At 40.5% G+C, this 143,471-nt stretch overlaps 8 protein-coding genes across 10 annotated transcripts; 6 read left to right on the forward strand and 2 right to left on the reverse strand.

The window, feature by feature from the left end:
* Positions 1 to 13,234: 13,234 nt before the first annotated feature.
* Positions 13,235 to 25,141, forward strand: LOC139292907 (mesothelin-like protein). Its single transcript, XM_070915312.1, has 24 exons — positions 13,235 to 13,243; positions 13,364 to 13,489; positions 13,587 to 13,777; positions 13,900 to 13,988; positions 14,650 to 14,777; positions 14,913 to 15,040; positions 15,142 to 15,259; positions 16,296 to 16,514; positions 16,603 to 16,773; positions 17,278 to 17,427; positions 17,519 to 17,583; positions 17,738 to 17,867; positions 18,177 to 18,262; positions 18,349 to 18,478; positions 19,287 to 19,477; positions 19,731 to 19,821; positions 19,931 to 20,060; positions 20,143 to 20,333; positions 21,267 to 21,428; positions 21,511 to 21,647; positions 22,943 to 23,082; positions 23,198 to 23,292; positions 23,905 to 24,172; positions 24,602 to 25,141. The coding sequence occupies exons 1-24, from the start codon at positions 13,235 to 13,237 to the stop codon at positions 24,691 to 24,693; spliced, it is 3,237 nt and encodes a 1,078-aa protein (XP_070771413.1). The 3' UTR covers positions 24,694 to 25,141.
* Positions 25,142 to 30,851: 5,710 nt separating this feature from the next.
* Positions 30,852 to 42,330, reverse strand: txndc11 (thioredoxin domain containing 11). Its single transcript, XM_070920111.1, has 13 exons — positions 42,182 to 42,330; positions 39,291 to 39,387; positions 38,957 to 39,076; positions 38,403 to 38,500; positions 37,197 to 37,326; positions 36,870 to 36,963; positions 36,446 to 36,558; positions 36,096 to 36,299; positions 34,621 to 35,296; positions 33,351 to 33,538; positions 32,494 to 32,606; positions 32,232 to 32,312; positions 30,852 to 31,740 (listed from the first exon to the last, which is right to left on the reverse strand). The coding sequence occupies exons 1-13, from the start codon at positions 42,304 to 42,306 to the stop codon at positions 31,212 to 31,214; spliced, it is 2,568 nt and encodes an 855-aa protein (XP_070776212.1). The 5' UTR covers positions 42,307 to 42,330; the 3' UTR covers positions 30,852 to 31,211.
* Positions 42,331 to 44,048: 1,718 nt separating this feature from the next.
* LOC139297680 (bifunctional apoptosis regulator-like) lies at positions 44,049 to 52,504 on the reverse strand. Of its 2 annotated transcripts, none has more exons than XM_070920462.1 (9): positions 52,399 to 52,504; positions 50,848 to 51,148; positions 50,031 to 50,129; positions 49,464 to 49,557; positions 48,017 to 48,189; positions 47,622 to 47,766; positions 47,005 to 47,184; positions 46,701 to 46,897; positions 44,049 to 45,395 (listed from the first exon to the last, which is right to left on the reverse strand). In XM_070920462.1, exons 2-9 carry the CDS (start codon positions 51,138 to 51,140, stop codon positions 45,203 to 45,205), a joined length of 1,374 nt encoding a protein of 457 aa, XP_070776563.1. In that variant the 5' UTR covers positions 51,141 to 51,148; positions 52,399 to 52,504; the 3' UTR covers positions 44,049 to 45,202. The 2 variants fall into 2 exon arrangements, with proteins under 2 accessions (XP_070776563.1, XP_070776554.1); XM_070920453.1 differs by having other exon boundaries at positions 52,324 to 52,470.
* Positions 52,505 to 54,050: 1,546 nt separating this feature from the next.
* Positions 54,051 to 59,794, forward strand: LOC139292917 (uncharacterized; the record flags this gene model as incomplete). The annotated part of the gene is made up of 6 exons (XM_070915323.1): positions 54,051 to 54,059; positions 56,616 to 56,790; positions 56,891 to 57,354; positions 58,436 to 58,622; positions 58,923 to 58,975; positions 59,762 to 59,794. Coding segments are annotated over exons 1-6 (921 nt in total), but the record flags the coding sequence as incomplete, so codon positions are not given.
* Positions 59,795 to 59,799: 5 nt separating this feature from the next.
* Positions 59,800 to 76,060, forward strand: LOC139292925 (zinc finger protein 208-like). The gene is made up of 17 exons (XM_070915337.1): positions 59,800 to 59,927; positions 60,025 to 60,117; positions 60,316 to 60,390; positions 60,506 to 60,586; positions 61,040 to 61,111; positions 61,734 to 61,976; positions 62,574 to 63,345; positions 68,077 to 68,369; positions 68,456 to 68,848; positions 68,984 to 69,388; positions 69,776 to 70,276; positions 71,195 to 71,896; positions 72,594 to 72,655; positions 72,743 to 72,895; positions 73,393 to 73,612; positions 74,396 to 74,662; positions 75,303 to 76,060. The coding sequence occupies exons 1-17, from the start codon at positions 59,831 to 59,833 to the stop codon at positions 75,923 to 75,925; spliced, it is 5,052 nt and encodes a 1,683-aa protein (XP_070771438.1). The 5' UTR covers positions 59,800 to 59,830; the 3' UTR covers positions 75,926 to 76,060.
* Positions 76,061 to 77,455: 1,395 nt separating this feature from the next.
* Positions 77,456 to 84,716, forward strand: LOC139297921 (zinc finger protein 271-like). The gene is made up of 6 exons (XM_070920734.1): positions 77,456 to 77,558; positions 79,379 to 79,512; positions 80,659 to 81,611; positions 81,755 to 81,938; positions 82,033 to 82,161; positions 83,155 to 84,716. Exons 2-6 carry the CDS (start codon positions 79,395 to 79,397, stop codon positions 83,838 to 83,840), a joined length of 2,070 nt encoding a protein of 689 aa, XP_070776835.1. The 5' UTR covers positions 77,456 to 77,558; positions 79,379 to 79,394; the 3' UTR covers positions 83,841 to 84,716.
* A 1,716-nt stretch (positions 84,717 to 86,432) lies between these two features.
* Positions 86,433 to 98,016, forward strand: gaa2 (alpha glucosidase 2). Its single transcript, XM_070920683.1, has 20 exons — positions 86,433 to 86,529; positions 87,210 to 87,785; positions 88,516 to 88,661; positions 88,829 to 88,994; positions 89,370 to 89,466; positions 90,098 to 90,217; positions 90,678 to 90,796; positions 90,893 to 91,024; positions 91,112 to 91,222; positions 91,354 to 91,467; positions 91,576 to 91,660; positions 91,769 to 91,886; positions 92,059 to 92,192; positions 93,040 to 93,191; positions 93,370 to 93,518; positions 93,612 to 93,753; positions 93,879 to 93,977; positions 94,186 to 94,350; positions 95,301 to 95,447; positions 96,416 to 98,016. The coding sequence occupies exons 1-20, from the start codon at positions 86,437 to 86,439 to the stop codon at positions 96,476 to 96,478; spliced, it is 2,928 nt and encodes a 975-aa protein (XP_070776784.1). The 5' UTR covers positions 86,433 to 86,436; the 3' UTR covers positions 96,479 to 98,016.
* A 3,500-nt stretch (positions 98,017 to 101,516) lies between these two features.
* On the forward strand, positions 101,517 to 116,426 carry micall2b (mical-like 2b). Of its 2 annotated transcripts, XM_070920694.1 has the most exons (16): positions 101,517 to 101,714; positions 103,516 to 103,564; positions 105,089 to 105,230; positions 105,331 to 105,518; positions 105,837 to 105,964; positions 107,129 to 107,866; positions 107,945 to 108,150; positions 109,041 to 109,104; positions 109,684 to 109,826; positions 110,070 to 110,134; positions 110,502 to 110,625; positions 110,722 to 110,824; positions 111,878 to 111,951; positions 112,042 to 112,156; positions 112,997 to 113,043; positions 114,955 to 116,426. In XM_070920694.1, exons 1-16 carry the CDS (start codon positions 101,572 to 101,574, stop codon positions 115,029 to 115,031), a joined length of 2,406 nt encoding a protein of 801 aa, XP_070776795.1. In that variant the 5' UTR covers positions 101,517 to 101,571; the 3' UTR covers positions 115,032 to 116,426. The 2 variants fall into 2 exon arrangements, with proteins under 2 accessions (XP_070776795.1, XP_070776803.1); XM_070920702.1 differs by lacking the exons at positions 110,722 to 110,824; positions 112,997 to 113,043; positions 114,955 to 116,426 and having other exon boundaries at positions 112,042 to 112,157.
* Positions 116,427 to 143,471: the final 27,045 nt, after the last annotated feature.

Here is a 143,471-nt window from a genome sequence, read left to right on the forward strand (position 1 = left end):
CAAGTAAAAGTCCAGCATTGATGCATTGAAAATGTTACTACTATCAGCAAAATGTACTTAAGGTATCAAAAGTAAAAGTATTATCCATTATGTTAAAAATGGCTCCTTTGAGTGAGTCACTAATATTATTAGATTATCACTGATATGTTAGCAACATTTTAATGTTTTAGTTGGTCAAGGTGGAGCCACTTTTAATTATTTTACATGGTGTTTTGTGCAGTTTAATGTGTAATGTGCATTTTAAAAGCTGATCATGTGTTTTGTAAGTAAAAGCTAAATTTATAGAGTAGCTAGTAACTTTAGCTGTCAAATAAATGTAGTGGAGTAAAATTAAAAAGTAACATGAAATGGAAATACTCAAGTAAAGTACCTCAAATATTTACCCTGAATGAAAAATAAAATCAAAATTGTTAATACATGCAGTAAATTTCATAAATATACATGATTTTTTGCGCATATGTTTCAGAGCCTCAGTGTATCTCCTCAGCCAATCACAGTGCAGAATGGCTGAAAAACAACTTTGGTTTCTTCTCAAGATTTGCCTCCATCCATGACTTCTACAAGCTCAACCCAAGCTTCTCTGGAGTGAGTCCGAAAAACCAGAAATAGGCTGAAATGCTTCGTCAAAAACGGACTTAACTGAAGCCTTTACGTTACTGTAAATGATTTATTCTCTTCCCTTTCCTCTGTCCAGCTGGAGGTTCTTCACCTCTTGTCTCCAAAACAAACGGCAGAGATGCTGCTGTCGCCTCTTCCCACTCCACCCGAGAAAGACGTCGTTATCAACCGAGTGTTTGACTTCCTAATGGAGTCCCCTGAAGACAGGAGATTTCTGGAGGTCCTGCACTCCCTGGTCCAGCTCGCCAGAGAGGTAACAGCTTTGTAATGACGCAGTAACTTTAATGCTTTTAACTGTCCTGGATGATTAATAGTAAAACATTCAATCTCTCAGGTCGATCCACCCTGCGGTGTCTACAAACACATGTGAGTACTTTCAGATGGTTTTATAACTTACTACTGTGTTAGTGATGAATTCCAGCCAGATTTTAAGTCGTTATTTTCTTTGCATCAGTGCAGCTTTTTCATAGCAGACGTTTTGACGTGTCACACGCAGGTGTAACTAATAACATCTCTGATTGGTGCATTGTTGGAACTGAATCATCATTAATGTTATTAGTTCCATATGTGCTATTCCTGCTATGACAAGTCAAAATATCTGCTATGAAAAAGCCTTTGAATCTGAATCATTTGGGAGCAATAGAGTGCTCTGATGTTAGCCTTGTTATGTCATCAAGACAGACAAAACAGCAGGTAAATAGGGGAGGCTGATATGGATAAAAACACAGAATTTTCTGGAAAATGAATTGAGAAACTTCATGTCCCGTGTACAATGCACAGACAGGAGTGTGTGTTTCACCTGACAAATCAAAGTATTTGATCACATCGACACAATAATCATACAGAAATCCAATATTGACCTTCCAGTGGGGCATGATAGCAAGTGTGGGAACCACTTCATTATTCATATTCATTATTCTCGTGAGACATTTTCAGACATTTTAGACACTCTCTTATGACCCAGGTCGATTATTATAATGAAAGAAATCCGGCACTTGTAGCCAATTAGGGTTAGCGTTAGTTCATTTTGATGCAGATCTGGAATCAGATGTAGATTTAAAAAAGGGGGTTAAATGTTTTTGATTTTCTTTCCATTTGTGTGTCAGTTTTGAGAGATTGTACGGAGCCATACCATATCTGCCACCAGACGTGGAACCTGTCACCTGGGCTGGCATAGATGACCTGATGAACATTGCACCAGATGGTCAGTCTTTTTCTCACACACACACACACACCCACCCACACACACACCCACCCACCCACACACACACACACACACACACACACACACACACACACACACACACACACACACACACACACACACACACAGTCACCATTACCTCCCTTATAACTTCTTTAGATTGTATTTCATATGTATTACAAGAGTTATCATGTGCACACAGCAGTTGACTGAATATTTTTTATGTTTTCATTTGGACAGAGTGTGTGCCAGCGAACATCACGGTGAGATTTCTTTAAATTTGCTCAACTTATATTTCCAGTAAATCTATTTTACCTGCATTTTGTAGCTCATATTTCATTTTTTCTGATAAATAAAATGTATTAAATCTGTTATTCACAGTGCCCAGTGACCCAGTACAATGGTAAGAGCTCTTTGACACGTCAGTGTAAAGTCTCATTTAATCACTCATTACATTACTGTAAAGCTAAAATCATTTGACATTTCTTTTTCTCTGCTGTTTGACAGGTACTAACATCTGCAGAAGAGTTGACAGGTATCCCATTTGTTGTCATTTGTATCCAAAATTACAAATAACGGTTTCACTAGTCTTTGTACTGACGTGTATTTGTTTTTGATTCACAGCTCTGACCTGCACTCTTACTTGAACACATCTATGGAAGTTTCCTGCAATTTTACCTTAGAGACTTATGCATGCGCAGAGGTGATTGTCTCATTAAAAGAGTCTGGGATTTATTTCCGAGAATAGCTTCTATTCAACATGCTGCCTGTTGTAAATGACTAAATGATCACTTACTGTCTCACACATACAGCTGGACACCTTCACAGCCAATCAGCTGGTGTCTCTTCTGAAGTGTAATCTGCCTGGAAACAGCAGCCACTCCAAAGGGCTGTGGAAGATGCTGCTGACTAAGCTATCTTTTGTCTTGGACCCAGCTCTGGACATGTTGGCTAACATGGTCAGTATTCTTTTTCACCCTCAACTTCAGGATTATTAAAGTGATAATTGAAATGTAACCGCCCTAACAGGGAGGACAGCTCCAATTAATAGAATCTATAATGTTTCAATCAATTGATCTCCCCTACAGTCCATGACCGTGGTTGGTCCATCAGCGTCGGAGGTTTTGGATGTGATTGGAGAGATCAGGGTGTCGATGCTGACTGATGAGCAGCTGAAGAACAGCAGTGTGATCAGGAAGTGGTTCTCCGGCCGTCTGAGCAAGTTCCTGCCGTCTGCATCAGGAAGGTTCCTGCACTGTCTGATCCGCAGGAACCTCAGCTGTCATTCATACCAGCAAATGTAAGTGATTGTCCACAGACTGCCTAACCTGGCATTACAGATCCTCTTTCATAACACCAGGCATGCTACTGTGTTTCACACGTCATGTTTATATCCAGGTCAGGATTCCATTGAACCCAAAAACTTGCTAGAAAACAGTGAGTCTTCTGTGTTGACTTCATGCTGAACTACTGGGCGTAACTAAATAGTCCAATCGACAAAGGCATCGCACATTTTACCTGCCTTTCTGCCTGGCCTATCAAATCAAACAGCCTTTGATGGCCCATTGGTTTACACGGACTTCATTCATTCATCAAGTGGACAGAAACATGGCTAAATGAATGCTAATGTTGCTCTGTATCTGCTGGATGTGCAAATAGGCAACTATTTGCTAACATGTTAGCCATATCAGCTTCAAAATTGATAATATGTCAATGTTGTGTGTACAACTTGTTCTTCTGCCCCCAAGTGGCAAAAATATTGCAGGATTAAGGAAGTAATTATATAATTTTATGGGGCTTTTAAAGTTCATATGCTAACAGGCTAAAGTTAGCATTAAAATATCAGAAGTCCAGTTTAAGATGACGAAAGTGGGTCAAATTGAGTCTGATCATGTAAATCTGGCATGTACATGGACACCATACAGCCTGTTTGATTTAGGTAACAACATGGGCTCTTATTTTTGCCCCACTGGAGGAAAGGCTGTAAGAATAGCAGAGTTGTGTCTCCATCCAACAATTTAGTTTTTTAAGTGTGTAATGAGAGTTACATCATGAAATTATAAATTATGAAATAATAAGAATACTTTTCATTCTGTCCTTGATTTTATTGTCAGACTGCAGGTATTTATCCACCATTTTGATGACATGACCTCAAAACAACAACACGTGGTCTTCAAGGATTTCGTCCTCCGTTTCCTGTCGCACTCAGGTACTCGCTGCACTCTCTGAATGACTATTTTCAAATCTATTTCATATTTTTAAACTTGGTGTGTCAGCATTTACAGACATCTCTTTGTCACCATGACTTGGTCCAGGTCCAGGCTGTGGGTCTGCCTCCAACGACAGTGCAGAGTGGCTGATGAAGAATCTGGGCCCGTTTTCAGTGTTTTTGTCCCTCAAGGAGCTGCTTCATCTTAACCCTCACTTCAACCCTGTAAGATTTCATGTCTGCCAACATCAAGGATTTAGAAAACTGGCCAATGCCGTTATTACCTTGTTGTTTTCAGCAGCAGTAAACTTTATTTTGTTCCCTCCCTCCATTCAGCTGGAGGCCCTACGACTCCTGACTCCGGAGCAGAGTGCAGAGCTGCTGGTGTTGACTCTTCCTACTCTTCCAGACAAAGACGTCATCATAAATATGATCTTTGATTACCTGACTGAGTCTCCTGATGAGGGGAAGCTTAACGAGTTCCTGTCCTACCTCGTCCTGTTCCTTCAGCGGGTAAAAAGAGTAACATGATTCCTCTTTGTTCAAATTGGAAACTTTTTTATTGAAAGTAATAATCTTTGTTTTCTGTATTTGAAGGGAACCCTTTCATGTTCATCATACAAAACACTGTGAGTTCATATATATTTATGTTAATAGATAATTATATGGAACGTAAGATTGTGGTGTTAATCCCACATGTTGCTGTTGTAGGTTTACCAGACTGGACTTGGCCATGGCTACAGTCTCTCTTGATGTAGCGTCACACATCACGTACAGCAAGACGGCCTTATCCAAGCACATCCCACCAGGTGATTACATTTGTTATAATGTGAAGTTCTCATTGAAATGAGCATTTTAATATGTAATGTCTGAACTACATCATAAACTCATATGTAAACTTTTATTACAGGTTGCATCATATACGGTGGAGAGGTAATTAAATGTGATTTTCACATTTTTGTTTCTGAATATTGTTGGTCTCATATTGGTTTGATGATAAAAGACTCATAACTTTTTAAATCTTTTTCTCCCTCAAGTGCAATGTTACCATGACAAACGGTAAGTTGTCTCACTGCTTAAAGAAGTTAATTTATGAAATGATTAAATATTTTAATGGTAATAATCACAACAAATTCATTTACTCCTTTTTCTCTCACAGAAACGGACATTTGTGTTGGAGTGAACAGGTGGGATTTATAAATCTCTCTCTGGTATTTTACTTTGAGCTTGTTTAAACATTTTGTGTTAATATACTATCAATCAGTGTTTGACTTTTTATTTTTTATTTTGAAACTACAGCACAATGCTGCAGCTCCACCTCGACAGCGGACGGATGAATGGACGTTTCTGTGACTTTGCTGTCGAGGAATTTGCTTGTGCTTCGGTAAAACACCAAAACATCTCGGATTGACAGCTGTCGTAAAACTACTGCTGTGTGAAATTGTGTCAATGTGATCTTCAGTATGTTTTCTGATCTTCCTTCATTACTCACCTGTTGTCCTTCTGTTTTTTCCGCACACAGCTGTCAGCGTTGAAAGCGGAGGATCTGGCGGAGATGTTGACGTGTGGTCGCTCCTTCAACTCCAGCGGCTCGAGACCCGTCTGGAAGCTTCTCCTCTCCAAAGCCTCATATGTGCTGGATGAAGCTCTGGATCTTCTAACCAACAAGGTATGAATCTACAATACTCCTCACTTCACCCTTTCCTGATCAGAACCACATACTGGATGTTTTTTTTTCCATGTAGACTCTGGACCCCAGAAACCCTGCAGTATCAATGGTTTTGGACTCTGTACGAGAAATCCGACTGGACACGTTCAACGCGGCCAGCCTCAACGATCCCGCCCTCATCCAGCTGTGGTTCAAACGCCGGCTTCGCCCGTTCCTGCCCGCTGTTTCCCCTGACTTCCTTTCATGTCTCACCACGAAGGGATTGAACTGCAGCACCTACCAGCACATGTAAGCTCACACATTCACTGTGACCTTCAACCAAACAGACGTCAGTACAGATGTGATGCCGTCTCTTGTGTCGTCATCAACAACATGAGCCCTCTTTTCATTTCTGAACTCAGGGTGCAGATTTTGAGCCATGTCCAGCCACACATGACACTCCCCACGCAGATGTCTGTCTACACACTCTTCATCAAGGAATTCCTCACCAGGAATAACACCGCAGGTAGTTTCTCACATTTCCATGAAGATGGTCTCAGTTTCAGCTTTATTAGTCACATGTAGGTTAAAACAGGGTCACCAATACAATGAAGTGTGTTGGACGAGGAAACAGGTCAGTTCAGCAGTAAGAGCACTAGTCGCAATAACAGCACTAGCCATATACTCAGGTACTCGCTGCGCTAAATCTATTTCATACTTTTAAACTTGGTGTGTCAGCATTTACAGACATCTCTTTGTCACCATGGCTTGGTCCAGGTCCAGGCTGTGGGTCTGCCTCCAACGACAGTGCAGAGTGGCTGATGAAGAATCTGGGCCCGTTTTCAGTGTTTTTGTCCCTCAAGGAGCTGCTTCATCTCAACCCTCACTTCAACCCTGTAAGATTTCATGTCTGCCAACATCAAGGATTTAGAAAACTGGCCAATGCTGTTATTACCTTGTTGTTTTCAGCAGCAGTAAACTTTATTTTGTTCCCTCCCTCCATTCAGCTGGAGGCCCTACGACTCCTGACTCCGGAGCAGAGTGCAGAGCTGCTGGTGTTGACTCTTCCTACTCTTCCAGACAAAGACCTCATCATAAATATGATCTTTGATTACCTGACTGAGTCTCCTGATGAGGGGAAGCTTCCTGAGTTCCTGTCCTACCTCGTCCTGTTCCTTCAGCGGGTAAAAAGAGTAACATGATTCCTCTTTGTTCAAATTGGAAACTTTTTTATTGAAAGTAATAATCTTTGTTTTCTGTATTTGAAGGGAACCCTTTCCTGTTCATCATACAAAACACTGTGAGTTCATATATATTTATGTCAATAAATAATTATATGGAACGTAAGATTGTGGTGTTAATCCCACATGTTGCTGTTGTAGGTTTACCAGACTGGACTTGGCCATGGCTACAGTCTCTCTTGATGTAGCGTCACACATCACGTACAGCAAGACGGCCTTATCCAAGCACATCCCACCAGGTGATTACATTTGTTGTAATGTGAAGTTCTCATTGAAATGAGCATTTTAATATGTAATGTCTGAACTACACCGTAAACTCATATGTAAACTTTTATTACAGGTTGCATCATATACGGTGGAGAGGTAATTAAATGTGATTTTCACATTTTTGTTTCTGAATATTGTTGGTCTCATATTGGTTTGATGATAAAAGACTCATAACTTTTTAAATCTTTTTCTCCCTCAAGTGCAATGTTATCATGACAAACGGTAAGTTTTCTCACTGCTTAAAGAAGTTAATTTATGAAATGATTAAATATTTTAATGGTAATAATCACAACAAATTCATTTACTCCTTTTTCTCTCACAGAAACGGACATTTGTGTTGGAGTGAACAGGTGGGATTTATAAATCTCTCTCTGGTGTTTTACTTTGAGCTTGTTTAAACATTTTGTGTTAATATACTATCAATCAGTGTTTGACTTTATATTTTTTATTTTGAAACTACAGCACAATGCTGCAGCTCCACCTCGACAGCGGACGGATGAATGGACGTTTCTACGACTTTGCTGTCGAGGAATTTGCTTGTGCTTCGGTAAAACACCAAAACATCTCGGATCATGTTGTAAAACTACTGCTGTGTGAAATTGTGTCAATGTGATCTTCAGTATGTTTTCTGGTCTTCCTTCATTACTCACCTGTTGTCCTTCTGTTTTTTCCGCACACAGCTGTCAGCGTTGAAAGCGGAGGATCTGGCGGAGATGTTGACGTGTAGTCGCTCCTTCAACTCCAGCGGCTCGAGACCCGTCTGGAAGCTTCTCCTCTCCAAAGCCTCATATGTGCTGGATGAAGCTCTGGATCTTCTAACCAACAAGGTATGAATCTACAATACTCCTCACTTCACCCTTTCCTGATCAGAACCACATACTGGATGTTTTTTTTCCATGTAGACTCTGGACCCCAGAAACCCTGCAGTATCAATGGTTTTGGACTCTGTACGAGAAATCCGATTGGACACGTTCAACGCGGCCAGCCTCAACGATCCCGCCCTCATCCAGCTGTGGTTCAAACGCCGGCTTCGCCCGTTCCTGCCCGCTGTTTCCCCTGACTTCCTTTCATGTCTCACCACGAAGGGATTGAACTGCAGCACCTACCAGCACATGTAAGCTCACACCTTCACTGTGACCTTCAACCAAACAGACGTCAGTACAGATGTGATGCCGTCTCTTGTGTCGTCATCAACAACATGAGCCCTCTTTTCATTTCTGAACTCAGGGTGCAGATTTTGAGCCATGTCCAGCCACACATGACACTCCCCACGCAGATGTCTGTCTACACACTCTTCATCAAGGAATTCCTCACCAGGAATAACACCGCAGGTAGTTTCTCACATTTCCATGAAGATGGTCTCAGTTTCAGCTTTATTAGTCGCATGTAGGTTAAAACAGGGTCACCAATACCATGAAGTGTGTTGGACGAGGAAACAGGTCAGTTCAGCAGTAAGAGCACTAGTCGCAATAACAGCACTAGCCATATACTCAGGTACTCGCTGCGCTAAATCTATTTCATACTTTTAAACTTGGTGTGTCAGCATTTACAGACATCTCTTTGTCTTCATGACTTGGTCCAGGTCCAGGCTGTGGGTCTGCCTCCAACGACAGTGCAGAGTGGCTGATGAAGAATCTGGGCCCGTTTTCAGTGTTTTTGTCCCTCAAGGAGCTGCTTCATCTCAACCCCCACTTCAACCCTGTAAGATTTCATGTCTGCCAACATCAAGGATTTAGAAAACTGGCCAATGCCGTTATTACCTTGTTGTTTTCAGCAGCAGTAAACTTTATTTTGTTCCCTCCCTCCATTCAGCTGGAGGCCCTACGACTCCTGACTCCGGAGCAGAGTGCAGAGCTGCTGGTGTTGACTCTTCCTACTCTTCCAGACAAAGACGTCATCATAAATATGATCTTTGATTACCTGACTGAGTCTCCTGATGAGGGGAAGCTTCCCGAGTTCCTGTCCTACCTCGCCCTGTTCCTTCAGCGGGTAAAAAGAGAAACATGATTCCTCTTTGTTCAAGATGTAAACTTTTTTATTGAAAGTAATAATCTTTGTTTTCTGTATTTGAAGGGAACCTTTTCCTGTTCATCATACAAAACACTGTGAGTTCATATATATTTATGTCAATAAATAATTATATGGAACGTAAGATTGTGGTGTTAATCCCACATGTTGCTGTTGTAGGTTTACCAGACTGGACTTGGCCATGGCTACAGTCTCTCTTGATGTAGCGTCACACATCACGTACAGCAAGACGGCCTTATCCAAGCACATCCCACCAGGTGATTACATTTGTTATAATGTAAAGTTCTCATTGAAATGAGCATTTTGATATGTAATGTCTGAACTACACCGTAAACTCATATGTAAACTTTTATTGCAGGTTGCATCATATACGGTGGAGAGGTAATTAAATGTGATTTTCACATTTTTGTTTCTGAATATTGTTGGTCTCATATTGGTTTGATGATAAAAGACTCATAACTTTTTCAATCTTTTTCTCCCTCAAGTGCAATGTTATCATGACAAATGGTAAGTTGTCTCACTGCTTAAAGAAGTTAATTTATGAAATGATTAAATATTTTAATGACAATAATCACAACAAATTCATTTACTCCTTTTTCTCTCACAGAAACGGACATTTGTGTTGGAGTGAACAGGTGGGATTTATAAATCTCTCTCTGGTATTTTACTTTGAGCTTGTTTAAACATTTTGTGTTAATATACTATCAATCAGTGTTTGACTTTTTATTTTTTATTTTGAAACTACAGCACAATGCTGCAGCTCCACCTCGACAGCGGACGGATGAATGGACGTTTCTGTGACTTTGCTGTCGAGGAATTTGCTTGTGCTTCGGTAAAACACCAAAACATCTCGGATCATGTTGTAAAACTACTGCTGTGTGAAATTGTGTCAATGTGATCTTCAGTATGTTTTCTGGTCTTCCTTCATTACTCACCTGTTGTCCTTCTGTTTTTTCCGCACACAGCTGTCAGCGTTGAAAGCGGAGGATCTGGCGGAGATGTTGACGTGTAGTCGCTCCTTCAACTCCAGCGGCTCGAGACCCGTCTGGAAGCTTCTCCTCTCCAAAGCCTCATATGTGCTGGATGAAGCTCTGGATCTTCTAACCAACAAGGTATGAATCTACAATACTCCTCACTTCACCCTTTCCTGATCAGAACCACATACTGGATGTTTTTTTTTCCATGTAGACTCTGGACCCCAGAAACCCTGCAGTATCAATGGTTTTGGACTCTGTACGAGAAATCCGATTGGACACCTTCAACGCGGCCAGCCTCAACGATCCCGCCCTCATCCAGCTGTGGTTCAAACGCCGGCTTCGCCCGTTCCTGCCCGCTGTTTCCCCTGACTTCCTTTCATGTCTCACCACGAAGGGATTGAACTGCAGCACCTACCAGCACATGTAAGCTCACACACTCACTGTGACCTTCAACCAAACAGACGTCAGTACAGATGTGATGCCGTCTCTTGTGTCGTCATTAACAACATGAGCCCTCTTTTTATTTCTGAACTCAGGGTGCAGATTTTGAGCCATGTCCAGCCACACATGACACTCCCCACGCAGATGTCTGTCTACACACTCTTCATCAAGGAATTCCTCACCAGGAATAACACCGCAGGTAGTTTCTCACATTTCCATGAAGATGGTCTCAGTTTCAGCTTTATTAGTCACATGTAGGTTAAAACAGGGTCACCAATACCATGAAGTGTGTTGGACGAGGAAACAGGTCAGTTCAGCAGTAAGAGCACAGTCATATAAAGATAACATATATGAATAGATAAACTATAATGAAATATAACACTGTATAAATATATGAAAAAGAGGATTTGTGTGCAAAAGTGTTTACAGCACATTTGGATGTATGTATGTACATGTATCAGTCCTGGAAGCACAACAAATTGAGTGTCTCAGTAGACTTCACACAAAAGCTAACAAAGGTTTCATAAATGTTTTGTGCTGCAGTATAAAAGTTTTCATTGAGAGACAACTTTGCCCTTGAAGGAGCATAATTATAGCTTTTCGTATGAAGAAGGTTAAAGGTCCTGATGAAGACTTGACGGGGAGCAAAACATTGTGTATTTGAACAAATTCTTTGTTTGGGGTCAATGTGCAGGCGTTATTCTTTTCAGCATTACAGCTAGTGGGGCAAAAAGAATGTCATGTTTAGCCTGAGAGTGGCACCAGACCAAAGGTTACTTAAAATAAATCAGCTACATCTGTTTGTCGCATGCCGCCATCTTGGCAGATCTAAAAGCACAGCCGAAGCTGATGGGAATTAAGTCATTAGTTTTTCAAGTATACATTATTGACTCAAATGTTGGAAAAGTGGAAGGTTTGATCTGTAGGTGGCACCAGAGGAAAAGTCAGGGCATCATCAAAGTCAGTAGGATTTATCATCTGGGCACCATGAATGTCTGTACTAAATTTCATGGCAATCCACTAAATAGTTGTTAAGACATTTCACTCTGGACGTGCTGCAAAGCAACTCCACTAATGTGACTAAAAAATAATCCATAGCATCATTGCGGTGGTGATTTTTTCTTGAGATACCAGCAGAACTATAATTCTCCAGTAGATCACATTAGAAATAAACTCCAGTGAGCAGGGTTTCTCACACATGATGCATACATAAAGTATACAGTGAAGTTGAATGTGTTCTGTGTGTTTCGTGGTTCAGACGCCAGCTGCAGCTTGCACATTATCAACAGTGGAGAATGGCTGCAGAAGAACTTGGGAGGTTTCTCTGGCCTCGTGTCCTTCCACGACCTGCGGATGCTCTATTCCAACTTTTCTGCGGTACTTCCTGTTGCATCATGTCTCCTGTCATCATGTTTGTTGATTTGCTTGTCTCTGTTTTAATCATCTGTGTTGTTGTGACACACATTTGTCTGTGTGCACATGCAGATGGGAGCATTACCACAGCTGACGGTCAGACAGCTAGCAGATGTGTCCGCCACACCTGGCCAGCTCACCTCTCCTGCCCAGGTTACCATGGTGATGAAACACGTCCCCAACCAAGTGCTTCACGCCTTCTTTGATGACTTCTCACCTGCTATCATGGTGAGTGTGCGTCAAACACCTACTTTCAGATAATATCTTGTCCTTAGCTGGTACCAGTCAGCATAAATAATGTTTATCTACTCATCTAAGGTAGAAGATGTCATAATTCATACATTTCCTGTGAATGTTTTAACATGAATTGAAGCCCCAGACCTTCAGCAAAATTAATTCTACACTTAATTGTAATGTAACTTACACTTCTCACAGAAATGTAGAAGAAGGCGCAGTTAAACTGGCGCCACCTAACTGAATCCTCTTTGTTGATGCTTTTCCTTTTTCTACAGGGTCATGAAAACATGTTCCCCTCTCCAGTGAGGTCAGCCATGTTGCAAGTTGTGTTTGATCGTGCAAACCTGACGGATAACTCTGTGGGTGATTCATACGTGTTGCTGTGGCTCCACAACCGACTGCGCCCCCTGCTGGTCAACCTGTCACCGCTCCATGTCGCACCGTTCTTCAGAATACTGTCTGGAAGAAACTGCAGTATCAAGCAGCAGGGGTAAGTGTAGCCACCTCATCTCTAAAGTTGCCTCTATGGGATTACTGTAGCCATACAGCAAAAACAAAAATGATTGATTGCTTCATTTATTTCATTTTTTAAATTTCAGAGTCGAAGAGCTGAATTCAACAATCTCATCTCTCAGTGAAGTTACACAGGAAGAAATCCACAACCACATCATTCAGGCTCTCAAAGGTAAAGAACGCAGACTGAAAGGAAACCAGTAACAGTTTTGGATGATAACACGTTACAAAATAATTAATGTAATAAGTCAGAATAGTCAGAATCAAAGTTTGTCTGACAGCCGACCTCCTTCACTCTCCCTCGTTCTAGGGCCGATACCTCTCCAGTGCTACGGTGACAACTACAACCACAGTTTCTACACTTTCTTGAAGCTCTCATTCACTGGATTCCAGTTCCCCAACCTGACCACCTTCCTGTCCCTCATGCCTCACGACAGGATGCATCAGGTGTGTGTCCAAAAATAATAGAGAGGATTGAAAGAAAGTTAGGGAGTGCTTGTGTTGAGGGATGTGAGGAGTAGATGAGGAGGAAGAGGAGGACTTATTTAATGTCTTCTTCTCCTCTAGCTGGTGAACTCCATGCCTCCATCAGCTCTTGGGGATTTCCTTCGTCGTCCTGACGTTGTCGACAGCGATGCAGAGCTCTGTGTGATCTATAGCAACTACGTCCAGACACCGATGTTCCTGGAGACTGTATGTACCACACACACACACACACACACACACACACAAACAAAGAAATGCGCACACGTTGTTGATATAACAACATTATTGTGTATATTCACTACAGGAGTTTCTCCCGGTGGTGGTGCGGCGGCCCACGCTGCCTTGTGTCTGGCCCATGGCTCTCAGCAGCTCCCAGAGGTCAGAGGTCAACGCCTGGTTTGACCGACGCCTCCACAACTACATGGTCTTCCTCACAAAGAGTCTGATCAGCCCCAATACCACACACAACGCCTCCTGCCTGGCCTTCCAAAAGCTGTATGTGTGGTTTTCACAACTCTACATGCTCATTTTGTGAAACATGTATAGCTTTTTTTTAATATCATGTCACTTTTTTAATGTTTTCAAATCATATGTTTTGTTTTCATTTTGTTTTTCAGCGTTTCAGTTCTTGGGGAATACAACTACACTAACGCAGACTTTATGAGACAAGATATGTTCATCACCATCAGGGCCTACCTCACCTCAGGTCAGTCCTCACTGACACACACCTAACAGTCTGTAGGTCTTTAACCTTGTGGCCGACTTAGCGACTTTCTCGCTAGACTTGGTACAGTAGCACATTCAGTCGACCAATCAGCAGCCAGACAGAAACGTGAATGGGCTACAAATGTGCGTACCTAACGACAAATCTCCAGTGATGGACCGTAACTAAGTACAAGTACTGTACTCACACAATTTCGAGGTAAAAGTTTTAACACAGGACTTTTAGTTGTAACAGAGTATTTCTACACTGTGATACTCCCACTTTGACCAATCACTGATCCCCGTTGTTTGTCCTAGTCTCCTTTGTATTTTGTTCTAAATACAAGAGTGAGTTCACTCCAGTGTCTGGATCCTCTCTATTAATGACGCTTCAGTTCTACAGTCGATTCAATTCGGATAACATCCAACTTGGTGGCGTACTGTGTTGCATGTAGGGCAGGTAATAGTAGAGGTCTGTTGCTTTACAGTACTAAGACCAGTGTCTCCAAATTAACGTTGTAATTCAGAGTCATCAGGAGAACAAAATGGTCCACGCTGAAAAGAGTCTCAGTCAGTCTCACAATATTTCAAAATGTTTTCTTTATTTGGTCTTTATTTATCTCTCTGGCTTCCTCCATGTAAGTATTTGTAATTTGTTGTTATAGCGACGGCGCCAAGGTGTTACAATCCCAGCGACCCAGAACTAAACTCCACAGCCTGGTTTGCTGAGTACATCGGCCCTTTCATGCCTTTCCTCACTCTGGAGGATCTTGAGACGTTTGGCTCTACACAGGTACTGAACCTAGATTGGGAAATCTTAAACTACAGCTCAGGATTTGTTCACTGAGATTGAAATTAAGAAAGAAATAGTTGGAGAGAGATTGATTAAAGATTGTACAGACCACCTTTTTCCTCTCTCCTCTCGCAGGTTATCCAGGTGTTCACAGTGAACCCTCTGAACATCGCCCTCCTCAATCACTCCACCTTATCTCTCAACTTCACCAACTACTACACTGAGCTTGTTTATCAACAGGACAGCAACTTCAACCCCTTACTGTGAGTCTTCCAGTCGCAATCTCTTCACACATCATCACAAATACATATGTGATGGATACTAAACTATCTGCGTGTAAACCGATTCTTCTCTCTCTCTACAGACTTCCTCTGTTCTGTCGGTGTGTCGTTCCTGGTGCAGCATTCAGCCAGCTGACTGCAGAAGAAAGTATGATAGTTCTGTACAACCTGACCACTCTCTGTACAGGCCTGGACCCACAGGTAATAAACACACAAACAGACGGGTGACAATGAGAAACATAACGAATGCGCAGGCAGGGCATGAGGTATCACTGAATGGTTTGATGAGTATTAAAATTACGTGAATATCGCTATATCTCAACGCAACTGAACACCTCTCGGTGGTTTTGGACCCTCGTGATTGACAGATCTCCACCAAAACACCAAAATTAGTTTTGGATGAATGTTGTTCATCCCTCTAATATTGTTCTGGAGGCTCGAGGTGGGCCAACACCTTCCTAAGACACTTTATGTTTGATTTTTTTTATTTTATTTGTCACCTAAATAAGGTCTATAAGGGTTACAATAACTAGTTCCAAAATACCGGGATCCACCAAGTTCTTATGCTAACGAATCTCTTGTCGAATCTTTTCTCTCGTCACTTTTCTTTTCAGCAATAAGCAATGAACTAAACTTCCTAAAATAAGCTCAAATGACAACGTTTGGCTGTTGTTGTTTCTGTAGTTCAGCAAACAGAGAACTAATAATCACAATAAGATGATCGACTTCATAGTTCTGAATCAAGACCTTCAGTATTTGGATTGGATCAAGTAGCGTTTCAAAAATAAGGTTTATTAGTGTGCTACATCTACTCTCTTGTTTCAGTCAGTCATTTGATGTCATATCTTATGTGCTCAGTTCATTAATTCAGTAAAATCCTTGACCCACCATAAAAGTATAAAGTTGTTTCCTATAAAAAAGAACTTTAATGCCAGGCACTACACCAAACATGCTGTCAGTGGTCACTGGTGGGAACCTGGTGAGGATGAATTTCAGCACGTTACACCCTTCAGTGAAAGTCCTCATTGTTAAAAAGTAATGTTTTGGTTCCTCTGGGTACATAATTGGGCTTCAGAAGGCATGAATGTTAGGGGTACAAGATGGAGTAAAGATGCTACGTTGTACCTTTTATAGGGAACTGCCCCAAGAACAAGGCTCTGTACAAAATACAATCACTGCTCTACTTTACACAAAAATATACCTGCGACTGACAATGTTTTTCATTTTTCCTCTGTAGGTTTCTGCAGCTTTGGCGGGTAACCTTGGTGACAACATTGACGCCACGGCCATTTCTGCCCTCGGCAACGAAAGCACCGGCATGTCCACTGGTCAGATCTTGATGATAAAGCCTCAGGACCTACTTGCTGCCCTCAGCGTTCTCAGCAGCGTGAATGGCTGGAATGAAGGTCAGGCCAAGGCCATTATCGTGTCTCTGATGTCAACTGGGATGATGCAGGTAACTGCTGTCTGTCAGTCTGTCTGTCAGGGTTGAGGTTGTGTCTGTGAGCACACCAGTCACAATAAACCTGTCTCCGTCCCACCAGATCAACAGCGCGTCGTCGTTGTTCATGCTGGGCTCTCTTGTTGTGGGTGTTCCTGCGGCAACGTTCAGCAGCATCAGCAGCTCCCAGCTGCTTACTGCATCCAAAGATCCTTCATTTCTGGTACACTTGATGTCCGCTCCACAGATCGTCCAGCAGGTCTTTGTTACTCAGGTACGACTGCTTCATTTCTATAACAGGATTTTATTTATATGGTCCAAAATCTAAATTTGCTCAGAGGATATTTCAATTCGTACATCATATAACATCCTCTATCCATAGACTCTGAACCGTCAGATCCACAAGTGTTTAGTTTTTTGCTATTTCCACACAAACACAAGGCAATCAGGTAGGGTGAAGGGAAATTAACTACATGCCATAGTCAGGAACAGGCTAACAAGTGAGACAGGTGAGCAGGTCAGGAACAGGAAACAGTTCAAAATACAGGAACGGGTACAGGTGGCTGATGCAAAGGCTATGAGTAACATAACAACAATGACAGTCTGGGAATGTGGCTGACGGGAACAGAGAGGCAGAATGGGAAACACAGCACTGAGGCAGACGTTGTGACAACGATCAACGATCAGTGATGCTGTGTGTGGTCAGAGGTGAGACAGACTCTCAACCAGAGAGGACAGTGAAACACACATTTAACTTACTTCCCACATCCCCACCCAGATCGTATCCATGAACAGCAACAGTGAGACGATCATAGAGAACGTTCCAGACGAACTGGCCGCGGAGATCCCTCGTGCTCTGCTGCTCAGCTTCTCAAACACCAGCAGCGTTATCACCACGCTCAACAAGAAGAAATGGAAACAGCAGCAGGTAGGGGGATGCAACACTGAGACACCCGCGCTTGTACTGAACGCACCTGCTGGACAGTCTGTGATGACACACTGTGTGTTTATTTTTTTAGGTCGAGTTGTTCTTTAGTGTCATAGCTGTGGAAAGTGCGACCGCAGTGCTGGGAAGTCCAAACAAGTGAGTTTTGAAGAAGTTTTCAATAAAGCAAGAGTTTACACAAAATACCCAATCAGGAGATTGCAGTTGGGTTTCAAAATGTGCATAAGACAGAGTGTGTGTGTGTGTGTGTGTGTGTGTGTGTGTGTGTATGTGTGTGTGTGTGTGTGTGTAGTTTGTCATCCTCAGTCCTGCAAGGGTTCACATGCACCGGAGTGAGGACCATTCAAAAGGTGCAGATCAAGAAGCTGATCAAAGCCTGTCGGAGGAAAGGCAGGAACAAGGTCACGCTGGTGGAGACTCAGGTGAGAGAGGGTGTGTGAGTGTGTGTGAAGCAGGTCATCACTACATTTCTTGATAAAGTCATTGAAATGCAGCTGAAACAAGCTTATACTTTATGTGTGCCTAGATATTTAAAAATGTTCACTTTTTTAACCAAATGTATGTATAAAAGTTTCACCTGAAAATCACCAACAACATGTTGTTAATGTCACACATCTTTTTGAATAGTGTGAGAAGTCTGTTATGATCTTCATGGAATCTCAACCCCTTTTTTAATTTTATACAATAAAGGAGATAAAAACAGAACTGATGACAGGTTTTGCTCTCAACAGTTGACCTGCATGTACAACTACATCAAAGGAGACTCAGATGCCACCAGCTTCAACTTCTATCCTCCTGATATGCTGCTGTACTATGAGTGAGTTTAGAATGATTTGTGTTGGACTAAAGTTAAAAACTTTCAGAACAGATAGCGTTAGTTGCTGTCTCCCTGTGTCTCCACAGTTACTCCCTGGTGCCACAGGCCACGTGCAGGTCCTATTTTGAACAGCTGGCAGATGCAGACTTCTCCGTCTTCTCCTCCGCCCTCAGCTACAAACTGACCGCTCTGTTTGCTAACGCCAGGAGCTGCCTGGTGAGTCCCCGAACAACGAACAATACATACATCTCAAATGGCCATCTATACTAAAGAAGCCCATTAAACTAAATTTAAACTGGCTTTCTCAGGAATTGCCTAGTGTTGAATTAAGTGAACGAATTTCCTGAAGGAAGATTAAAGTCACTCCAGGACTAAATAAATTAAATCTCCAAGGATTTCCTGCTGATTATTGTGGTCTGTCAGTGGATTATTTGGATATTTTCAATGAAGACTGAAGAGCAATCCACCAAACGCCAACAAGAACACAGCCAATCCACTTAATGATGTTGATAAAATCGATGTCCAAGACAATTTCTCCATGTAAAAAGGGATTATTTCCCTGACTTTTACCATCTGTTTCAATATCTGTTTTGTGTGTTGTTGTGTGTTTCTGTATGTGTTTCCTCTTTCTTCTTGTGCTCCAATCTGATCTTTTATTTGGCATAGGAAGCTAAAATTAATCTCAAATGAGTCCAGGACAGGACTGATCGAAATTCAAGATTTGCTCCAGAAAGCTACTTTTTAAAACAAGATTTCTAGATTATATTCTATTATTATTCTATTAATGTGCTAGATTAAGACTGAACTCCTGATTTAAACTGTACCCTGACCATTAGCGCATAAACTATTAAAAGTACATATCAAATAAATGTTGAATTAGTGTACAGCGCAGTGTAAAAGCACAACTTTGAGAGTCAAATGTAAATCTAACTCAATTCAGACGCTTAGTACTTACTTAGTACTACGTTCCTATAATATTCCAATCTGTAATTAACTTCTGTTCTTAATCCTATTATTTTCTAAGGGTATAACAAACACAAGTTTGACTGAGGATAATATAGCAGTAATGGGAAACATGTGCTGCACTCTGGATTCGTCCTACATCGAGAACTCGGACCCGTCCATCTTGGAAAAACTCAAGAACTGCCCAGAACTCACCGGCGCTCAAGCGGCTGCTGTTGAAGCTCTGCTGCAGAGCGGGAAAACACAGTACGGGTACGTCAGCAGCAGCAATACATCTATTATCAGATGGTAAAAAATCACAAAACCTCTTTATTATATGTCCTCGTAGTATCAGCAGATTTATTTCTTACCAGCAACATTTGGTGTCCTCTGAAATATCTTCTGTTTCTTTCCAAAAAAGATAAAAACAGAAAACAATTCTAAAAACAAACAGTTAAAACATAGGTGTTTGTTTCACTTTCAGTTTGATACGCTGTTTTTACATTGTGTGTTTCTCGATAACCAGAGCTCCATCAACATGGAATGATCAGACTCTGAAGGACCTCGAGATGTTACCGCTGTATTTGACCTCAACCTTCTATGATAACTTTAACAAAGTGAGTAACGCATGAATACTTGCATCTAGCATTTAGCTCTTGATTGATGTTTATTGATGTTTGGGGGGTTTTTTTTGAACGTCTGTGTCTGTTTTGTTCCTGTGAGCAGAAAACGAAGCGGAAGTTTTTGAAGAACTTCCTGAAAGTTATCAGGAGCGACGGGGTGGACAGACAGAAGAGGAGGAGGCTGAAGAAAGAAATAAGAAAGTCCAATAAAAAGAAGTCAAAGAGATCGATTGGTGAGTCTCCCTCCTTTATCTGCTCTGCTCATTTTTTCCACATGAATTTTCTATTATACACATTTTCTTTCTTGCATTTTAGAAAATGAGTGCACTGTAGGAAATATCACCCAGGTGACCATCAGCGATGAAACGTTCCCCTTCGACTATGACGATATAACCCAGTTCAACTGCTGCCTCAGTGCCACCACTGTTAAAGACAACTTGGATTCCATCACTGCGAAGGTGGACCAGGAGGAATACCTCCAGATTGTTCTCAGCAAGCTGAGAGAGGTAGGTGACGGGGGCCACTGGAGATGTGGTTTGTAAATGCCTTTTCTTATTGGCTGTGGTGCTGCTTAAGTCCATTTATTAATAGAGAAAAGAGCAAATGTCGACCAAAGTGCTTTACCGAGAGATAAAAACGCAAATATAATAATGAAAATCAATGAAGCCAACAGAGTGTGACCAGTCCAGTGAGTTTGGTGCTGGGGTTATTTGTGTAACCACCACCAACAACCAAAAAAAAGAACACAACAAATTGAATTTAATCTGGACATTCAAATTAAAGACTTTTGATCATCAACGTTAGCCACGATGAAGCTGGTAGTCTGAGTCTGAGGGACAGCTGCAGGGGAGAAGAGGGAGGACATGAGATGAAGAGCTCTTCTTTTTGAGCGAAATGTTTAAATGACATTATCATTGTCCACCATATTTATTTTTGTCCGTCCCCTTAAAAGTTAAACAGGATGCTACCTATTGCTGTTTGCATTGAAAGTATTTGATGAAGATGTATTGTAGTTTAAAAAGCTTAAACTTTAAATGGAGTCTGGTCTGGGCAGTAAGAAATTATGATTCTAAACTGTTTCTAAGATGTCCATATATAAATGGATTATATAATATATGATAACACATGCTGAAACTTAAAATACATAATAGTGCATCAGGGCATTGATTTTGAATGTTAAGCATGAAAATCAGTTTGAGAAAATATCTGCCGTGCAAACACTGTTTACACTGTTAACTCTGTAGTTTAACTTTATTTTAACTACTTTGAGTGACTCTGACACATAAATCAGCAACTAATCTGTGTTCTCTCTACAATTTTCTCTTCCCTTTTTGTTTCTAACTACAGTTAAAACTCCACAGTGAACTTTAAACAAATGAACTGACTCTGATTCTCTGCTGGGTGATAATGTCTTCCTATTGATTCTCACATATTTACAGGCTTATGCTGCCGACTCTACCATCCCAGAGAGTCAGGTTCAGCTCTTAGGCCCAGCGTCCCGTGTGGCCACTATGGAAGACATCAACATGTGGAGTATCACTCAGGTCGACACACTCTCAGCTTTGATGGACTCGTCTAACGGGCAGTGGGACCAGAGTCTGGTGAGCTAACGAGTAAAGTGTGTTGTGTATGTGCGCGTGTATGCTTGTGTGTTCTCATGACCGGACGTTTCTTCTCGTCCAGGCTAAGGCCGTCATCTCTAAGTATCTGAGTAAGGACGGGAACAAACTGGGCAGTGCTGAGCTCAACGCCATCGGAGGAGCCAACCTGTGCTCTGTGGACGCCGACGTTTTGAAGAACATTTCCCAACAAAGCCTCAAGTAAGACCTTGGAGTCGGACTGTGAACTCATGGTTTCATGGCCGTTCATATATGGAAGGAGCAAGGGCCGTAGGTTTGGTTTCAAAGTGGAGGTCAAGGCCCTCAAACTATATAAATTATAATTCCTGCAATTATGTCAGTCTAGAAAATAAAACTTGATGATTATTATTGTGCTTTCATAATGATAGTATAACAAAACATGAGAATTCCTAGGAAAATTGAAGTATGCTGTTATACCCCACACTTAGGCGGCCTTATGGGGCGAACAAACCCCCCACCACTGACCCACTCAACCACAGAGGAACACCTTTGAAACAACCAGAGTCATGGGACTTATTAACATAAAGACATACAAACAACCAAGATACTAAAAATCAAGACTACCAAAAGGCACAAAGTCAAAACACAAACTCCCAGGCTGAGAGGCAGCAAGACCAGCCGTCCCCATGCCAGAAGCCACTCCCTTCTGATGCTGGCATAGGATCTTTTAACCGCTTCCTTCCCAGGCCAGGTGCACCTCATTGAGGGATCAGATGTAGCACACCTGAGCAGAGATAAAGAGGGCAGAGGAGGAAAAAGGACAGGACAGTATAGGGAACACAATCAGCTGTAAGAATACACTATCCCTGCTCAAAATAACCTTTGGTTTCATCTGTAGATAAGACTTAAAAAGAGCACTTATCTCATCTTTATGCTCAATTCTAGTGTCTTAAGGAGAATATGTACTGAAAATCAAAATGTAGATTCATCTAAAAACATGCAGAGGAGGGGCAGCAGAGTGTCTGCAGGTCGTGCTGTGAGGGTAGGGCAGCCTGTACGGAGCCTGTCAGGGCCATAACTCACTAATCCCTCATTTCAACTTCATTTAAACTCACAGTACTAAATGAAGACAAATCAGTCCCTCTTTTTATGAACTCCTCTCTCATCTGGATTCTGGCAGCTGGATAGTCGACCTAAAAAAAATCTCCCAAATTATTTTACAAAATAATTATTTTATAATTTTGGTTATTTTTCAAAAACAGATGCAAAACTAATACAGTTATGACACATTTCTTTAATATAATATAAAATATAAAAAATATAATATCACCCTCAATCAGAACTCCCTTAAACTTTTATTAGCAACCTCTCAACCCAACATTCCTCGAGCAGGCAAAATGTAATAGGGATGATCTCACTCATATGAATGTGATTAAGGGTTTAAGGGGACTCTGGTTCCAGTGTGTGGGTACTTGTCTGTTGTACTCTTGTTGATATTTCCTGTCTCTCACTCTGTGTATTTGTGTCCCCTGCAGAGACGCCGACGCCCTGACTGTGTCCAACTGCACCACGGAGAAGAAGAAAGAACTGTTCAACATCGCCAAACAAGCATTTGCCACAAACACCCGCTCAACTGTCTCTGCTTCCTCCTACCAGCTCGCACGTTCTTACATCGGTAGGCAAACAGACCCACACACACACACACACACACACATCCTGCATGCAGAAAATAAACTTGAATACAAACAGGTGACAGTGAACTCACTCTTCATTTCTTTCCTGGCCTGCAGGGGGTGCAGATTTAAACTATATCCGAAGTTTGACAACCTCCAATATCAACATGGACATGCCCACCTTCACCAGTCTGGATGAGAACGTTGTACTGGTCAGTTGTGTGTGTGTGTGTGTGTGTGTGTGTGTGTTTGGCAGTCTTTGTAATTGTGTTTTTTTATATTTTAGCAGTGTTGTTGGGAGGCAGAAGTCTTTGTAAGGTACATTGTTTATGAGAGGTGTTAAGAGAACGTACTCTGTTTCAGATTAAAAAATAAGTTAAAGGATAGGATGAGAATTTTTCAAGTCTGTCTTAAAACAATAGTCAGATGTACATATGTCCAGTTTTTGCTGTAATCATTCCTCCTGTTCATACTGGTCATTCAGTGATTCCCTCCCTACATGCTGCCAATGTAAGTGATGATGGACAAAATCCACTCTGTCAAAAGTATAATCCAAAATGTATCTGAAGTTAACACGAGGCTTCAGTCGTCAGACAAATCAAGTGGTTTTCTTCCAAAGTCTTTTTAGTTCTAAATTCTCTCTTTGGAAGCATGTTAATTACCAGTATGAACAGGAGGTAAGATTACAGTTTTAATGTACATGTGGGTACCTGACTATTGTTTTAAGGCAAAACAATAAAAAATAAACAATTGTGAACGTATCTTTTAAATAAGTGTGTGTTCATTTGCACATGAATATAACACTTCCTCTCTCCTCTCCCTAGAACCTGACTGTTAATGAAGTTCAAGGTCTTCTTGGCACCAACCTGCCAGATTTGAAGACCTACGAAAACCAAACGCTGGTACAGAACTGGATCAGCAGGCAGTCCCAGTCACAGCTTGACACGCTGGGAGTGGGGCTTGTGGGAGGCAAGGCTGATTCGACCACTTCCACCAGCTCTCCAACCAACACTGTCACTGGCAGCTCGTCATCATCCTCACCATCTGGGTCTGGATCCAGCGGCTCCACGGCAGGATCTTCTACCACCGCCGGTGAGTACTGAAAAAGCGGATGATGTGAAACACAACAAAAACAGCACAAATAACTACAATGGACAAAGAACTAGTAAAGACAATTAAAGGAGACGTAAAAACATCAGATAATAAAGCTTTAAAATCACCACGGGGAATGAACAAATCTAGCTTGAGATCAGTTTGCAGCTCATTACATTTAATAGGTGCATAATACCTCAAACTAGTTTTGCCAAGATTAGTTTATTACTTATGAAATATATTAGTAGTTATTGGAGTTACTGGGGTCAATTAGCAGGCATTGATTGAGACAGGACGCATACAAAAGTTTTCTAAATAAAATGGGAAACTGCTTTTACATTCAATATATTGGAAATTGGATGTATCAGTCTAAATATAGGAAGAACATACAGTGTTACTGATCTCTAAAGTGAGTTTGTCTTGTTTTAGGTAACGATGGCGACCGCATCCGAGCAGACGCCGGCTTCTCCTTCCTTGTTCTCTTCGCGCTCCTCATCGCTTCTCAGCACATCCTTGTATGAAGAAACACATGGCTGATTATTGTAATTGATAAATATATATCCACTAATAGAAAGAAATACAGTAGCTGCATGCTACACTGAATTGCTTACTATGAAGAAACTATTTCATGTGCAATAACAATACAGTAGATGTGAATAATGTATTCTTGATTAACTGATCCTTCAGTAGCGAGTATGAATGCTCTGAAACTTTTTCATACATAACTGTTAGGCTCATATATTTACTTTATGTTTTTTTCTGGTGGCTCAGTTGGTTTAATTGTTAAAATGAAGGCTTAACAGAAATATTAAGGTGACAGTTTCTGCTGTATTTGTGTTGCTGTAATCCCGTGTCCATTTTGAGATAGCACTTTCTTTAGGCAGGCTTACCTTAAACATGGTCGGCATGCCTGGAGATGTATGAGATCAATAATAAATGCACTTTGTATTTCGTTGCACAAGCATCAAAGCTCATCTCTTTATTAATATTCAAGGGTTTGAAGGGAATACGTTGTCACAGAGGGTCACAGCATTTCATCCATTCAGCATCCCCTAACCCAATAAAACCAACACCAACAACAAATTTAGTGACAAAATCATCATGAATACATAAGTAAGTCTGAGCTTTAAGTGAGTGAACACCATCTGTTTCTCCAGTCTGACTTCGTAAAACTCATAAAGCAGTGAATAACAACCAAATAAGAGACATGAGCAGACATATAACAGTGTCAGAGGCAACTTTTATTGCAGCCATTTTTTGAATTCAACAGTGGTTCATTCAGGAGGAAACTCCTGTCGGTAGTCTGGTGTACTGACGGATGTGTTGGAAGTGAATTAACATTCGATTAATCTGCCCATTATTTTCTTGATTCATCATTTTGTCTGTAAAATTTGTAATATAAAATAGTGAAAAATGTGCCAGAGCCTGAGGAGACGTCTTCAAACGTCATGTTTTGTCTGACCAACAGTCCAAAAATCTATTCAGTTTACTATCTTGTAAAGAAACACATACAATTATCACATTTAAAAAGCGTGAAACCAGCAAATGTTTTCAAATATTTTGTTTAAAAGGATTACTAAAACGATAATTTGATTGTCAAAACAGTTGCCAGTTAATCGACTGATCATCTAATCGTTGCAGCTCTAATATCAGTTACAAGCGTTTATACACGCCAAGTACAGTCTTGCAGGTTGGACAGGTGTGCTTTGCATCTTTCAGCCGGTCCACACAAAAGGGGATGAGGCAGCAACCTAAAACAAAGCTGGAGAGGACAGCAGCTAATGTCAGGATCATCTGTTCATACAATATTTATCTAATCTAATTAAAAAAAATAAAGGCTAGGTAAGGTTATTAGTCAATTAGTCACTGTGCCCTGTTATTTTTCAAGAAATTGTTACAGCTTTTAAATAATTGTTCTTACATCATGTGGTTTTAGAGCCTGTGCCGCTAGCATGACCTGTAGACTTTTCACCTTCATGAATGTTATAACGGAGCGTATGCCGCTTCCCTCCTCCTTACCCACAGAAGAAGAGTCCCCCACAGAAGAGGTAGGTGAGCAAACCAGGGGAGTGGTCCACCTTGGAGAGTACTGTCTGATGGCACTTAGGACAGGCAACCTGAACTGGACTGTCTCCCAACGGGCCGACTGTCACTACACAAAATGAGGATTGAGAGGACCACAGAAGTGAGGAGATAGTGGTGAATAAAATGACAGTTTCAATAAAAATGCAGGGAATTAGATATCTGTTATTATGAGGAACAACCCGTTGGTCTAAAACTGTTGTAACTGGCCTCCTGCCAATCACAAACACACAGGAAAGACTCACCAACAGGCACTTGTGCGTTTGCCATTGTTCCTGCAAACAAGACACAAATCCATGACACACAAATCAAAGATTTAAATGTGTATCTTGATTTGTAATTCAATTATGATGATAACAAATGCATCTTCTTATTCAGCTGTCATCACTGAATGCCTCTATTTTAACATAATCATTTAAAACATATAAGAAATTAAAAAAACAAAGCCTCTATATATGAGGGATAAATTATACTTGTTCCATTTGGATTGGATTTTAGACCAGGTGGTTTTTGTTTGTGTTCCCCATATTTTATTCAAAACTCAACACTCACACATCTGTACGTCTTTTTTATCTTGTGTCTATCATTAAACGTCCATTTGTCACCAGTGTCGAGACTTACAGATTTGCAGTATATTAGGATTCAGTATCATTGCTTGGTTGTGCAAACAAGTTCACAACGTAACAAGGACAACCATCTAACAGATACTCACTAAAATCCTATAAATACCAACAATCAGTTTAACAAATGAACCGTAACTGTTTCAAATAAGGTAAATAAGTACTCACAGTATGTGTAGAGGAATGCTTGGCTGCAGAGAGGACAGTTTTCCCAGTGTGGGCTACACCTTCCCCGTCGACCTTGTTTACTTACCCAGAAGTCATAAGATTGTCTGTGCGAACTTCACTGACCCAACCCTTTATTAACAAACCCAATGAGCAAGGAAAACATTTTTTTATCTTAACAACAACCTTCCACAACTGTAGATTTCCTGTTTCCCACATCTGTGCATGAGAGCAACTCTCAGCTGGATGGTCTTACCTTTAACGTGGTTTTATCATAGTTATAATTTGGGTGCACATTTTAACTCTTTTGACTGTTCTTAACTACCTCTTTGTGCTTCATGGCATATAGGTGATAATGCTATATTGTCTTACTGTGTAAGTTGGTGTTCAATGCACACATGTAGATTTACAGGACTAAAGAGTAAAGTCAGTATGTAGTTCTAAATGTTTTTAAGAAGTGCAGCAAAGATGTAAAACTATGTGGTATATTGGAAAACATATAAAACATCTCTGTGGCTGAGAGACTTGCAGTGCATGAAACTAAAGAGAAATAACTTTCCATTCAGGCTGAAATTAACAGCACATGCTCCTGCTGATCCGAATTAGATCTGGCATTTAACTCTTCGCTGAACATAGAGGTACGGTTCATGGTGACACAGCAGCAATCCATTATCAGCCTACATGTCCTTTAAGGATAAGGTGTGCATTTTTCTGTATTTTTCTCTTATTGTCAACAACAGCACCAAACCCACTGGTTCCTACAGAGGACGCAAATCTTTTAAAAGAGGTCACAAATATGAAGTTTAATTTTTTAAAAAGGATGTATAATTTCCTAAAACAGTTGGGCTATGTAGTTTTTAGCAAATACTCTCAAACTAGAGTAAATTGTGCATTTGTTGGGAACTATTTTCAGCTACGTTAATGAAGGAACGTGTCACTCAGTAGGCCCCACAAGTGTGGCTCATTGATGTGATTTAAATCCAATTTTTCTCCTTTTGTTATGGCCATCAAATTAACTGTCAGTTACCCCTCTCATCAACCTTCTGCAGAAGCAGCAGCATCAGAATCAGAAATCAGAAACTGTTTATTGCCAAGTAACATACATTACAAGGAATTTGCTGTGGTCTGAAGGTGCTATTGTTTTGATAACAAATAAGTAGAATATAAAAGCTAAAATAACAATAAGAATAGAAATAAAAATAAAAATAAGATAAGATAAATAACAACAGTGCAGTGACCAGAATAAAGTAAAGTGTCCAGGTAAAGTGTCCAGTAGGGGGTGGGTGCGTTAATGTAACGCAGTGGGGACAGGGGTGATGTACGTTAATATAACGTATAGCTTGTGTTTGTGTTCTGGGGGGGGGGTGGGGGGGGGGGTCAGTGAGAGTTTGTCAGGTTGACTGCAGAGGGGAAGAAACTGTTTTTGTGGCGGGAGGTTTTGGTCCTGATGGACCGCAGCCTCCTGCCAGAGGGGAGGGGGTCGAACAGATGGTGTCCGGGGTGGGAGGGGTCGGCAGCGATCTTCCCTGCTCTCCTCAGGGTCCTGGAGGAGTACAGGTCCTGAAGAGATGGGAGGTTGCAGCCGATCACCCTCTCTGCAGAGCGGATGATACGCTGCAGTCTGCGTCTGTCCTTGGTGGAGGCAGCAGCGTACCAGACGGTGATGGAGGAGGTGAGGATGGACTCTATGATGGCGGTGTAGAAGTGAACCAGCACTTTTTGTGGCAGGTTAAACTTCCTCAGCTGCCTCAGGAAGTACATCCTCTGTTGGGCTTTCTTGATGAGGGAGCTGATGTTCAGCTCCCACCGGAGGTCCTGGCTGATGATGGAGCCCAGGAAACGGAAGGACTCGACAGTGTCCACTGGAGAGTCACACAGGGTGATGGGGGTGGGTGTCATCATCATCAGCTGATGAATCCACTGTACGCCACCTGCCCGGCAATAAATAATTAAGACCCAGATATTTTTCAGGAGTTATTGTAGATATCAAAGCTAAGTTAAGCTAAGGTAAGCGTTACAAAGAGTGAAAATTGGACCAGAAATACAAATACAAACACTTTGTGACATCAGGACAAAGGTGCTTATAAACAGTGGTGGAATGTGCATTGACTCAAGCACTGTACTTAAGTAAAATTTTGAGTGTTTCCATTTTATGCTACTTTATACTTCTACTTCACTACACATTTCAGCCAATATTGTACTTTTTATTCCACTACGTTTATTTGACATTAGTTACTAGTTACTTAAGATGAACTAATCCTTTATTAATCCCTCGTGGGGAAATTTGCATCGTTACAGCAGCATATAGGATAGTGCAATAGCAAGAGACATAAGTAGAAAAATCAAGATATAGATAAAAACAATAAAGACTTGCTACTAAAACTAAAAAACAACTATAATTTACAAATTTACAAAACAAGAGAAAGATAAGGGAATTATACTGCATTGCACATAGAGAGATGTAGATATTGCACCATTTGTTATACATTCATCTCTCTATGTGCAATACAGTATAATTCCCTTACTTAGCAGATTCAGATTATTAACACAAAATATAATCAACTAATAAATGAAGATGTATTATTAGAGGTTACGATACCCCGCAGTATATAAAGTAGTTCCTTGAAATGGAACTACAGCAAGTTGAGTAATTTTACTTTTGGTATTTTAAGTATGTTTTGATGCCAATACTTAACACTACAGTACTTTTACTATATGTGTAGGGAGACGCATGGTATTGTGTAAGAGTCCACCAACCAGGAAGAAGAGGAGCAATTGTCAAAAAGAAAACCAGCAGGAATTTGACAACATCGGTGATGTGATCAGAGCTCTAATTTGTATTGATTGCACTGATTTTGTATTTTTCACTATGATTAACACAAAACACACGGCTGCTTAATCCACAATCCCAGACACCAAGCACAATAAAAAACACAGCGGGACAATAAGATGAAAGATTTTTAATCAGTAAAAACAGGTGCAATATTTCACATGTAAACAAATTGCAGCATTGCATCCTTAATACCTGAATAGTTACATAGAAATAATATTTTAGTGACTCAATGATTCCTGTAAAAATAGATCAGTTTAACAAAAGAATTATATCCCCTTCAAATAAAGAAAATTCTTGCTAATTATTTCAAGTGCTCTTAGGCTCACCGACAGATTGTGAGCCGGTGCCACTTCTTCAGTATTAAATAAATCTCAGGTTCATTAGTAGCCCTCTCTCCCTGCAGCCAATTTCTACAAATGAGTCACTTACATTTCCAAATAGTGGCATTTATTAACCTTAGAGCGAGCCAGGCCTTTAACTCTAATATTTCTTGTCCTCCAGTTAATTCAAACTCAAAACTTCCTTGTTTACCGTTTGTCCTGATAAATTCAGTATAATTTCCACAGCACTAATTCCATCAGGGCAGCAAGAGTCATGTCATGTGTTTCGATCGATGAATGAAACTCAACACTTCCTGCCGCGTCCTTCACTATAGGTGGACTCTTAATGTGAAAAACATTAGGGTTTTGTGTTGAGTTTCATTGAGGGTATGAAAACATTATTTCTGTTAAAAAAAGAGAAACTAGGAGCAGCAGAGATGTGAGTATAACAGGACGTTGTTGTGCTGATGGAATTAGTGCTGTGGACATTATACATATGTGTCCACACGCCTGGTAGTTATTTGAGACTTTGATCTGAGAACTGACAGTCGTTGAGAGAGGCTAGAGAATTTGGCTGCAGGGTCGGTGTGGTACGTTTAACTCAGGTTACGTCTTCACCCTTTAACGGGCATTACATTTTTGCAAGCGCAGCATCAGAACTGAGTAGTTTGACTTGGACAGTTGGCACTTAATTCCCATACTAGTGCGTTCCTAAGAGCGGATAAGCCCACTATCACCGCAGCACTTCAGAGTATTCTGTCTCTGACTAACACCGCTGCTTCCCTTGCTACTTGTCCACCTTTCTTTTAGGTGTTTCCTTATTTCTGTCCTGACCTAGCAGCAGTCTTACTTTTCCTTCTGACAGATCACTACTGTCATTTCATCCTGATTTTTTATGACACGACCTCCTCATTTCAGCTTCGTTTAGCTCAGAAATCCCTCCTGTTTCACCACATCTCAGGTCTAATCAAAGCTTTGTTCTCATCCGTTTCAGTCCTGCCTTCATTTCTCAGCGTCACTCAGGAGGCCATATGGCTTCTTTTCTGTTCTGCCTCTTTTCTCTCCACCTCTGCTTGCTCTTTAGCCTCCGTCCTGTCCTTCAGCGCCCTCAGCAGGACCCTGAGCAGTGTGTTCTCATTCAGCAGGTTTTCAGAAGCGTCTGCCAGCTCCTGCAGCCGCCTCACCGCCTCCCCGAGCTGCCGGCTTTTCTCCCGGTGCTGTTCCTCTAAGCTTTGCCTTTCTCGCTGCAGCTCCACGTTCTGGGCCTCTAAGATGAGAGTGTCAAATTTTAGTCGTCGGTTGTCACGCCACAGCTGCGCCAGCTGTTGGGAGAGACGTTCACGGGCGTGATGCAGCGCTTGAACCTCACGCTGGAGTGCCATAAACTCTGCACGGAGGAGGGCACTGGGTCCTGGACCCTCTGCCGTGCTAGAAGCTGTCACTGGTTTGTCTGCATGTTGCACGGAGCCAGAGTGCTGCAGGATGAAGTGAAGGAGGTTGGGTAACGTGATGGGCAGGTCGTCAGGAAACTTCACACTAAGTTGTTTTCTTGAAGAGAAGCAGAAAACAAAAGAAAATGAATTGACAATACCGGTGAAATACAGCATTGAGGTTGTTACTGTAGCCACTGTTAACTTGTGGTTATGTTCTGTTAAAAAGTGCATTAGAGCTGCAATAAACGATTGATTTCTTATCAGTTAACCTGCAAATTATTTTCTTTATCAAATGATTTATTGTTTGGTCTATAAAATGTAAGAAAACAGTGGAAAATGTCCATCACAATTTGTTTTGTCTGACCAACAGTCTAAAACCTGAAGACATGGAGTTTACTTAAGACACCGAAAATCAGCAAATCCTCAAGAGTGAAAAGATGTAGGGAATGTTTTCTTTCAAAATGAATCGATTATCAAAATAGTTAGCTATTTCTTATTTCTCTGTTGATTGACTCCAGCTCTAAAGAGTACTTCGGTAATTGCCAGCCAAATGTCCAGGTATTACCAGAAAATGCAAATGTGTGTGTTTGTGTGTGTCTCTCTTACCTGTATTTGGGAAAGAGAAGAATAGAGGGAACGTGATCCACCATGAACTCCCATGGAAGGTCATTACGTGCAACATTCACCCTACACAGACACAATATGGTTATATTATTTTCATTTTTTCTTTAAAAAACAAAAAAAAGGTTGGACCAAAGCCCATTGAAGCAAAACTACAATCCAACAAAAAACTGTCCTCATTAAAACACACAATGCTGCCACAATACCTGCATCAACAGCCAAACATAAAAACACACGCATACTGTACCTGGCCACAGTGATGGTGCTGTTTCCCTGTAACAACCTGGCCAGCTGGATGATGATGTGGTTGAGAACAGAGCAAAATCCACACCACTGAGTGTAATAGAACAGCAGCACATCCTACAGGAGAACACACACAAATGAATATTTTTTATCGACAGCTCAGTACAGTTCATCTTCAGACCTGTGAGCAAACTGAGGTCCTTACTCCCCTCTTGTTCCTCCTCTTAAAGTTACACTCACAGCTGTGGAGGCCTCTGTAATTTTAAGGTGGAGGGTATAAGGAGAAAAACTGTGGGATGTTTTCAGCTCTCTCCACTATAAGCAGGAAACATCAGGCAGCATTGCTTTGCAGTGTAAACTGTAAAGTGTTTCCCATGCCAATAAAGCCCCTTTGAATTGAATTGGATACTTTCCTTCCATACGTCCATCCATCCATTTTTTGCCGCTTATACGGGGCAGGGTCACAGAGGCAGCAGGCTAAGTAAGGTAGTCCCTCTCCCCAGCAACATCTTCCAGCTCCTCCTGGGGGATCCCGAGGCGTTCCCAAGCCAGATGAATTATATAATCTCTCCAGCGTGTTCTGGGTCTACCCCGGGGTCTCCTAATCAAACAGTCTATTAAAGTTTAGCTCCACTACATATTCTGTATTATTTGTATAATTTTATCATGAGTAAATCTTTAATTATAAATGTTTCTTCCATTATCCGGCACATGTAAGTTGTTTAGGGGTACTGAAGTATGATAAGCCAGTACTGGGGCTGACTTGCTTTCAGAGGGTTGTGGCCTGAATCCGTCACACAAATGCACACATGGATGTAGAGTGGATAGGGTGAGGGTGAAAGGAATTGAGTCTTTTCTCACCTTTTGGAGGTCCATGACGGAGGGCAGGAAGGAGGAAGTGGTCAGTTCTGTGATGAGGGGGCGTGGGGGCGAGTTCTGGTGTTTGTCTGGATGCCTGGTTTCCCCCCCTTCTCCTTTCCTGTCTTCTTCTCCCACCAAGTGTCTCTGTAAGAGGCTGTATGGAGTACTGAAGTTCCTGATGAAGGCCTCTTTAACAAGATAGACGCACACGATAAAAAGAGAAAATTACCATTAGGATCATATCATACAATTTTCATAAACAATTATAAAGATTGTTGTGGTGCCATTAAAATGGGTCTTCTGGCTCTCATCTAGGTACTTCTGGCACAAATTCACTGTTGTGTGGGTTCTATTTAGAAACTACCTTCAGGTTGACTTTCATTTCTATTTGGACAAGCATCCAAATATTAATTGTCCTTGTATCCTGACATTAATTGTGATGTTGTGGTGAGTGAAGCATTTTGCCAAATTTCACTCAAGAGGGATTCAAGAGGAGTATTGAGGTCAGTGTGCTTCAAACTAAATGCTTGTTGCATCATCAAACAGCATTTGAGACCCCCTCTCCACGAACAGGAGGGACTACGGCCGACATTATTTGTGACTTTCTGAAATTGACAATCTGACGGGGACGCCCACCTCACACAGTGACCGGCGTGGAGGTGAGAAAGTAGGCAAGATTTGAACTTTTCTCTTAAGCTCTCTTTCATGCGTTACACAAGTATTTCCCTAACTTTTTGTTAGTACAGCTGGGTGTGACACCATGAATGCCTTCAAGGAGCGACAGTACAAAAGTGTGAGCTGTTAACCCCATTTGAATGATTATTAGATCAGATCAGATCAGATCAGAAATACTTTATTGATCCCCGGGGGGAAATTGTACAGTACCGGTGCTCCCATTCAAGAGTAAAAAGTAGCATAATTTAGAGCTAAAAGTATGTACAAAATATAAAAATAAGAAATAGAAAACAAAAAATATACACATTTACAGTATTTAAGTGAACAATGAAGTAAAAAATATATACAATAACAATGTATATGTATGTGTATATATATATGTATGTATGTATGTATGTATTATTGCATCTCAACCGTGTCAAGCCAAGTCAAGCCAATATTATTTATATAGCCCAATATCATAAATCCCAAATTTGCCTTAGGGGGCTCACTATGCCTCTCTATGATGGCAGACTTTCCACCAAACCTTCGAGTGTTTGGCATTGCAAACCAAATAAAACCATGTGATATGAATGAAATACCGTGCTGGTCTTACCTAGAGACTCTGTCAGTGTGGTTGCTGGGCTGCGGTGGAGAACATAATGAACCTCATCCTTCAGGTTCACAATAGCTGCAAAAGACCCGTCACCGCTCCCATCACCTTGTGCACCAGCCTCCTGGTGATGAGAAGCACTTCTGTTGCCTGTTGCTCCGAGCCTCACCGCCAGAGGCCAGTTCAGAGCCACATCCAGCACATAAAACCTGAGTGTCCTGTTGGTTTGACACCGGAGCCCTGTGATGCCGTCTCCTCCCAGCGGAGGGACAGACAATGGAGGGATGGAAAAAGAAGGAGGTGCTGGCTCCTCTTTGGCTTGTGATTCATTGAGTTGAGGTTCTACTTTTCTGCAGCAGGCACTGTATTGACTAAATGGGCTGTAGCTGTTCAGAACGTTGCTACAGCCTGCTGAGGTTGCAGGTAGTTGGTGTAGGCAACAGTGTCTGAGATAAGACTGCAACACGTCTCCTCCCTGAGTCGTGGAGGGGAACGAGCAGAGTACAGACGAGCTGGTCAGGCTCGATCGTGACAAGCTGAGGCACACCTCACAAACACTCGTACTGGACTCTAGGAGAAGAACTGACTGGCAGCACGGTGAGTGGGAGGTGAAACTTTTGTCCAGGCTGGGGTGGTTACTGTCGTCACAGGAATGATAGCGCACAGCAATGTCTGCAACCTGAGAGACAAAGGAAACAAAGCAATAGTAATAATGAAAATGTAATCAATAACATTTTGAAATTATTTCTGTAATTAACAGGTAGCCAGTGAAGGAAGGCTAAAATAAGGGTGATGTAGTCATGCTTCCATGAATTTGAAAAGATCCTTGCTCTGGTTTAAACATGAATAAATTGAGTTATAGTTGCGTAAACGGGATGAAATAAAAGCATGGATACCTTTCTCGAAGTCAGCAGAGGATAGAATATATAATTTTTGATATGTTTTGTGCCTTCTTGACTTGAGCATCAGAACCGAGGTTACAGTTGAATAGGACTCCCATATTTTTAACAGACTGCCATGGTTAATATCAATGAGCTGAATGGAGTTGAGCAGACTGAATAATATGATGTCTGATTTATTGTCGTTTAGCTGCAGGAATATTGTGGGACATGCAGATCTCTAAATTCGTCAATGCAGTTAATAAGTGTGACAAGACTGCTATGTGTTATTGGTACATACAGCTGGACGTCATCGGCATAAAAATGAATATTACATTTCTGCATTATGTCCCAAGGAAGAAGCATTTAAACAGAAGACAGTAGTGGACCTAACACTGAACCCTGTGGAACGCCTCAAGTGAGATAGAGTGTTCTATGGTTGAGGTAGAATTGGGCAGAGCAGTATCAGAGAAGCTACCCAACTCGAGACACTTAAGCAAGATGCTTTGGTCCAGTGTAACAAATGCAGCACTAAGGTCAAGTAATGGGGGAGCAAATTTTCATTCACCCTCTATGAGATTGTTTCACATCCCTGCTCACCTGCTGTAGTATGGGATTGGGTTTAGACCCGAGTGGATTGTGCGGCAGGAACAGCAGCAGTGCAGGACCTTTAGTCAGCTCATGCTCCAGGAGGCGGGACTTTGTTCCCGGAGGCTGCAGCCAATGGAGGACGGTCTCGTGGTGTTCAAACACCCACCTGCAGATGGCCTGTGACGTGAAGTTGCGTTCCCTTCGAGGGAAAATCTAACAGAAGAAAACAAACAGCACGTTGCTGGTGCAATCCCTTACTACACATCCAAAATTATCATTAAAATGTATTTAGCGTTTAATTATATTTTCTAAACCAGCGTTTTATGTACGGCCTATCAAGGCCTGGTGACATTGCTTACCAAAGAGGAGTTTAATCTTCTGTAAAGGTAAACTGTTTCATCTTCTTTTAGTGAGATGGCCTCTGCCACCTGTTTGTTGGTCACAACCCCGAAACGTACAACACCACGGAAATCTGCACCAGAAAAACAGAGAGAGACTCAGGGCTGAAGACTGAAACGTTTCTGTCATTTCTATCCTCACTTTCAGTACATTTGATAATGTGATCAGCAAGCAAACGCATACACAAGACTGCATATTCTAAACAGACATTAACCACGTGCTTTACCCATCACTGTACATTTCTTATTTTTAGCCCACTCACTGCTATCTTCATTGTTACAATGACATGGTTTCCCAAAGCTTGGCCATTTCTGATCTAATCTTGACATGATTAAAAACAGAATCGGAAAGAACTGGCTTCAGTGCTTTACGATCACTTCTTACCCCTTTTTAGGGCGTGCAGGGCAGAGGACAGATATGTGATGTATCCTGGCGGCTGAGGAGAGGCATTAAACTGGAAGAAACCCACCACTCGAGGCTTGAAATACACAAGAGATAGCCAATTAGAATATATCATGTGGAAATATACCCTATTCAAAGACGACACCTATGTAATACATTTCAACAACGGTAAAGCTTTCAGGTCACTCCTTCAGCTAATATTACCAACTTGCATAACTGTTTATAATCAACCAGCACACACAGCAAGGAATAAACTTTGCGGTTGATTTTCTGCCAATGTCCATCAGATGGCCTGAGGGCAAAAAATACCTCGTGACAGGAGAGGAACTCCTTAAGTTTGGCTCTTGATGGGAGGTACGTGAGCGGTGTGATGACTCTGAGGATGAAACTTTCCACATATTGAGCCACAAATGGACCCTTATACTCTATAGGCCCAAACCTGCATAACAGAAACACACAAACAACATAATGAATCATCATTTAACAGCTTATATTTTGCCTCAAGAAAAAATGCTAAACATTTACTGGTTTCAGCTTGTTAAATGTTAATATTTGCTTTTACATCATTGAGAATTTAATATTTTTGGGTTTTGGACTGTTGGTCGGACACAACCAGCAATCTGAAGATGTTACAATTGAAATTGTGATCCCTTTTTTTGATGGAAGTGAAGTCAGCTGCGTGATGACTCTTTTTGTCAAGTTTCACACAAAATGATTAATCAATGAATCGAGAACATAATCGCAAGATGAATCTATAATAAATATAATGGTTGGTTGCAGTAGAAACAGTCCTACGGTTCAGTTCCAGTTTTACTATAGGTCACTGGATGTTCCTAATTATGGCTGCCCATGTAAGGGTTAACAGTTTAACATTTCTATTCCTTCACTGCTGGAAAATAAACTTGAAAACAACAAATAAACTCATTACAGTCCATGAATAACAAAGTAAGCTGTTCTCTCTCAGACATTGTATACATCAGACTAATGTCTGAAAAGCTGCATTTTAGCAAGCTGTTATAAAGTGAATGCACCTGCCCTGCGATACATATTTTAACCAAAACACAGATGAGAGGAGTCTAAGACTGAGATCTTATTTTTGTTTTGCCAATATGATGAATGTAAGATAAGAGTTAACAATAAATTATGGCAATATATAAGGCATTTTAAGCCTTCATTAAGAAGTGAGGGGAGAGAGAGAAATGGAGAAACAACATACAACAAAGGTCCCTAACCGGACATGAACCAGGGACATTGTGATTCATTCACCAGTATCTTGGCAAATTTTAAAGGAAGTGAATGACTTACGTTTCAACAATTCGCATTAGTCATTATTCAAATGACTAGTCAAAGATTTTCAGTAGCCAGACCTAAAAAAGTTTGTTAAACCACAGCAATCCTTTCAATTGAGACAAGAACCTAAAAGTCACAGTGGTGCTGTTCTGTCACATTTTTCATCCATCTGCCCTTCTAGTTAAATACAAATAACTTTGAAAGGATGCCCGTTCTCCTTCTTACCTTCTGTAAAACAGATGGATGATCGGGTACTGATAGAAGCGGTTTTGCTTCCTGCATTTCCCCTGACTCCACCAGCAGTTAACAGCCACAAACTGCACCTGTGTGTGTGTGTGTGTGTGTGTTAGAGAGAGAGAAAGAAAGAAAGAAAGAAAATCATTCTCAGTTGTATGTGAGATCAGGCTTTATTCTGTCACATTTACATTACAAATGAGCCCCAAAGCCCCCAGTGCATGACGAATTACATCCCAACAGTCAGACAGATTCTAGTTCAAAACTTTTTTACTGTGAATGTAAGAGTTGTTTTGATTTTATAATTCCAATAGATTTCTATAAACTCCACATTAACCGAGCAGCTCTTTGCTGATGTTTGACAGTTTAAATTATTACTCTAAACGCTACAAAAGCTACTTCTATATGTCTAATGTGTCTCAGCATGTTACTATAGCAACAAGCCCTAGCTTTCCGCCACCTAGTCAGTGGTCATCTCATAAGGTTGCTATTTGGTATTCAAACAATCTTGCAGAGTCCTTGTTGTGTTCGCGGGTGTTCTGTACCTGTTTAGCCAGCTTCTTAGCAACCTGCTGCACCTCCTGCCGGGCAGCCATCGAGTGAGCACACCACGGGGCATAGAAGAAGATGAGAGAGACCTCCGCCACACTCCTGAGACGCTCCACCTGGAGAGGAAAAGTTACGGTTATTGACATGTTATACACTATGCACTGTAATGCTGTTTGTGTTTTAAGTATGATGTTGAATTAATTACTACCAGGGACTAACACTTGTAGTTTACCATGCAGATTTTAAAATATCCAATGAGTAAAATTCCAGTAACACCTGACTCATGACAACATGTTTTGCATCAGGTGTCTTTGTGTCGTTGAATCTCACCTGGTCTAGCTGACCCAAGTAGAGGTCCACTACTGGGGCCTCGGCAGAGAAGAACCGCACCGGAGGCCGAGCTGCTGCCACCACATTCTTAGCACGGCTGCAGAAAGAAAAGATTTCAGTGGAAATCAGAAATCACACTGACACCAAAAGCTTCCTGCATCAAGCTAAGCACATTCCACCCTGGAGGTTTTCACGGGTGGAGCAAAACGGCCACAGTCCAGAGGCGAGCTGCGCCCGAGATCATTTGTCTGCAATTTGCTTGAATCGAGGTGTAATCTCATTGGAAGATGAGTCTGTGTTGTTTATTACTCAAACAATTTGTCAATTAATTGATTAGTCAATCAACAGAAAATTGAGCACCAACAATTTTGATAACTTAGTTTGAATAATTTGTTTGGCAGAAGTCCCAGAAATTCTCTGGTTTCTGTTTCCTATTGTAGTAAACTGAATCCATTTAGGTTTTGGAAGAACATAAAAAAAAGACCCCAACTGGTTCCCAAAGCCCAAGGTGATATTTTCAAAATTCTTGTTACGTCCAACAAACAGTCCAAAACCAAAAGATATTAATTTGTTGTACAATCATGATTGACAAGGCAAAACAGCCTGTGCTGGTAATACGTTTGTACTATCAAGTGATATTGTGAATGAAGTACTTGTAATGGAGTATTCTTACAATAATATCATTACTTTTACTCAATTCAAAGATTTCAAAACGTCTTCCACCACCGCTGGATACAAAGCAGGATGTGTCTGAGATCATTTGTCTGCAATTTGCTTCAAGTTTCAGTCTCCACAGCTCGGTTCACTGGAGGAGGAGTGTGTGTTGTTAACTACAGAGACACGGTTGTGACACGGTTGTCTTCGGGGTCATTTGCAAACACAGACGCCAAAACCTTCTTAAGATCCTGACACTGAAGGACTGATCCACAGCGACGCTCACTGTCTGTTTAACCGGTTTAAAGAATTAATCCTCTTGTCCTACAGTACACGTCTGTTTCAGCTCAGCTGCACAACATAATGAAGACATAACGAAGACCCCGATTGGTTACAAGTAGCTAGAGTATTACAGGGAATAGCTAATTCACGATCTACTAATGTTACAGCACTTACAGTGCATCCGGAAAGTATTCACAGCGCTTCACTTTTCCCACATTTTGTTATGTTGCAGCCTTATACCAAAATGGATTAAATTCATTTTTTTCCTCAAAATTCTACACACAACACCCCATAATGACAACGTGAAAAAAGTTTTTTTGAGCTTTTTGCAAATTTATTAAAAATAAAAAACCTGAGAAATCACATGTACATAAGTATTCACAGCCTTTGCTCAATACTTTGTTGATGCACCTTTGGCAGCAATTACAGCCTCAAGTCTTTTTGAATATGATGCCACAAGCTTGGCACACCTATCTTTGGGCAGTTTCACCCATTCCTCTTTGCAGCACCTCTCAAGCTCCATCAGGTTGGATGGGAAGCGTCGGTGCACAGCCATTTTCAGATCTCTCCAGAGATGTTCAATCGGATTCAAGTCTGGGCTCTGGCTGGGCCACTCAAGGACATTCACAGAGTTGTCCTGAAGCCACTCCTTTGATATCTTGGCTGTGTGCTTAGGGTCATTGTCCTGCTGAAAGATAAACCGTCGCCCCAGTCTGAGGTCAAGAGCGCTCTGGAGCAGGTTTTCATCCAGGATGTCTCTGTACTTTGCTGCATTCATCTTTCCCTCTATCCTGACTAGTCTCCCAGTTCCTGCCGCTGAAAAACATCCCCACAGCATGATGCTGCCACCACCATGCTTCACTGTAGGGATGGTATTGGCCTGGTGATGAGCGGTGCCTGGTTTCCTCCAAACGTGACGCCTGGCATTCACACCAAAGAGTTCAATCTTTGTCTCATCAGACCAGAGAATTTTGTTTCTCATGGTCTGAGAGTCCTTCAGGTGCCTTTTGGCAAACTCCAGGCGGGCTGCTATGTGCCTTTTACTAAGGAGTGGCTTCCGTCTGGCCACTCTACCATACAGGCCTGATTGGTGGATTGCTGCAGAGATGGTTTTCCTTCTGGAAGGTTCTCCTCTCTCCACAGAGGAACTCTGGAGCTCTGACAGAGTGACCATCTGGTTCTTGGTCACCTCCCTGACTAAGGCCCTTCTCCCCCGATTACTCAGTTTAGATGGCCGGCCAGCTCTAGGAAGAGTCCTGGTGGTTCCGAACTTCTTCCACTTACGGATGATGGAGGCCACTGTGCTCATTGGGACCTTCAAAGCAGCAGAAATTTTTCTGTAACCTTCCCCAGATTTGTGCCTCGAGACAATCCTGTCTCGGAGGTCTACAGACAATTCCTTTGACTTCATGCTTGGTTTGTGCTCTGACATGCACTGTCAACTGTGGGACCTTATATAGACAGGTGTGTGCCTTTCCAAATCATGTCCAATCAACTGAATTTACCACAGGTGGACTCCAATTAAGCTGCAGAAACATCTCAAGGATGATCAGTGGAAACAGGATGCACCTGAGCTCAATTTTGAGCTTCATGGCAAAGGCTGTGAATACTTATGTACATGTGATTTCTTAGTTTTTTATTTTTAATAAATTTGCAAAAATTTCAAAAAAACTTTTTTCACATTGTCATTATGGGGTGTTGTGTGTAGAATTTTGAGGAAAAAAATTAATTTAATCCATTTTGGAATAAGGGTGTAACATAACAAAATGTGGGAAAAGTGAAGCGCCGTGAATACTTTCCGGATGCACTGTATCTCACTCACTCTCTGCAAAGTAATACATTTCAGACACGGTGTTCAGGAGGTCTTCTGTTAGCCTGATCACAAAAACATGCTCACGCTAATATATACTATTATGCGAACAGAAGATGTTCTTGTTTACGCTGCTGACTGTTACCTGCATGTGAACTTGACGGCGAGTATGAGCAGGACGCCGAGCACGATAGCCCCGCACAGTAGACCCGGTCTCCGGGCCATCAGAAACAGCACCTGCCGGAGAGACTGCCGCACCCGGCGCAGCATTACAGGCTGTCGTCGGCTCTCCGTCCCATTTATACGCCCCGGTGGCTGCTCAACGCGTCCATTTGCCTAACGGGGGCGGGGAGGAGTACTGGTTCGACAGGGGACAGAGCTAACCTGGATTGGACATGGGTGCTGTTGGTGTGTAGGGTATTCAAACACGGTCAGACCAACCTTTCTTCCCCACGTAGACTTTTCACTTCCGCAACAATGACGTAGGGGAGAAACCGTAAAGTGCTGTCAACGTTTTTAAAAAGCGCGGTACGTCACGGTAACCTAGATAAAAATAGAATTGAGAGTTATATAGGCTTACATTAAAGGGGTCTAAATAATCATCATGTTTTAATTTGTCTGCATTAATTGTGGTTGTAGTATTTTTTGCGTGTTGAGTCTTACGTGCTCTTTTGAGACAGTCCCTACGTTGTTATGGCGACAACCGTTGCTGTGATGACGGCTGTTGAACGCTAGAGGGCGGTCGTTCTAAAATGTTCTATATCTACTTGAGCACGAATGTACAATATATTATTATCCTTGTACAATACATCAGCACATATTAGATTTAACGTTATGGCCCCATCTTTAGTCTCTATTTTTTATTCTATTTTATACTTAATTTAGTCTATTTTAGTTATTGTATATAATGTGGCATTTTAACTGTATTTGTTTCTTACCTACCTCATTTGTTGTTGTTTTTTTGGTGATTTTGTGAAGTGGCTACTGTAATTGAAACACTGTAGTTTCCCTTGGGGAAATCCATCTATCAATTCTTATTGATCTGTCCATGGATAAGAATTGTAGACAATTGTGGAAAAGATAAAGGTGAAGTAATAAAAACAATAAATAAATTAATATAATAAATTAAATAAATGAAAGGCAATCTAAACATATAAACAAGAGAACAATAATAAAGAACAAAATTAAAATAATGGCAATAAAACATTTTAATCAAAAGCAAGACCATAATAATAATACTTTTTTTTGTTTTAGTTAGATTTTAGCTTTGAGTTTTGTCATCTGTATAAGAACTATAAATCTACGCAGTAAAATTATTGTACCAAGACACACAATTTACAATATGCAGTATATAAAATATAGTTTGGACTGTATGTAAAAAAAACAATACATTATGCATCATGTAAAAAGATGTTAATGACATATGGCTTACAGTATACACAACACTGAACCTGTGGAACCCAGTAGCCCAAAGGACCTATGAAAGATTTATTAACCTTCTGTAGATCTGATCCAGGAGCATTTTTAAAGGACAAGCAGAACAGTCATGAAGTGAGTTAAATATAGTAGGAGACAAATGTTGTCAAATGTTGCATTGCTATTTTAGATATGGACTCAGTATCATAATGATTATAATCTACATGATATAGAATTTAATTTCCATAATTTTTAATTGAATGTAAATTATTTCATTTTATACACACACACACACACATATACATATATAAATACATATACATATACATATATACACACATACACATGTATATACGTAGATATGTGTGTGTGTGTGTGTGTGTGTATAAAATGAAATTTGTTCAATAAGAGACATTTCTTTTTCTGAGGTTTCATCAGTTCATCACACCCCTGACTCTGGTTTTAACTGTCCTTATAAACATAATTATCCTCATCACATTTAAAATGTCCAGCAATTACTACATCATAAGAAAAACAAATCCCCACAACAGGAGGATAACATTATTTAAAAATCTTTATTTTTTTTGTCATTAGAGAACATTGAAGAACAAAATCACAGTGTAGAACTTTTAAGTGCAAATGAACTATGTCAAAAATAAAAAAAGTCTTTGATTAGCTCTACCCACCCATCACATGGAAACGTATACTGCAAACAAAATGTTTTTGAACAATAAAACAAATGTAGAACGCAATATTTGTAAGCAGTAAAGCAAATAAAATCTGCTACGAACACTTTCTCCTTAAAATCATGAAAATTAGAAAAGCTCTTTATCGACATCTCGATATTTTTTTAAGAACAAACGTTTTCTTTCAAATCTAAGTGCCACATGTATTGTGAAATGTTTTTGTTTTATCCGTGAATCAACTGTAGAGCCTGACGTTCCCATCAGGCTGCAGAGCCACAAACATTTGACACATTTCGCAATCATGTTAAAAACCTCGTAGAGTGAATTTTCAGACAGCTCTGCAGCACCAACTTCACAGTCAAAGCCAGAACTGGACTGAAGACCCAAAGAATGCATCAAAATGTATACATAATCAGGAGTTATATACACTAATAACACTGCTTCATTCAAACTGAGACTTTTAAAGCAGCTGTTGTTCATTTAACTGGTTGTAGAGAACATGCCATACAGACATCTAATAAAAGAAGTCAAACAAAAATGTATTTACTGACTGACTTGGCTACTTGTCCTTGATTAGCCAAGTCAGTATATGCATAAATAAGCTCACCTTTCAACAGACTACAGCCATCTCAGTGCTACAAAGCTGTCAGAAAACTCCTTATGAGGCCAGTCTTCACTGCCAGTGTTGGAACATGACTTATCATTTGCATAACTGCCCTCTGGACCATGTAGGCAATGTGGTTGGTGAATGCACTGTGCAGGCAGAGAGGGATCACTGCAGTCATCTCTCCTCATCAATAACATCACAGATATTTCACTGTTTCTCATCTCGTTGGTTTTCGTTTCTCTTACAATAGCTTAATGCCTCTCTTGTTTCACATGGCAACCATCCAGCAGAGAGACAAGACGGAAAGCGAGAAAACCTCCTTTTCAACAGCAAATAAGCCAGTCTCATGTGAGTTTACTTCTAAAAATAAACACTTCTCTTCGACGGCAACGGATTTCTGGCTATCTTACTTGCTGAACTTTACGGTATTAATTGGGCACTGACTGCATGCAGTTTGTTACGGTGCCTGTGTTTCTGGGTGCATTAGCTGCTGCACCACCAGGTCTATATTAATGATGGGACTGAAGTAGAGAGCCCAGTAGAAGAGGCAGTTGCACACAAACTGAGGGACAAAAGGCCACAGGAGGGCGAAGGCAAACCCCTGAGATAACATCTTCCACAAGTGGTTCCACATCTTGCGCGGCAGAGTCCTAAGGAAAGTGGAAGATACAAGTTAGTGTATGTAGCACTGATGAACTGACCAACCCCTAACTTAACATGTTGCTTAACTTAACAATTACATTACCCAGCAATGTTCAATAGTGTAGGAATTTTCAAACACATGCAAACTTTCTAGTAGTGAACCATTTCTGACACCAAGTAGCAAGGAAACGCGACCAAACGCTATATCACTGTATCTTATTTTCTCTTGAAGAAGACAAAGCTTGGAAATTATTGATGTGTTCTTCATGAGAGGACGCTGGCGGTGTTTGTTTGCCGCTTCTCTGTTTTCTCTCTGTGTCTTTAAGTAAAGTGTCCTTGAGTTTCATGAAAGGTGCTTAAAATGTATTAGTATTATTATTATTGTTCTCCACCAGACTCTTTCTGAGTCAGGAGAAAAATCAAGAAGTAGGCTGGTTTAATGGGAGCGGCGAGAGAGCAGGTCAAGAAGCTGCGGGCATGTGAGAGCTGGTCAGGGGGAGGAAACTGGTCTGGTGCCGGTCTCGTTCACTCTCTGCTCCATTCGATTGATCTCCTACTGCACTACGACTCCTACCCTTAAATTAATTTAATGATACCGACTCCTTTTCGATGGTGTATATCTGAGATGTTCCAGTTTGTAAACAGTGGAAACTCAAAGTAGAACAAAGGCTTGTGGTGCTTTCAGACAGTGAGCGGTTGCTGCCTCACAACATTGATGTTCTGTTCCCAACTACCTCAAACCTACCAGCCAGTACAGGCTGCTGCTATCCACCTACTGTAATCCCATCACGCAGCTACATAGAGCAGGTTGTAGCTTAAAATAGAGGAAATGGTTTGCACTGTGACCCGATTAATACAGCAAGTTTTGCTAACTAGTATCATAACCATTGTTTACTGTCCCAGACCAGATAATCACACTTTGAAGCAGATGTTGCTCCAATACCGTCTCTCGTCATTGATCTGTCTGCTCTCTGCTGGGGAAGAGGTGTATCATTCAGGGACCTCAGTCACTGGTAAAATCAGCTCCCGTATATTTCCCTGGCTGTAATTTCTGTGGTTGCCATGGTCACACAGCCAGCCATGTAGGTTAATGATGCCGCCGCCGACCTCTGTGGCACAGTTGCCGTCATGTTTATATTGAAAACAATGGAGGTGGCAGCGACAACCGCTTGCACAAGTTCTTGAATGTTTAGGTTATGGGAAGCTCCAGGTTATGGGTCGTTACCGTAGTGGAAAAGGCCTTTATGTGACTGTGTGTATTACAAAGAAGAAAGACCAAAAAGAAAGCACCCAGCCTTCCCCTTTGTGTATACCTGATCCTGGCTCTTGTCCAGAGTGTCCACAGGGCGCAGCCTTCCAGCACAGACAGCAGCATGGCGTTCACAATAATGAAGCGAGATGTCCAGTAGTGGACGGCCAGCCAGTCCCAAGCAAATTCTGCTATCAGCTGGTACGGAAGCAGGAGGTACTTTACAAGAAACTCTCCCCACTGTCGCCAACTGGGCTCCAACTAACAAACACAGGAACATCAAAGAAAACAAAAGATGACGGTTGACCAAATATTCTAGTTTTTTTTAACCTCTTATAACAGATTTAATGATACTGTATTAGTGTCACCTGCGTGTTGAGGAAGCTGCTCTCCATTGATTGGTCCATATTTGCGATGGCTGGACAGCAGGTGTGAAGGAAGGGCAGGAAGGTTTCCGAGTAGTCGAATAAATACAAATAGAAGAGTGTGAGACGAGGGGAGCGCTTCAGTGCATACAGTAAGAACAGAGACTTCCCTGCATTAGCAGCCTGCCAGAAAATGAGAGAAATACAAGTAAGAGGACGGTCATTTGGTTGTACACATAAGAAATATGACACTCATTGGAGACTCAGTTCTTAAAATCTAAATTATGGGTTTTTTTCTTACATGAATGGATTGTGGTCACATCCTTAAATACACATTAAGACTGTCTAGTGTCTGCTATTGTTGTGGAGGTGGAAGCAAAACAAGATGTTTTACACAAACTTGCTCAGAGGTACTATAAATTCCAATACATCAACTTCATATTTACTCATCTAAAGATGCAAAGAAGTACTGAAAATACTACCAGCATGGGAAGTTAAGTACCTACAGTAGGACAAATATTTGCAAACCAAAAATGCTAAATTCAGTACACTGAAAAGGCCAATGATCAGTGGTTTCTTTGCGGTATAATCAAAGTTCTGAAGCAGACCCGCCTCTTTACCTTGTATTCCCAGAGGTTCTGCGGAGGTTTGACGCCCAGGGTTTTAACTCTGTCCAGTTCAGCCAGAACAGCTCGTCGATGAGCCTGATTTTCGATGCTGTAAGGAGGTTTTAACAACTCTTCGTCCCCCAGCATCAAGAGTAGCCTAAAGGAAAGAAATCAAAACCACATGGCATGAACATAATTCACAACACGAGCTTCTGTGCTCTGTAACGTTCTGTGCAAGTCTAAACCTAAATAGGGAACAATGTACTACAATTGAAAGATGACAGTATGTTTAGTAAATATGGCTCAACTCAGTTCTATTTTGTGGGCTATGTGTACGCATTTCAAAATCAAGACAAGGAATACAAACAAAAATTGCACTGAAATAAAATCCAATGTAAGTCATCTACCTCCCATTGACGTTCTCCTGCTGGAAGGGTTCTCTGTAAAGCTGGGCCCAGGGCCCCAAGTGTTCCAGCCAGGACACGACTTCCTCCGGGGTCCAGCGAGACACGGGCTTACTGATCAACGGGTCATGCTGCTCCACCACACCACTGCTCCAGTGATACACCAGCACTATCACCTGGAAACACACAGATATTAACAAACAAGGTACAGTGAACACTTGTTTACAATGCTTATACAACACCAGGGTGCATTGTATATATTTGGATAAAAAGCAAAGATTTAGTTCACAAAGCTGTCGTTGAGAAGGGGATTATCAGGTTTGCATGGTAGCTGGAATCCCTTATAGGCCAGACTGGTGCCAACTAGTTACACAGTGGCAGTCCACAGCTCTGGTTTAGCCTGAAGTACATCCAGTTACTGAATGAATCAACCATCAAGAGCATCAGCTCATCTCAGTTTGCAGGGAATGTTATTTTCCAGACCAAAAAACAAAAACACAAATTCAAAAGCATCCAAAACAAATTATCTGCACACAGGCCCAGGCCTCCTTTGCTAAAATGACCTGATTCAATAATAATATTCATTAATGAACTGGGGTCAAAAACAGGACCAAGCTGTAATCTCTTACATGCTCCCAGCAGCACACACTCATTTACTGCCACGTGGCAGGACACACAGTGACGTTGCTCCCAAGTGCCACATGGACAAAATAAACATTGTCTGTCTACATGAGATGAACAACTGACCTTTTCATCCACTAATGTGCTAACCTTTAAATATTACACACGCTGTTAAAATCCCTTTGGTTAAAATATACAACAACCTAAAAATACAGTCTTTGAATGTAGACGTCAAATTATTTAAATGCTATAATCAGAATAAACAGTGTAAGTACAATAACTTTTGCACAAGGCACATTTTGCAATATCATGGAGTAAAAAAGTGGGCACAAGGAAGAAAAACTCTTGCGTGACATTATATATATTACAAAATAACATTAGTGACGCACCATTGCAAAGTAAGAATGTACCAATTGGATACTGAGAATGAGCATCAGTATGACCTCAAACCCCAGACTGCATACTTTATCTTATAAAGTATGAATCTTATTTACCAATCAAATAATGCAAACTGGATAAACTATATAACTATAACATATTATGACTGTTAGGTTTTTATACCAAACTTCGTCAAGAACCAGGTCTTTACAACATAATTTTAATTTTCTAATTTAAGAAAATTGTGTTACAGTGAGGTCACGTTAGTCCTACTTTAACTTGTTATCCCTTAGATTATTGTGGGCCTCATCAATAAATCAAACCATCAACCTCAAAAAGGTTCAAAAACTGATGTTGTCATGGTAACACACTGTGAACGGCACCTAATAGGCAGGTAAGATAGGTAGCTTCATAGCCTCATAAGCACTTTTTACTGCCTTTGTATACTTACAGCCATGCACGTGAAGGCAGTTAGGACTCCGGAAAAGAAGAAACCCGCTCCTTTGTGCTGGTTTGTCCTGGATCTGCCCAAGTTGTCACCATACCTGAAAACATGATGTTGATATTTAATGGAAGCCAGCTCCTTTGCTTCAGAGGAAAGGTATCAAATACAAGTGAGCAGATCAGGCACAGGGCAAGTTCAGGGGGATAACATCATCAATGTCAAAAGGTGAATTCCACTGATATTATACATCAAATTCAGTCTTGGGGAGCACGACTACATACGTGAAAAGTTTGTGGCTTCAGAGGGAGCTGTGCGAAATCTGATAAATTGCCTCAAGTGATGTCACTAAAACTATAAATTAGAAATTGAACAAAAATCGAGGACCTCTGTAGACCGCTCCTCATCTCTGCTTGAGGCTAGCAGCTTGAGGCTACATTAGCCGCTACTAGCATAACACACCCAAATCTCCAACCGAACTGTCACCGGTTGAGTTGCAGCATGGGTAATATAGCTCACACACTGTCCCAAAGCCTTACAACAAAACTGCTTTTATCATAGATTATGCTGTACTACCTCTGGAAGGCCAGCAAGCTCCGGGAGATTTTGGGGTTGGCCTGGATCTCTGCTCTCCTCCGCTGAACAACCTCACTGAACAGCTTGTCACTTGCATCCCTAGAGAGAAGAGCATTACGGTAACAAGTGCAAATGGGAAATGTAAGTTAAACGGACGACAAGAGATCAAACAAAGAAGGTGGTGAAGGCAAGGTTCCCTTTGGGGGGGGGGGGGAATTGGTCCTTCCACAGCTATGATGTGGAAAATGTGCAGTAATTTCACATTTTGCCTCCACCATCCTATTCCTCTCGTAAACAGTCAGCACAAGTCTTTTTTGCAAGTAACAGTGTACAACGATAATTCCAACTCCTTACCCGTCATACTGTTGTATACCTTTTGGCCTTATTCACATCTGTTTCTTGTAAATCATAAGTCAACTTCCTGATTTCTTTGGTGATACAGTTCCTGAGTCTGATGGCAGCAGTTTGCTTCCCCTTATTTCTTACAGTAAAAAAAGGAAATCTATATGAAGACACACAATGCTAGACAAACAAATGTTTCCGGCTTCACTGACTTAAGTAGCTGGGGGTGGTAATTTCTAACACAAACGCCATAATTTGTGTTTCATTTAGGCAGAGTTCTGTTAAAGCATTTGAAAACTTATTTTGTTACATTAAAAAGAGTTTTGTAGAGAAACAGGTTTATATTCCCCAAAGTAAGGAACTGTTTTGGTACTGACACTACATATAGAGGCTGTCAGTGGGTCTCTTTTCTCAACTGTACATGAGAGAAATTGGAATACTGTTCCCTGATATGGTCTGGCTGTGAAAAGCATACCTCAGTAGTATGTTGATTTTAGGAAAGCCTTCCCACTTCTCCCGGCACTCTGGGCACTCATTCTTGTGAGAGGACTCCCACCACAGAGCCAGACAGTGGCGGCAAAAGTTATGGCCACAGGTTAGGGTGGTGGGGTTCACTAAGATGTCATAGCAACAGTGACACGAGAATTCGTGTTCTGAGATGTTGGCCGTGGAGGGCTTCGACTGAGGAAATTCAGATAAGTGAGGAGGGTCTTCCATTGATCCTCCCAGACCTTCATCTGATGAATGCCACTCTATCTGGTGCAACATATCCAAGTCTGAATAAGAGGAGAAACAAGATTACAAAAAATGAACTAAATGAGGAAAATTATAAACGTCTAAATATAAAATATAAAACTTTTATCATCTAAATATTAAAATATGGGTACAGTCTCTAAAAGCTTCTCAGAGACAACTGGCAATTTAAAAGGACCATATCAGTGCTTTAATTCACATATATTTAACATCACAACTAAACATTTAGTAAACAATGCTGTTGCTGTTATGTTGACATTTTTTTCATTCATTTCTTAACAATATGATAATATTAGCAAACTCTTGAGTTGTATACATCCATCACAGAGAACATCAAGTCTGCATTATGTTTTATCGCATAAAACAAAAAAAAAGTAACGCAGTTTAGGGATGCAACAATTATTTTCAATATTGATTAAACTATCAATTATGTTTTCAATTAACCTGACAAAGTGCTTAGTCTATAAAATGTCACATACATTGAGAATGGGTGTCCAGCAGAAACATTTTTAGAAAGAAATAGCAGACTTTTTGTTTTCATACATGTCTGGAGGGGATCTTTAGGTACAAATCATTTGTGGTTAAGGAACTAGCTAAAACCAAAACACAGGTATGGTCCATTGACATGGAGTTACGTTAACTGGCATAGGATGCCATTGTATGAGTAAACAGATTTGTACATGTGAGAAATAGGCATAAGAATAATTTAAGCACCTAATGACATTCATTTTAAATTCAGTTAACGTGTTTTGTTTACAAGGAGACGGTGTCTTGATAGCATTGGGTCAAATAAATAGCTAGCGCACACATACTAGTAGAAACAACAAACGGTGAACTGGTCAGCACCAAACCACGATACAGAAAGAAAGCGATAATGTTCATTTAAACACTGCCATCTTATATAACTAACGTTAGTTAGCTGCTTTGATAGCAGGCAACGTTAACTTATCACATCCTGATCTGGACGTTAGCTGTACTCTGTACCTGGCTAGCTAGTCGTTAGCTACTACTAGCTAGGTCAGCAACAACAACAACATGTAGCTACTGCTCTGTAAAGCAGAAAGAACGGTTTACTGATATTACAGATACTAAAATGTGACAACTGTCGTTAGCTTTAAGATTGATGTGCTAGTTAGCCATCAAATGATAGCTAACAGTAAGTGCTAGTCAACGTCATTCAATAAACTCACAGTTTTACCTCGCCTCACGAATGGCCTTTGACAGGTGACCAGCTGGAGGATGGCATAGTTAACTATATACTTAAATAACTTACGTTTGCTTTTCGTAAGCTAACCCTAAATTAAACTGTCCATGGAGCAGATAAATATTTCTGCCTGAGCAGCTGTAGCCATGGCTCCGCGCTGCTGTGGAAAGCCCCACGCACACGTCAGCGTGTCATGCGGGTACCTGATGGCACTCGTCATTGGTCACTAACTCACCTATCCCAAATTATGTGAAGTATCTCAAGTAGAAGAGGACAGAGGAATATGTCATCCTCCTCGGTGATGTTGCAAAGCCTGACGCACAGCTGATTTCAGCCATGTGGCTTTTAAAAGCTGCTTCAGTACAAAGTTCAGATCAGATCATGTCACTGTCACTGGCCTGAAGTAACAGTAACCTATTAACCTATACGTTGGCTCTGCATGTACAGGAGAAACCATGCTGTTTTTATAGTTTTAATGTCCTAGTGTTTCTTCTAATAGTCCTGAATCACTTCCAGAGCACACATCCTGTAGGATAAGAATGTATAGCAACATACTTACATGCATACATACCATAGACTGTATATAAAGTCCATAAAACTTTAAATACAGTCTATGATGCAAACATACATATACTAACTTAAGCCAACAAGCAGTGGTGTGCACAAACTGTGGAAGCTGCAGGGGCAGTAACCAAGCACATTTACGCATGTACTGTACTTAAGTCCAATTTCGAGGTACTTTCTACTTCTACTTCACTACATCGCAGAGGCAAATATTGTAGCTTTTACTCCTCTACATTTGTCTGACAGCTTTAGTCACTAGTTTTCAGATTACAATTCTTCATACCCTACCTGTCCAGTGAAAACCATGTATCTCCAAATTTGGTGATATTTAATTTTAATTTTTCTGATGAACTAAAGGATTAAGTGTTCCTTTATGGATTGAGAAACCATTCTCCAATTTCTGAAGCTAAATAAACTATAAAAATGTACTATTTTTAAACTGGAAGTGCGCATGCAGCCTGTTACAGTCGCTCCTGTTTGTTTTCTTGTTTTTTCTTACTTTTCTCCTTTATTCCTTATTTAACTCAGTACTTTTTAAAGTACTGACTTTTTGAAGCTGTGCCCTATGCATTGCTGTTGTATATTTATTTTTTTACTTTTATTTTTCACTTAAATATTGTAAATGTGTATATTTTTATTTTCTATTTCTTATTTTTATATTTTGTACATACTTTTATTTCCAAATTTATGCTGCCTTTTAATCTTGAATGGGCGCACCAGTACTGTACAATTTCCCCCCGGAGATCAATACAGTATTTCTGATTCTGAAAATGAAAGCTGAAAACAGCGCTGTTTTTCTGAGCTCATGAAACGTTGAACACGTTGTAATCTAAGACCCCTATTGTGCCCAAATAGGTGGCTTCATCTTCGACAGGTATGTAGTTAAATGACGTCTCAGAATTTATTTTACTTATTCTGTACTGTCCAGTAGGTGGCGGTGTGCACCTTCCAGCTGGTGACCTGCCATCAGGGACGCTAACCGCTGCAAAAAAATACAAGAAGAAGAAGTGGTGGCGCAACTCAGTTTAGCTAGCAGAGACTGGAGGGTTAGTTCATGACAGCTGCCCTCATCCATAATAACGCAACAACTTAGCCTCATTTACTCTTCACCCTGGTTTTCTTATGACATCCTTCAAACCCGGCGACCACACCGCACGATGTTTGAGGTAACGTAGATAATTTAGCTGCTATTCGGGCTTTTATTGTACAGCTGGTTGTCGTTTTCTGGGGTTTTGGATGTAACGTTAGCTTAACTGTTATAGTTAACAGTTACCTAGCTAGGTAGATACAGTTCGTTAACCTGCTATGCAGCTAAATAAGAAGTAACTTGTTAGGTGTGAGGTCGACTGGGGTGACATTGGTTTAGATATGAATCCCCTTTCGCTCCTACATTTAACAATAGCTCTAATTAGCTAGCTTGTTAGCCAGTGTCGTTTCTTTTTTTATTAAACTAACTAGTGTTGCATTCAGTGACATACAGAACTTCTCCAGGAGAATGTTTTATTTGCTGCTCCTGACTCTCGGGGAAGTACTAGGGCCTCTTTTATGCCAGAGTATTAGTGAAGAAAATATCAGACACATTGCACATCCTGCCAAGGATAATGCCAGCCAGTGTAACAAAACAGATAAGTTTATTTACCAGCGGCGTGCAGAAACATTATGCATGCATTTAAGGTTGGTGTATGACAAAATCTCAGTCGCTTGTGCCATCCATTAAAGGGATGCACAAAAATGGTCGGTTTTAAAAATACGTTTTTTGGCATTACGTATGACCACATTACATTTGCGAAATGTAAGCATCGCAAATGTTGACTTTTTAATAGATAGATAGATCGATCGAGGGCACTTAAGAGGTAGGTAAGAAAACGACAATTTAAGCCTTAAATATTTCACATTAGATAAAAACAAATGAATGAGAATAAATACTGAACTAGTCCTCTAACTCTAATATGTATTGAATATACACTGTACCAAGATAGTGCATCAGTAATACACTTTATATTAATGTAAGTAGGTAATATTGTGTTCTGTACACTAAGGTGCTGGATTGAGTTTGCATAGATTAAAACAGAATTAACTGCACTTGGAATATACTGCATATCTACATACATTACTCAGGTAGAGGTTTTATACAGATATGTAGTAATACAGGGATATGAGATAACTGCAATGATAACTACTGAGATATAGAACATTATTATTATTATTATAACAAAAACTGTGATGACTTGGTTTTCAAGCAGTAAGAAAATTAAAGTTGTGATTGTGGGTTAGGCACTTTGATAACGATTTGACTAACGATTCAGTGTTCTTAACAACATACCAACCTATCGTGTTATAACGAGAAAGGTTTGTTTTAATGATAAAGTTTTGTGATATAACAAGATAAAGTGATATGTTGTTATTACAAGAAAAGTTTCTGTATAAAGGAAAAATATGGAATAATTTGTTATCTAGTAATAGCAAGACAATATGTGATGAAAAAAATGATGTTATAACGTGAAAACGATCTTGTTTTATTGAGAAAGTTTTTATTTTGTCATGGTGACAGCAATACACTGCAATACATACAATAAAAGTGTGCATAATATTAATTGTGATACATTTTCTCAAGCAAGTTTCAAATTACTGCAAATTAGTTCTCATATCATAAAAATTAATAGACAGCAGCGGTTGCCAATGAAGAGAAACAAATGGCAACACACTGAAAACTGAAAACATGAACAGAAAGTGGGAAAAACTGTTCACATGGGAGACCTAGTTGTAATTACAAGTAGGAGTTTACAAATTACAAGTAGGAGAGGAGAAGGAATCTCTGAAGGCAACAATATCTCTCACTTGGTTCAGTTAATTAAAACAGAGCTTTAAAGCCAATACAATTTGTTAATATCTGCTTTAACTTGTTAACAAACAGCTAGAAATATGTGACTCAACAAAAAATGGGGTTAGGGTTAAACCCCCGCACACTGTACACATTGCACTAAGTTTATTGAAAAAACAAGACCTTCGACACGCAACCAAGCAAAGAAGCAGTCAAATCACAAACAACTCAGACAATTACACAACCAGTAATTGATAAAATATATCAATAAAATGAGACAAGCAAGGCACCAACAACCATAGAAATCAATAGAAACCTGCAAATAGAAAATTCTGGATGGCAACAAAAGTTATGTTTATGAAGATAAGTTTGAACAGGGCACCGAACTTCCACCCTGATTTGTTTTGACTACTTTTTAGATGAACAATAACAGCCTGTGGCTCGAGTATAATGCCTCACAAAGGCCTATGACCGAATGTTGCTTTCATAATAAACACAGTGCTGACAGCATGCAGGAGTTCACTACCTTCTTTAGCATTATTTCAATCTCCTACGCACCTGTATACCAGGTGTACATTAGACAATATTAAATTAGACACGTAATGTGAGACTGCAGGACTGGTAACGTAGGTCACATTCATGGAGCAATATATGAACGCACCCAAGTTGCAACAATGAGTTGTTGCCTTATCTGCTGCCATGAATGTGGCATTACTTGTCTAATATACAGAATTTAGAAAACATGTTTTCAGAATTATCTCTTCCAGATTAAACTTGTGCCATTTTATAACGTTTCTACCCTTAACTTGTGGTGGCCACACATCTTAAAGGTTTCTGAGGTTTGTTACTGTATGCCTTCGGCTGTTGGTTACTGAGTGTCTCTCTCTTTATTTCTTAATAGGATCCTGAACTCCAAGATCCGTTGTCACTGAGTCTAAATGAAAACTATGATGACCAGAATTCGCCACATCATGATTCAAAAAAAGCACCAGCAAGCCCTGACTATAATTGTGAGACACCAGAGATTCAAGTAATCATCAAAGAGGAAGAGGAAGGCTGGACTGTGAGTGAAAATCGTGAGTGCAAAATCTTAAATATCAGCATCACCTTACTAGATGACATACACACAGTTACTCGATTGTGACTCTTCACATTTTTGTTTTGTTTTAAACACAGATGAGAGCTTCAGCTCAGAGGGAGAAAAAGAGGATACGTCCACACACACCTGTCATCCCCACCTCAAAGCATGTGGGAAGGAGAGCCCTGTTTCATGTGGAGTAAAGAGACACCAGAGAGTATCTTCGGTGGAGAAAAGCTCGGAGTCTGGTGGCCCCACTCTCTACGGGCAGAGCTCCTCAGCCAGAGAGGGGCAGCAGAGACACACGCTCATGGACTCAGATGAGAAACCTAAGATTTCTTCTAAACATGGAAAAACGCCGGGAAATGTGACTGTGCATCAGTACAATAACACAGTACGTGAGATGACCCCTGGTCACAAAAGGAACATGAAATCCCATCAGAGAACACATGCAGGGGGTGAGTGTTATACTCAAGACCAGAGCCTTGATGTGAAACAAAGCACATCTGTGACAACAGAAGCAGAACTACACGAGACCAAAAGATCAGCACCTTGCCAAACGGTATGTAAAGTACTTTTTTTTAGAAATTCATTAAATAACATTATGCAAATGTGAGTAATTAGTAGAGAAATATATCCTTTATGCTAATTGTTTTTCTAGTCATCTAGTAGTGGTTTCGTATGGTCAGCATCAAGCTCAATTTAAAGTTTCTTGCTTTTTGTATTTATTTGTTGATTGTAAATGCATTTTTTAAAATAATGTCCATAACCACTCGTCTGAACAGATTTGTTCTAGAGTGGAGTGATTTAAGAGGATTTGTGGCATTCACTCATTTGTCTTAGAATTTTCTATTAGGTAACAAACTAAATTCTTGAGTGATCCAGACCTGTCATATGAGTCATGAACAGCTGCCTCAGGGTCTCCTTTTGCAGGTCTTTGTCTATTATCATCCTCTGCTATACCAACAGTGTAACATCTCCTACTGTAGCCTATAATGATCTCTTGTGTAGTATCTCCCTGTCACGTTTCCTTGACTGCCTCTGATATTAGTCATGGGCCGCTTTGCTTAGATATCTTTTTATCATCTAACGTCATGTAAACCATTGTCTCTTTATGTCACAGTGCGATGCTGTGTGGATGACACATTGTTAGCAGCTGTAATATTTTCTAATTGTTTAGAAAATATTCAAAAAAATCTAAGTGGTCGTCTAATACCATGACTGACGTGGCTAAATGTGTTATGTTTTTTGTCTGTTGGTTTCTGACAGCAGGACGTGAAGCATGCGCCTTACATGGCAATTTTAGGGGTGTGGATTATGCTAATGACAAGTGATTTACGTGAGCTCGTCTAGTTAAGAGAGTTTGCTGGATCCGACTTGAAACACTAGTCTCATGGTAAAAAAGTAAGAGACATTTAGGATAAGAATACAAAAACGACTTTAGTTTAAGTATCAAACAAAGTGGGTTAGGTAAACCGATAACTTTCAAAAGTGTCATCGAGTACCTTTTATGTTTGAGATTTTTCATTCACTATGCTTTCCAACCAAATGAGAGAAATGTCCAAATCTGGTGTCACTACTTCTTATCAGACCCACAAAGACGGAGAAAATGAATGCCTTTTCACACTGTGTTCTGTATTCAGGATTCTCCTGAACGGAAGTCCCTAATGTCACATGGACTCAAGATGGCATCTGCAAACTTAGAGGACCAAACGCTCCATTTAACTGTAAGGCTGCAGGCAGGGGAGGAGGAGGAACAAGAGGAGGAACAAGATGAAGAAATTGGTGGTTTAATCAACTCCGACGGAGAAGTGGTTGAATGGGATGCCAGTAAGTGATTCATAACAGCACGTTTACTACATAGTCACAACTTATGCAAACAGTACACAATTATTTACTCAAGGGACCACTTTTGTTTTCTGTTTTGTCCATTAAGTCATTACCCACAACATGAGTAACATATACATTTAGTTTATCAGTACATTGACTTTATTTTTCATCTAGCCATGTAGCTATTTATGTTGGGCCTGAATGCATAAACTACAGTTTTAGAATAATGTCGAAGATGTTGAATATTAGTTGTCATGTGAGGTATCTCTGAACCTGAGCCCACTTTCTTGATTCTTACAGGAGACAGTCTTGACCGAGGCTCTGATTGCACAGAAAGTCCTCAGCCTAGCAAGGTAATTTGTCTAAAGACTTCATTTATACATTTTGCGATACAAAAGCATAGATAAGGGCTGTCCCCTTCAAGTCTCTTGAAGCCCCTGATTGCATATATAGTATATAATTACATTACATATAATACAATTCAACAACACCACATATACAGCCTCCAGAACGACAATAAAGTAGAGCCCTGCAAAAAAAAAAAATATTTTTCCATGCAGCTTTTCCAGTTTGACAAAGTGGAAAGATAGTAATGACTACATGAAAATGTCTTTGAAAACAATGTGTTGTCCTTGAAAGGTTTTTAATGTACACCAGAATTATGATCCACTTGTTAAATGAATTGTCGTCGCTAAAGCCCCCCAAAATTGTATTTTTGTCTGTGTCCCTGCAGCGGGTGCCTGCTAAAATGAGTGCTTTGTTTAGGGATGAAGCAGAGTTGAAATCTTCACACATAACAGCTGTCTAAGTCTTGAGATACTGACTTTACTGTCCAAAATTACTTGAATAGCACAACGTAACTTCTGCTTAATGGTATATTTCACCTTTTAAATAGTGAAAACTTACTTACCAGAGGGGAGTCTTTAGTCTCACTGCAGGGTAGAGAAATAGACAGGATTACCAATTAATTAAGAAAAACGACACTTTACTGCCACAGAATAGTTTGGATTACATCTTTAACTGCTATCATAAATATGCAATATGCATCTACCTCTGCTCTGTTTGCAGGCTTAAGCACTGCTACCCAGGGAGGTTTTGGGGGGCATGTTTCTGATGGTTTTTAATGATTATGATCGCAGGGTGTCGTCCTGTCCGAGTCTCAGCTGCAAGGCCAAAACCAGAGAGACAGCAGTAGTCCAACGCTCATCATGGAAGTTGTGTCTGTGGGGGAAGATGAAGAAAGGGAAGAAGGGGAGGAAAAAAAGAGAGTAGTAAAGATGGCAGCTGTCTCGCCCTTATTTCGTGGTAAACACAAGTCAAAAGGAAAATGAAAACTGTACAGGTTGTAAATAATAGTTACGATTCAGTTCTTTCGTTATCTTTTTGTACACAATGTTACCAGGAAAGAGACAAAGAAGAAGGAAGAAGCTTCCAGAAAGAACAGTGGCGTCGTTGGATGTCTCGGACGCAGAGAAAGAAGCTCCTGCAAAAACTGGTGAGTGAAGTGATGCAAAGACGAGAACATTTTCATTATAATACACATTCAAAATGTTGGTTTACATGTGGAGGATTCAGGAGTCATAATAAGACCTGGGAGGATTGTTTTATTCTAAGCTGGTATTTAGAATTCATCTTCAATATAATAATTGTGTTTCTTTTCATATATTTTCTGCTGTTTTTCTTTGTCACAAAGCAAAGAGAAGGGGCCGAAGAAAGATTTCAGAAGCTCCACTGTTGTCTGGTGAAGACCTAGAGGCAGAGCCAGGAGGTGAGTGTTCCTCTTGGTTTTTATGGTGGTTGAATGTATGTTTTTGCATCTAAAATTATAATTTTGCATGCATGTTATTGTTTTGTTGTAATAAGTCTTACTTTTAATCTTATAGTATCAAGGCGCTCCAGAAGAAAGAGAAACGTCCCTATCATAGTGGAATCAGAAGAATTAAACTCAAAGACTGTCCGCCGTGGTAAGACAAGTAGGGTTGGGACTCTGAATCCAATTCTGCTCATTGACTCTGGTTCATTACATGTTATTTGAGCAAGAAAAGAAAAATAGGTCTACATAAAGATGTGGACATTTGTGGGCTTTCTGTTTTAAATATTGCACAGTGTAGTGGCAAAAGAACTCGTCACAGAGAGTTCATCACTAACCTTCTACCATGCCATTTCTGTTATATGGAAAAGCAGTTGTGCTGTGAAGTTTTAGCCACTCTTTTGATTCCTAGCTCTGATATTGTAAACAATATACACATGCAAACTTCAATGAGCAGAATTTAAAAATACATTTCCCAACAAATCACTGGCTCTTCAAAATGTTGAATCCAGTTTTGAACCGGTTAATTTTACCCAATCCTTATTCCCATAACAGTTTAACATATGTTTTGACTGAAGCAACAACTTTTTTTTTTTTCTTTTACCAGCAAAGCGACCTTACAGAAGAAGGAAAGATACCAAACCATCTGCTGAAGGAGAGAACACAAGTGTTTCCGCTGGTAAGAGCTAATAAAATGGTCTGCAGTTAATACCATGTTATCCCCCACTGTGTTGACTGGTAATGTAGGGCATAGTAAAAGTACTGCTGCTGTGGCTGCCTGCAGTGATTTAGAACGGTAGATCCACTGTTGACAGAAACGATGAGGAACTGATTTTAATGTACAACTGTGTTGGACTTTTTCCAATGTCAACTGAAGCACTCATTAACACAAAGAAGACACCTATCAGCTACACAAATATCAGCAGTAGCTGCAGATTAGATGTAGACATGCTGATGTGTACCATCTACAGGCAGGAAGAGGGATTGGAAGAGCTCTTAGATGTTTCTTGAAATCTGATATATGTTATTTACAGTTTTTTTTAAATACTTTTCATAATATATATATATATATATATATATATATATATATACACACATCCCTTATGGTTAATCTTTTTTTATTTGAATCACTGTTCATGTAAAACCTCAAAACTTGCATACACACAGAAAACAGAAAACAGCAGCTATTAAGACTATTAACACAGAATCTGGTTGGTATGTGACTGGATTTTAATAAGTCTACAAGTAAGCATTGAATTAACAGCCTGACCTTGTAATTTCACTTTCTTTTCCCCACATAGGGAAGAAGCGCCCTGGCAGAAAGTTGGTTCGTGTTCCAATAGAAATACCTCCTGAGCTCCTGAAGAAGCCCAAAGAGAAGATGGAGTACCACTGCTCAGTGTGTGGCAAAGAATTCCCTCATGCCTACAAACTAGAGAGGCACGAGCTGATCCACACAGGAGAGAAACCTTACTGCTGCTCCATCTGTGGGCGGGGTTTCAACCAGAAGGGAAATCTCAAAACGCACTACAAAGTCCATTTAGGTGAGACTGGATTATACTTATATAATCTCATAGAATATTTGCACTTCTACTGTTGTCTATGTATATATGTAATGTAAATATTATTTTACTTTACTAAAAACATTACTAAAGATTCAGTGCCAAATGACAAGCTATCTTGAGTTTGGTATTTTGTATAGATGACCTGTATTTATTTTTTTGTATCTATGAGTGCCGAGATTTCTTTAAAAACATAATTTGAAACAATATATATTATGGCTGCCCCATAAACATCAAGGATTCATCCGTCTAGGAGCCCCTACATCAAATCATCATGTTTGTTAGCAATTCCTGCTCCATAGAGCAATACAGGAAAACCAGCATGGCGGTCTACTTTTTCAAACCTAGTCTCCAAATGACCTAACTGTAATTGGTGACGGAAAAGAAAGGCAGAGTAACGCAACAGGGAGCAAAACATTTGAAGAGTCAATCTGGAAAAACAAAATAGATTTGAATACAGTAATATATACTTGGCTCAATATAAACCGTAAGTGAAGTAAAATTGAAGTCCTAAAGAATGCAAAGGTTGTTACACTTGAAGAGTAAAACGTGATTTGTCTCTCTCTTGTCTCTGTGAAGGTCGTAAGGGTGCTGTGGATTTTGACGATGAGGTGGATCCGATAGCGTCAGAACTCTCCGAATACTTGAAGTCTCTGCCGGGGGAGTCCAGGATCAGATCGTCCCTCCGATGCCTGGAATGTGGAAAAGAATGCGAGAGTCATTCAGCTTTACAAGCACACCACATTACTACACACGCAGAGACAGCTGGTGAAACGGACGCAGTCGAGCAGAGCTCACCACAGCTTCTCTTCTGCCGCCGCTGTGGCATTCAGTTCAATGAAAAAGAAAAGCTGGAGGAACATATGAAAACCCACGTCAAGGAGAAGCCCTACTCGTGTCCCGACTGTGGCAAGAGGTTCATCAATGAGAGCTACATCCAAATTCACCAGCGCATCCACACTGGGGAGAAACCGTTCCTGTGCTCCCAGTGCGGCAGAGGTTTCCACACGGCTTCCTCTCTCAAGCTGCACGAGATGCAGCACTCCGGGGAGAGGCCGTTCGCATGTTCCATCTGTGGGAAGACGTTTCGGATAAACTCGTACCTAACAGCACATTACCAGACCCACATTAAAGACAGGCCTTTCATTTGTAGTGTCTGTGGGAAAGGCTACTCCAGAGCTGAGGAACTGAAGGTGCACCACAGGCTTCACACCGGAGAGAGACCCTACGAGTGTGGGGAATGTGGGAAGAGCTTCATTTACCGCCAGGGTCTGCGGCAGCATCAGCGCACACATGCTGGAAGACGCATCGGGCCAACCAGACAGCTCGGTAGACCGAAACAAGATGCCAGGCTGGACATCTAACAGTTGATCTATTGGTGCATTTTTTTTGTTGTTAACTGTGTTTGAAGATATTACAGTAAATTGCGCTTCTTTCATGTACTTCTTCCTTCCATTCCTCCCACCTACAGCAGAGAAGATTACTGTCTGAAAATACGCGCTACAGTCGGTGTGGGTCGCCAAGAATAATTAGGAACCTTACGGCGTTGTCTTTCTTGTAATCATGTTTTGTACCCATGTTTTTATGTTTACTCTTCTCTAGTAGCCCATCTGTACAATTTGAGTGCCTTTGTATCCTGCATGCCAAATACTAATATTTAATGTTAAAAAATTATGCACAATATCCTTGTTATTTTAAAGTCCATGATGACGGAATACAGAACTTTTTCAGAGACATGTCTGGGTTTCTTCTACATTTTAAATAATATATCCTTACATTATGAAATTTGTAGTAAGACCTATTCTCCCCAATCAGCTTAGTGTCCCTCCTTTTACAGTTTGTAGTACAACATACTGCACAAAAACTAAGCCATCTATGATTGATCCTCATCCATTGTAGTTGTGAAAGATGGCTGTTAAAGTTTACGCCTTCTCAGAGACGAGCAGCTGTATTCGACCTGAACCACTCCTGCAGCATGAACAACTTCTTCACTGTCCATCTGAATGCTGAGCATATTTCAAACTGCCAAAATGAGACTTAATACTGTGCTTCCATTTGTCGCTTGTGCAATGAGCCACTTATAGTGCCTTCAGAAAGTATTTGCCCCCTTGGATGAATTTTTTTATGTTCTGTATCTTGTGTAACAAACAGTTAATTATTTTTGACACTGATCAACTAATTATATAAAAGACTACAATGTCAAAGTGAAAGGAAATCTCTTCAAAGTAATATAAATGAAGTAGAAAGCAAAATACTGGAAGGATTCATCCCCATAACATCTGTAATTTTCACTCATCTAACCAGCTGTTTGATCCTCCAGATAAAGTGGTGTTCATCTTGGTCTACACCTTGAATACTCACAGGTGACCTTCTAAAAACGACTGGCTGTACCATTGTTAATTTAGCTTTGTCGTTTGGTTATTTTATTTTGTGATTTTTATTAATTTCAAGGGATTTGTTTGTAGTTAAAGTCTTCTTTTCTGTTGATCTATGTGAAAAATGCAATCACACTCACTGTGATTTAGTGTTGTAAAACAAAAACATTTAGTATCCATAGTGGAGATATGGATTGTGCTGCAGGAGCAGTTTGAGAGGCTTCTGTTAACTTTTTGATATATTTCTTTCCCACCATGAAGACGTAACATTTGAGCACTAACTATAACTGGCATAGATTCAACCTGACTACACCTGCTGTTCTCTGAAGGAGGACGCTGACAACCTGTAACGCCTTTCTTCAAGCCTTCGAGGGGTGAGTGTGAAAAGATTTTCTTTCACTTCAATGTGAAGAAGTTATTTTGTAAAACTGACTGAGTGAAATAAATACTGTACAAAAAAAAGACATGACACCTTGGCAAAGTGGTGCTACTACACCAACTGTTGTCAAATCTACCTGTGCGGCAGTAACGGAAATAACTGGATGGGTGAGTTTGTGGTTTAATTTCAAAGCTGGTTAAATGTTACAAAACAGAATACTAAATCATTGCAACCACCATAACCTTTTAAGAGATAAACTAATGTAGGGGAAACATCTTATTTTACTTTTGGTTTGCAGAAAATTCTTAAAACCTCAGGTTAACATTAATACCACACGGTTACCATGAGATTACTACAACAGTGTGGAACTTAAAGGTTTCTTATTAATTCTTGCCATTAGCTAATATCAAGGTGTGATCCAGAGGGATGCACTGCACTTCTAACATTTTCCAAACACAATAATCCCAACACCTAATGGGAGCAATTACATACCAATTTCAAATAAAACAACAATAATTTCTACACTTTATCCAAAATGATAAGCAATTAAGATGGAAGACCAGCTGGATTGCCATCAGGAGGAATTAGTTAATGGCTAATATGATATGCATATTTGCATAGACAATCATGTGTCATAACAAGCTTATTAGTCAAAAGACATACACAGTTTTGTAATTTTTTTAGACAACCAACTGTATTTATTTATTTTAAATATGAATCTAGGAATATCTATGCATAAATTATGGACACTAGACATTTGTCTGACAAAAATGTCCTATTAGTGCAGTCCTACAGTGTGCATTAAGATTAAAAGCATTTAGTTGCTCTGAGAAAATAACGGATCTAGTAAAAAACGATATTTAGCTGTTAATATTTCTGGAAATCAGATTTCAAATGAAGTGAGGCTACTGTTGAAACCTTAAAAGCAGAATAGTGTTTTTTCTGGATGTTAGCAGACGGCCGTTATGGGCTCTATTTGACGGCTTGTATTGCTTATTTCAGTCCTCTTATCTGGCAACCCTGAACCTAGCTTGCCTCCGCCTCTACTAGCGTCTTATGCTAGCTGCTGCTGTGTATCACAGCTTGTACAAAGACGTAAAAAGACATTTTGGTACATGGACAGTGGTGATGCTGAGGACTCGGGGGTGTGAGTTAAAGCAAACGTGGTGATATGAAGCCACCATGAATGAGGTGAGTATTATAAATGTGTCCACAACGGCCGCTTTAGTGCGGCATGCTAGCTAGCCGTTAGCCAGCTGTCTAACAACAAAGTGTGCAAGTTTGAGTTGCATCGATAGCTCCTCATGCTTACTGTCTGCCGTCAGGCTGCAGTCGAGGCGTGTCTGAGCAGAGAAGAGACGGACTACTTTTAAAATATCAGATTGTCTGTAGTATTCAGGTCCTTCACGTAAGTAAAAGTACTAATACCACACTGAAAAATACTGATACAAAGTAGTATTGCATCGAAAGTGTTATTGCATGCAAGTATAATCAGGAAAATGTACTTAAAGTAATAAAAGTACTCAATGCAGAAAGATGACCTCATTATATATTATATCATTAATGTAAAAGCTGGATTTTACTGTTGTGATTGGTTGAGGTGGAGCTAATGTTGAATTATTTTGTGTAGGACGTCAGCTAAAGATTATGTTCCTTGTGGATCAAGAAGCGTGTCTACAGTCAAGAATACAGTTAAACAAGTTTGGAGAGCAAAGTTACCAATAATAAATAAATGAATAAATAAATAATGAGCAACAAATTATTTGGGTGTAAGAGCTGTTCTTTCAGGTGGTTTCCATTTTCCCTTTAATTAGTACTACATTACATTGTTCTTTTCAAGAAACATAAAGAGTTACTGAAGTCAATTAGAAAGTAGGGACAACTCTGGAAAACAAGCTAACAAGTATTGACACTTGTAACAGATGCTGCAATATTTTAGGATGGCTCTTACTAACAGAGCCTTTCAGAGCAGGTGTTTTTACATCTGATAGTGGGGAAGGCACAGGTGTAACTAATGACCCGAACGATGGCACAGTAGGTGAGGGTGCACAGTAGCAGGGTTATCAATGTTATGAATTACACCTGTGCTTTCCCTGCTTCCCTGCTACATCTAAACATGTCTGCGGTGAAAAGGCATCTTTAACAGTTGTAAAATGAATTTTCAGTTGCTCATAATCATTCCAAGTGTCCTTTTAATTTTCTCTTTTGGCATTTCATTTCATTTCAAGTGTCTTTCAGAACCCAAACTGAGTCTCAAAATGTATTAATTACCGACTGTAATGTGTGTTGTTCAGTGTTTCTTTACTTCAGATGACTGCAGACTGTACTCAGACGTACTTTCACCAACTAGCAGACATGTTGGCATATGTAGCTGCTGTTATGACCCTAGATAGTTACCTGTGCTTAGCGTCCCTCCAAAAGGACAAGTCTTGGGGCATCCAAGGTTCCCAATCACCTCCAAACCAGCTCCCCTCAATGCATGGATGTAGTGGATATCATCTGATTTTTGAGCTCCTTGTTGTGTCAGTCTAGCCAGCAGGAAGCTTCATTTTGTCTGTTTGTGTTTGCATCAGTTACTACCCAAACCTTGTGATAACAGGTGGCCATAAACATGGTTGCCTGATTTATGGCCTGAATTACCTGACCGGTAGTTAATCTCAGCTCCCATGACCACTTTGATTAACTGTGACAGGGTCAAAAGCTTATCCAAGGCAAAATCCATATCACACATCCTAAAACTGACACCTGACCATGACTGTTAACTCCTCTCCATAATGTAGGTTTTCTAGAAAGGCAGAGCAGTGTGTGCCTCCTGGTGGTGACTGTGTGAAATTGTTGTAAATTATATTTTTCCTGTACAGCTCCGGCCTCACTGATGACAGATGCATTGACCTCCTGACATTAAAGTTTACTGATCTGGTTATCCGTTTATACCAATGGGATGTAACTGTAAACTGTGTGGAGAGTTGAGATAATTTATATCTGGTATTCCAATAGTTATTTGAATGAATACATTGAAATATAAACAGAAACAAGTCAAGAATTAAAATAATTCTATTAATCTGAATATTTTTTGATTTTTTACTTTTATAATGTCATGTTGATTCAGGCCGTCTATCCTTCAGACCCCCAATGCGGTTAGGGAAAAACAACAATATGAAGTAAAATAAGTACATAATCAATAGTTAACCTATAAGAACTATCTTTGAGGCTGACAGTGGAAGAACGAAACTGTAAACCCTGCATCAGGAATGCAAAACATGAAAAGATAACCCTTTTTTATTTTGTTATTTTATACTTAATAATAATTTTACTTTCTCCCTTTCAGGAATCTTCCTGTAAATGTCCGGGCCAAGCTCTCCCCTCCCAATGTAGACCCACGTCTGATCATTTGTCCGAGTCCAACCATGGAAAGCACAGCCCTGCCAGTAATGTCACATAATGTTGATGGAAACCAACCCAAAGATGACAGCTTAAGTCCCGACAGGAGTGGAAGTGACTGTGGTCATTCTCCTTTGCCTGGAGATCAGAGAGTAAATAAGACTAAAGGTGAAATAGTTTCATCACAGTTAAACACTGAGGATAAGGACTGTGGAGCAGTTTCCAGTGTCATAGCTGAAGGTGAGTGCTGGACTGGAGGAAGTTTAAATACTGCACTTTCCATAACCTGTTTGAAATTAGTTCTGTTTTGTTTTTCTTTCTTATAGAAGAGGTGAAACTTAATTCTGGTGACAAGAACAATCACACTGCAGCAGAAAAACCTGAACAACCCCAGAAAACCAAAAACAACAGGAATCTTCAGTGCCAGCACACCAAGAACCACCATGAAGGGGTCAAGCCTTACAAATGTATTTATTGTTGGAAGAGGTTTACCTTCCGAAACCCTCTGATTGTTCACCTGCGAACTCACACTAAAGAGAAGCCTTTCCTCTGCCCTGTGTGTGGCATGAACTTTTCTCTGATGAGCCATGTTAAATCTCATATGAAAACACACACTAAAAAGACTGCTGTCATGACGAATGTGCCAGAGGAAGAAGATGCAGTTTGCGGTTTGATCAACTCAGAAGGAGAAGAGTTAGAATGGGATCTTGGCAGCTCTAGTAAGTGGAAATACTTTTGTTTTTTTTGAATGAATAAATTGCATTTATTGATTTGGAGAGAAGATTTATGAGAGAAACACTGGTCCTGTTGAATGATGAGTGTCATTCTCAACTAAATGTCTCTGTTTTCTTCAGAGGTCATTCCTCTTGTGCCCCAAGCTGATGATCGACAACTGGATAGAAGCACGGACCAGTCTTGCTGCTGCCATGTTTGTGGTAAGAAATTCTCGAACAGCAGAGCTCTACAACGACACCAGAGGACCCACACGGGAGCCAAACCTCATAAATGCTCCCATTGTGGGACAGCGTTCAGTTTCCTGAACAGACTGAGAAGACACCTTTTAATCCACACCAAAGAGAAACCTTTCCCCTGTCCAGTGTGTGACAAGAGATTCTCTCGCAAGGACAGGCTGAAGGAACACCTCAGCATACATGCATGGTCAGCTGGAGCCAAGGAAACTGCAGAGGCTTTGGATGGAGTGGAGGCTGCCAGTACTCCAATCTGCTCAGATACATCACATTTGGAAAGGAATCCTGCTGGTGGGTTGATTCAGGAAAAAAAAAATGTGATGTCAGAGCATCATGAGTCAAAAGCGTTCTTAGACCTGGAGATATTTTGTTAACAGTAATGTTATAATACATTACAAACCACAAGGAGCAAATGAAAAAAAATTTTTTTTGTGATATGGGTGAACTGTCCCTTTAATGAGGAGTTGAAGTAAAAATGTCAGAATATAAATACCTCAACTTTCATTACAGAATATGTAAATGCCAAGACACAAGAGGTAAAGAGACATATAAAACAAAACTATAATGTCAGTTGAGACTGTCAACTGATTTTCACAAAGGATGCTCCAAACTTAGAAGAAAGTGACATTTTTGTTGTTGATCTGTACACCTACCAGCTTCTTTGTTTCATACATGCAGGTAAGGCTCCTGATGTTACATTACCTGGTGATATCCAGCCACACACGGCTACACCCGCCAAACCTGAACGTAACCATTCTCTGAAGACGACATCCAGGAAACATCAGAAGAAAACTGAAGCTGGGGAGCTGTTTGGCTGCACAGAATGCAGCAAGGATTTCCAGAGCGTGTACACCAGAGACCGTCATCTGAGAGAGAAACATGGCAAACACCCACTTCACAAGTGCTGCGACTGCGGACAGACATTTAAAGTTAACCAAAGCTTGATAGTTCACCGGCGGATGTACCATCCAGCACCTGTGGCGGCTGTGGAACCTGAAGAAGAGCAAAGGGCTCCAAAGACTTACGTTTGCTCAACATGTGGAAAGCAGTTTCCTACTAGTGCCTCTCTGAAAAGGCACCTTATTATTCACTCAGGAAAGAAACCGTACAAGTGCACTTTGTGTGGAAGAGGTTTCACTCAGATTGGAAACCTCAAAACACACCAGAAAGTTCATAAAGGTGAGAGCACTCAGGGCTACAGTATTTGTCTTTGCCCTTTAAATTCAGTTTCTCTTTGTAGTTGTCTCTCTTTTTAATAGGCAGTTGGTTTTCTAATATTATAAGTTTTTAAATTTCACAGTCTAATAGAAAATAAGTGAGCGAATAAACATCAAAGTGTATCATTATTCAAATTTAATACAGCTTCATTAGTTGCTGCAGGATTTGCTGAAAAACTTGAAATATCTATATTGTATTGTTTTCTTAATCTTCTTAAATTTCAAAGATAAAAATATCCACAAAGCACCGAGAGATTACTTAATTTCTTAAAGCTGTATTAACTGATTTTTTTTGTCCAGGGAAACAAAACACAACATTTACACGATAGCACCATATTTAGTTGTCATGGGTAACGTGTTGTGTAACAAACAGTGGTCTATTAAACACACAGCAAAAACAGAGCATTAACATTTATTTGGAATCGTGTTTCTGGCCATCTGGAAAATGTAAGTCCAATATTCACTCTCCTTTTAGCTCTGTATTTGGTCTCCACCAACTCCTGAAAAAAATATGCATCTCTAACTGCTAAATGCGCCACTATGTTCATCAGCTAGTCGCTAACTTTATCTGTCTGTCATTTGATGCTTGGCTGGTTTTGTTTATCTGAGCTTTTTTTCCTGAAAATAGCTGCCTGATTAGACCTTAATCTAAAGTAGCATTGATGAGAGCAGCAAGTCAACAAAAACAGTAAAGTGGTGGGCCATAAAACCAAAACAATGAGCTGAAAGGAGCTAAAATGGTCCGTAGAGCTGACGGTAACTGCAGAGTTGGGTGATAATAATCTTACAGCGACCATTTTCACATTATACGTAGTAATTTGATCCATTGTTAATATAAAAATGTTGATAATGTATGAACTTAATGTTTTTCTTTCTATAGGGGAATTCACCAACATGGCAGCATTAGATAAAAGGTTCCCTCAACCTGAAGAGGCTCAATCATCAGTGGAAATCTGCTTCTGTCATTTGTGTTGGACACAATTTTCAGAGAAACAACTATTAGAGAAACACTTGAAACAAGTCCATGAATCCAAGAAACCATTTTCCTGCACAGTGTGTGGCAAAAGATTCATGTACATCCAGAAATTAAAAGAGCATGAAGCTGGTCATGAGGGATTGAAGCCCTACCAGTGCTCGCAGTGCGATAAAGGTTTCCAGACTTCAAAGGGACTCGAGAACCACATGCGGGATCACACAGGAGAGAAGCCTTTCCCGTGCATTATATGTGGAAAAAGGTTCAAGCAGGAATCTACTCTGAGAGCGCACTGTCTGACGCATTCTGGAGAGAGGCCTCACCTCTGCTCCATCTGTGGTAAACGTTACGCGAGAGCTGAAGAGCTCAAAGTTCACCTCCGAGTTCATACAGGAGAGAAGCCGTACCAGTGTGAAGAGTGCGGGAAGAGTTTCTACTACAGGCAAGGCTTCAACAACCATAAGAAGACTCACTATGCCAAACCCATAGGGCCCACCAGGCAGCTGGGCAGACCCAGACAGCTGGGGAGTACCAGGAAGTCAAGCAGGCCCAAGAGAGTTCTGCCTGATTCAGATGGAGAGGCCCTGACCTGGGAGCCTCCTGACCTTGGTAGGTGTGTTGATTGACTCACTTCTAAATCATTTAAATCAGAGCCTGTAAGGGGTGAGAACATCGTACCACCCACGATGTACTTCACAATGTGAGGCTGTGTCACTGTAGACTGCGCTGCACAGACGGATTCCCCAACTCTTTATGTAAATATAATGCAGCTTTGCTTGATTTTTCTGCTGTACACGTGTCAAATAACTCCTGTTAAAAAGGGATTTACATATTAGTAAATAGTAGATTTACATGGTGCAGCCGATTCTTGAGGCCATGAATGTTGAGACTGTGCTAAACTTTATTGTCTTAACTATTATATTTCTAAACAAATCCGAATAGGTGGATTATAGTAAACAAATGCTTTTATTATAACAAATGCTATTATAATTGTGTCTCTGCTACAGTCATATAAAGTTGTGCAATTAATTGTCATAAGAATGTAAAAACTGTTCAATTTCAGTTTGGTGGGATTAAATGATCTGCATGCTTTTTTTATTGCCAACATAATCCTAAATATACACTGTATGTGGTAATACTCTTTATAAACTATTCAGGATTACAGTTTAAATATTTACTGAAGATCATCTCTGTAAATTGTATATTATCTGCAGCAGCGACACAAGTGTTTCAAAAGTCACAAGCTTTAAACATATTATGTCACTTGACCAATGGCTATAATATAATGAGTAATTTGTTTATACAGGAAATAGGCCCCAGCATCACCTTGGCAACCAAGAAAATCATGCTACAGATAACCACAGCCAGGTGAGAGAAAGTACACCCTGTCGATGTTAAAATGAACTTGCTGCCTATTCACATCCCTCACATTCATTGTTGCTTTATATTTTACAGACTTCTCCGTGGAACTTTGGTCAATTTACAGCATTCAACCTGTGGGACCAAAACCCAAATACATCTAACAGGAGAGCAGCAGAGGGCCACCAGGCTTATGGTGCTCCAGCGGGAGCAAACATTAATTTCAGTGCCCTGCTCAGGAGCACGACAGTAAGTGATGCTAATTCATGCTCTTGTGTTTACTTTGACATCTTAGATAAAGTTGACAAGAAGAATCCGTCATTCTTGGCTTCACTCGTTACTGTAAGAAACTGGCAGAATTGGGTGGAAGTTACTGTTAAACTGTCAGTAGGTGGTGCTGTAAATCCACTTAGGTCCATTGTCCCAAACATCTGCATTTGATTGTGCCTCACATTGTGTATCAATTGCATAATCAATATATAGTACTAATGTTTTGAGACAGGTTGCAGATATATTTTTGTTTGATATGTCATCTGTTGTCATCTTAATATGTTGAGTGCCTTTTGAAATGATCTTAAGAATAATGGTCTAATGATACGAGTAATACAGGAATGTCATGTTTTAATCATTCTCAGTGTTTAAGAAAAAGATGGCAACTACGTTTGAGTTTGAAAAGGTGTTTAACTTTGAAATGAAACCCTAGAACTAAACACATGATGGTCATTTAAAACCTCTCATGATCACAGGATCAGGAGCACTTTAAAGAGAGCTGTCCAGCGGAGCAGTCCTCGCAGCCTTCTGGGGCTTCCTCTGTATCACCACCGTCTGAGCTCAGACCTTTCCCACATAACACCACAGCCAAGAAAATGCACCTGAGCAAGGCAGGTGCAGAGGTGAATCACCATGCAGAACACAGCCCTGAAACACAGGAGCGGGATCACAGAACAGGTGAGTTTGATTGCAATGGTCTAATGTTTTTTGTGAACACATACAACTTTTATAGATTTATAACCAAGATAAGCAAAAACTTGGGTCTGTCATATACTCTGAGCTTTAAACTAAAATCTTTATTTAGTTTCAAAGGAATCTACAGTCTTTCAGCAAAGATACCTGCATTTACAGACAATAAGCCTGCAACAAAACATCCAACACACAGCATCGTTTTGAGACTCTTATATCTTGAAACATTGAAAGGAAAGAAGATTTTGTTATATTTTATTATAAAGGGGGGCAGTAAAAAACTTCCCTGCTTAAAGCTGCAATATTCATATATTAACAGTGCATAAAATGACTATACAGGCCTTTTTAACGTCTTTCAGCTCATTGTTTTGGTTTTACTGTCTGCAGCTTTAATGTTTTGGTTCACTCTCAGTGCTCGCATCAACATTGTTTCCAGATGCATGATGCTTTAGCAGCTAAGGGGACAGATGTGTCCCTCAGAAGTTGATGGAGACCAAAACAGAGCTAAATGGAGAGTGAATATGACTTAACTTACATTCATCAGGTGTCCAGAAACATGACTCCAAATGAATGGTAATGTAATGTAACTGCTGGATGTGTAAATAAGCAACTGTTTGCTCACAACTTTAAGAGGTGGTAATATGTCAGCGTTGTGTTGTGCAGCTTGTTTCTGTTGCTCCAAAGTGATCAGACCCGCTACTATTGGAGCCGCTTACTAAATGTTTCTTAGAAAACACTACCATATATACACTACCTTATGTTTTATTTTATTTTATTTATTTTATTTAGAGGAAACTTTAAGATGGTCAGAACCTGAACACAGCAGCTCCCATGAACAACATCAGGAAAAGTCTGAGGAGCCAAAACAAAACCAGGAGCCTCGCAGACCCAAGAAGAACTACGACTGTCCGACCTGCGGAAGAGTGTTCTCTCACAACACCGCTCTGCAGCGACACCTCGTGATTCACTCAGGGAAAAGACCTTTCAAGTGCTTCATATGTGGAAGAGGATTCACCCAGAGTGGAAACCTCAAAACACACATGAAAGTTCACAGAGGTCAGAGGCTTCAAGAAGCTCCTTTGTCTTTAATGAGATGCTTGTGGAAAGCTCTGGTCATGTCAGTGAAATCTGGTCATATTACCTTAATAACTTGTAGCTTAATTGTGTTCCATCCGATCCCATTGACAGATAAGTTATGTAGATCTGATCATGTGCTTCCTCTACAGGTTTTTGATTCATGTGTAGAAATTATTATTGATTAATATTATGGAACTTGTGTACGCTATGCCCTAAAGGCTCTGTCACACCAAAAATTGCACAGCGAAATTTATCCATGTGCCTTCGAGAAATATTTGGTTCTAGAGGCTTGTTGATGTAGTGACTACTCTCAGGGCTAGTTGGTAAACCACTGTAGCTGGTGAACTAGCTGCTAACATGCTAGCCAGCCGGGCAGATGATGATCAGTCACATATCTGCAAGGATCTTTCTATTTTCTCTGTATTTTGCTGTTTACACCCGCCTAGCATTTTGGTCTCAGAATTGTACACCATTTTGTTCAATAAAGGGTTGTTGAAGGAAGGAAAAAGCTTGCTAACAATTGACTGCAGTAATTCCTTTGATTGTTTTAAATGCCTGTGTGACCGTGCAGAACTGTCTGAAAATAAATGACTATAAATGTCTTTGTTTTTCCTCACAGGAGAGTTACCAAATTGGACATTAGTTCAAGAGAAGAGCCCCCCTAAAGAATCTCCTGTAACAGTTCATGTGTGTGGAGACTGTGGAATGGACTTCCCTCAGAAACAACAGCTGGAGGAACACCGCCAGAGTCACAAAAAGCCTTACGCATGCCCTGACTGTGGCAAGACATTCAAAAACGAATATTATTTTAAAATACATAAGCGCGTTCACTCAGGAGATTCACCTTTCCTCTGTTCAGAGTGCGGAAAGAGTTGCGTCACAGCAGATTCACTTAAAAAACACGAGTTGACACACACTGGAGAAAAGAATTTCCACTGTGATCAGTGTGGTAGGGCTTTTTCACAGTCCTCCCACCTCAACGTGCACCTCAAGACTCACACCGGAGAGCGGCCTCACCTCTGCTCGATCTGCGGTAAAAGTTACTCCAAAGCATGTGATCTGAAAGTTCATCTGCGAGTTCACACAGGAGAGAAACCGTATACTTGTGAGAAATGTGGCAAGTGCTTCTATTACTCTCAAGGTTATCGAGCGCATCTGAAGATTCATGAAAAGAAGCCAAAACCACCAACAAAACCATTGGGGAGGCCAAAACAACAGCTGCTGGTGGTAAATAATCAATAATGTAATTCATAATAGTCTGAGAAGATATAAAGGGGAGAAGTAAATATATTACAGTTTGCCCATTTACTAATATGAAATAAAATATCTGATTGTGATTGTAAGTGATTGACCAAGCAATATGATTGCTATCACGTAGTTTATGGTGTACAGTCAGCTCAATTATTATGTACTTGTATTGGATTATAGTATTTAAGAAAATAAATCATGATATTGTGAATCATTGTTGGATATATTTCTGTGTGTTTCTATTTGTGATTCACCTAAGAGTTGATTTATCCAATAATTTAACTCCACAGATGACAGTATAAATTGGTGCGTTACAAAGGAAAAAGCTTTTACTGCGTTCTTGGCAAAATAACTAAACAAAAACAAAAGCTTGTACTTGGATATATATATATATGTTTGTTATTTTAGTCAAAACTTTTTGTATCTTAATACATAACTAAAAGTTGCTTAAAGCTATCACCATAACCGACAGGATAATAGTGTAATTTGAATTTAGTTTTGTATCCAAATTATCATTCTTAAACTTTTTCTGTCATACCCCTATTTGGAAGCAAAAAATATATATATTTCACATGGCTATTTTTTTGTCCAAAAGGTGGGCAAATTACAGTAACAACAAAGGGAGAGTTTTATTGAATATAACATTATCACGAACATGAACTTGATGTCTTCTTTTTCATCATGTTAAAAGCATTGTGAACATCAGAGCACTCTTGTTTCTTTATAGAAGACATTTTGCATTGTTTACAGCAGGAAAAGCACAGATGTTTTTTATGGCTCTGTTCCAGCAATCACTGTAACACAAAGCAGCAGATAACAATGCCCTTAGTTACAGCTGTATTTGACAACTTAAAGTGTCTGCTGTGCCTGTTGTTTGGAATTTAGTCTTTGAACATTATCCATCCATACATCCACCACTGCCCAGTATCGTATCAGGTTCTGAGTCTCAGTAAACTGAGCAGCAGATCCTGAGGTATCCCCTTAACTTACCAGTCCAACATGTCTAGAAAACCTTCAGAGGGAGGCAAAAAATAAAACGTTTGGAAGTTTCCTGCTTTTACTGTTTTTGACGAAGAGTATGTTGTTGTCAGGGTTGGCTTTTATTCAAACTGCAACGGTATTCGTTCAGGTACACACAATAATAATAATGCAATAATATCTAAACACACACTAGTTATTACTTTTTTTTTTTTTTTGATAATAAGCCTTAGGTATAATACAGCTGAATTAGCTGATGTGACATTATACACGTTATTCCCGTCTAAGACGAGCGATTGTTGATTGTTTTAATTTATGTGAGCGTTATTTTGTGTGATATTTTCAAAAAGCTATAGAAAACAAGACTAAGATGTAAAGTTATATTAGTGGGGGCTTTTATTGTGATTTTAAAAGCCAACCGGAAGTTCCGACGCTACTGTGAGTGGCTAGCAGCTAAAGCTAGAAAGGTTACCATCAGATCCAAACGCTTATTTTAACTCAACTAATTAGTTAGTGGGCATTCATTTGACACCCTGTTTGAACATATTGAGCATGACAATGAGAGAGAAGTAGAGAAATTGCCAAGTCGTTTCAATAAACTTCTGTCGAGCGACTACTTTTTTTACCTGAGGGAAAAATCTATGCTGAGGTTGGTCAAAATGTCTATTGTCTGTTGTCAAACGTTAGCTAGCTAAGTTAGCGAGTGTTACACGAGCGGAGGTGACATTTGCAGCAGAAATAACTTATTATTTTACGTTAGACTCGATGGTGAATCTATTTGGAGCTGTTACGTGTTGTTGTTGATTAGCGGCTGTAGCTTAGGGGGCTAATTGTTAGCTAATTGCTAAGATCAGAAAAGCTAGTGTAGCTAGCTGGCTAATAACAGTTTTCTCTAAGACAGAGGTGGTCGTTGACCAAAGCGCTGGTCACCGCCGCCGCGTCACGACTCAGACATCTCATTGAGAGGTCAAATACTGGTGTCTGTTCTGCAGGGTGCGTTTGCTCCCGATGTAATGGATATTATGGCACCGTAGATACCAACAGGTTAGTCAATTAGGTTGCTGTCTAACTTAAATTGCAGTTAATGTGAGACCTCAATGGATGGAGCAAAAATGAGTCCCACCAAGCTAATGCTACTCAGCTAACTGGGCTACTCAGTGCAGATGCATAATTAGAGGTTTCCCCGAGGGCTCCTCTTGACATTCAGATCACACAGTAGATCATTTTGACAATATACACTATAAAACAGTTCAACAGCCAGCTTATTCGCTAAACAACAACATTATAAGGAAAACTCCTTCTATAAGGTAGACTGTCCATCAGGCCCTGCCAGGTTCTAGCCCCCATCACAACAAAGCATTCGCCCTGCTGAAGTGTCCTTGAGCAGGACAATGGATGTCTTCCAGGGTGGAGGCACTGTTGTGTATGAATACTTCCCCCATTGAGATCCGGTGCTGGAGGCTGAAAATCTAAAGCTGATTTTCAGAATGGAATAAAAAAGACAGCCACAGTCACTGAATGAATCCTCGGGGATTCTTTTCATAACTGATCACAGCACTATGAGATAAAGCATACCTACATATGATTATTGTGTGGCCCATCATGAAACAAAAGTATAATTCATCCACGTCACCAAATAGTTGTGATAAGCTTTTAATCCTAATTACAAGAACCCTGAACATGATATCTCGGATATATTAACAAATAAAGGAAAGTTGAACTGCATTCTGAGTCATATTTGTCGATCAAGACAGTTTTGGTTTATGTTTGTAACATTTGAAATCTGTACTAGGTCTGTTATTGACACATACATCATCGTGTAACATACTGTATGCATGTAAACGTGGCAAATGACACATCACTTTGACTCTTGACTAAGTAAGTTGGGTCACTTTGTGCAGAAGTGTGATTGGACCCTTTTTATTGAAGTCTTTATCTTTGCTTATCTTTACAGTGATTTGCTATTTTGTAATTAGCCTCAGACATTTCCTTCAGGAGCAATGAAACAAAATCTAGAACATTTAGACTGAATTGATTCAGTTGGTTTGATTAAAATCACTTTCCATCTACAAGCTGGACTGGTGTTTATGAGACCACAGCCCTTTTAGCACAAAATTGTAGTCTTTAGTGTATGAAATTGTTGCCTGGGGCAGAGACACTTGATGAATATGGGCCCAGAACTGTTAAATGAACTTCGTAGTAGTTGGTACTACTAACACATAGTGATTATTTCTTATTGTACCACATAAATGCGAGACTGGAGGACCTCTTTAAATTAATTATCATTATTTCAAGCACAGCCAATGTTAGATTAGTGTTAATCCTATAATTTACCCATATAAATCCAAAGAGTCAGCAACAGCAGTGGTTTTCATCCACAGCTGTGAAGCTTTTGACCGTGTTTTGCTATATATAAATTCTTATTTTAATGTCTGTTTACTGACTCTTGATTTTGTTCACCTCTACAAGGTTGTATATTTGAGAGATGGGCTCTGAAAACCCAGAGGACTTTGGACCCGCTGTGATCCTCGCTGAGGAAGACCAGCAAGAAATTGGAGGCCTGATCAACTCTGATGGAGAGGAAGTGGATTTCTCAGATCTCAGTGAGCAAATATATTGTAACAGCAAAGTATAAACCGAGTGACATGAAAGATGGAGCTGCCTGTACATTGTAATGAAATCCAATATAACAGTATATAACAATATTTTGAGTTTGTGGTAGTGCTCTGTATATATAAATGACATTGCCAATAGATTAGAACTGCTGTAGAATTCATCACAACAAAGTACAGGCTCAAAAACTTGATTGATTCAACGCAACTGAAGTAGTGATTTGAAAACTGAACATTTTAACTGAGGTAATATTTATTGCGGGGCCATTTTTTTGCATTAGAATACACATATTTCCATTTTGCTTTTCAACCCCGGTAACATCTGGATTCAATTGCCAGTACATACTAATAAAAATTTGGGGAATTAACACAGAACCTAGCTTTAAAGACTTAAGGCAACATTAGTAATGACCTTAATACAGCAGCCTATAACTTTGGCAACATCAACTGACTGACAAACAAATACAGCATGCTAATTTTACTTCAGAGGTACACGTATCTACTGTGGAGGTCTAATGTCAGTCATGGATGAAAGAATATCCGCAGTTACTTCATGCACTACTTGCCAAAAGTTTGACAGTCACGGTTTAATTTTCTAAATGGTAAATGAACGTGTTTTGGTAAGTTTTTAAAAACAAACATGACATTTACTCTGAGCTAAGTATTTATCATATGAAATTATTATACAAAGTCAGCATAAACATCCAGTGCCACCTTTATGCATTCCCAGCAAAGCCTGACTGGTCTGTCGTAGATTATGATGTGAATGCACCATGTCAGAGTAGAGATACAGTGATCCCACTTTCTCTCCCAACCAGATTCTGATACCGTAATTAAAGTATTTGCTGATACCAAGTCTCAATGCAAATAGTCTTTTTTCTTTCAATTCTTTAAAATTTTCAATTTCATACCGATATACTTGTGAGATAACTCTATGACTGAGAATGATGCATTGATTCTTATAAAAGAACAACTTCAGACTGAATGTTCTATTGCAGAAAAGCATTTTCGTACTGACCTATAGTATATAGTACTACATGTCTGACCACCATCAGCATCACTGTTGGTTTTGAAAATGTTCCTTCCACCTTTTTGTTTCCCTTAATAAAATGCTTTCTCATCTTTGTGTACTCGCAGGAGAGAGTGCTATCCCTGGCATCGTACCTGCAGAGCCTCCCTCCAAGACATTTGATCAAAGCGAGAATGAAAAACCACCGTCTCTACACAGCTGCTCAGTGTGTGGGAAAGACTTCCCTTACGCCTCTAAACTTCAGCGCCACCTACGCACTCACTCAGGAGAGAGGCCTTTCCCCTGCTCGATGTGTGAGAAGAGATTTCCAGAAAAGGGGCTGCTCATGATCCATGAAAGGGTCCATACTGGGGAAAAGCCATTCCCGTGCACTTTCTGTGAGAAAAGATTTGCCAGCCAGGGTGAGCTCAGACTGCACCGGCGGACTCACACTGGCGAGAGGCCGTATCACTGTTCCATCTGTCTGAAGAGCTTTTCCCGACACTGGCATCTGAAAACTCACTTAGAGGCGATGCACTCTGAGGTTGTTGCGGGCTTCACTAGGAAGAAGTTTCCGTGTTCGGACTGTGACAAGAGCTGTAACTCAGCAGCTGAGCTGAGAGATCATCAGCGGACTCACACTGGAGAGAGGCCCTACCAGTGCTCTTTCTGTGACAAAAGGTTTGCCTTGTCGGGTACACTGGTGAGACACGAGCGCCTCCATACTGGCATTACGCCCTACCACTGCTCCGACTGTGGTAAGACATTTGCACAGCAGTGGACTCTGACGACACACATGCGGACTCACACGGGAGAAAAACCGTACAGCTGCACACAGTGCGATAAGTCTTTTGTAGCTCCAGGAGAGCTTCGGAGGCACACCAGGATTCACACGGGAGAAAAGCCGTACACATGCACGGACTGTGGAAGGCACTTCTCGCTGGCGGGAACTCTCAGAAACCACAAAAGGTCATGTACACAGAACAAGAATGGATCAGTTACAGGTGTCATCTCAGACCCAGTTCAAGCTGCAGTCGGTGAATCATCCCAGCAAGACCTGGTCGACAACATCAGCTCTGAGGTAGTGACAACACACGGCAGTTTCTAAGTAGAATCTGTGCTTTTTTTGTGGAAGATTTCCTTCTGTATTTATACATATACATATTCTTTACAACCTCCTAATGTCATTGTTGCCTCTATTTGTTCTCATTAAACGTTTTATAGGTGTCTGACAGTCAGAGTTTGCCAAGTGCAGACAAGCCCCATTCCTCAGAGGGTCTTAACTGTGACAAAGCGGCTCAGTGTGAAAATAACCTGAGAGAACCAAACGAACGACAGGAGGACATTGCTTCCAGTCCAGATATGAATGTAATAGTGAAAGAGGAGGAAGAAGAGGAACCTTTGTGCGGTACATAAATATGAGATTGTTATACTGTATATTAAAAGGAGCATAAAAGTCTTTGGTGATGATTTTGATATTCATGGGTTGTTTTTCCCAGTAGAAGAAGCTCATGACCAGGTGTCTGATAGTGAGGATTGCACCATGCCAGAAGAAACTGAAGAGCAGCAGCAGGAAAGCAACACAGAAATTAGGATTACAGTAAAGGAGGAAGAAGAGGAACTTGTCAACAGTAAGTACTGCACAGTACAGAAACAGATTAAATGTAGTTTTTACTAGGGATGTGGACAGGGACCCAGTTCCATTGAAGAACTGGAGTAAGTTTCAAAGTTTCCTAAACTAGCTGGATTGTTTTTCCTCATTAATCGATACTGATTTTGACTCACCCATCTCTTCCCCCACAGCTGCTATTTTACAAGAGACAAAATACAGCACCCTTTTTATTCACTCTTTCATTGTTTCACTCTCCAGTGTCTGCCCAGCTTTACTCACCTAAAGGTTACATTAGCAGGCTTCTCATTTTTAGCCGATTTGGCAGTTGAGATGACAACTATCATTGACAGATTTCTTTAACTGTAGCTTACTAATGTTAATCCTTTGAGTTGGTCAAACAGCAGGTGTTTTTGAAATGATAGAGTGGACTGTGTCTGTTTTCAGTTCACTCCAACTGACTCTTTGGTGTCTCTGACTGACTGGTTTGAAAATGAGAACCCTGCACTTGTGGTTAGTGGGGATTTTGTGTTTCTTCTAAAGGCTCCTTATAATTTTATATGATCATAGATTTTATAGAATTCCCAGTGATTCACTTGTCATTTACAAAATCATAGTTAGTAATTACTTTAGAGACTGATAAGCAAACTATGTAATATTGCATCTTCTGTGATTTGACCATGTCACTTTCTTCTAATGTCAGGCCCTATGCTTTGAGGCAGTTAATATTGCTGCTGTGGACATTTTTTAAGTTGGGACAGGTGCCCGTCCATAGTGCGGTGAGACATTTGGTGCAGCTTTTATTGTACTAGTTAAACCTAAATTCACATGCGATTCACTCCTTGACTGCGCGATAATGCTTACACAAATGAGTTATCTCATCTTATATCATGTTGAATTCCAGCAGTGAGCAGTGTATTAACAAGCACAAAGGTTAATATCAGTTGTTTTTTGCCTTCAATGTTACCAAATGACATGTTTCAACTTGTCATTTATGTTTCCACAGTGTCTGAAGAGGATCCTGATCATGTCGCTGATAGTGAGAAAGACAGTCCTCCAGCCTCACCAGTGCAGGACGGATTTAACGACAATCTGACAAAGAGCTCTTACTGCTGTGGGCTCTGTGGAAGAGACTGTCACAAGATGTCTGCTCTTCAGATTCACATGCGAATTCACTCGGGAGAGAAACCTTACCAATGCACTCTGTGTGGGAAGCAGTTCACCCAGAAAGGTCAACTCAAAGGTCACCAGAAAGTCCACACAGGAGAGAAACCGTTCTCCTGCCCGGACTGCGGGAAGAGCTTCGCTCACTCGGGGGCCATGAACAGACACCGGCTCACACATACCGGAGAGAGGCCCTACCACTGCTCTGTGTGCGACAGGAGCTTCAACCAGTCCGGCCGCTTGAGGGAACACGAGAAAATCCACTTTGGGGAGAAGTTTGACTGTCCCGAGTGTGACAAGAGTTTTACACGAGCTTCAAGCCTCAAGAACCATTTCAGGCTTCACACGGGAGAGAGGCCGTACGGCTGTGACGTCTGCGGGAGAGGTTTCAGCCGCTCACAAAGCCTGAGGCTCCACAGACGGAAACATGAGATTCAGACTGAGGAGGAGTCTGCTTTCAGTGTGAACAACGATGATTTATCACAGAGTGACGATAACTCTCCAATTAATATGTGCATAACAGACAAAAATGAATGATAATGTATTTATATAAACCATAGAGACATGTACCTGTAGTAGTATTATAAGACAAGATTTTAGGCAGTAAAACATGAACTGAAAGAGGGGAAAGTAAGGGACTACCTCTGTGAATAGACGGTCATTAAATCTTTATGTGGTGGTTCACAATTAAGTATTAAAGCTAAAATATTTAACTCCCAGAACAGCGCAGAAAAATTAACAAACGGACACATGTCGGGTGATGTTCAACTAACAACACAATTTCAGACAAAATGAGCAAACAAATATTTACTACAAACACAACTTTCATAAAATCTTGGAAGCTGTGTAGATGATAAATTTTAGAGGTCATTTATCGCGTTTATCACTCTTACATATGTTAGTTGCATCGAAATATTGCACTCATATTAGTATTTATGGTCGTACAAATGACTCATTTAAAGTCTGTGATTTTTTTCCATGCAGTATTTGTCATTCAAACTAATTGTGTATGTGGAAATTGGATTGAAGAGTAATTATGTTCTTGTATCAGATGTTATGATGGCTAACGAGCAGTCTAAGAATCAGGTGAAACTGGAATTCATTCTTTGTGTATGAGCTGCTGAAATTTAACTAGTAATGAAGCATTGGGATCTTGATATTCATCAGGTTTTTGCCAAAACCATTTTGCCTTAGTGTTGATTAATTTTTATCTCTGTTTTCTACAACAGTTATTCAACAACCAAATCATGAATCGGGTTCACCTGGTTTAGACTCAGCTCTTAAAGGCCGAGTAACCATTGTGAAAAAAGGAATCATCCTAAGGCTGTTATACAAAAGGCAATAATTTGAAGCCATGTAGATGGTGAATTTTGCCCAGTGCCGCTTCTGTCTAATTGTATGGGACATGTTATACTGAACAATAAAAGTAAAAATACTAAAGACTATTTTGCTTGGGGATTTCTGTCTGCAGGAGTTAATGTATGAGAGGTACGAATATATGTACATAAAGTCAACTTTGTTCACTCAAAGCGAGGTAGTTTCTCCCAGAGAAGAAGTCATCTGTGAAATGAATTCACTTGTCTCACATTCGCATGAAACCCTGCATATATATATATATATATATATATATAGACCCTTTAAACCAAAATTTGAGCAATATCAATTTACATTTCTTGAGCAATTTGAGCTGCTCACTCAATCTTTTTAAAGTGAGGCTTAATTCTGTCAGGTGTCAGGAAATATCTATCGAAATAGTCTACTAAATGTTCCCAGAAAATAGGATGAAAACGACTTATTTATATTTTATACTATTTTAAACTACTGGTTCCATATTCTAATTTCTAATCTGATAGAAATAACTGTTACCATTTAAAGCACATGTACAGGTAGACAGCTCACTCTGATATTATTCTGAACAACTTTATTGTTTAATGCTGAACCTCTCTTGTTGACCCTGCACTGCCTCTGCACACAGATCCACTCATATTTGCCACAGGTAAACCGGTCATTTACAGTCTATGGGTTTTACAAAACCCAAAGCTGATCCTGGAGGCAGCAACTTGGCGAAGAAACACACTCCTGACCCCAGATCGAGTATCCGACATACGTACATGTTGCTTCAAGCGGAAGTGGTCGAAATTACGAGGTATGTTGAACGTAACATGAAGATAAACAGACGCACAACATGCAGACGGTTGACGCTATCGGCGTTATGAATTACTTAGCGAACATAACATTTATTTAAAGGGAAAGTTGCTCTGTATGCTGTATTTTGTGTGTGTGTAACATTCAAAGGATATATAGGTAAGCAACCTGATGCTAATGTCCTATTCAGCTAACGTCAGCTCGAGTTAGCTAAAGTTACATTGCTGTTAAAGTTAGCTAACGCTAATAAACGTTGCATAGCTACAATAACGTACCACTCTGTGAGTCTCGGGCGACTCGTTATTGTTCCTCGGGTGTAGTCAGCTAGTCGGAAAAACTCAAATTAATGCAGTGGTCAAATGTCTCCTTGGTGAACTTTGACATTCACGTGATTTTCTATGCAGGGCTAGCTAAAGTTAGCTACGCTATAACATTATGTTCTTTGTTCGAAATGTACAACACTTCATATCAGAGTGGGCGTTCGTAATACCTCAACCTTAGATGACAATAACGTGAGATGTTGCCAGAGTGTTGTGTTTGAGACATGCACCAAGTCAAGATTATGTTTTATTTAAAAGTACAGCTGCAATAAACAAGATATGTACACATGTGTAACCTCAAGAAGAAGACTAAACGTGCTGCTCTTAAAGATGCAGCATGAGTTGTGATCGTTAAACATACTAGAGTTGATTAATGACGGTGTAATTACACATCTATGGTAACTTTTTTCAGCTAAATGTGTCCCTAAATTTTTAGAGTTGTGTGAGTGTGTTACCTCCCTAACTTAGTCCCTACGTTATTAAAATAATAATTCCCATTATACTCCCCATGTTTTCTGTCTTATGCACATCTTCTGCTTTCTCCATATTTCACACTTCTCCTATCAACTCCAAACAGCCGGAAATGAGATTTGCCATTGTACTGAACTTTGCTCTGCTGTCTCTTTCTTTCTCTCAGTCAGTCACTTTGACAAACACACACTATCAGGATGGTGTCATACAAGCGGCTGAACCCTGAAGATGTTCAGTTTTCCAGTGCAGTTTTGTCAGAAGAGCTTCGTCCTGTCCACGAAGAAGCTCCAGTGAGTTCATATGTTTTTGTATATTGCTTCCTCTGCCTCAAACCCTCTGCAGTCAGTTAATGATTCAATCAAATGATTTGTCTCTTTCAGTGATTTTAAATCATTGCTGCACAAACGTCAATGCTCTTTCTTCAGGATGCCAGTGTTTTGGTATATTTTTAGAATCTCGATGTGTTAGTCTCATTATTTTATTGTTTGATAGTATTAGTTTGACCTTCTTAAGAGTTTGAATTAATAGTCAATTGGTCAATTGACAGAGAAATAATCTGCAACTATTTTGATAATTGATCCATCATTAAAGTAATTGTTCATGCAAAAGTGCTAAACTTGTTCTAAACTTTTCTAGTTCCAGCTTCTCAGTTGTGAGGATTTGTTGCTATTTTTTGACTTATGTGATAGTGAACAAGATGTTTTTAGGTTTTAGACTGTTGGTTGGGTAAAACAAGGCATTTGAAGACATCCCTGTGGGCTTAAGGAAAATGTGATTTTTTTTTTTTTAATCTCAATGAGGCTTTTCTGGTTAAATGGGGGGAAAAGTCTGTCTTTGTAGCTGTGATGGTTACCCATACTGGAAAGGCTCAGCTGTTTTTTTTACAGTATAAAGGGATTTGTCTGGTTCCTCTTGATTGATTGCTTTTCTGAATGTGTTACTTGTTTGATTTACTTGTTGTGTTTTAAAGGTGCCGGAGCCAGAGGAAGCCTCCTTGCTTCCACGGAGGCCGTCATGCTCTGTAACCACAGGCCTTCTGGTGATTGGCTGCCTGCTGCTGCTCCTCTGTGGAGGCTGGCTACTGGGCACCATGTTCTGGCTACACCGGCCGTCCAACCAACAGCCACATAGACCTCCGCCACCAGCCTCTGCACTAACACCAGTATCTGAAATAACAACAGGAGTAAATGACACTGCAGCTGCTTCCCGCCGTGAGGCTTGCAGTTTAATCCCTGAGGCCTGGAGGTTTGATTGCTACCCTGAAAGAGCGGTGGTTGTGACCCGAGAGTTGTGTGAGGCAAGGAACTGTTGCTTCATCCCTGCATCCTCTCCCTCCTCCTCTGCCACCCGCCCATCAGGGAGAAATGGTATCCCTTGGTGTTTCTATCCTCCGGATTTCCCTTCCTACTCGCTTGTGTCAATAAACGACACAACTGTGGGACAGAGAGGTACGCTCGTAAGGGAGGTGAAGACCTACTACCCATCAGACATCCTCAATCTAGAGGTGGAGATACGTCATGAGACAGACACGCGGCTACGTGTCAGGGTGAGTGAATTGATTCAGTTATATTTGATAATTCACACGGCCATGCAGTTTTTGTACTAAAACTTTACTCTTTATATCTGTGCAAATTATCTAGATATATCTAGATATCTGTTTAAGGTATAGATAGTCATACTGATCAAAGGCATATTTGAGATGAGTCAGAATATTTAGTAATTTGTTTATGGATCTGAAACTGGATCATCTAAATGGAATTCAGCCATCATTAATTTTAATATTTAAAAATACATCTGTGCTTTTCCCACGGTCTTTCATGAAAAAGGCAGATCAAGCAGTTTCAAGTCGTTACACACCCACACAGTCCAGAACAGACGTCTAATCAGGCAAAATACGTGAGAACACCTGTCAGTGTTTACCAGTGTTACATGCAGCATCATATTTTAAGTATCATGTGCTTTGTTAAGCAATGTAATGTTCCTTGCCATAAACAGTTTTACTGTGCAAACAAGCCATTGCTCACAAGCCATTGCTCACTGAATTTCAATGGAGTGAATGAATAAGGAATCTATACGTATCTATACATGTGAGCAGACTCTGTACTAAGGTTTCATAGGCCAACAAGATCTGTGCCAATATTTTTGATTAAACCAGGTGGGTGTAAAACTGCCGTCATAAATTTTATAGGTCAGTTGATTTAGTATTTATTGCATACATACTGCAAATTCTCTCTGTAATTTGATCATAAACTGTTTTTCGATCTTTCTCCATCTAGATTACAGACCCTTCTAATTCACGGTTTGAGGTACCGATCTCTGTTCCCACGGCCACCAAGAAGGCAGAAAGTCCAGACTACATCGTAGAGCTTTCAAAGCAGCCATTTGGTCTCATCGTGAAGAGGAGCTCTACAGGGGCAGTGCTGTAAGTCTGACTTGAATAGGCAACATGAGGTGAGGTAAAGAAAGGGTCATGGTCAGAGTCACTAGAAACTCTCTTAAGGCACATTCAGTTGTGGAAATAACCCATTGTATGTTATAATAATAATTAACAATAGAATACTGTGTCACCTTTCAACGCTTTCCTGTCAGTCTCAACACCACAGTGGCTCCTCTCTTCTATGCGGATCAGTTTCTCCAGTTCTCCACCTCCCTGCAGAGTCAGTTCATTTATGGCCTGGGCGAGCACCGCTCCTCCTTTCTACATGATGTCCACTGGAACACACTCACCATGTGGGCCAGAGATGTGCCTCCTATGGTAAATTCTTTTTTTCAATCTTCTGTTTATAGTTACAACATTTTTACCACAGACACAGATACTAACTTTCAACTGATTGGCACAGGTGTTACTACTGTGTGTGACTGTGTGACTGTATGCACGGTAGACCTCTGTCAAGGCATAACTGACATGTTATAGCAGGAAAAACACAGGTACTTAATGGAACTGAGCCATTGTTAATTCTATTATTTACACCTGTGCTTTCCTACTGTGGCGTGTCAGAATGTATGAAAAATGACAATAAAAACAACATTCAGGACTTAAAATGATGGCTTGATTGAACGTGCAGTTCATCTTTGTACAAATAATGTAAAACTGAATCGTAATATCCTTGTGTTCCTCTCTACAATGTAGGAACAGACAAATCTATATGGAGTCCATCCATTTTACTTGGTAATGGAGGACGGAGGGAACTCACACGGCTTCTTCCTGCTGAACAGCAATGCAATGGGTCAGTCTGCTAGTCGCCCCGATACTTCCACTTCAGGTTTCACTACGTGCAATAATACACATTCGCGTCACAATTGGTGGATTGCAGAGGTGGAGGGTAGCAGATTCAACAGTGTTGCAACTGTTCGGATGACAAGATTAAGCAATTTTATAAAAACAGAAGTCCTAAACGGTGGTTTTTGCAGTGTCACAGAAGCCTGACTGCAGTGTCAGTAAATGTCAACTTTCCAGAGTTAAATAAAGAGGTAATTTAGAGGTAATGTTGTATTTCTTAACAAAGATACTGACCATTGCAGACTGAAAGGTTGAATTGGTTTGCAAACTTAGTCAAAGTTTAATTTAATTGGTTTCCCTTGAGAATGTTGAAAATGAGCTTTTAATGTTAACACAGATTTTTGTCCTCGTTCTTATTTCTCCACAAAAGAGAACTGTTATTCATGAGCAGCGATAAATCAGCTGCTTAGTCTAAAATATTAACATAACTGTACATTATATCCCATGTACTTTCTTTATTTCTTTGCTCTCTAGCTTCATAGACGTGCATATCTCAGTGGTCCTAATTGTAGTTTACTCAGAAGGATTTTATTATAAATAACAAATGTTTCATCAGTAGTTTTTTTCTGTTTCACCAGATGTGGTCCTCCAGCCCGCCCCAGCCCTCACCTGGCGTACTATTGGTGGAATCCTTGACTTTTACGTTTTCCTCGGTCCTGATCCTGGTTCAGTGATTGGACAATATGTGGAAGTCATAGGTCAGTAGGGGTTTGGTGGGATGTGGGAATGCTGTGTACAGTAGTTGCATGACTGTAACATATTCCTGTCTTAGATGCTATAAAATTATTGTTGACTTGCATTTTGCAACTGTTACTCACTTTAAGAGATATTTCCATATTTCAGTCACACTGAAATCCTCAGTCCATCCTATCGACTTTGTATCAGATTACCTGAATGAATAAAGTGACCATAAACAGACATACCCCAGGGTAGATAGATACAAACAGCTCTCTGTAAAGTAGCTACTTTGCCTTCCTCTTCCTCCTACTCTCTTTTTAAGCAGAGATTGTTCACCACCACACATAACCACAACACCTCGTGAATAACTCAAGAAAAACAATGAAATACATTTGTTGACCGTGCACGAACAGAATATTACTGATGTCCTTCTACCTTATTTTCACTCCTCTCTCTCTTCATCCCTCCATGTTTTCACAGGCTACCCAGCGATGCCCATCTACTGGGCTTTAGGCTACCATCTCTGTCGTTGGGGTTACAACACTAGCAATTCTACCTGGGAGGTTGTCAAGAACATGAGGAATAATAGGATACCCCAGGTAAAGTTGACCCAGCTGTTTGTTTATGTGTCTGTCAGTATGTTTTTTTGCATTCTTTTGGGAAAAATAATTATTTGTGTGTTGATTTGTTAACAGGACGTTCAGTGGAATGACATTGACTACATGGACCAATTCATGGACTTCACCTTTGACCCGACAAAGTTCGCCACACTGCCTGACCTGGTCAAGGACCTGCACGCTCATGACCAGCGCTATGTCATGATCCTGGTACACAGGATTTTGCATTTGCTTTCATATGTGTGTGTTGTGTCTGAGTTTGGCATGTTTGTATGACAGTTGTGTCTCAACCTGCAGGACCCAGGTATCAGCAGCACACAGCCCGAGGGCTCATACTGGCCGTACGATGAAGGGTTGAGCAGAGGCGTTTTTATTAAAGACGCTGAAGGAAAAACACTTATTGGGAAGGTGAGACACAAGACCCTGTGATGACGTTTCACAAATAAGATTATCCCAAGACACAATTGCTACTCTCCCCTCTGTCCGCTGCTGTTAAAAGGAAACATGAAGGGTGTAAAGTTCTCCATCTCATCCTCCAGGTGTGGCCTGGTCTGACTGCCTATCCTGATTTCTCTGATGATGTAACGCATGACTGGTGGTACGAAAACCTTCAGAGGTTCCATGAAAAGGTGCCATTTGATGGATTATGGATTGTAAGTATAGACATGGGAGATACTATTGAAGAACTGACTGATTATTATCCCGGCTCTCTGCATTTCATATCTGTGTTCTCCCTGACCTTTGCCTCATTCGTTTATTAGGACATGAATGAGCCATCAAATTTCCTGGATGGGTCAACCAAAGGCTGCCCATCAAACAGTCTGGAAAATCCTCCTTACACACCCGGTGGGAGATGCAGATCTCAAGCACACATCACACAACAAACTTAACATGTAAACAATTACAGAGTATATATGATTGTCAAAATGTAAAATTGTGTCTTTTTCCTTTTAGGCGTACTAGGAGGTTTGCTGAGAGCCAAAACTGTGTGTGCCACTGCACAGCAAAAGCAGTCCATACACTATAACATGCACAGCCTCTATGGACTTATGGAAGCTATGGCGTCTGCAAGGTCAAGACCTATAACACACACACACACACACACACACACACACACACAGATAGACACACAACAAAGATAAAATGCTGAACACTGAAAGACTCGTTACATGAACAATTTGTGTCCTTTCCTTAAATCTTGGTCCTGTCCACTGTCTTTTCGTGCTCTCTCTCCTCTTGTCTAGCGCTCTGAAGCGGATTGTGCTAAAGAGACCGTTTGTCATCTCTCGCTCCACCTTCCCCAGTCAGGGGATGTACTCTGGTCACTGGCTGGGAGACAACAGGAGCCAGTGGAAAGACCTGTACACTTCTATAGCCGGTTAGATCATTTTGACACAAGCATTACACATTTTCCAGGTGACTAACTTATTGCCAGATATGTTTAATATTAAACTTTGTCAACTTGTTAGGAATATCGAGACAAAACAAAAGTTTGGTGCTGTAGAAAGAAAATATATCTTTATTTATATGTAAAATATATATAAACTTGATCTCTTGCTCTATAAAACTGGTTTGACCTAAATCAGCAAAAGGGCTACTTCATCCCCAGCGCCACAACTTCAAAGTGTATTTTTCCTGAAGCTCCATTTATCATTTTCAGTCAGAGTCAGATATTTTTCTCAGAAGTTGAGGAGGTCAAAACAGAGTTTTTTTAACACGACTCCAAATGAATGCTAATGTTGCTCCGTGTCTCTGTTGGTGTGTAAACAAACAATTGTCGGCTAACATGTTAGCAATAACAACTTTACGAGCTGATTATGTGTCAGCTTGTTGTGTTGTTTGCCCCCAAGTGGCCAAAATAAATTAATGCACCTTTAAGTAATTAAAGCCATATTATTGCCATGTCTGTCAACAAATGCTAGTCAGCAATTTGGAATATATTTACAGGATTTTATGACACATTTATGTTGTTGTAAAACTGCTAATTTTAAGGTTGTGCTTTGTGGTTTCATGTGGTAGTTAGTTGCACACATTTTATTGCACACACTACTCTGTAATTATTCTGTCAACTACAGTATAATGACAAGGACCAGTAACACACAAGCTGATGTATTATTTTTAGATTTCCTAGAATTCATCTATTTAACAGTTTAACAGTGGTTCTCAAGTTTTTTTTACTTTCCATGTCCTCCTGATGTTGCCCACCTCTCTTTTGTCTCCTTCAGGTATCTTGACCTTTAACCTTCTGGGCATCCCGTTGGTGGGAGCAGATATCTGTGGCTTTAGTGAGGAGCCGCAGGAGGAACTCTGTGTCCGCTGGACGCAGCTGGGAGCTTTCTATCCCTTCACACGTAACCACAACGCCATCGACATGAAGGTAAGATCTTAACATCGCTGCTCCAACGTCACCACAAAGAACAAACTGAAGTACCACAGCACAGAGGGACATTCCTCTGATTCTGATTCTACCATATTTAGATTGCTGTAGTCTGTCCTTCTCTCCTTTTTAGAAATTGTACTTTTTTTTTTAACTGTTTGATTTGTATAATTTACAGCCTCAAGACCCAACAGCTTTCAGCCCTCTGGCTCGTACAGCCATGAAGCAGGCTCTTCTGCTGCGTTATTCCCTCTTCCCTGTCCTCTACACTCTCTTCCATCATGCACATGTACACGGACACACTGTTGCACGGCCGATAATGTTTGAGTAAGTAATGCTATTTGATTTAGCCCGACCTAATTCGATTCATTATTTTGGCTGGACTGGGAGGATCTTTGCCTTACTGTATGTATCCCAAAGGTTCCCAAAGGATGTGAGAACCTATGGGATTGACAAACAGTTCCTGTGGGGGAAGAGTTTATTGGTGACACCAGTATTGGATCCTGGAGTCGACTATGTGGACGGTTACTTCCCAGAGGGTCTGTGGTATGATTATTACACGGTAAGACCCACGCTCCCACTATCAACATTAAGCCTAGTAGTATACGGTGTTGTATGAGTGGGGAACAAAATGGTGTGAACAGTATACTTACAGTCTCTGGCCACATGTGGTCTTCTTCTTCCCAGGGTGACTCGCTGCACAGTAAGGGGGAAGAACTTCGACTCCATGCACCTCTAGATAAGATCAACCTGCATTTGCGAGAGGGCTCTGTTATGCCGACACAGGTAGATATGATTCTTGGTTCAATTTACATTGTTGTTGTTTTTTCTGAATGATTCTAATCCTGACCCCCTGACCTTTAAGCCTAAAAAACAATATTGATCATGAATGAGGTTTCTAGGGATAAACGAATATTTTTGTGTGAATCTGAAACACTCAGCACAGTAGTTTCTAATGCCGTAGTTGGTTTTCTCTCTCCATGTTTGCGTACAGGCACCTAACCTGACCTTGTGGGTAAGCAGCGGTCAGCCTCTCCATCTGGTCTCAGCTCTCTCTGACGATGGTTCAGCCAGCGGAGATCTGTTCTGGGATGATGGAGAGAGCATCGACACCTACGAGAACAACCAGTACTCCTACATCATCTTCAGTGTCGCTCAGGTTCTCACACTCAACTAGTTTTGCATTAAAAGAAAAAAAAAAAATCCACCCTCACTACGCTATCTGCCACTGGCTCATTCCAGCCTGCATTGTCTGATCCAATTTGTGATAACCCACATTTCTCAGAAGGCCTATTGAAAACCTTCAAAAACTTTGTCTGAGCTTGTGTGATTCAGCTCAAGGTTGCGTATGTAGATGATGATCTCATTTAATCACAACATACCTTGTAGCAGCAGCGCGTCCTGGTCTGCTGAGGCTGAGGTCTCATCCTTCCCTACAGTGGAGCTAATGCCGAGTGTGTGTGCTTCTTTATTTAGAAAATGGCATGACTACAGAGAAGCTTTTAGGTTCTGACATTTGCTCTTGATGTTGAAATTAATCTTTCATCTTTCAAACAGCATTTTTGCCACACTGCTAATAATGTCATATCAAGCACATCATGTATATTTGGCCAACAGCAGATAGAGACTTGACATACAAGACAGGGAAGGAGTGTAAACCAGTATTCATTTATTTATTCTTGGCCACTTAGTGTGCAGCGGAACAAGCTTTAAACAAAACAGACGTACCATCATCTTCCAAGTAGCTGCCTATTAGTAATATTAATAATATCCCTTTAGCAGCTTATTGCTTTGCTAGTTGCTAACTTTGTCTAGGGAGCATACTGTGGGTTTATCAGTGGTGAGAGTGAACCAAAACAGTAACGTGGGGTGTAAAACCAAAACGATGAGTTGAGAGATGCTAAAATGCTCCACAGAGCTGAGGTGAACTGCAGAGTTGTGATAACTCTTTCGGTTGATCATGAGCGACCCCTTTCGCTTTACACATAGTCATTTGACTCATTTTGATATGAAAAATATTGATTGGCTTTAATTTCTTGTTTTGAAGCAATATTCATGAAAGTATATGTCGCAGTATGACTGATACTCATCCATCTGTTAATTTTGTAGAACGTGATGACATCACAGGTTCTCCATAGCAACGTGGAGGCGACGTTCATCACCGTGGAGACTGCCTCCTTCTACGGTGTAAAGCAGAAGCCGAGCAGAGTGCTGGTGAACTCCCAAGATGCAGCGTTCACCTACAGAATCAACCAGGTGAAGTTAGGGGTCAGGGGTGAACGGACAAACACAGAAAGTTGGATTTACTGTTGTTAATATTGTTGTGCTTGATGTAACTTGGGCTTAATGTAGTTGGCATTGGTGGATTTAGCAACTAAAGTAAAGTGGTAAACTGGTGACAGATCTCGTGCACCACAACAACCAGAGACATGCAGAAGATCTTCAGCATCTAGTTAAACATAAGATTCAGCAGATATTGTTAGTGTCACTTCCTGGAGGGAATCACTTTTGTCCCGAGCTGTCATTGTTTAGCTGTACTGTTGTTTATTTCACATTTATGCGTCAGCAATGGTTGATAAAGTATTAATATTATTTACTTAAGTAAAAGTAGCAATACCAGACTATAGAAAACGCCATGACAAGTAAAAGTCCTGCATTCAAAATTGTGCTTAAGTGAAAGTACAGAAGGAAAGTGTACTTAAAGAATGAAGTAAAAGACTGTGTTGGTATATTACTGGATCATTATTATTCACACTTTAACATGTAAGCTGTACTTAGATGTTGTTGTGGGTTCTAACTGCTTTATATGTTTCTTGATACCTAAATCTAAAGCAATGTAAAATCTTAATCTGAAAAGTAACTATAGCTGTAAAATAGAAGTATTTCTCTCTGGAATAGAGTGAAGTATAAAGAAGCATAAAATAGAAATACAAAACGTAAAGTACAAGTACTTCAAAATTGTACTGAAGTACAGTACTTGGCTAAATGTACTTAGTTACTTTCCACCACTGTAGAACAGCAATGGCCTTGGTTGGAGTTTTAATACAGAGTGCCGAATCCACCGAATAAAATTATATTACTTGAAGGTATTAAAGTGTCTCTTGATACCTCTGCTGCCGTATATGAGTTGTGTTGTTGTAAGGTTAGCCTGTGTTATGGAGTAGGCTTGTTGTTGATGATGTTCTTCATGCTGACATGATGTGTTTTCTTGCCTCTCTCTGCAGGTGTTAACAGTTGCAGATCTTGGTCTCAACCTCAGCCAGAACTTCACCATCAGCTGGATGTAATGAATCAGATGAATCGGACGTTCTTCAGTCGTTGGTTTTATTTGTTGTGGGCTGTCAAAGCTGGCACACAGTGCAGTCTGTAAGTATTAGGACAGTGATGTGTTTTAGTGTTTTGGCTCTGTTCACATTCGAGGTTAAAGTATTTGAAGACCTTTTTACCTTAAGGATCTCTGCTTAAAAAAGTGCTGCAAATCCACACTTTTCATCTGATGTGGTGGCAAAACCCCCTCAAATTAAAGGTGAGAGTCAGCACTTTAACCTCATAGTCATTGTTTCCTTTCATATCTAATGTGCCAGAGTACAGAGACACAGCAAAGGATAAACAGATAAGACGAAACGTAGTTCCTCTGGCGCGAGCGAGATCAAGTTTGTGTTAATCATATTTACAGTGCGACGTTCAAAAAATGGACAGAAACACACATGAAGGCTGCTGAAACAACAATACACAATCACTGACCTGTAGTAGTCTGGACACTGCTTTAAATATCTGTGTGGAACATTTAATGTTTGGTAACTTATAGCTGATCTGTCACCTGATTTAAACAAACAGCTTCGCTTGGCCTTGGTACCTTTCTTAGTTTTATCTTTAGTTCAGTTCGTAGATCAAATCTGCATTCTTTGAATTCTCATCAGCAGAAAGATTATGTGCAATAAGTGAAAGAGAGGATGATCTATCTTCCTAAAAATATGAGTTTGGAAGAGTCTGAATATAGTTCATGATGTAAAATATTGTATGTGCTTGAATGCTGTTTACAGCTTATTTTTGCACTAATTAGTAAAGCGGTATTGTAAATGTAGATACAGGTGCCTTATGATTCCTGTTTGTGTGTTTTTGAGCATCTCTGGGTTTGTTCCAGATGATCCTTTGTTCAGCTTTATATTGTAAGCCGTTGATGCACGATGATTACTTTAACTGCGTAACTACAGTATACTAGACCAGCCATAAGTGTTCTGCAATCATTTTACTGTGAAGTTTCTCTGCTTTTCTGACGCCTCTGATGGCAGAATGCAACTAAAACCTGAAGCCAGATACATTTCATGAGCTGGTTGAATGTTCAAGATTAGCAAAGTTCATTCTGCTTAAATTTGACCTTGATGCTGTGAAAATCTCATTTGAATATATAGTATTTTTCACAGAACGCCAACTGTGAAAAGCTTGCACCTTTTTGAAGCAGCTGTAAAGTAATTCATCATTTATCAGTGCATGTGCACCCCAAAATATTTTTAAGCATGTAAAGACAACGATGCAGAATATATTTTACTGTCACTTGTGTTAAGGTAACTGAAATTGTGACTAATTATATGCAGTATTTTATGATCAATTCTTGTGTTTACATTTTTGTGTAATTGCTCAAATTTAATTATACGAACAAAATGAAAACTGCTGGAGTTCTGCTGGATCTTTTTTCTATTTTATGATAAACGTCTTTTGGGGGAGCAACAAGTAAAGAAAAGGACATTTGGTGATTCCCAAACGGATGTCTTGACTCCAGTGTATCATCACCTTTAAAGAGTCAAATAAAAGATAATTCACCGTTTCTTGTTTTTCCATTACAAATGTATAATTTTGTAGATTTTATTTTAATACATTTTATTTGGATCTAGCCTTCATTTGGATTTGAATCTGAAGTGCTGAAGCACACGTGCCACTAGAGGACACAATTTCTCAATGCTGTGATGAGTGTTGATATCATTCCTCCTAACAGAGTACTGTTGTTTCCCCAAAGGCTGCAAAAATGTGTTTGAACTACAAAGTAGAAACCTTTTGAAAGAAATGTGAACAACAAATTCTCTCTCTTGTCTTCACAACTCTGATCAAAGCATCCTTGAACAAGGTAGCTAATCCACAACTAAAGTACTCAAGTAACCAAGTCACGAAGTATTTAGACAGTTTTACGATTGAAATAATACCAATTGTTCCAGAGTGAATTACAACCTTTGTAGACTAAGAAATGGCAAGTGGTTAATGCTTTTTTTTTTTTTGAACGACAGTTATTGTTGGAGCCATTAACAAGGTTCAAATCCTGGCGTGTGTTGGCTCAAATTAACAAACTTATATCCGATATTTTATATATTCTTTATATTTTGAAAATGCATCACATCTTCCTCCTGTGGTCTTTGCAGCAGAATGGAACTCTTCTTCACCTCCTCTTCCTCTACTTTCTTCTCTGTCAGTGGTTCCCTTTAATCAACTCTCCATTCCCCTGCAGCCTCCCTTGCTGTGTTTTTAGTCCCCACCATTTTAAACCCACTGTTTATATAGATAGAAGAGTCTCAGGATGTCTGTCGTTAAGATTACGCGGGGGTCATCTGAGGACTGACTAAATTAGCTTAAAAAACTTAAAAAACAACCGAACTGAAACTGAAATAAAATTGACTGGATCTTATGAGTCATGGCACAGAACAAGTATTTGATTGTCCCCGACAAACACACACACACACACACACACACACACAGCAGCAGCTCCAGAAAGTGAAAGCAAACAACTTGTCCCGTATTCCCCTCTGATAGTGAGGTTGAATTATCCTCCACTACAGATAGACTTTGCGAAAGACATGTTTTTATTGGCTCTGTGCAAACGTTCACAGGCTAACTGTTTCCAGATGGCAGTTTGTGGAGGGCACATATATCATTCAACAGAGGGGGGGAGGAGAGAGCAGAGAGAGAGAAAGAGGCAGAGAGAGAGCAGCGGGGGTCTGTCAAAAGCATTCTGCTCTACTGACGAGGGCATTTCCTGTCTGGATTTGGGAGGATTAAGTATTTGTGCGTGGGGGGTGTTTGTATGGTCGGCATGTGGAGAGAGGGACAAAGTACTTCACAGGACTTTTTAGGGGGATTCTGTACATGTTTGATTTGAATAACGATGCTCCTTATGCATATTTGGGAGGGATGGAAACAGATGTATAAAATCAAACAGTGATTTAGTGTCAAGGTTTTACATCTTTGAGAAAAACCTATTGTTGCCAGAAAGCGTTTCAGTCTGGGCTTTTTTGAGGTTGCTTGTTTTGTCACGTTGAGACTTATTTATGTTGTTTATTTCATGTTGAAAGCTTCACAAAACAATACTGTTAAAATTCTGTTACATATTGTTATAAAAGTAAATATAGTCAGTTAGATTTTTTGACAGATGGTTATTGTGCAAGAGAGTCTTGAGGGTCGTAAAAAAGCTAAAAGCTGCTGCATTGTTCGATTGTTACTTTTCTTTCCTGTCTGGTTGTTCTTTTTTTAATGAGTTAATGGTCTCAAACGTACAAAAACAGTACATTAACACAAACTACAGCTCTTGTGTGTGTGTGTGTGTGTGTCTGTGTGTGTGTGTGTGTGACAAGCAACATCTGACTGTGAATGAAATGATAGTCATTTGACCAGTTTAAATATAGAAAAAACTAGTTTGACCCCTGATATAGAAGAAAATGATGATTCATAACGTGGAGTAATGTGGGATTAAAACCGTCACTGTCACAAGATCTAAGAAGAAGTTCATGTAAAGGATCAACCATGATGTTAAACTAGAAAAAAACCAGAGGGAGCATATATCTCCACCCAGGCTGCGCAATCCTCCATTTTTTCTATTTAATAACAGAAAATATCTATAAGTTTCAGTTTGCGCCTAAATCCCGAACTCCATAAACACACACAGTCTTGGACTTGTAAGAATAGCTGCCACTTTTGGAGAATACCTGAAACCTGTCAAGACATTTCAGCAGTTTTTATGAATTGTGCAACATTTAAAGAGAAACTTCACTCAAGCTGAAACACACTGACCTCTTCTGGTTGAATGTTTGGCCACACCCAACAGTGATGTCACAGTGTACTGACCATATTGAAATATGTATGGAATTTGGTGAAAATGTGATCAAATTTGAAGAAGGGTTGGTGGAAACACTGGAAAATGATGTTGTTGGGAATACATGATACATGTTTTATAAATGGCCACATGGTGGCGCTATCAGCACCAGCAGCTCTAACTTGTTTCTTTTTCCCATGGGGTAATTTTCCACAAATTATTCTAACAAACAGACAAATAAACAGGACCAGAAACAAACATTACACTGCACAGATGAAGGTGAAGCAAAGTCCACAAGCATTTTCAAGGCTGAATCAGCAAAACAATGTCCCGCCCTGCGGTCGGCCTGCTGCATTATGAGCAGAACATGCATGCAGGTGTCAGGTAACCACCTCACCTGCCTCCTTCAACACGCCCAGCAGACAGGACAGGACAGGCTGACTTACACAAGAAACAACCACACTGGGTTAACTGGTTTCACATTTTATGCTCCATTTACTAAAATAGCTCCACATTATAAATATTTTCCTGTAATAGAACAGCAAATACAAATACAACATGTAAATATGTTCTGGTAACTTTTTATTTGGGAGGTGATTCAGCAGTGCTGTGGAGGATGTACCCTCAGTCTCTGGGTGTTTGTGGGTTTTTGAGGAGTTTACATGATAAAAGTGAAGACAAATTACACGTGGTGGGACAGCTGACTGTGGTATTCTTTCACATCATAAATGTGCCAAAAGAAAAGACGTTTTTGAATAAAATAAAGGAGTTTCCAACAGGATTATTGGCTATTCCTGGTAATCTTGAGGATTCTTTGGAGAAGCATTAGATCAGATCATTGAGATGGACTGAATGAAGTCAATTAAACATTTGCAGGCTTCTTTTTTCTGCTGTTTATAGTTTAACATTTAAGTAATTTAGACTCACGAACTCTTATCTATGGCCTGTGATTAATCAGCATATGTAGGCCAGTCCAGCGTCTCACACACACACTCACACACACACGGAGAGGGTTAAGGAAACAAAGGCGGGCTGAACTCCACCCATGCCGCGTCACTATCGACCTTTCGCAGGTGTCACATCCACTTTCTTTCCACCTTCTCAGCGGAGAAAACGGTGATTTCCAGACGATCTCTCACACACAACAGTCCTGCTGTCTGTCACTTCTCGGATCCAGCGTGTCCAGGCTGCTGTGGAAACTTTCTGAAGAGTGTAGTTGGAGGGAGGAAGGGAGGGGGAGGGAGGTGAGTCCACAGCGGCGCCGCTGCGTTCACACACGGGATCAGTTCGGGTCTGAGCTCCGGGATGTCGGCCGTGAAGGCGCTGCAGCAGTGGTGCCGGGTCCGGTGTGAGGGCTACAGGGATGTGTCCATCACCAACATGACCACGTCCTTCAGGGACGGCCTGGCTTTCTGCGCCCTCATCCACAAACACAGACCAGATCTCATGTAAGTACTGAAACTAGAAGACTGAGTGAAGTTTTGTTGTAGTTTTACAAACACACCTGAGTCGGTCGGCTGGTGCGGTCTGTAGTTTACAACACTGACTGTGTAGGGAAGAAGGGGTCTACTGGTTTTACTTTCCAGCTTTATGGTAGGTTTCAGCAGTTCTTTGGTGAAAGGGAGCGAACTTCAGCTTCATGGGTCTGCAGGAAAATAAGGAGCAGGAGCTCAGCAACCACACTGGCCCCCAGGAGGTCTGCAGAGAGGGCCACTAACCAGATAGTGGTGGTGAAGTCTGTATGTTTGTTTTCTGCACAGCTGGCTAATATGACTGGACATTTTACTCATCTGTCACTCCTGTTTCTCAGTATTCATGTTATAGAGTGCCGATCTGTAGACTTAAGGAGACTTGACTCCCTTAAAGACTTTGCCTCAGGTTTTGACTTCAGTTGAAAATAACTAAATATACTGTAGCCTGTGGAAGCAAATAAAGGTCATAAAGATTTTAATTTGAAAGTTAGATACCACTGAGTTTATAGCACTGAATTATTTTACATATATTTGAATATATGTGGTCTGCTTGGTCACACTAAAATTCAAGACATGAAATTACAAGTTGAGCTTTGGAAGAAAACATGCGAATGCCATTTTAATGGTCTGCAATCACAGACAGACAGATCGTTGACCGACATGTTGCCTGAAACTTGACTTGTACTTACCCCAAAAGATCTTATTGAGTTCAGGGCTGCAACTAATGATGTTTACCATTATTGAATACTTTTCATTTCATTTTTAGATCAAGTCACTCTGTTTAGTCCAGAAATTGTATGAAAACAGTGAAAGATGCCCAAAACAAGTTCCCAGAACCCCAAAGATATTCAATTTACAGAAATGGAGAATAGCAGCAAGTCCTCACAGGTTTGGTTAATTTTCTCTCTATTGACAAATTGATTAATTGACTAATTGTTTCAGCTCTTCCCATCACTGTGTTACTTCTTATTTGGATTGAAGTGTGTGTACTTGCTGAAAATCAATGCTGATAAAGTTTCATGGGATCTCCTACAGTTTATGTGTGTGTGTGAAACATCCTCTTCGGTCTGGTGCCGTTTATCAAATGTTTGGAATTCAGTTTTTGCTGGAAAGTAAAATGGACAGCCCCTCTGTTGTTTTTTTCCCAGGACTTTCTGTTAACTATCAGGGAATTTCCAGGGAATAATGGTCAATGTTTTGTACTTGACAGTTAAGACTTTTGGCACAACGTGGTTTGAGTAAGATCTGTCCACATTCGGCTCTGGCTTAAATGTTCAAATATTCCAAAGACTTGACTCACCATCTGTAGTTGAACTTTGGCCAGTTTCTCGCAGAGACGCCTGGTTTTGTTCCAGAGAGGCCATTCTGGCACACAGACAGTAGTTTCATTTTAAGAGGAGACGCAGCTGCTCCGGTCTTCTCCAGTCCAGGTTTTACCTGCAGCCAGACCAGTGTGGCCACACATTTCATGTTTACATGGGCTGAAGCACTACATATTGGTTGAAGGCTTTGCTTCGGTTTACTCAATATAAACACTTTCATGCTTGTGACGAATGCAGGCTGAACTAAGTTTCAGCTTTATGACTGCAGACATGAGATCAGTGACGCCACGATGAAGTGATTGGTCACACTGTCGGTGTCATGATAATGTTGATGTGCAGGCCTGTGCATGACTAAATAACACATGTTTGGTCTAGACTGCTTGTAAACAAATGAATGAGGAAGGGAAGTTGGTTCACATGTGTTTTGTTACTCATTTTTTTCTCCTCTGTTGCAGCAACTTTGATTCACTGAATAAGGAAAATGTCTATGAGAACAACAAACTGGTAAGACATGTTTACATTCTGCATTTTTCATTCTGTGCCAGAAAGACTGAAATATTTAAACAACTATTTGATGGATTGCCATGAAATATTTTAGACATTTATGTTCCCCAGAGGATGAATCCTACTGACTGAGTTTTAGACCTCTAGTAGCTGTTTTTCTATGAGTGGTCCCCCTTTTGTGTATCTTGGGTGACGCGATACGCACTCCGACGTTAGGTTTCACACTGTTCCACCGACCATCAAAGGCAGCGGAGAAGAAGACTACAAGCTAGTAAACATAGATGTAAACAATGCTGGTTTTAAAATGCGGCTCTGCAAATGTTTTATGGGGAAGGAAATGCATTCAACACACATGGAGCTCAAGAATACACACAGTGTGCTTTGGTGAGTGACAGTGAACGTAAACATAACATTTTCCTCCAGCGCCACCAGCAGCTTCACATTTGTGTTTGTTGTCAGTTATGATTATTTAGTAAAACTATATATCTTTGGGTTTTCAACTGGTGATGAGACAAAACAAGCAATTTGAAGACGTCACTCTGGGCTCTGTGAAATTGTGACGGATTAATCAATGGAAATAATTGTTACTGGCAGCTATGTTTGTTTGCTCTGGATATTGCATCAGCAGCACTTGATGTTGGGTAACAGGGAATTTTCAAAATTGAAAAGCGTCAGTGTTCAAACCAAGGAGAAGCTGAGAGGAGAAGTCATTGCCAAATACAGAGTGTTTCAATCTGGGCACTTTGACGTTGGCTGCTTTGTTGCATTCTTTACTTTCATTTTCGCTCTGGAGCTTCATCGTTGGACTCTGAGCTCTGGGACTGACAAAAGCTTAACATCACAAACTTTTGCTCTTTAAAGTGAAATAGAATAAAAGCCTAAATTAGCAGAGATTATATGACTCACTTCAGGATCTTAACTGAAACAAAGCTGAAACGACAGATTGGATATTAAAACAACAATAAACTGTAAGAGATTAAAGTGCCACAGGGCACAGCAAAGTAAACAGTGTTTTTGTGGCTCCCTCCATCATCTGATTACCGATTAAGTTATGCCTCTCGTGCTCGTTGGCCTGCCTCTGCTTGTTGTTTTTTCTGCTTCCATGGAATCACTGAATGTGAATCTAGTTTGGAAATTCCTGACTCACTTACAACTCTCTTAACACATGAGGTGTAGATTCAATCTGTGGGCAGAATTTTCTCATTTGAACAAAGGGATTTTATTTAGGATACGCAAAAGCAAGAGATGGATGGTAGAAAACATTTATTTTAACAAAGAAAACACATGCCGACATGGATAGGATGGACGTCTAAAACCCTATGCTGGGAAACTGAAATAGAATAAAAATATAAGCAGATGTATACAAATGAACACTCCAGGAACTCTCAAGGTTTTTCATTGAGGTCTCATTTGCTTTTAATGCGATTTATTGGCCCATTTCCATCGTTGGCCTCTCAGTCCAGATTCTAAAAATCCATCCTGAGCTTCCTCTGTTTTGTTGGATAAAGTCGATGTTATTTGCAGGCGTTCAAGGTTGCGGAGGAGGAGTTGGGAATTCCAGCGCTGTTGGATGCAGAAGACATGGTGGCTCTTAAGGTTCCTGACCGCCTCAGTATCCTGACATACGTCTCCCAGTACTACAACTACTTCCATGGACGCTCCCCAAGTGAGTATCAATGTCTCACTGTGTCCCTCTCTGCCTTTGTCCCCTTCTTGCTGTCTCATCTTTCTACATGTCTCTGTTTTGGTTGTTGTGGTTGCTGCAGTTGGTGGTATGGGAGGTATAAAGCGTCCAGCTGAAGTCCCCACAGAGGAACCGTCTGGGAAGAAGAACCAGCCGGTGGCGTCTAAGGTGTTTCCCGCTTCCAAACCCGCCAGGGAGAACAGCCCTCCCCCCTCCTCCAACATCAGAGGGCCCTCTCCTTCCCCAAAACAAACAAGAAAAGCCACGCAGGTAATCTTTGCTGCCTGAATACTTTACACAAGCATCACTCAGTTATGAATCAAACTTAAGTGTCCAGAAAGTGTAAAAAAATATTGTTTTTGATGAGACGTTTGTCAAGCCAAACACATTAAAGATGACCCAAACACCTACAACTACCAAGTTCTATTGTTGTGTCTGAACCAAACTGCTGTTGCAAAACAAACAAAAAACCCGACATTGCCTCAGATCAGTTACAGCAAGTATGGTAATAGATTATTTACTTATCCTGAATGAAGTTGTCATTTCCACCTCATGAAACCTCTCTCTCCCTCTCTTCCCCTCTTCTAGGATGTTTTGGTTGAGAAATCCCATCTGACTGGCACCCTGAGTAACAAATGTGTGTCCTGTAACAAGCACGTTCACCTGGTGCAGCGACATCTAGTGGACGGGAAGCTCTATCACAGGAACTGTGCAAAGTAAGAACCCATGTAAATTAATTAAATCATAACTGATTCTTATAATCTATGGAGCCTAGAGTGTGCCACCAGAACGATTATAGACGCTTTTAGTTTTTAATTAAAATCAGTTAATGAATTGATAAATCTAAAAAAGCAATTTTAAATGGATTAATTCAATTTGCATTTAAATGACGGATTAAAAGACTTCTCCTCTCTGATTCCTCACAATGGATAGAAAGTTTAGGGGAGAAAAGGATCAAAGTCAATGCAGCATAAGGAGACGCTTCTTCCTGATCATAACCTGGCACCTACATTACCCACAATTCAACACGACCACTGATGGTTCGGTTGGAGATTTGATTACGTTATGCTAGTAGTAGCTAATATAGCCTCGAGCTGCTAGCCTCATGAAGAGCTGAGGAGCGGGCTGCAGGGGTCTGCTGAGCTCACTTCTTCTCAACTCCAAAACACCAGATTTAACTTTTAGTCTTCAATGTTTCAGATTTCGCAGTTGTACTCCCCAAGACCTGTAAACAGACTTTGATGTGTAAAATTGGTGGAGTCCTCCTTTAAAAAAAAAAAAAAAATCCATTACATAAAATATACAAAAAAATACATTTGCCGAATAATAAAATAGAATTACAATATTCATTTTGAAAAGGCTTTAACATTTTACTTTTCATTTGTCTCCTGCTTTAACATTTATAGTTTCCATTTCATGATCACTTTAATTAAAAGAACAACTTCATGCTCTTTTTTCTGAGTCATGAATCATTTTGGTTCTGACACATTGCAATGACAGTTCTTCTCTGATTCAAGAGAAAATTGAGGAATTCTGTTCTGTCAGACAAGACAAATAATGTGATATAGTCTTGTGCTTTACGCCTCCAAAGTACGAAATAACTTCACGTTGACGCCGATCCGGGACACATAAAGACATAAAAAAATCAGAAATCAACTCTTAGCTGGAAAGTTCTATTTCATTCTTCCTGAGAAATCTAAGTATTACACACAGTCTCTGGCATCATCCAGAATTCATAAACCCATAGTTTTGTTAAGGGGGTGATTTTACCCTAAAACAGCACTAACAGGAGCTCTGACCCTCCTTCTGAAGTGTGCAGGATTGGGAGTCATATGTGGGAAGAACTTTTGTAATAGTTTCTTGTGCTTTCTGTCTTTCAGGTTACTGACGCCTGCAAACACATCTGCAACTCTCAGAGAATTACCCACAAACACCTTTGTTTCCAAATTCACTCCTCTAGCAGACTCCACTAAAACCAACACAACTACTCCCACTCATACACCCTCCAAACCGGGACCAACATGGCTGACGGAGAAACCCAGCACCCCTCCAAGCTTCTCCAGCACTTTTTCTGTTTCGTCTCCTTCCCGGCCTGCTTCAACGTTCTCTTCTGCTGTTAAAGAAAGTCAGACACCTGTTGTCTCCAGACCCACATCTTCACGGACTACTGTTGAATCCACCTTCACCACAACCTCTTCTATCAACACCAGGCCCACTGCTGCTCCTCGTACCTCAACCACGGCGGCAAAGACGATGCAGTCCAAGCTAAAGTTCTTCCAATCAGATAACACCGCAAAGGATGAAGAGAAAAATACCACAACCATCAGCATTGACATAAATAAAAAGCCAAATGTGACTGGTAAGGTCCAGGAGGCCACAGTAGGTCAGGCTGTGGTTGTGAGTATTGGTGGCACTGGCAGAAAGGAAACGAACGTGAGCTTGAACACAGGTGGGGAGAAAGCTAAAGCAGCTGGTGTAGGTGGAGACTCAGGAAAGGAGTGTGAGACTAGTAAGACGAAAGCAGCGGCAGCAGCCTTCATCTCCAAAACACTGACTGAGGAGAACAACAACAACAGTAAGCCATCGTGGACGACTGTAGCGCTGAAGAAAACTGACAAGTAAGTTTATAATATGTTGCTTTGGCCTGACCTCTACTGGTGAATAACAGCATTTAATAACACTTCACCTCTAATCAGACCTGCTCAAGTCGAGACTCCAAAGAGGGAGACGGGGGGTGTCAGAGGGAGAGTGAAGCTGAAAGTAGACCCGTCAATCCTCGCTGACCTGCAGACTCCGGACCCCCCAAACTCTGCTCCGAGCCCGGCCAGCAGGAGTGGACTCAGAGCCAGAACTCCAGACAGAGGAGCCACAAAGCCCGGCATCGCATCGCCCAACACCCCAGGTTAAACTCACACGCTTTGAACGCTGCACATAGTGGGTGTGGGTGTATCGATTTTCTTTCTTTTATGATGTCTTTTGTTTCAGGTGAGGCGGCCACCAAACAAACTATCCAAGTTCAGTTTGGAAATGAAATGCTCAGTGGAAAAAGAGATGAAATAATTAATGAAAAATAGCCGCACCGGGACCAGTAATGCACAAAGTGATTTGAAATGACCTGACAGCATGGATATATGATGATATATGATATATGTATTTTTACAAAATGAAATCTTCATTCAATCATGGTTTAAAACAATTGAAACCTAGAAAGTAAAATTGTACCTTATTTGCAGTTCAAGGTGTCAACAGTTTTCCAGACATGTGTCACAAAGTAATCTAAGCTCAATGGTCCACTTACTAGCTTTTTAGAGCTACGGTAGGGTGCAAACATTTGGGCAACTCTAATCAAAACGCCTTTTACAATGAATATTTAAGTGAACAGAAGCTAACCTGACCTCTAAATGGTACAAAGTTAAACATGACACATCTCTTCAAATTTTCAAGCAAGATTACTTTTTATTTAAATTTTTTACAATTTCCAAATAATAGAAAAAGGAAAAAGGCTCTGGAATTAAATTCACCTGACTCATTAAAGGCCTAACGAGTAAATCACCAGGGTCTGGGTCTTGGTAATTATTGTTGTCAAAAGTAACAAAGAAGGATTTTTTTATTCCTGGTGATTATTTTTCTTTTCTTACTGTTGGAATCAAAACACACCTTTTTCTGTTGTTCTCTGGCTTCCCCGAGTTTGACCTGCTGTTGATGGCGAATCTCTTTATGACAAAATAATACAAATAGGAACTGACATTGGGACTCTGATGTGATGAAAGTGGTTTCTTTGCTTCTCAACAGCATCAGAAAATGAGTCTCCTGCTGACTGGAGGTCGAAGCTCAAACCCATCTCCAAAGAAACCAAGTAAGACTTATTTTGTTGACTTTAACTTGTTCTGTTTTGCCACCATATTGTGTTATTGTGTTCTATGTTTCTGGTTAAATCCTTGCCCTTTCTGGCTCAGTTCCTAATTTCATAACAACAGGGAGTATCTGAACGTGGGCGGGCTCACATGCATATCAGCATTATCAAGCGTTAACTGTATGAGCTCTTTTTTTCTCCCGATGTCCTGTCCATCCATCCATCCTTTGATCCAGTCTTTCATCCATCTATCCAACCATCCCTCCCACAGGAAGCCCGTACCTGCTGCTCCTCCAAATGGCTCGGCCATCATTTGTAGTCGGAGCTTTCGGTGTCTCCTCTTCCGCCACATGCATGTGAGCCCCAAATGGTGTCAGGACTGAGTAGAGTCCTCCGTGGTGCAACATATGCTCAGTGCTCAGAGTTCCTTTCCCCAGATGACCTCCCCTCCCACTCTCATGAATCAAAGCCGAGGACTGTCGCGAGACAGAAAAGGGACGACTTATAGGACCTGAAAAATTGCCATTAATTAAATTCTGTCTCTATTTTTCTCTTTTCTGCTCATCCTCCATCCATCCACAGACCGGCTGGTCCTCCACAGTCCTCCCCTAAACCATGGGCTAATGGAGCAGGAAAGTCACAGACCGCAGAGCTTTCCGTCGGGCCTTCTCCCTCCCCTCATCTTCCCAGCCCGAGCATATCTGTCACTCCACCAGCACCAAAGGGTAACATGGTCACCTGTGTTGTAATGTTGTTCTGTTTAAATATGTCCAAAAAACAAAGAAAAGACCTGCACATTGTTATCTTGTTCCCAGTTCTTCTTTTATTCTACAAAGACATGATGTGTTTCTACCACAAATGGTCTTCCTGAAGATTGCCTAAATATGAATCAGACTTCTCAGCGTTTCATCCGTCTTTTGTCTTTGTTCTTCAGTCTCTACCATTTTTTAAATCTCTTTCTATTTCAGGATTGCTGAATGGTCAAAGAGACCAAACAGCTAATGGCACCAAGTCAGAGTCGAAGATGTCCAAGGTACTGAACCTTAGATGGAAAATAAGTTTGCTTTAGCTTATACCATTTTAAATGTAATCCCTTTGAGGATTTTTCTCTGTCAAAATAAGAATTTAGAAGATGACACCTTGAGCCAGTGCATGTTAATCACCCATATCCTGAACTTCATGCTGCTGTAGCTTCACTGGATGAACTCTTGTAACAGTAGATGAAGCAGTTTAGCTGGCAAACTAACGCTAACGCTAAGTTAGCTAGATATTGCCAATTAGAAGTGATTAAATGTGTGCCAAAACCAAAATAAAAGGAGCTGGTCAATAAATAAAATGAGCTAATGATCTTCTGTTAAATAGTTTTTCTGTGTTTGTGTACTTGTGTGTTACATCTGTAGACTAAGCCGGACTACATCCTGAAAGAGGACATCATAAAGGAACTGCAGCAGATTGAAGATAACTTGAATGAGTTGGAGAAGAGGGGAGTCGAGCTGGAGGTGAGGCTCCGCAGCAGTGAAGAAGGTGAGATAAACACATGCGGACTGTATGAGCCTCCTCTTTAGTCCGATTTAGAGGAAGGAGTGTATAAAGGATTAACTGTGTGTGTGTGTGTGTCAGAGGGTGAAGATGACTCTCTCATGGATGAGCTCATGGTCGAGTGGTTCAACCTGATCAGGAACAAGCAGGTGGCCATTCGCCGGGAGTCTGAACTGGTCTACATGTGAGTACACAAACACACACACACACACACACACACACAAACACACTTAGAGAAGGGGCATGCCACTATTTAGCGATTAGAGAAACAGACTTGTGGCCAGAAGGTTGACAGTTTGAATTCCCAGTGTCCTCCCTCCTCCGTCCCACAGCAGGACGCCCTGGAACAAGACAGCTCAACCCCCCCCACCCCACCGGCTGCAGTGGACAGGATGCTGCTTAACAGCTCACATGCACTGCAATTATTCCTTAAATAAATTATTGTTAAACCTCTCGCTCTACCAAAGCCAAAATCCTGAAATATTTCTAAAAATGTACAACAAAAAATGTTGAATTCAGACCTGCATTAAAACACTCGCAGTGTTAGAAATCATGAGGCTTTTTGGAGAATAAATTAACAAGTCGGGCACTGAGCTCATGACCACTGGTCATCACAAACCATTCTCTCAGCGCCAAACGTTACACGTTAGCGCCAAGCTGGTCAACATATTGAAGTATTAAGCAGCTAAAGAGCCAGATATCTTTCTCAGGAGTTGGTGGAGACCAAAAGAATATTGGATTTACACTTGCCAGGTGTCTAGAAACACGGCTTCAAATACATTCTGACGTTGCTCCGTACTTTATAAAGTGATAATATGCCAGTGTTGTGTTTCTGCTCCTGATCCCCAGTTCCTCCTGTCCACATGTCAAAGTTGTTTCCAATCACACATGCACCCAATCAGCCCTTTTACCATTTATATCAGAAATATATGGAATGCCATCAGATTTTGCTGAATTGCTCATAGCTGTGGTCATGCCAAATCAATTTGGTGTAATTGTGTTTTCCATAATTGTGGCAGTTTATGTCAAATAGGCCAAAAGTTACAGAAAAATGTGATAGAATATCACAAGCAAATGTTTTTGGGAAGTCATCCTAATGTGTTGTGTACGGAATTGGTGAAGGTTGGATAAAATATTTAAAATGTGTTCATCTTTGTTGAGCTTTTTTCTAAAACAATAGTAACAAATAGAATAAATAATTTAAATTTATATTTGTATGTTTTTTTTTTATGTGTAGTGGAAGAACCCAGGACCTGGAGGAGCAGCAGCCCAGTGTGGAGCAGGAGCTCAGGAGACTGATGGAAAAACCAGGTGAGGGTTTGGAGGGAAACGCATTCAACACAAGACACAACATGAAACCGATCTAACATCTGAGGCTAAAAGGTGTCTGTGTTTGAGCAGAACGTCTGAAAACAGACTTGGATAGGAAGAGAGAAGAGCAGCTGATGGCCAAACTGGTGGAGATCGTCAACGACAGAAACGCTATTATAGAGGGTCTGGATGAAGACAGACTCAGGTGTGTGGACAACTGATTATTTTGTTGTTTTTTAGACAGATAACTACTTCTTGACTACGTAATGTTACATATTCAAGAAGAAGTTGAATGGAAAATAGTATGTCGTTTATTCAATTCAGGCTTTTATGGTCTTTACATCCATATTGAGTGAACAGTGTAGATAAGTAGACCTTTTTATACACAGTCCTCCAGTTTGAGGACAATGAGCCCTAACCCTAACCAAGGAGTTTCTGGAGTTTTTAATGGCCAAAAAGTGAAATATTCTTGACTGGCCAAGTCAGTACCATGACCTCAATTTAACTGATAGTGTATTTTACTCGCTGAAAATTAGCCTGAAGGCAAACAGTGAAGCTGGCTGCAGCACAGGCCTAGCAGAGCATCAGCAGGGAAGATACCGAATGTCTGCTGATGTCTGCGGGTCAAAGACTTCAGACTTCAAACCTCATTGACTGCAAAGGATTTAACTCCAAATATTACACAATTGTATTTTATTGATCGATTACAAATTTATATAATTGTCTAAGTTGTGTATCGAGCAAAAATGCCAGATTTTCACTGTTTACAGCTTCTGAAATGTTGGGAATTGTGTTTTGTCTCTGTGTTACATCACTTTGAAATGAATATCTTTGGGTTTTGGACTAATGATCAAACAAAAGAAGCAATTTAAAGACGTCATCTTAGGCTCTGAGGAATTGTAAAGGGCACGTTTCACTTTATTCTCTTAACTAAGACTAAATGATAACTATACATTGTATGTATAAATACAGTATGTGCTCATACAGGTATGAACTGCTGTTAATCTGCGTTTGCCTTTTGTGCTTTCTCGCTTCCTTTTCTCAGGGAGGAAGAGGAGGACGAGGAGCTGAACAAGATGATGATGAATTTCAGTGAGTGTCTCCACCACCTCCACAGGCCGTCTGACCCCCCCTCCGCTCTGTTCATTATTTATCACAACCTCTGTGTCACTGCAACTTAGTTGGCTTATAAATTATCCAATTGAGGATTTCCATCATGGACGCCTCTAATTGAAGTAGATAGAATTCTCATTGTGGTTTATGGAAGTGTGCGTGTGCGTGTGCGTGTGTGCGTGTGCGTGTGTGCGTGCGTGTGTGTGTGTGCGTGTGTGTGCGTGTGTGTGTGCGTGTGTGTGTGTGTGTGTGTGTGTGTGTGTGTGTGTGTGTGTGTGTGTGTGTGTGTGTGTGTGTGTGTGTGTGTGTGTGTGTGTGTGTGTGTGTGTGTGTGTGTGTGTGTGTGTGTGTGTGTGAGAATGTGCTGCATTTTTAAGGGTGCCACTGGGCGATGTTTTCATCTCATTTGATCTAATGACTGCTAATGGAAAAAAGCATCAAACAAAATGCTCCCCCTCTTTTTTTGTCAGGGGCGCTCCTGTTAGACAAATGGATAATGTAGCTGGTTAATTTGACCCTCTGATAGAATAGAGTTAAAGCCGGCTTCATTTGCAATTCATGACCGGGAAAGCAGGGCTGAAAGTGAGGAGATTTATTGAACTTCAGTGAAAGGTCGTTATTATTACAGCGAGTGAATGCCGACCGTGGGCTAAAGACTAGCCATTTCAATTTAATGTATTCATAAAGTTAATGCCAAAGTTTCACAGTTCATTCCCACTCTGAGTGCAGCCATGTGATGGTTTACACACACATGTTGTATCACATGATAAATATGATAAATGCTGCTTTATACCATGTCCACGGACAAATACCCCTTTTTGATTTGCTGGCAGGTGTTTGTTAAAATCTTGTAACAGGACGTCTCAAACAAATCTCCCAACAACAGGCTAACTGGCTAAATCAGTCCACTAAGTACATTAAACTACATGTAACCACGGCAACGGTGCCTCTGCTTTGTGAACTCCCACAGGTGAAACAGACCTAGCTTATGAGTTAAATTGACTAGAAACAAACTTTAAACACAACTTTTGGACACAAATGTTTTCTCTTTTTGCTTGTGATAAATGGCCGTGGTGTATATACACAATAATACAGTAAGTACAGTACAATAATAAACAGTAAGTGTACTAATATAAAAAGTAATACATTTAGGAGAAAATGCCCCCCCCCATAGGTTATTTTCATATGTCAGGATATCTTGTCATGTTATTGCTAACGTAGCTTCAATGTCTGAATCAAAACAATAAAAAAGTGACCCCTTTCACAAAGAATATTAATTAGTGCAGCTCTAAGGTTAATCATTTTAAGTTTCTGCATATTTTTCACTTTAGCGTGCAAGTGTGCAAAGAAATGGGGAGAAAACACAGATGTCTAACAGGTGGAACCCAAACATTTCAGTCACTCAGGCTTTCATAATATTGCTTTTAATAGAAAAATGTTAAGAATAAAAAACTCACAGTAGCCTTAGACACATAAGGTGGAAAAAAAAAATCAATGATTTACACATCATGACAAAGAGATATCTGCCATTGAAACCATATAAAAACAAAGATGTGTGGGATTTCTTCCTGCTGCATCAGGGCTTATTATGTGCCAGGATTTTTAAGTAAGTAAAAAAAAAAAACCCCGACACAAGTAAACTTGCACAGGGCTGTTGAAAAGCTCTCGTTACAAACAGCTGCTAATCTACTGCAACAAAAACACAAAGATTTTAGTGTTAGTTTGTGCTGCAAATGGTAATTTGACAATCAGATTTTCATTTTTTTTTTAATAATCACAAACGTAAAAACTCACGTTTATTGATTGAGATTTCACAGAGTTACTATTATCAATCTCACCTGTCATGTTTACCTCCCCTCCTGCCCCCCCCCCCCTCCCTCTCTCTCTCAGACATAAAGAAAGACAAACCAAAGAAAAAGTCTCCGATGTCCAAACTGTTCGGTTGGGGGAACAAGAAGGACGGATGATGCTCCGCAAAACACAGCACACTGCCACTTGCTTTGATGTGTTTTTTGCTGCTGTTGTTGTTGTAGTCTTAATGTCAGCGTACTCAGCCTGTGATTCATGGGATAACATGGATAGTGTGTGTGTGTTGTGTGTGTGTGTACAGTAAGAGTGTGTGTGATCTGTCATTTTAAGTGCTTATAGGAAAATGCCCTTCCCTCTGTCAACTGTCAACTCAAGATCTGACGTTACTCCTGCCTGCCAGTGACACACACACACACACACACACACACACACACACACACACACACACACACACAGAGATGATGTTGAGGGGTTAATGACTCACCAACCGTGATGTGATTGGGTTCAGTGCTCCACTTGTTAGTTTTAATACCCTTCTAATCTTAATCTGTCTACTTAGTGCTGTCAAACACACACACACACACACACACACACACACACACTTTTTCTCCTTATGTATATACAGTATATATACACACACAGTAACACTGCAGATGCTAATACCAGTTAAAGAACGAAGGTCAGACAGCTGTTTCTTGCTCTCTGGTCATGTTTTAGTTCAGTCACTAGTGACTCTGACTGTCTGACCCTGTTGTAGTGGATCACATGTTGAACTGCATTTCTGTTTTCATCTTAAAGGTCTCTCTCTGTGTAGCTTTCTGTCAAACACCGGACAACAACAAGTTTACTCAGAGCGCCGCCCTTTGATAAAGTAACAAGTTGTTTTTGTTTTTGTTTTTTTTATAAAGTATTTTCTTTATATAACAGCATCGTCTAGAACAACTTGGGGTTGTGAAGTGATTCAGAGAAAAAATATTTCTTCTCCACAAAATGATGCTGCTCATTTTTCAGAATGACAGGATCATTTAATATCTTCAGGAGAAGGAATAATCACTCTGTAGTTGAACCTGTGATGAGGGGTCGCACGTAGGCATAGCTTTGTTTTAAGCCGTTGTTGAACCTGGTTTGTGACCAGGTTCATCGTAAAGGTTTTAGTATTCAAACTAATAGCAAGAGTTGACTAAATGTTTATGAGTCCATATTGGATCTGGATTTGTACATGTTTTAAGTATTTCTCAGCTGGATGAACTGTTTAGTTTGTGTGTGTCATACTCTATTACCTGTTAAAGTCCTTTTTGGAGAGGCACTGAAGCAGACTTTGAATCTCCGTGTTGTGACCAAACTGCTTAATTTTAACACGACTAATTGGTTCAACACAAAAAAGATTGTATATATGTTAATGTTCTTGCCCCCTTTATTCCCCTCTAGCTCAGCTGTATATATTGTATAAAGTTGGTACTTACAACAGATTATTAAATGGAGAAACTGGCCTCGATTTTAAATAAATTACTGGAATAAATGTTCTAAAATTTTAATAAAAAAAATCATTAATAGATGGTGGTGCTCTGTGTAGAGTGTTATTTACTCATATGGAAATAGAATAGTTCATAACTTTAATGGTGAATATAATTAATGCTAAACCACCTTAATTTAATGCAGTTCTCGGGCAGTGGCTCTTAGCTCTCACTGGTTGTGGGGGTGTTTGTCCTTCATATTACTTACTTAAATGTGTTGGAGTTTATGCCACATTGACTTTGGGCTTGTATTTTCACGGTTTTATTCAGGCACTGTAATGTCTTGATCATATTTGGCCCGAGCAGGATTTATCACTGGTCGTTTAAAACAGTTAAACTGCTGCAGCGATGATGCATTTTCTCTGTAGAAACACTAGGAGGCAGCATGAGACTTTCCATGTCACTGGAGCTCCAGAGCTTCAATCCCTCAGTATCTTTGTCTGTAGAGCTGACAAATACACTAAAGGTCTCCAACCCAGAAGTAGAAGGAAAGACACATGGATTTATTATTTTAGTTCTTCATTTATATTTGAAAAGAAAAGTTTTCAGTTTTAGCAGAAAGGCTACGCAGGCCTCATTCTCCGTCACCTCCAACACAGTCTGTTATCACTTCTCCAGTGAAACTATTACATAATACACATTTATTTTTCTCTTGTCAGACATCGGTACAACACAGGAAAACAGAAATAAAACACAGAATCAGATTGACATTGTAACAATCCTCGAGTCTTCTTTTGCTTCTTCAGTTTCAGTGCTGCAGAGGCGGCTTGTTTTCCTGCTCCTCACATACGTCTTCAAAAACAGAGTGAGGAAAGATAAGCCAATTTCATTACCAGGTTTCATAAGTTGTACTAAGCCAGTTTCATGTCAAGTCAGATCAAGTACATTTTATTTATTTATTTATTTTATTTCTTAAAATTACAAATCACAAGTGTGCCTCAAAGGGCTTTACAATCTGTACAGCAGACGACACCTCTGTGCTCCTTCAGCCCGTATACCCCTTTTTTCTGCAAAGGGACCAGAAAAATGTCATATTTATTACAAGAATATAGAGGATGTTGCTCAAGTCTTCTTAACCCTTCACCTTGCTAATGGAGGTATTGTAGATTGGTCCTATAGCAGAGAACAAGATATATCATATTATTGTATATAATAGACAAAATACAGAGTTTTACATTTTATTTCTGTTTTTAAGCTTCCTCTGAACCTCAGCATGTATAAAACAGAAGTTCACATGGAACATTTCAAGTGTTTACTTATAACATTAAGATTTTTTTTATCTAAACCTGAACAGTGCCCTATCTTGTATCGTCTTACCTGTAAAAGCTACAGGTGAAGAAAGAGTAGACATGCAGAAAAGTGTGGGAAAGCCGTCAGTAAAAGCAGCTGTTAATCTACTGCAACAAAATCACAGAAACGCAGCACTTTGAGTGTCGAGGTCAAACGCACACATGCAGTTAAAATATCCATTTACAGTAGCGAAGCGGAAAAGAGAGAAATAATACAATAAAGGAAGAAAAGAACAGGGAAATTGACTTTTAGCTCCAAGTTGTTGTTTTTTTAATACATTTTGGTGTGAAAATACAAAACTGTGTAATCTTTTCCTCTCTAAAGGCAACATCTGTTCCTGTTGTTATGTGTGAAAGCGTTTGTTGATTCCTTCCTAAAACCATGATAAAATGTTCCATCACCACACTGCTGTGTGTCTGAATCAATCACGACTCCGCTTAACTTTGGAACGCGTTTATCTTTGGGGTGAAAATGTGCCTTTAAGTCGACTCAATAAGGTACATTTATAATGTAGGAAACTGGGGTTTCAGTAAATATACCTTTGAGGTTGTTGATTTACATAACACAGTGGGCCCTCACATATTCTTCACGCAGACTTTTAAACAGTTTAGTGAGTTTCAGTGAGGCTCGAATCTGTTCTGACATAAAGTGATTCAACCATTCACGGCTCATATCTGTTTAATGCATGTTAAATACACTCAACCTGTTGGTATTGTTGTTTCACACGCATTTATGTTCTTTTCCTCCCTCGTTTAAGGTTTAAAAGGAAGCTGTGTTCATAATTTGACACACTTCATACTTCTCACTGTTTAGCTTGGTCTTTGTCACACACTCCTTGCAGATTTTATGGCTACTTCAAGTCAACTCAAGTTAACTTCCTCTTTTTATTCATTACTTTTGTAGTATAACATTTTCTGGTATGACATTAAACCTGCATTCATTGTTTTATTTTCCAGTTGGGGGCTGTGAAAACCAACAAGCTGGAAACACAGCACTGACAAATGACCCCCTTGTAAAGTTGATATAGTTAATGTGTTAGCAAGTTGCCTATTTACACATCCAGCAAACAAGGAGCAACATTTATATTCATTTGGAGTCGTGTTTGTGTCCATCTGGTACATGTATGTCCATTATTTACATTCATTGTTCTGGTCTCCACCAACTCCTGAAAGAAATAACTGGCTCTTTTACTGCTAAATGCTCCACTATGTTGACCAGCTAGTTGCTAACTGTGTCTGCTAACTTTCTCGTATATGTGGGTTTATCAGAGTTGATGAGAGTGCGGAGACTGAACTAAAACGGTAAACTCAAACAATTAGGCTGAAAAAGCTTAAACGCGCCATAGAGCTGATGTGGCGGAAGACATCTCTTATTATCTTCAGGAACATGGTGGGTGAGGATCTGTTTTAGTCTGGTGCCAATGTTTTAGAAATGTATTTAATATTCAAAAAATCACCCGCCACATCACCATAAACAGGCCTCTTAGTTCCAGTTACCAGGGAAACAAATGCGAGTGTACATACAAAGAGGTTTTAATGTGTCCAACTTTGTGGCAACAGTTAGAGAAGGCTCAATGCCCCCCATGCACAAAGCAAAGTCCATCATAAAATTATTTTCCCAGTTTGGCGTGAGACAACTTGACTGACCTCAACCCTGTTCAGCACTTTTGGGATGAACTGCAATGGCGACTGTAAGCCAGGCTTCATCACCCAACGTAAGTGCCCGACCTCACTAATGATCTTGTGGCTGAAGAAGGGGAGAAAATCCCTGCAGCCATGTTCCAAAATCTTGTGGAAAGAGTGAAACCAGAAAGTGGAGGCTGTCATAGCAGCATATTAGTGCCAATCATATGTTAAACAACCACATACTGTATGGGAGTAATATCTGAGTGTCCACATTGCCATGTGGTGTAGCTTAAAGAAACTTGTATATACTTGTATTTGGCTGTTTATTCTCCTGCAGGAAAAACTTAAATATCTTTTTATATCTCTTAAAAATACAGTAATAACCTCTCAAAAAGTCACATTCAATATTTTAGATATTCCTCCCAAGTGTCTGAATAGATAGATAGAGAGCAAGTCTAGTACATACTGTGATGTCTTGTATTAGTAGGTGCTTCATTGAAATTGTAGGAGAAGGTTAAATATTGTACTCAACTAAAATGGGTGAATTTGACGTTAGATCTTACTTGAGTTAATGATCTGTTTCTGTATTTCAGATGGTGTGAAATTATTTGTCCTACAATGTTTTTTTTGTATGATTATAAGGAGGGTGTTGATTTCACGAGGTTCTTATAACCCAGTGAGAGGTCATTAAATGGACCACATGAGGAAGTTTAAAGTGCTGTAACTTTGTTTTGTGGGCTGCTTTATTAAAAAAAATAAATATCTGTAGATATTTAGTCTGCGCTTTGATAAAATTCTTTGCAGCACAATATGTTCTGGCAAAACCGTGAGAATAAGGTGTAAAAGTGATGACAGATTTTAGAGCGAAGACAGATTTTTGCATGATGGAGGAGGGGGTTGATGAGTGTGGAGTCCATAGCAAAGTGATTTTTGGTGTTCGTATGATGCATCGCTGCGAGCAAACATACACAAGGTGGAACAAACCGGTTGGGATTGAACTGCTGCTTTCTGATTTGTTTTTGTTATGTTTTTTTTGTGTGTCTGAGCCTCCATCACTGTGTTTTGACAAAGAGTGCTGTTTGAGTATAAGTGTGTCTTTGTGATGACAGTACTGGAAAAGCGATCACAGCCCAGGGAGCCCCTCAAGAACCTCTGGATGTCGCCCGTGGAAACCCTTTGCATGTGGTCTCTACTTGCACAAACACACACACACACACACACACACATACACACACACACATATACATACACAGTAAAACGTTCACACACACCTTAATGGTGGTGACAGGCGGGAAAATCATCTCAGGATTTTGGTTCAGGTCTCCCTCTTTGTGTTTCTCTAAGTGTCTGTGACAAGGCAGGAGGGTAATGATCAGTGTGTGTGTGTGTGTATGTGTGTGTGTGTGTGTGTGTGTGAGAATATCGTGTGCAGACAGATTAAGCTCCTCCATGGATGGATACTTATGTCTCTCTGAATGAGTAATGTGAAAGACAGAGAGGATATGTGCTCAGTGAATCACAAACACCATTTATCAGGGTGAATATTTCCACTCAAAGATCAAACATAGTTCTATTACATCATTTGCTTTAAATTACACACTGTGCGTAAGTAATTCCTGCCGCTAGGGGTCTCTCGATCACAACAATAACAAAAGACGTAGTCTGATAACGTCGTGAAGTAGCGTGGGATCATGGGAGTTGTTGTCTTCATTGTTAAACATTGAAAATCAGAAATCATATTCACGGACAAGCTTTATTCACGTTACGTTTAGTCTGAATGTTTATTCATGTTATGTCATTTAATTCTAATGAAATAGCCCCAAGGTAACGTTAGCTAATTAACTTGTTAACCATTAGATGAGTTGACTACCCATACAGCTACCGTTACTAAGGTTATGTTAGCAAGTTAGTAAGTATTTCCCTATAACACTAAATATCCATGACTAAATAAACAATAATAATAAGTTAAAGATTGGAGACAAAAAACATAGTTATTATTTATCAAAACATAATTGAGGCTGTGGATTGATCAGATTTATGTGACAGTGGCTTGGCAGCATAATTGTTGCTAAATCCTGATTGGTGCACAGAGACGTGCATCACCTTTTTCCCACTGAGCCCCGCCCACTGCAAACCAGTGAGAAGAGCACAGACACAAAACACAAATAAAGAAATCTCTCTGGGGAAATAACCAAAACTGCTTCTACTTTGGCAGAAGTTGCGTGTTAATGTACGACCCAATTGCTCATCGTGAGACGCTGATTGAAAAAATATGTTTTCAGGGCCTTTAAGATTTCTTCTTTATTACATCAAGAAACGCATCTGGAGCCCAGATTTCCTGATGAAGGAGAAACAATGTACTTTTCTCAGTGTGATATAGAAGGGAGCAGATACCAGTACTGATAACCTTAAAAATACTCATCTATATGTGATTTTTCCTCTTTATAAAATATGTTCAACTTATAAATATGTGAATGTGTTTTTCCTTTAAAAGGGCCGGGACATAACAGGTAATTACGAAGGCCAAACAGCTTAAAAACTGATCGAAAAGTGATTCAAAACTATTTTGTTTGAATAAACAAACATTAGAATTGCTATGATCATTATACAACCCTTTCCCTGTACCTGCGTTTGTTCATTGCGGCACCTTGATATGATCCCTTACCTCTTGTACATTTGAAGGTCAGTGAAGTACACTGACACAGTGTGTATGTGTGCACATGTGAGCTCAGATTTATTGTTAATTGAGCTGAATTGAGATCAGCAGCAGCGGCAGCAAAAGCTTAAAGCAGAAAATGAGAGAAGCACTCAAGTGGCTATCAGTATCATAAAGGAACAAAAGTGAAGGAGGGGAGGGAGGGAGGAGGGATGAAAGGAGATGATTTGCAGCGTTAATCCAAATTGAATTACAATGATAACATCTCTCTTTCTGGGCTTTGTTTTATATATTTTCTTCATTTCATTTCAAACATTCCACTTTCCACGTTGTTGTTACTCTACACTCACGAGTTCCTGAGCACAACATGAGACGCAGTTTGTCTTAGAGAGGGAGCAGCTGGCTGGTTTGCTCGCTACAACATTTTCTTTTAAAAACACAAACTAACTGATGAACAAACAGCAATCAGTAGGTATTCATTAGCCTCTCTCTCTCTCTCTCTCTCTCTCTGTTAATAGTGTGAATTAGCATATAAATGAGAGATAGCATGTGATAGAATCCACTCTGCTTCAATCTGTCCATTGGGACTTATGATTATCTCTTTCTCCTCCTTTTTCCTTCACTCCTTATTACTCTTTTCTTCCCCTCCGTCTGCCTTTCTGTCTCCCTCCACTCTCTTCACAGCCAATTATTCCTTTCCTCTATTTCTATTTGCAGACTCCTTCTTTTGCTTTTATTAACTGATACAGTTAAAGTGAGTCGTTCGCTCTTTTTGTGATTATTTTGTTTACCTGTACATGTGTGTTCGACCCGCCTCTGTGTGCGGTTAGTTTAAGTGTACTTAATTGCTCCTGACTAATTAGCAGACGAGTCGAGGCATTTGGGAGATAGAGAGCACACACACACACACACACACACACACAGAGACATAAATACACACATTCATAGCACCTTTTCGTCCGTGTCCTAAGTGTTCGTCTCTTGTTCCTTCCCTCTCTTGGCTTTGTGTCCCCAGACGGTTGAAGCCCAGCGGTACGCAGCAGGAGGTGTTAATGATGTGAGGGTTCTGTGTTCTCTGCTGGGAGCGATCTGTTGTGTGTTAGCTGCTGTCTGTCACCATACGAATAGAAAAACATCTTCATAGTTCATGTGTGTGTGTGTGTGTGTGTGTGTGTGTGAGTGTGGGGCTCTGAAACTGATGTCTCACTGTAGGTGTGTTAGTGTGTGTGTGTGTGAGTGTGTGTGTGTGTGTGAGTGTCTGGTTTTCCACTTTGTGGTCGCTCTGCATATTAAAAATCATGAATCTCCCTCCCTGCCAAACAACACTCAGACAACTTTATTGGTGTGTGTGTGTGTGTGTGTGTGTGTGTGTACCTATCCATTTTTGGCTATGAGGTCTGCACTTTGCGTCAGTGTTCCCTTTTATAATTCAGATTTGTTGGTTGCACATACGCTGGATGTGCTCATGTTGTGTTTGTGTGGGTGTGTGTGAGGTCACGTCGGGCAGAGAGACATTAGGTACTTGTACTGTACTTGACTTTTTTCATTTCTACTTCTGCTACATTTCTGAGCAAAATATTACGTGATTACATTTATCTGATGCCTGCATTTACTAGTTATTTGGCAGATTAAGATAATTTAAGATGAGAAAAGTGTCACTTTTTGTCTACTACTTTATTTCATCGTTCTTCTTTTTTCTCTTCTTTCTATGTGTCTTTTTTTCCTTCCTTCTCTTCTTCCTTTTGTCCAACTTAAAGAAAAACAAACATTTTTCTCCCTCCCTCTACTGGTATCTTGAGGCCTTTGGTTTTCATTGTCCAGGTTTTAAGTAATTCGTCTGCCTCTTCTCCAATACAATGGAGGTGAAAGGAATTTCACTTGAGGAGCTAAAACAATGAAAAAATACATGTAAAAAAATCATCACAGCTTGTCTTTATAGAAATGATCCAATGTCCCTGTTGGTCTGAATAACCCACAGACTTGTTGTGTTTTTATATGAACTACTACTTAAATGTTGTTGGTAAAACAGAGGTGCCAGCGTCCAAGTGTTTTTTGACTTTTCAGTAAATGTAGACTTTTTGTAATGTACTGTATGAGAGTGGTTAGCGTAGCTTCGCTGGAATGTAAATAATAACTGGAGAGTAATTCTCTGCTACTGCTGAACCTGTTGTTTTATTACAGTAAAACATGACTTTACAGTTAATCGGGACAGTAAGCGCTTGCGCACAAAACAACAAACCGGCCTCTTATCAACTCAGCTGGGGGTGAGGGACAGTTTGTAACAGGAATGACTAAAAATGGAAGTTGTACAACTAAGTTTTTAATGACATTAATAAAATCCCATTCACCTTCATTGTACTGGGGTGGCAGCAGAAACTTCAAGAGCAACACGTACCAGTGGCGTCTTACTTTAATACATTTTAATGCTAATATTCTCTTGACTTTTGCTTTTACTTTGAAACACTCTTTAACTTTAACAGATGTTAAATCTGAAAACAGTGTAGTTTTCATACCAAAACAATGAGCAGAGAGATGCTTCAAAGCTCTGTAGAGCTGAAAATTGTTTCACCACTCTCAATGTGAACCACCTGGACAAGACGAGACAGAGTCAACTGACACTCGGCGTGTCCATCATCAGGACGATCCATCTCCTAATGTCTGGTACTGTGTTACGCTGACTCACCATCTTCACTGGATAAATACTGAGAGCTGGAGTTGGCTAATGCACACGCTCACACAAATAGAGTAGATGTTAGAGTAAACATTTGAATAGTCTTAATTATTGCCTTGTGAAGACATTTTTTCCAATAACCCATAAATGAAGCTATGCCAAATGAAACACATACTTTGGCACCGTGGCTCTGAGACAGAAAACCAAGAAAATGATTAATCATCTGAAGGAACACTGGCACCACTGTTTCACCAAACGCAGATTTGCATTCATTTCTTTTTTCGGCTTCCATCTTTCTTTTTTTCTTGTTTGTTTCTGGTTCTGCTGCTCACTGCTTTGCTTTTTTTTTGTTTTCGCAGCCTGATGATGGTTAGTCTACATAAGCTGAAACAACACACACACATATAGAGTGATGAGGATGGATGATGCTGGAGTGAGTGAATTAAAGTGAATCACAGTGTGTTAGGCTTCCCCTGCACAGGAAGAACATTTCAAGACACGCACACACACTCAAACACACCGAATCCTTAAGGTCTGACACCCTTTCAGATATCCGCATTAGACCCTATAATCTAATTCCTGGCTATCGTTTTACAAATCGAATCATGACACACCACTCATATTCAATATCACCAAACCTCCAGCCTTTTAGTTTGGCCTCTCAAACCACCGTGTAAAAGCTTCATCATGGGCCACGCTGATGAAATTACCCTCTATTATCCCCCCTCTCTCTTTCTCCTTTTCTCTCCAACTCTCACTCCCTCCATTCTGTCTTACTTGAAGGAGTGTGCAGATTTAATTTACAGCAGGACTCATGAGCCACTTAGCACAATCTCTCGCCGTGTGCGAGGATTGATTGATTAGGCCTTATCTTGTTATCTGGGTCTGTGGTCGTTTGATAGGCCTGTTTGTTCTCTCACTAGTCTCTCAGTCTTTCTATCTGTATCCCTTTCCTTTATGTAATTTCATGCTTCTGTCTTCTGTGTAGTCTGTCTGTCTGTGTGTGTGTGTGTGTGTGTGTGTGTGTGTGTGTGTGTGTGTGTGTGTGTGTGTGTGATGGCCTGCAGCTTCTCCGTCTACTTTTCCTCCAATGTGGCAACCAGACACTGATAAGGACAGATTGTCTTGCAAGATCAGAATTAGGAAATTACATGCTTTACTCGTCGCAGACTCACACCCCCGTCCCCCCCCTCCTCTGTTGGCGGACTGAGAGCCGATATTGTTTCTCAGAATTTGCTCAAATTGCTCGGCTGTAATGGCTGACTTAGTAAATACTCCACTGATGGTGTTTCAGCCAAGAGGCATCAGCATGTTCTTTTTTGGTCATTGTAGTTTTTTCTTTTTAAAACAATTCCATTCATAGAAAAAGTACCCAATCTTTTACCAGTGAGGGTTTTATTTGAATGGACACAATGTTGTAAATTGTCCACCTTAAGAGAAGTTAAGAAGAAAGAAGAAAAGTCTCAAGTGCAGTACATTGAAAAAGGTTTTGGTTGCTGGAATCATTCGTCCTGTTCATACTGGCCATGAAGAGACCCAGTACTACAAAGCGACTACACTGTAAGTGATGGCTGCCAAAGCTAATATGAGGCTTCAGCTGGCCGAATTAGTCAAATCAAGTGGATATCTTCCAGAGCTGTAGTAAATTCCCTCCGAAGTCCTGGTAGTCTGGTGGTTATTTTTAGGCATTGGTAACTCGTTGCAGGTTAGCTGGTTGGTAGGTTGGGGCCAGGTTCAGGCAAAGGGAAACACATATCAATAGGGACTCAATACTGGGACATGGCACTGGTATGAAGATAACTACTTGATTTGTCTGACTCTGTCAAAGCCTTATGTCTGCTTTAGTTTAAATTTGGAAAGCACTGAGGACTGTGGATTTTGTCTTTTACAGTGTGAGTAATTACTGAGACAACTGAGACGCTGCTATCATGCATGCTATTATTTATACATGGAATAATGAAATAATAATTCAATTGTGATTTATGAATGTTTCAAGATCAGGTACATTTCACCTTTCATGCACATGAGAGCACAACATACTGTACATGTCAGCTCATTATACTGAGAGTTGTGTTTTAATCTTTCACATCAATTGATAAAGTTAATAACTTTGGTGATTTTCTCCTTTTTATATTTACCCCAAACTAGTTTTCACTTCAGACAAACATCAAGTTTCTGTAAAAACAAAACACAAGAACAAACATGTTATAAAATGTTTGTTTGTTACATCTTTACATCTACATTTAAGTTTAAGTAATTTGTGCTCATCTGCTTCAGTGAGTGCAGACATTTGGAAACAGTGTTTAAACAGGTCCTAATGAAGCAGTTAAGAATCACTGTTACAGTATAATGGGTAAACTCATTACAGGTATTACAATGAACAAAGTGGTTTATGGGTCAAAACACACATGAAAATGATTGTTTGTCGGTAAAGATTTTAATATTTTTGCATCCCTGGAATAAAGTAATCATAACTTAAAGTGCTTGTGCTCACTCAACCTTTATTTCTAGACCTCCACAGCAAAAAAGTCATTCATTTTAAATAGTGTATTTGTAACCATGACTTTGGCAGGAGACATTAACAAACTTTTCTTGACTATTTTGACCTCCCTTATCCTCAGACCTCCTGTCTTCCTCCGTCACCTCTTTTTGGCCTTAAATCTAAACTCACCCCTCCCACAGCGCCTAAACTACACCCTTCCTCACCCTTCCAACCCCGTCCCCTCCCCCTTCATCAGTCCTGACCACCTGCACTACTCCTCCTCATCCGAGCTCAACCCACCTACAGTCTCTTCCAGTCTCCTGCACTTTTCCCACCGTCTGCCCCAACCTGACTCGTAAACACACACACACACACACACACAGTTGGAGCGGCAGGTTCTCTCTAATGACGTCCTCCGAGTATAATTAGTCTGGCCAATTAACAGCAGTAACGATGCTTGCATTCATTATGTCAAATTACACTGTGCTGACAAAGTGTCAACTCAGCGACGCTCACCTGCTGAGGATATCTGCGTGTGTGAGTTTATGTGTGTGCTAGTTTATTAAATCCTACTTCATCATTCCAGAGATGAAGAATGTTCTGCCCACTTTTTATGTTGCATGTGCGCAGACACACACACACACACACACACACACACAGACATGCATTCAATTAGCACACTTGCAGTAGATCTGTTATTCTGGTGCCTGTTGTCGTGGCGATGCTCTTGTGGCCAGGAATAAGGCCTGTGAAACCAGTTGGATCAGTACATTGCATTATTAAATCATGGATATTGATTTTCTGTGTGTATGTGCATGTGTGTGTGTGTACACAGTGTTATTAAATGCTATATATTACTATGAGTCAGATGGGATGGTGGTAGCTGTGATCTGTGTGGCCTAAGATGTGATTTTACACATGCACACACACACACACACACACACACACACACACACATTTGCATAACACTGATAAATGTTGGGGGGGGGGGATCAGGAGGGGCTGGAGGTGGATTCATCTTAATTAGCATCTCGGTCCTCTGGAGGTAAACTACTCTGCTGGGAACACACACAGACACACACACACACAGACACACACACACGCACACACACACACACACACACACACACACACACAAACACACACACACACGGGTGGAAGATGTACTCGGATTGTTTCCTTAAATAAAGGTAGCAATACCAGACTATAAAAACACTCCATTACTAGGACAAGTACTGCATTCAAAATTAATAAGCAAAGTACAAATACGCAGAATGGCCACTTTCATAGTCATGTTTTATTATATATTATTGTTACTGATGCATTAATGCACTGTTGTAGCACTGTTGACTTACTTTATATACTGTTGGGGAGGGTAACAATGCATCACATTTGGATGTATAAGATATTCTAAAATGTTTTAGAATATATTTTGTATGTCAAACATTAATCTGCAGAGTCACTGGACACTACTTGGCTGACTGTGACAAACAGTCAATCAAAGGTCCACTTACTAGCTTTTCTGGTCCTTTCCCACCCTTCCCATGGTCTTCGTCAGATAGTGGATCTGGCTCAGGTGTGTCCTTGTAACCTAAGTGTGAATCCTGAGCCGGCACCATGTGATAGCTTGGCTGAGTGGAGGAAAACATCATCCTCACGTTCAATAGAAACCAGTGTTGACTGCTATGATGGGACGAGGACCACAGCGACCACACCGTCATATGTCACACAGTTTGTTGACCCACCACCCGACCTGACCTCCTCGCACGCTTCTCTGGAGTGCATGTAGGCAAACGTCCACGGGGGTCATTCTGAGACATTTGTGGCTATTTCTTATATAGTTTTATTTTATAAAGTATTTATTTGGAGAATTTTAATACTTTTATTACAGTGACAGTGAGAGAGATGGCAGGACATGAGAGAGGGAGAGCCTTTTGGATGCCCTGTTTCTTTTATACTAACAATTTGTACATTTACGTTATTTTCTTCTCTGTTTTGAACGTGCCTCCTGACAGGATTTGGATCAACCAATCTGCTGTCTTGAAGTGCAGGTCCACAGGATTTTGCAGGCGTGTGCGTCAGCTCCTTTGAAGCTTATTCCCCTCAGCTTGTTGAACAAGTAAACCATCTACCTGAACACGATGTCTTTCTGATGCTGACCTTCTCTCAAAGCGTGAAAAGGCAGTCGGGAAGATGTTTCAGAGGAACAACATTTACTGTGTTGGTTTCAATTAAGTAACATGTCAAACAATGCAGCAGTATGTCTTCTTTTTGCATTTAATGGAGTTCTATGGTACAGAAACATGAGCTATATCAGACTTTGGCTCAGCTGAATTTTTTTATACTAATAAATTGTTATAATAACACCAGTGTTATCATTTAGGAGCAGTATTTGAGTAAATGTACTTCGTTACCTTCCGCCACTCTATAAATACACATTTATATTTATGCACATGGGCTCATACATATGCCAACGCACGCACTTAAACACAGACTTGATCTAAGCAAAGGACAGGGACCTGAGCAGTCCTCTGATAGGCAATTAGCTGGTGAAGTGACATAGACATGCACGCAGGGCCGCTGACAAATACACATATACAAGTACACACATACACACATATACACACACACACACACACACACACACACACAAGAGGCAGAGCTGGCTTGCTCTCTTGATAGGCAATTAACTTACTTCAGACACCTCATCAGCAAGTGAACAAAAATCCCCCTTTAATCGGACACACAAACACGCACACACACGTCCTCACAGCTTTGCATATGCAGTGTTCATTGAAGCATTGATATGCAGCGTGAGCGGGAGAATCTGTTCCCCTTACTAGCGCCTTAGCATTGCTAAATTTCAAATGCGTACACACAAACACGTTCAACCACACACACACTCACACTCACGCACACTCATCGGAGGGATCAGGGGGCAGATGATTCGTCAGGAGTCCTGCTGAGTTAAGTAATCACACTCGGGTGTTTAATCACTAACGAGAACCTGATGATGCTCTTTAATTAACACAATGCTAATTGAAGAGGGCTGGCGAATCACAGCTCTCGGTCCTGTCTGTTTTTTGAATAATTAGAAAGCAAAGGATTGTGGGTGAGGAGCCTCCAGCTGTACGTGGGTCAGAGTTAGATTTATTAGGGGAGATTTTTGTTGCCTGAAAAGACGGCTGTGTTACGGAGGTGTTTGTGGTAAGAGTTTGGAAGTATTAGAAGTTTCATGTTGAAGCATGGCCTTCAAATACTGTGCACATTTAATTCTGTCTACTTCAGATGATTGACACGAGGACATAAAGACAGAAAAATGTACCTCCAAATTAGAAATATCTAAGATTATTTACAGTCTAACTGGCGTGCTGTAAGTACAGAAGGTACTTTTTGTAGTTTACAGTGTTACTGTACTAAAGTACTTTGTAATGATGCTGTTTTGGTGTGACCATGTAACCAGACAACCAAAGTCTCTTGTTTCAGCATGACAATATCTTGATTTCATGACGGAAATAAAGGTGAGGTTCTAAGAAGGTCAAACATTTGAGAATTATAGCAAAGTTGACTTCTGGTCTGGCATCATGACATGAAACAGCGGTTCAGGGTTGTCAAGAGTCAGGCAGATAAGTTGGTCACTAGTGATTGGTTAGGGAAAACCGAATCCCCCTCCCCCATCGAAATCGGTTAGAGTGGAGGCAATGTCAGACTGAAGATGGAGTGAAACGAGTTGACAGTTATGTCTAACATCATTCAAAGTCGCAACAGTAACAGGAACACAGCACACGCAGATCGGGTAGCGAGAATGTGGAAGTAGTATCTGATGCTGGTTGTGAAGGTATATTTTACGGCTGCGAGTTGCCTCACATTTTATCAGTTGAATCACTGCACTTTTTGTTTAGCTATTGCACACAGAGTAGCATGGCAGTGTGTAAACCGAGTCTTATCTCAAAATGAACTACAAAACTAACTGTAATGGGAACAGAGAGGGGTGATGGAAACGATTCGGAGTGAGTTTCCGTTGGTTCGCTCTCAGCTCTGGCGCTGAATGTTAGCTAAACTACTGAACCACAGGCTGGTGCTGCCTCCTCTACAGCAGGAGAGGCGCTCTGATACATTGGGATTTCATAACTGAGTTAAGAGCAGGACACACGCTTTTGGTCTTTGAACCAAAAGAAAAATGGCACCTGTGTCTACCGGTTACCGTAAAGTATATTCAAATTCAACTTGTTTCTCAACTGCATCAACTGCTGGAAGCCAACAGACAAGCAAAGAGCTTTTTCAATCCTTTGTTCGACACAGATATTCATGTTTCGTCGACTGAATGTAGGAACATAATAGCCATGATTCATAATTTACCATGAATGTACAAACATATAACGTAAGCGTTTGTGTGACGAGCTGATAGGATTTTGACATCTGTGAGCCTGTTGTAAACAAATGTTTGGAGACTTGGTCGAATCCTTTCTGTGTCAGCGCAGACACTGAATAGCTGCACCATACGAAGAGTTTACAGGATTTCGATTAGACTGGGTTGATTGGAGTGTCTCTGTCAAAGTGGGGCGAGAAGTTTGGTGAAGTTTTATATGTCAGAGAGGGGGGGATGGGACCGAACATGGCAACACGGAGGGGGGATTAGTGTTTTGTTAATGAGGATTACCGTACAAACCGGTGAAAGGCAACTAAGCTGAGCACCACCGTCATCAAACCGATTTAGTTCCTGGCTCCTATTTAGAAGGATTACCAGACAATGTTATTGTAATTACAATTGTTCTACAGATGAGGCTGTTGAAGCTATTCTTGTCTGTTGTTATTTTACACCGCGTGGCTAATGCAGCGGGCCAGTGTTTGCGCGTTTTACATGTACAGGACTACTTGCTGGGTTAAATTTTGTGATGCTAACATTGTTTGCATGTTACAGGTAAAAGTCAGTGTACAAAAATACCAGCAGTATTGCTGCAGAGCATTACAGCTACAGATTCTTCCTCTATTTTAGCAGGAGGAAGATTAACCTGAGAAATGTTGTCTTCTTTCTCCCTCCCTCCTTTTATTTCCCCCCAGAAAGCTGCTAGTGTCTGTTTATAGGTTCCACATGGGAAAAGGACAAAGGTTTAAACAGAGGGGGGATTTCAAAAGATAATTAAGGAGGAACGAACAGGCGAACTATTGAAGGAGGCACGGAGGAGGGATTGGGTACAGAGAGGATAACAGAGGAGCGGAAGCTACCTTTGTTGTGTCTCAAACAAGTGGATCAACTCAACTGCTTCTCAGTCGCCATGAATATGTATTATATCAGGTTATTCATCCGGCGCCATTGTTCCACTTCAAATGATGTCCCACCAGAGGAACAGTGAGGGAAGACAAAAGAAAATTGGGCAAATAAAAATGTAACAAAAACAAAAAAAACGACGTGAGCTGTTCTTTTTATGTCCACGCAGGTTCTTTTGTGGCGTTAGAGGAATCTTCAGAGATGACTCGCTTTTATTCAACCCAATAATGCCATCTTTTGAAGAAACAGCTCTAATTAACATCTATTTGAATAATCAGATTATTCTACAAAATGTGCTGGTGAGAAAGCAGGAATATTTGGCATGAATATGTCTTTTGTCGTCGGGTTCTAATACACCGAAGGTAAAATGAGGAATACTTAACGTTAAACCCCTTCTTTCTACAGAAAGATGTAGCAAACTAATTAAGGGGTTTATTGCTGGATGGGTTTCCTACACAATAATAGACTCGGCTGTTACACATTTCAGATGTTGTCTTCCCATATGCGCTCCAAATTTACTGATACATATAATATTTTCATTATTGTTGGACTAATTCAACTCTGTGTGGCTCCATGGATGGAAATGGCTGTCTGTCGGTTAGTCCAACATGTCGATCCAGATTGAAATATCTCATTAACTATTGGATAGATTGCCATGGAAGTTTGTACAGGTATCCATGGTGCCCAGAAGATGAATCCTACTGACTTTGAGGATCCCGACTTTTCACCAAAGCATCACCATAAAGGTTGACATTTGTGGTTTTGAGTGAAATAGTACTGGTTTTCTGCTGGCTGTAACACCATTAACACTCACACAATAGCTTCATGTATATTTTAAATAGTGCATTTTAGGAGGAATGAAGTTCTTAAATCCTTATATTTGGTTTTATCCTTTCCTCAGAATACAGGTACATATGTTTTTTTTTATTATTTATGTCATGTCATAGTGCTATGAAGGGGTCTAGAGTGCATGTGTGGGAATTTTTAGGAAAAACAGGGGAACTGGTAAAGATGTAGAAAAGTCTGCATATTTGATTGAAACAAGCTTTTTACCGTATCATATCAAAACACAGCAGGACATCAAGTAAATCTAGAATAAAAACAAACACATTCAACATTTTATCTGCCTCTTTGCCTTGAAAGTAAACTGGATTAATTCACAAGAAAGTTTTTAATTAAATTAAACGTGAAGACAAGCTTGGCAGGCTGAGTGGAAACTTGGAATATGGTAAAACGGCCATTACAACCCTTAAATAGGTTACTGCTTTCATGCTAGTATGTACTCAACACGTTTATGATGATAACCTGCACGTTAGAATATGAAATGATAAATAACGCTAATTCTAAATATTGATTTTGGGCTGATTATTTTGGCAATACACTCACAAAAGGACAGACAATGAACGGACTGGCATTCCCAAGTCAAACAATGAACATGAAGCACACACACATATTCACACACCACACTGGCAAAGACAATAATATAGGTAGCACTCACCTGCAGGGAACAGAGGAACAAGGGGCTAATTAGTGATGATGAGAAGTTAATTTAGTCAGACACCTCAGGTAATAGTCTCCCCCCTCCTACCTTCATCTCCCTCCCTCTTTCCCTCTCCCTCAATCGTTCCTCACTCTGCATATTGCTTTTTACTCTCCAGCCCAACAATTTTCATGTTAAGACAAGGTGTCAAATGTTCTGTTTTTTTTTTTTTTTTTTTAATCCCTTCAGTGTGTCGCTACCTCTCTGTCTTCCCATCCATCAAACACACATACAAACACATATCCACGTGTATTCTTCAGAGATCGGAGAGGCTGCAAAGCAGGTGATATTGTCAAGTCGACTAAGTGGGAAATTACATTATCTTCTGCTTTGACATTGCTGAATTGTATTGATGTGTGTGTGTGTATGTGTGTGTGTGTGTGAGAGAGAGAGAGAGAGAGAGAGAGAGAGAGCGAGCAGGCGAGATGGTTCCTGAGCTAAATGTTTGCTAGCAGGTGAGCCTGTTGTTGACAGATGGTGTTTGTGAGAGAGGCTCGCTCCCTGCAGAGTCTCACCCCAGGAAAACGCTCATGCTAACGCTGACAGGCCCACTGTACACACACACACACACACACACACACACACACGTACTGTACATGTACATGCATAGAGCAGTAACACACCGTCACGAGGTCTCTGAGTGGATTATAACCTGTTCAATTTGTGTTGTTGGCAGCCAGTTCACAGCACAACCAGGTGAGACCGACCACAAAGGAAAGAGGAGACACAAATAGTGAGGACAGGAAAAGATAACTGAGTGGCTGGATTTTGTACCACCATCTTGTTTATCAGTGATAAAATACAGAAACTACTATCACTGCCTCTTGTGTTGGTAAAGAAAGAAATGTACCATTTTCCAACAAGTTTACTTTATAAGGACTTTCTTCAACAACAAAGAACGACAAAGCAACAACATTATTAACGGTTAAAATATCTTTACAGATCAGCAACAACCCGCTGAAAGCTTGCTTTTAACTACAGCCAATGAACAATGGGAGCAGTATATCAGGATGCAAAGTAAGGTCAGCCTCTAATCATCATGGGGAGACTTTTAAGGGCAAAACCCACCGACGGCATATGACATGTATTCCTATCTGGAACCAGTGTTTTCTGTGTAAGCCCCCTCACCATTACGGTAGCATATCCCGACCCCTAATGACATTAGTCAACACTACTGCCACTACACTATTTCCCAGCGTCAACGCATGTAAACTTTTCAAAAAAGCTGCGATTTATAGAGAAAGCCTGGATTGGCACATTGCGGCTACTCTACCTTGACTGCTACTTCTGGGCGTATAATGTGTCTGAGGTGTGCTCTGGGCGTAAATTGGGGTACAAATGATGTGACTAAATCTGTGTAAAATCTGAAGTTGAAGTAATTCAGTCCTGTTCTGACACTAGCAGATATACTATTTAATCAAAGTATGCAGGCAAATATGTGAACAATAGCGCTCATGTCGCTAAAAAACCTGTATATCATGAACCTAATAGGGACAACTTTTTGTAAAGATCTGGGGTATAATCTTCTCCAGGATAACTGTCTTTGTCTCTTTAGCTCTTCAGCTCACGAAGACCTCTTGAGTTTTTTTTTCTTTAGCAACTCATTGCTAAGTTATTTTAGCAATGTTATTTTGTATTAAGCCATCAGTCTGAAGTTACAACTTATAAACCACGTATTGTGTGTCCATTATCAGAAGGTTGTAGAAAGAACTTGTGACACCATTTTACTCTTTTACTCCTCGTCCGGCCGGCCACACACAGACAGCAGCCATTTTGTGCCTCTGAGATCAGATTAGTAGTCTGGTGGCACCGCTTCCCATCAGCAGGTCCGCTCGAGCGTGGCAACAGTGGAGGAGTCACTATTAGAGCTAATGGCAGACTAAACAGCCTTTAAGTCAGGCCTGTTGTGCGTAATGAGACTTTAAGTGCGATGACAAGAGGAACGAGAGGAAGGAAGAACACAGCTACACTGACAACCAGGCGTTAAACAAACCAGTTAATGCTTCTTTAGAGCTTCATGTAAGTGATGAATGAGCACACCAAAACAAGCACAAGAAGAAGTAACTAAACTGTAAGGAAATATGACAAACTTGTGTCTCAGAGGGGTCAAATTACAGAGCACGAGAAAGTCGACGGAGAGAGGCAGGCAGTCAAAATGTTAGAAAGAGGAGAGAGATACAGCGAGGGGAGGGGGAGCGAGTGAGAGCTCCTGTAATTAGTCAGTTAATTACATCTGGATGATGATCTGCTCGGGGGGATGGATGTTGTTTGAGCTGTGTGTGTGTGTGTGTGTGTGTGTGTGTGTGTGTGTGTCTATCCTTGGCGGCTGTGTACACTCCAGAAAGCGTTTACTGAAATGGGAGCTAATTCTCGCTGTCTGAGGCCATTACGGTATTAATTTAATTTGGGTTAGCTGTCGCTAGCTCATTAACACATCTAATTAATTCATTGACATCAGAATTAAGTTGTTTCGCTGAAACTGACACCTCTCTCTCTTACAAGAGAGAGTGGGAGGAGAGGCAGCGACAGATTGAATGAGAAACGGAGATGGAGAGGGGGAGAGGGATGATGGATTGAATCATATCTGCAAGAAAAATACTATTAATAAATGTTGTTAGCCGCGGTGAGTGGAGTCAATCTGTTACGGCGGAAATCAGGAAGAGGAATGAAGGGTAAGAGGGGAACACAGAGGTGCAGATAATGCTGGTTAAAGAGAAGAGAAACAAGATAGAAAGTTGATCTTTGGTGTTTTATTGCACTCTTTTGAGAGGTGAAGCCTTCTGTGACTAATCACTACAGAATCTATAGAGGAAAAATTACAAGATTACAAAGACTATGACCTTTGTCGGAAAGTTTTCAATACAACCAAAACACACAAATGACAATTTAGCATAGTTTATATATTGACTGATAGAAGCGTTTTCTTGTTTTCCACCTCTGTGGTTCAGGTTTGGTTAAGTTTAGGGACAAAAAACTACTTAAGGATAAGGATAGGGGCAAGTTATCGTGATTTAAAGAAACAAACAGTGACTGTCAGTCGGAAACAAACAGCGGTCTCCAGTGTTCAAGTCTCACACTTTGTTGGCTCAACGATCCGTGGCATCGAAGAGACAACGTCCCACCCTACTTCCGCCTTTGCTCCTGACAGAGAAAAGTCATAATTCACCTGGCCAGTTGACGTCTGTCAGTTAATTTGAATTTGGACAAACAACTGATGCTGTCATTTTTCTCCCCAAACATCAACAATGTAGCTCATGTAAAAGAAAATACAGCCAGTGAACTCAACTCACTCCTCTCATAAAGAAGAGGAATCAACCAAAATACATAAAGAATGAGAAGAAGAAAATAAAAAAACGACGTAAATCTGGGAAAAACTATAAAAGCATCATATTTTACTAGTGCAGGTAAAAGAAATATACACACTTTATGATCGTCTGCAGCACACTTTCCTAACTGTGTCACTCATTTCTGTAACGGAGGCACTCCTGACCTCAGAATGAACTGACCGAAGAGGACGTTGACGGAGGAAGTTAAGAAGAGAAAAAGAGAGAGAGTGACCGAGCAAGAAGACAAGAGTAAATCTCAGACAGGCTTTTTGTCTTTGGGGAGATAAAAGGCTGCAAGACAGACGCCGAGCTGGCCCTCTTGCTAGTTGGACTAGTAAGTAATATTAGCTGGCTTGCGATGTCTTGTGTTGCACTTGCTTGAGTCGCTGTTTTTTGATCATGAGCCTAGTCCGCCCACCAAGTCCAAATCCTTCAGCTTGTCAACAAATGCACGTGTCTATGATGGTGAATTGCTCTCCGAAAACTGCTGGAGTGCCAAGTCGCATGAAACACCAATTCTTGCATAATGTTGTTTTAAGTAAAAGATCTTCTTCCACCACTGACCAGATCTATATAACATGATGAGGGACCAGAGGTGGTATTAGTGTAACATTTTAAATTGCATGAGCTCCACTCTTAAAACGTTTGATATATATAACGTTGAAGAAAATATTGTTTTGGTATCAGTACGGGACTTCAGGTACGTATCGGCTCCCAAACACATTTAAGGGCTGCAGCAGTTTTATTCTCATATTCCAACAGCAAAATCGAATACTTAGACACTTCACAGACATTTCACTATTGCAATGTATAACGTGGTTGTAGATACACTATATCCAGAATTAAATCACCATAATGTTGTGATATGTAATCAAATGATGTTCACACAGTTCAAATCTCCCCATGTAAGAACACCTGAGAGTATCGGCCAGTTAATTAGAGTTTGGAGAGGAGATCGTGTCTGTGCAGCCTGGCGTGGGTGTGTAGTTAGAGGTGGGACACCTTTGGAAGTGGCACCCAGTGTGAGCCTGGCTAGAGGTAGGGATTATTTGGATGTAACACACAGTGGGTTTCTTGTTAGAGGGGGGCGTCGTCACAGTCTGTCTCTGTGGTAAATTTGATTAAGGCTGGCGGGAGGAGGTGGTCCAACCGTGAACAGGTGCCCCTCACAGCTGAGTCGAGTTCAACCCTTGGTCTCGCTCTCCCTCTCTCTGACATTGTACTTCCTGCTCTTTGTTTCTCCCTCCGTCTATCCGTGTAATCTCTCTCTATTTTCACCGCTGTCTCTCCTCGCCGCCGCTGCCCCTCCGCTTCATCTGTCTCTGTTTGTCTTGCAATCAGTCGCGGGAATGGAGGCCTGGCAGCACACGGGATCGCCACCTTGAAACACTTCTCCATCCTCTGCTTGTCTTTTCTGCTGCGTGACTTTCACTGACCTTCACAAACCTCACAGGCCTTCTCCCCCCTCCTGTTCACTTTATCCCCACTGCCTATGTCTTCACCACCCCCCCTCTGTACTACCCACCTGTCTCGATCAGTCCAGCCAAACTCAGACCACTGGATCAAACCCTATCCAGAAATACTCTCATTTATCATTCTCATTGCACTGATATTTGGTGTAAGATGTGAAATATGCTGCACTTTGTCTACAACAACAAAGTTTACAACTTGGGACATTTTCTTTCGTAATATTTCCATTTATTTCTTACTTTCTATTCCCCAAAGTGGTTGCTGAGATCTGGAAACATGCGACAAAGCTTTAACAAAGTCTGACACGACGAGAAACAGGAGCGGTCACACGATCAGACAGCTTGTCAATACCACTTTATTTGCAGTTAAACTGAAGGTGATTAGCTTGGTTCCTGATGTCGGAATCACCGCCCACATCTCTGATTTTTTAAAAGACCATTCAAATAGGTCTGGTGTTGCGCTTATTCACGGTTGTTTTCCCAATTGGAAAAATAATGGAGCTTGAAGGTCATCCTCCCATGGCCTGAGGCTACATGAGTAAACACTAAGCCCATCAATGTGTGGGTGCCGAATTGGCTGATATGAATGTGCATGAATATGATTGGTCATCTTTTATATTTTTTTAACCTTTTAAATGTTTTTTGCTTCAAACCCATTTTATATAAATGTTATTTGCAATGTGTTTTATTGTGACCCTGATGAAGGCCACAAGCCAAAGCACGTTGGTCTGACAATTAGGTTGTTCTTTATACTACAAGAGTTTCTGATCTCTTCAGGCTTTTTCTCTTCGCCATTCACCTCGGAAGGTGGTGAAGTTGTGCCAGAAATCACTCTGCTTCTACAGGTCGTCCTCCAGAAAAATAGCAACAGAGAAATGGTGATAAGAGCGGATGAGACTCAAAATAATTCTTCAAAGTTAGTTACTTCAGTAACAATACATTAGTCACTATTAGGCCTACTTGAAAATGCAATCAATTATTATATAATATAATATTTCTTAACTAATTACCCATTAGTAAAAGTTATTAGTCACGTTTGTGACATTACTTTACTTTAACATATGGAGACACAGAAAACGAAACATTTGTTGAACAAGCAGCAGGTCCTTACTGACCATCAACTGCTAGCATCAACGTCAGCAAATGACTGGAGAGTTTTTCTCTGCTACTGCCGAACTCGGCCTTTATTATAACACAAAATAAACTTACTGTTCACTTAACTGGAGCAGTAAAAGCTTACACACAAACAACAAACAAGCTAAGTAGCCTCCTCTCCAACTCAGACCAAATCAGGCGTTGCGGCAATTAACGTGGGGTTGTGCGGCGTGGGAGCTCTGGAGCTCCGATGTCGGGTTACTTTTCTCCAAAAGTTGAATCCATTTCACGCACACGGCACTGCATTTTTTCCCCGCACCCCCTGCGGTTATCACCACTAAACTCTTTACAATATCAAAGTGACAAAGCATAGGATTGATAACTGCAATGTTATCCCTAACATTACTCATTACTGTCCAACTCTCCAACTTTTTTCACAGCAGACATTTTAACTTGTCAAAGTTGGAAAAGCACAGGTGTTACTAATAACATTAATGATGGCTCTGTTCTATTCACTAGTCCCAGTAAGCTGTTACAGTGAGCCAGCATTCACAATACCAGGACCCTGAAAGTGGAGCAGCTAAATGGAATTCAGCAATCATTCGTTTTATTATTTACACTTGTCCTTTTTCTACTGTGATGTCAAAATGTCTGGAGTTAAAAAGGCCCATCCACTTATTGCAGTCCACTACAGGAAGTATGTAAGTTAAACCAAGAAGCTGCTCTGTAAACTGCGATGGATGTTTACAACTGACAGTTCGGGTAATAATCTTCATCTAATCGAATCTAACGCCTTTCTAATTACTTCTTTTCCAAAGTCTGTTTAAAACATGTCTGATCACCACTCAACTCAGCAAAGTACAGGTGAGCACAGTGTTCTTATTACCAATAGAAATCATTACCAGAACTACGATAATGAGACCAAAGTTGTAACCAGAAACTATCCAAGTCGGAGCCCGTCTCCTTAACGCCGTGTTAGACAGCTACTCCCAGAGGAGAGAGGAAGAGAGAATGATGGACAGAGAGAGAAACCTCACCTCTTTAGTACTGAGGAGCTACATCACCAGCTGCAGCAATTAACCCCTTGTTCCTCTGGGGAACCATCAGAAGGTAGAATAGCCTTTAAAATTGCATATGGCTGCAATTAGGGCAGAGAAAGTGATGAAATGATTTGGCTTAGATTTTTCTGTATAGATTTTTTAAGAAATGGCCCTTTTTATAGCACCATAAATTGGAATTAAAAGAGTAAAGTGCTTTAGCCTCTCCTCTCCTCGCTAGTCGTATCTCCTCTTGTCTCCTTTACTTTACTCTCCTTCCTCCTCTCCTTTCCTTACTGTACATCTTTTCTCTTCTCCTCCTCTAGTTTCCTTTTGCTCTCTGACTCCCTCTCTACCTTTAACTCCTTGTCTTCTATCTCCTTCCTCCTTTCTTTGTGTCTCCTCTCCTCATTTGCTTTATCACTCTTTCCTCATCTCCTCTCCTTTTTGTTATTCTTTCCTCTTTCCTCCTCCCTTCTTCTTTCTGTTCCTCTCTTTCTTCCAGTTGTCTCCTCCCATCTCATCTCCTCTCTGGTCATTTCTCCTCCTCTCCTCCTTCTGTCTACCCTCATTTTCTCCCCTCTCTGTTCCTCTTCTCTCCTCCCTCCCTGAAGTCCCTAATTTCCTTTCTCCTTCCTTCTCTTGTCTCCTATTTCTCCTCCCTTCATCTCCTCCTTTCTTCGTGTCTCCTCTTTTCTCCTCCTTTGCTGTCCTTACTCTCTCTTTCCTCCTCTTTTCTTGTCTTGTCTCCTCTCTCCTCCCTGACTCTGTCCTAATTTTCCCTCCTCTTTCTCTGTGCTTCCTCCACTTAGCTCTCGTCTCCTCTCCTCATTTCTCTTTTTCTCCTCTCATCTCCTCATTTACTCTTACCCCATGTCCTCTCCTCTCCTCTCCTACTTCCCCTTTCTCTCCTCACCTCTTCTTCTAATTTTCCCCCTCAACTCCTCTCTATCTTTCCTCCTCTCCTCTCCTCCTGTTCCTGCAATAACAGAAGGAGATGGCTTAAGCATCTGTGTCATCAGTGCAGATTAATGTTCTAATAATATTCACAGATGTCATTTCAAAATTCTCCATTTGTTTATTTTTGCTCTCCGTCTCCCCCCGAAGCTCGCCTCCTCTCTGTCGTTTTTTCGCCTCCTTTTCTTTCAATTGTCAATGAATCACAGGACTAATCACAGGCTCATCATGGACTTCAAAGCAGCCACTTAAGAACGCCTGTCTCATTCGAGTGAGACACACACACACACACACACACACACACACACACACACACACACTCGCCTCTCCAGCAGCAGTGTTTTTGAATCATTCTTAATCGGGATAATTACACATGAGAGGAATTAAATGAGCGAAGGGTTGAGTAAAAAGGGGGCAGGACAGTGAGAGCTCATAGTGAAAAAAAAGGGAAGGCAGCAAAGTGCTTCCTGACACGTTTATTCATTTGCTTATTATTTTGCTGCTGTAGTTGTTTGTTTACTCATTAAGGATAATCCAATTAAAGCACTTAAGAGCAGCTTAAGAGGAAGCATACACACAAACAAATCTGAGAGTGGGTCTAGTCTTGGAGAGAGGACAGGTTGTGGTGGGGTCTGTAAAGTCTGCAGTTTCCACCCCTCCCTGCCTCTACAAACAGGGCTTCAGGAAAGCGTGCCAGGGGCTTGGGGCTCTGAGACCATAACATGCCTCCATGGCGGCTCCGCGTTGGCTCCGGAGCTGGTCAGTCGCCTGCCTGCCTGCGTCCCCCCGCAGCGCTTTCCTGTCGTGTGTTGGCTGACTGGTCCCCTAGTGCACATATGCCCACTTACACTGTGTTCCTCTCTAATTAGCTGCTCTTGTCTACACAGACGCGCAGGCTTTGTTAAAACATTGCTATGCCTTTCCTGGCATGTTCCCGTCTTGTAAAAATGAATCCTCCTCACATCATCACACGATAAGGCGGGCTCATTAATCCCGGCCTTGTGCGATGCAGACTGGGCTAATAAAGAGGATGCTCAAGGCTCTTTTTACACCAAACAAGCAATAATAATCTGGAGGGCAGGGAGTGCAGGTTACCTTGGTAACCTGAGGGTGGAGAAATGCCTCTTACCTCATTTCTGTTGGTTTTCCATGAGTCATTTATTTAATCTACCAGATCCTGCTGCGAAACCAACGCTGCTTTCCCTCATGTCATTTTTCATTACTCTCTAACCAAATCAACTGTTATCTTTCTTCTTTGTTAATTCTTCTTCCTGTGATAGAGGAAGAGAGAAAGAGAGGGAGGGAGAGGATGCGAGTGACTCTACTTTAGAGTTTGATCATTAATTATTAGTCTCTGGTTCCTCTGAGGAGAGAAGCTGATGACAGCTAATTAAGGATGAAGTGATGTATATGCTCTCTCTCTCCCTCTCTCTGCCCCCCCCACCCCTCCTCTCTGTCTCTTTCCCTCCCTGCCCACCTGCCAAATCATATGCTGGAGCTATAGACAGTAAATATCCAGAATAAATGTGGGGACAACGGCATCACACATTGTGTTTACCACATGCTTCAGTGATCTTTCAGCGGAGTGGTGCTCATCCTAAATATGGAGGATTTTTGAGTTCAGACTACTTCACAGAAACTGGGGGCTGTGAGGTGAAATATTGGGG

This window comes from Enoplosus armatus, chromosome 2 (genome assembly GCF_043641665.1).
Source record: "Enoplosus armatus isolate fEnoArm2 chromosome 2, fEnoArm2.hap1, whole genome shotgun sequence".
In the NCBI taxonomy this organism is placed as follows: domain Eukaryota; kingdom Metazoa; phylum Chordata; class Actinopteri; order Centrarchiformes; family Enoplosidae; genus Enoplosus; species Enoplosus armatus.

What these genes read in the sequence shown, in the direction of transcription:
- LOC139292907 (XM_070915312.1), top strand. An exon ending in TGCCTGGCCTTCCAAAAGCT is followed by an intron (nt 13,778 to 13,899) that starts GTATGTGTGGTT and finishes TTTGTTTTTCAG; the next exon opens with CGTTTCAGTTCTTGGGGAAT. An exon ending in AGCAGGTCTTTGTTACTCAG is followed by an intron (nt 16,774 to 17,277) that starts GTACGACTGCTT and finishes ATCCCCACCCAG; the next exon opens with ATCGTATCCATGAACAGCAA.
- txndc11 (XM_070920111.1), bottom strand. Translation starts at nt 42,306, where the DNA reads ATGCTGCGCCGGGTGCGGCAGTCTCTCCGGCAGGTGCTGTTTCTGATG. An exon ending in AGTTCCTCTCCTGTCACGAG is followed by an intron (nt 36,964 to 37,196) that starts GTATTTTTTGCC and finishes GTGTATTTCAAG; the next exon opens with CCTCGAGTGGTGGGTTTCTT. An exon ending in GAAGATTAAACTCCTCTTTG is followed by an intron (nt 36,300 to 36,445) that starts GTAAGCAATGTC and finishes TTCTTCTGTTAG; the next exon opens with ATTTTCCCTCGAAGGGAACG.
- LOC139297680 (XM_070920462.1), bottom strand. Translation starts at nt 51,140, where the DNA reads ATGTTGCACCAGATAGAGTGGCATTCATCAGATGAAGGTCTGGGAGGA. An exon ending in AAAATCAACATACTACTGAG is followed by an intron (nt 50,130 to 50,847) that starts GTATGCTTTTCA and finishes TCTTCTCTCTAG; the next exon opens with GGATGCAAGTGACAAGCTGT. An exon ending in CTGCCTTCACGTGCATGGCT is followed by an intron (nt 48,190 to 49,463) that starts GTAAGTATACAA and finishes GTGTGTTTCCAG; the next exon opens with GTGATAGTGCTGGTGTATCA.
- LOC139292925 (XM_070915337.1), top strand. Translation starts at nt 59,831, where the DNA reads ATGGAAGTTGTGTCTGTGGGGGAAGATGAAGAAAGGGAAGAAGGGGAG. An exon ending in AGAAGCTCCTGCAAAAACTG is followed by an intron (nt 60,118 to 60,315) that starts GTGAGTGAAGTG and finishes TTTGTCACAAAG; the next exon opens with CAAAGAGAAGGGGCCGAAGA. An exon ending in TTTGGAAAGGAATCCTGCTG is followed by an intron (nt 69,389 to 69,775) that starts GTGGGTTGATTC and finishes TCATACATGCAG; the next exon opens with GTAAGGCTCCTGATGTTACA.
- LOC139297921 (XM_070920734.1), top strand. Translation starts at nt 79,395, where the DNA reads ATGGGCTCTGAAAACCCAGAGGACTTTGGACCCGCTGTGATCCTCGCT. An exon ending in TCGACAACATCAGCTCTGAG is followed by an intron (nt 81,612 to 81,754) that starts GTAGTGACAACA and finishes AACGTTTTATAG; the next exon opens with GTGTCTGACAGTCAGAGTTT. An exon ending in AGAAGAGGAACTTGTCAACA is followed by an intron (nt 82,162 to 83,154) that starts GTAAGTACTGCA and finishes CAGTGTCTGAAG; the next exon opens with AGGATCCTGATCATGTCGCT.
- gaa2 (XM_070920683.1), top strand. Translation starts at nt 86,437, where the DNA reads ATGGTGTCATACAAGCGGCTGAACCCTGAAGATGTTCAGTTTTCCAGT. An exon ending in CATTTGATGGATTATGGATT is followed by an intron (nt 91,468 to 91,575) that starts GTAAGTATAGAC and finishes TTCGTTTATTAG; the next exon opens with GACATGAATGAGCCATCAAA. An exon ending in ACAACGCCATCGACATGAAG is followed by an intron (nt 93,192 to 93,369) that starts GTAAGATCTTAA and finishes TATAATTTACAG; the next exon opens with CCTCAAGACCCAACAGCTTT.
- micall2b (XM_070920694.1), top strand. Translation starts at nt 101,572, where the DNA reads ATGTCGGCCGTGAAGGCGCTGCAGCAGTGGTGCCGGGTCCGGTGTGAG. An exon ending in CGCATCGCCCAACACCCCAG is followed by an intron (nt 108,151 to 109,040) that starts GTTAAACTCACA and finishes GCTTCTCAACAG; the next exon opens with CATCAGAAAATGAGTCTCCT. An exon ending in CACTCCACCAGCACCAAAGG is followed by an intron (nt 109,827 to 110,069) that starts GTAACATGGTCA and finishes TTTCTATTTCAG; the next exon opens with GATTGCTGAATGGTCAAAGA.